Consider the following 144,179-nt stretch of genomic DNA (forward strand, 5'->3'; position numbering starts at 1 on the left):
ATATTTTAAAAGAGTGATTATTTAGCTTTATGGAACATTTATTCCTTATGTCAAACTAGTTGAAGACATATCGTGAAGAGGGCAATATTTGTAAAGAAAAAAAATATTACAAACCCAAGGTTTGAAAGGTTTATTAAGAGAATATTTAAGTTTCTAAACTACTTTGGGATTAAGGCTCATTATTAGGTCTTTTCCTTCTTGGCACAAGTAATACAAGTGTTTTCAGTTAACCTATCTTACTACTTTAAATTTAATGGGGCGCCTGGGTGGCTCAGTGGGTTAAGCCGCTGCCTTCGGCTCAGGTCATGATCTCAGGGTCCTGGGATCGAGTCCCGCATCGGGCTCTCTGCTCAGCAGGGAGCCTGCTTCCTCCTCTCTCTCTCTCTGCCTGCCTCTCTGCCTACTTGTAATCTCTGTCAAATAAATAAATAAATCTTTAAAAAAAAAAATAAAAATAAAAATAAATTTAAGAAGACCAATTATGAAGATAGTTCTTCTGCATATAAAATCTTTAATAGCTGTTAATCACTTCCTATTCCTTTATATGTAATGAGGTTACTTTTTTCTTTTTTCTTTTTCCTTTTGCTGGTATCAAAATTTTATCTTTGTCATCCAGCAGTTTGAATATAATTGTCATAATGTAGATCACTGTGTCCTATCTGTAAGTTTTTGAGATGCTTGGATCTGTAGATCAATTTTTTCCTCCATTTTAAAATGGACTTTTAATTTTAGACCAGTTTTAGATTGAAAAAAATAAATATTGGGAAGATAGTACAGAGAATTCTCAAATAGCACTATAGGGGCCAAGGACAGGCCGCTCCAAAATGTACCACCTTGTCATATCGATTATTTTAATAAAAGTTACTTAAGAAACCATCAATGCAAGAACACTCAGACCTTCCTCTGTCCCTGTGAAAGCAGGAAATAAATCTCTCATAAGAAAAATATCTCTCATGCTCTAAGAAGTAAAAAGAGATCCTTGTGATAAGGATCTGGTATCAGAGATAGAAACTTTAAAGCCAAGAAAGCTGTAGAAACAAAACCTTATTTTTTTATACCTCAGCTGAAATTCTGCCTAGAATTCCCTACTAATTAAAGCTCCCCAACACCTATTTTCTTTACCCTGGCGATTTCTCATGAATTTATTGTTGCATTGCCTAAACTCTGTAAGAAATGCCTGCCTTGCTCATTTCTTTAGGCCTCAATTTCATTTTTGGGCCTCTATGTGCACATAATAAAACATTGGGGTTTTTTCTTCTGTTAATCTGTCTCATTTAAATGTAATTGTTAGTCCAGTTGGAAGACCTCGAGGGAGAGAGGAAGAATTTCTCTTTCGCTTCCGTCCACATTCAGTTTCTCTTATTATACGTATCTTATATGATACATTTTTCACAATTAATGACCAATATTGACACATTATTATTATTAACTAAAATCCAAACTTTACTCAGATTTCCTCAGTTTTTCTTTAATGTTCTTTGGTTATCTCCTATTCAAGATACTATATTATATTTAGCAGCTGTGTCTCCTTCAGAATTTTTGATTTTGATAATTTCTTAGGTTGGTCTTGTTTTTGATGACTAACATTTTCAAGAGTTACTGATCAGATATTCTGTATAATGTCCTTTAGTTCTGAGACTTGTCTGGTGCTTTTCCCATGATGAGACTTGAAAGAGTACAGAGGTAAATTACCATTCTTACCACTTTATATTAAGGGTATAAATTATCAGTATGATTGTCACTATTTATATTAATGAACCTTGATCACCTGGCTTGAGGTAATGTTTGCAAAGTTTCCCCACTGTAAATTTACTCTTCCCCTGCTCTCTCTGTATGCTTCAGAAGAACAATCCTACAGGTAGCCTGCACGTAAGGCAGAAGGGGTTATTTTCCACTACCTGGAATTATTTGGAATAATGTGCTTTCGAAATCAACTTCAGGAAGTCTTTAGCCATTGTTGAAGCCAAATAGCTTCAGTCCCTTTCTTTATCTTTCCTGTCCTTTTAGACCTCCCATTACAACTGTATCATCATGCTTAATGATTGTTACAGGAGTCACTGAAACTTTGTTGATTTTCCTTCTATCTTTTTTCTCTCTGTTTTATGAACTAATTTCTATTGATCAGTCTATAAGTACACTGATTTTTCTTCTTTAGTATCATGTCTACTGCTGAGTCAATCTTCTGAATTTTTCATTTTTGTTTTTGTTCTTTTTAACTCCAGAAATCCCATTTGGTTTTCTTTGAAGCTTTCTTCCTTGTTGAAATTTCCTATATTTTGACTTATTATCATTATAACTTTCTTTGATTCTTTGATCATATTTATAATAACTTCTTTGAGGTCCTTGACAACCAAATTCAACATCTGAATTTGAGTATGGGTCATATTTTTGTATTTCCCTGCATGTGATATAATTCTTAATTGAAAACTGGAAATCTTAGATACTATAGTGCATATAATATATCTGTATTCTGGTTTGTTCTTATTGTTATTGTTGTCATTGTTTGTTTGGTTTATTTTTTATTTATTACTGGAACTGCAGAATGTGTCTTCCTTATGGTATATACTTGCTGATGTCTCAGCTTAGTATTGTTTTTTTTTTTCTTCTTCTTTATATTATTATTGCCTTTTAGCCTGGCTTTCTAGTGGTTGCATAGATTAGAAACCAGTGGTTTGTGCAGAGCTTGTGTTCCAACATTTTCATCCCTTCTGTAGCTCTCATTTCCAGAAACTTCCTGCTATTTTTTTTTTTTTTTTCGTCTGTCCTACCCCAACTGGGACTGCTTACCCCAACTGTGACTGCTATCTTAGGACAGCAAAGCTGTGGGTTTTTTTCCCATTCTAATTTTCTACCAGGTTTGTCCCTTGTACCTGACAGTACCACAAGGTTTAGTGTCTCATCACAGATCAGCTTTCCTACGGATGGCTAGGTTATGGACAGTGGGGAGGATATGTGCTTTGGTGAGTGCTGTGAAGTGTGTAAACCTGGTGATTCACAGACCTGTACCCCTGGGGATAAAAATATATGTTTATAAAAAATAAAAAATTAAAAAAAAACTAATAACCAAATTAACAGCTATTTTTAATCAGGAATTTTAAAAATTACAACTACTTTAATACCACCACTGTTAATACTCTGAAAACAAAGCAAAATACCCTTCATGAAAACTGTATAGCTTCAAATTTTCTATGTCTACGGAGTAGGAATTTTAATGCTTTTCTTTGTACCCTGACTTAGAGACTGTACTACATTTTTTATATGAACTAAATTAAATATAAAGACATTTAGATTCTTTTCCTCAATTAGATTGTTATGATGAAAAATTTCTTGTTTTAGTCAATACCAGAATCTAAGAGAAGATATTTTACATGGAAAAATAATAGGATAAATCATTTACAATGTTTCATTGATGCTAAAATCAGTATTTTTCCTACTTTAAAATCAAAAGAGGTTTTACAACTTAAAGTGTCTTAAGATTATAATTGGTGGTCCCAGTATCCTTAAAGTGCTCTGTGATCCATTTTTCTCTGTAAGCCAGACCTTAGAGTGGAAACTGTAATCACTGAGTTGGAAAACCTCAATGCAGTGGAAGTTAAGTTCATCTCAGAATGTCAGGGGCCAAGTGGAGACATTCAATCACCAAAAGCAAGGTAGGCATGGTTACCATAAAGGGCAGCAAAGTCAAAGCACAATCAAGTACTCTGACACGTTCAGACCTACAGCTTGCACTAGTTAATCATATTGTTCCTAGAAGTAAAGTGGATAGGAAGCCTACTAAATTCTTACTTAATCTGTATAGGCAGAAAAGTTCTAGGTCAAATGAACAAAATCCAACTTGAATCTTAAAAACAGAGAGTCATGTCCCCTCAATCAGTTCTTAAACTTGAATCAGTTTACCCCTTGTATGATGGGGGAGGCCAGGTTGCCTTGAAGAAAGACCGCAGTATACGACAGAAAATATACACCATTAATCTTTTTCCCAGCCTTCCCCAAAGGGACTTATGGCCTTGGACCAAGGTAACTATACATTGGGGAAAAGGAAATAATTTGACTTTTAGGGGAATACTGAACATTGGCTCTGATCTGATAACTGATTCCAGGAAATGTTACTGTGGACCTCCAATCAGAGTAGCAGTTGTGTGTCATGTGATCAATGGTGTTTAAGCTCAGGTCCATCTCACAGTGGACTCAGTGGGTCTCTGAACCCATTCTGTGGTTATCTCCTCAGTTCTAGAGAGCATAAACGGTGCCAACATATTTAGCAGCTGGCAGAATTCCTACATTGGTTCCCTGACCTGTGGAGAGAAAGTTGTTATAATGGGAAAGGCCAAGTAGAGCCATTATAACTGCCTCTACCTAGGGAAATAATAAATCAAAAGCAACACCATCTTCCTGATGGGATTGTAGAGATTAGTGCTACCATTAAATACTCGAATACTGCAGGGGTGATGATTCCTTCCACATTTCTATTCAGATCACCAATATGGCCTGTTCAGAAGACAGATGGATCCTGGAGAATGACAGTAGACTACCATAAGTTTGACCAGGTGGTGACTCCACCTGCATCTGTTATGCCAGATGTGGTTTCATTGATTGAGCAAATTAATACATCCCTTGGTGCCTGGGCATGTAGTTAATGATCTGTCATTTTTCCTCCATACCTGTCCATAAGGTCTACTAGAAGCAGTTTGCTTGCTGTTGGTAAGCCCGGTAATTTATCTTCACTATACAACTTTGGGGATATATCAACTCTTGACTCCTGTGTCATAATTTAGTTTGGGGATTTTGATTGTCTTTCTCTTCTGTAAAATAACACATTGATCCATTACATTGATGACATTATATTGATTTGACCTGGTAAGGGAGAAGTAGCAACTATTCTACTATTCTACTGTCATTGGTAAGAAATTTATCAGAGGGTGGGATAAAAATACAGCTAAAATTCAGGGGCCTTCTACTGCAGTGAAATTTCTAAGGGTCTTGTGGCGTTGAGCATGTTGGAAATATCCTTTCTAATGTGAAGGAAAAGTTATTACATCAAATCCTTGAACAACCAAGAAAGAGGCGGCATAATACCTAGCAGGCCTTTTTGGATTTTGGAGCCAATCTATTACTCATTTAGGTGAGTCATGCAGCTCATTTACAAAGAAACCTGAAAAGCTGCTAGTTTTAAATGGTTCCCAGAGAAGAGATGGCTCTGCAACAGATTCAGGCTGCTGTGCATGCTGCTCTGTCACTTGAGTCTTATGATCCATCAGGCCTAATGATACTTGAAGAATCAGTGACAGAGAAGCTGCTTGGAGCCTTTGGGCAGTCTCTATCATTGAATTTTAGTATAGGTCTATAAGATTTTAGAACCAGCACCCCCCCACCTCATCATGCAGATAAATACTTTTCTCCTGAGAAACAGCTCTTGGCCTCTACCAGTCTTTAGTAGAGATTGATTGCTTGACTATACACCAGCAAGTTACTATGAGACTTGAGTTACTCATCATTAACTGGACATTGTCTGACTCACAAGACCACAAAGTTGGGTGTGCAAAGTAAGACTCTGTGATCAAAATGAAATGATACATGCATAATTGGGTTGAGTAGGCTCTGAAGGCATGGGAGGTGACATGAAAAGGTGGCCCCAAAACCCAGAGTCCCTACTCTTGTTACACTTCTTTCTTACCCACCCCCCACCAGCCCATACTTATGGCCTCATGGGGAGTTCCATATAATCAGGTGACAAAGGGAGAAAAGACCTCTGATTTAAAGATGATTCTGCATGATATACAAACACTGCCTGAAAATGGACAGCTACAGCACTATAGCTCCTTTCTGGGGCAATCTAGGTAGGAAATAGTAAAGGGAAAACCTCCTACTGAACAGAAATCCAGGCAGTGCACTTGGTTGTTCTCTATACTTGGAAGGAGAAATGGCCAAATATGCCATTAAATATCAGTTCATGAGCTGTGGCCAATGGTTTAACTGGATGGTCAGAGAATTGGAAAGAGCATGAAAATTGATGACAAAGAAATCTGGGGAAGAGGAATGTGAATCAACTTCTCTGAGTAGGCAAAAAAGTGTTAAGAAGTGTGAGCTCCATGTGAGTGCTCACAAAAGGGTGACCTCAGCAGGAGAGGGTTTTAATTACCAATTCAATGGAATGATCAGCCCTCTGAATACCAGACTCTTTTCCCAGTCACTCCTGTTATCATTCAGTGGGCTCATGGAAAAACGGCTATGGTGGCAGGGATAGAGGTTATGCATGGGCTCAGCAATATGGACTTTCATTCACCAAGTATGATCTGACCCCTGAAATTATACCAGTTCCTGGGTGATTACCCAACTACCTGGTAATTGGTTGATTACATTGGAATAGACAATTACCCTGGGATATGGATTTGCTTTCCTGCATTCAACACTTCTACCAAAACTACCAACTGTTATAGCAAATTAAATGTAACCATGGACCTGTGCTCATGGAATTCACTGGTTTTGCCATGTTTCCCACCATTCTGAAGCAGTTGGATTGATAGAAAAGTGAAATGACTTTTTAAAAGCTCAGTTATAGTACCAGCTAGGGGCAATGCCTCACAGGGCTGAGACAAATTTCTCCACAACCTTATGTGCTCTGACTCAGCATCCATTATATGGAGCTATTTCTCTGATAGCCATGATTTACAGATCCAGGGATCAAGGGCTGGAAATGGAGGAAGTGGCACCACTCACTATTATCCTTAGTTATCCACCCAAATATTCATATATTTGATTATGGATTATAGAGAGTTGCCCTCTTCCTATTGGATGTGTTAGGAGATATATCTATATATAGATAGATAGATATATCTATCTATCTATCTATCTATATATATATATAAAGGTTAAAAAATACATGAATTAAGAAAACATCTCACTAAAGGTTTTGAATAAAAGATTCTGAACTTGAGGCAAAATGATTAGAATAGAGTATTTTTGATTTTTAAAAAAACATTTATTTATTTATTTATTTATTTATTTCAGAGGTAGAACACAAGCAGGGGGGACAGAGGGAGAGGGAACGAGAATCCCATGGTGATCAAGGAGCCCTTGGGGGTTGGGGGATTGGATCTCATGACCCTGAGTTCATGACCTGAGCTGAAACTGATAGCTGGACACTCAACTGACTACACCACCCAGACTCTATTACAAAGGCTATCTCCTATTAAAAAATGCATCCAATCATAAAATTAAAATTTTTACATGGTTAATTGGAAAAAAAATAGCTATTTTATGGTAATAGCCATAGTAGTTGATTCTAAGATCCACTTCATCCCAAATGATAGTCTAAGTCACTCATGGTGTTCTTTCTCTTTCCTTTTGCTACTACATGGCTTAGGAATATCAATAAAAGCCATTTCTTGACAATCAAAATGGAAACAAAGTGTACTGGTTGTCTTCTGGGAAAATTTTCTTTGCTGCAAAATAAGAAATACAAGAAAAAGAGAACCATGTTTTTTTTTTTTTTTCCACTTGAAAATCATTAAGGCATATGTAATGCCTCTCTGATCAACAAGTTAAAAGAAGAGAAGGCTTAACAAAGTGCAAAAGCAAACAATAAAGATAGCACAATTGAGAAATTGAGTCTATATACTTTTGATAACATTACTAGCTCGTCACTTAAGCCAGCTTTGGATCATAACCATAACCCTGGACTTCCCATCAAGTGATACAATAGACTATTATTATATTTTAAGTGAACCTGATTCATGGTTTGGCTTACTTACAAGGGAAATTATGTAAACTTAAATGATTATTTTAATATCAATATATTTTGTTCTATCCCATATAGTACAAAACTATGTAGAGTTCACTACATAGCAAAAATAAAGACTGAGTAAATTAAATATAAAAATATGTTTGCAAATTCTACACATTGGAAAAATACATTTTCTATTGAGCTTCACATTTTGATTTTGTCCTCTTGGCATACATAGATGGATAGGTCAAATTTAAAAAAAATAAGTCACTGGAAATCGTGACTGCCAGAAAAAAAGTAGGTTGTTTTAGTTCATGTACAAGTAATATGTTGGTAAAGAATCAAGAAAATTGAGCTCTTTTAAGGCTTTAATTATCCTTTATTGGTATTACAAATGTTTTGATAAAAATAAGTATAAAGTACCTATAAAGTATCTGAATACATTACATGTCAAATTTTTAAAAAGGTAAATTTAACAATGTATACTCCAGGAATTATCAACATTCTTACAATCATTTAGTACAGTGGTCATTTAGACAACTCAAAAATTGACAAAAACAAGTAAGTATATATATCAATGAAGAGGGCTGGGTGATAACAGATTTTAGAGAATGTAGGGCCATTTAAATGGATCAGCTTCTATGTAGTCTAAGTAGGGTTTCCAGTTATCCCAAAGACTTCTTATACACCATTACTTTGATGTCCTCCAATTAATCACACTGTTATTCATGTCATTATGAAATAATCTTCCATAATAACTCTGGAATTTACCATGTGAGTAGCTTTGCCGAATGGGATATTTCTAAGTGTGTCACAAGTAGAGTATTGATAACTAACAAATTCTTGTACTTAGGGACAATTCTCTTATGATGTTTCCTTTTGGGAACCCACCATCATAACATGAAGCAGCCCAAACAGCCAAGAGGAGAGGTTCACACACAGAAAACAAGACACCCAATCAATAGCCCCCATTAGAGCTCCCAATCATACCTCTAGACTCGGCCTCTCAGCCTACACCCCTACTAGAACCACCACCTATGCAACCACAGATTTATCAGATATAACAAATTGTTTGAATTCACTGAACTTTGGGGTGGTTTATTACACAAAAAGATGTAATCGAGACACACTTTAGTTCAGATTCTATATGTACTTTTACTTTAAAAAATACTTTATTTTCATAATATGAGTGATAGGCAGGATAAATACAGAATTTATAACTTTTTTTTTTAAAGATTTTATTTATTTGACAGACAGAAATCACAAGTAGACAGAGAGGCAGGCAGAGAGAGAGGAGGAAGCAGGCTCCCCGCTGAGCAGAGAGCCCAATGCGGGACTCGATCCCAAGACGCTGGGATCATGACCTGAGCCGAAGGCAGCGGCTTAACCCACTGAGCCACCCAGGCGCCCAAGAATTTATAACTTTTAATCTACTTCAAACTTCCCATTTTCCTAAAGAAACTGCTGACCTAAAGGTCAAATTGTAGGTTCTCAAAATTAGTGGCAGAACCAGGTTATAGTACTAGTCTCAACAAGTAAGTCAGTGCTTAGAGGAGGTTTGATACCATATTTAAACAAGATGGATTCACAGATCGGTCTTCTAAGAAAATATGGTAAAGTTAAAAAATACATAGGGACGTCTGAGTGGTCCAGTCAGTTAGGCCTCTGACTTTGATCAGGTTATGATCTTAGGGTCCCGGGATCCAGTCCCACCTAGGGTTCCCTGCTCAGCAGGGACTTCTTGCTCAATGGGGAACCCCCTTCTCCCTCTGCCTGCTGCTCCCCCTGCGTGTGTGCTCTTTCTCTCTCTGTCTCTCTCGTGCATGCAAGCTCTCTCTCTCTGTCAAGTAAATAAAATCTTTAAACATGATATAAACAGTTATTTCACAGTACCATATACCATACGAAATCATTTTCAGTATTCTTCCCAATATCCAATTCTACACATTTAAGAGAATGGGTTTCTTGGCTGGTTGTGTAAAAAGGTCAGAAGAAGAAAGATGGCTGGTGAGTTGCTGGAGTCAGGCCTAGAGTAGCAGAAGGATGATTTATTTAAACTTTTATGTAAGATTTGAAAAATTCACAATTAGCAATTTAAAAACCATCCACGTCATGGGTATACCATATTTGTGTTCCTTCAGTACTGAAAAAACCTTCCATATGTGTACAACGTTTTAAGGGAAAAAAAAAATCCCTTGGAATTGGAATACCAATTCTAAAGCATACCCTCGCTTCTTACCATATGTACATTTCATTCTCAACATCTTTCTTGTCAAGCAAATGTAAATAATTCTGAAGTCTTCTCCCCCTCACTGATAGTGAGCAGTGGCTTAGAATAGTCTGACAGTCAGCAAAAACCATTAAAAAAGCTTCTGTTATGAGACACAAGAGGAGATTAAAACGCAGCCCTGTCAGTCTGCAGAAAAAGTACATGTTGCTCATGGCTGGTTATTCTCTCTTCAGAGCGCTGAACTTGGCAGTAAAATCAGTAGAAGTAAATGGCAGAGGCATGGAACTGGCAGGGATACGGCAGCCCCCGCGGAGAGGCTGTCTGCACATGACATAACAATAACCGTGGGATCCGAGGGGCGACTGCTCCCGTGCTGACTTCACTGGAGAAGCTGATAAGTGGTGAGTCAAGTGTACGTTTTCAAAATATAGGTGCTTGGTTGTTCAGAAGCATAAAGAGAGAGATTACAGGCAGGGTACTTAATAAAATGTTCAAAGATGTGTATCTGGGGACAAATAACATGAGAGGGGAAAAACACTTCGATAGACCAAAAAAAAAAATAATTTTTATTATAGAAACTGATTACAGCGTGATGAGAGAGAATGTTCACTCTCACTCTCTTTTTCTCTCACACTACATGATCACTAGGTCTTTAATTCTTTGCTTTGCTTATTGTCTGAGACATTTTTAGTTTTTTTTTTTTTTCACATTTGTTGCTTTTTCCCTCAAACTTGTTTAGAATAGGCTACATATAAATATTTAGATGATATAATTTAAATAATTATTTTCCCAGGGCTTCTGGTCACCAAATACCACTTCCCATCAAAATGTTATCTATACAATGACATTTAGTCTAGCCAACGTATAGGAATGGTGGAATTCAGGGGCTAGAGCATGCGCATTTGTATGCTATGCAACAGGATACTGAAATGGCTTTTGCTTCGAAGCTCTACTTATTATCATTATATTTATTTGTGCAAGAATTATACTTGCACTTTCAAACATCTTGTAAGTAATAAGTAATATGTCATTTTCAAGATGATTTACTCGTTTCCTAAGTTACATGTAACTAATTTTGAGTTTGGCACAAGTTTTGAAATTTTAATATGACCTCATTTCCCTTTCAATGTTTGGCCTGTTACATCATGGTATCTCACCATTCAGCTGTAGAATGTATAAAGAGAATAATGCAGCATGACCAACTGGGGTTTATCCCAAGGGTTTATGCCATGTGCAGCTGGTCTAACATTTGAAAACTAATTAGTGAATTTTTCCATGTTATCAGACAAAACAAGAAAACCACATGAGGATGTCAATAGGGTCAGAAAAAACATTTGAGAAAATTAAAATTCATTTAAAATAAGATCTCTTCATAAACTTAAAATAGAAGAAATCTTTCTCAATATGATCAAAGAAAAGCATAAAACATCATGTGTCACGGTGAAGGATTAAATACTTTCCCCCTAAGATTATGAACACAGCAATGATTTCCACTCTACTACTTCTATTGAACAATCTAGCCAAGGCAATAAAACAAGAGACATAAATACAAGTTATCTATGTCAGAAAGGACAAACTGATACTCCTTATTTATAGGTGGCTTCGTCATTAATACAGAGAGAATCTACAAACACAGCTACTAATATATGTATATATGTAATGTAATATATGAATTTAGCAATGTTGCAGGATACAAGATCAATTACAAAACAATTATATTTCTGTATACTAGCAATAAACAATTGGAAGTTGATGTTTTAAAATACTATTTATTAAAAATACCATTTATAATTGCATCAAAATATTAATTAACTATGGATAAATCTCATGAAAATGTTAAATACCTATAAACTGAAATTATAAAACATTGGTAAGAAAAATTAAATAAGACCTAAAGAAATAAATATATCTTGTCCATAGGTAAAAAGATTCCATATTGCTAAATTGTCAATATCCTAAATGAACAGATATATTGATTCACATAATCCCTATTAAAATCCTAACAACCTCTATTCTTTTTTTCTAGGAGGCTCTATTTTCATATGAAAAGTCAAGACAATTCTAAAATTGGTATGGAAATTAAAAGGTCCCCAATAACCAAAATGAGAGGAAAGAAAAACAAGTGTCCAGGACTTACACTGCCTGATTTTAAGATTTATTTTAAAGCCATATAATTTAGACACTCGAATATTATTATAAATAAAGATAAGCAGATCAATGGAGCAAAGGAAAATACACCCTACCTATATGGTCTATTGATTGTTTTTAAAACCCTCAAAACAGGTTAACCAGGAAAGGATAATCTTCTAAATAAGAAGGGGGAGAAAAATCGCATAGTAATATCTTTAAAAATAAAGAAAAATAATTTCTGTCCCTAACCTCATACAATACACAAAAATGTACTCAAAATGAACCTTGAATATAAATGTAAGATTTGAAATTATAAAACATTATACACTGGTAAAAATCTTAGTTCCTTGGACTTCACAAAGATATATAACAAAGAACGTATAAAATATAAAAGTCAGTAAATTATACTTTATCAAAATTTTTAAAATTATTCTTCATAATACACTGCTATGATAATGACAAGGCAAGACATAGATCTGGGAGAAAATACTTGATATATATATATGTATATATATATATAAAATAATATATATAGAGAGAATATATAGAGAATATATCTAGCAAAAGACTTGTGTCCAACATACTTAAAACATTTTTACAATTTAATAATAAAAAACTAAGATTCCCAATTACAAATGGTCTAGATTTTGATGAACATTTTAATGAAGAATAAATATAAATGATAAGTACATGAGAAGATGTTCAACATCACTAGTTATTAAGAAATATAAATGTAAATTACACTGTGATACCATAACACACCCACCAGAATGGATGAAGTTATAAAGATTAGGGTATGTGCTTTGGTGAGTGCTGTGAAGTGTGTAACCTGGTGATTCACAGACCTGTATCCCTGGGGATAAAAATATATGTTTATAAAAAATAAAAAATTAAAAAAAAATCATACCAAATTTTGAAAGGAGTATGAAAGAACTGGAACTTCTACATATTTCTAGAAGGAATGTAAAATATACAAGTAATATGATTAAAACAGTTTTGTACTGTCTTAAAAATCTAAACATATATTTGTCATACAAACCAGCAGACTTATAGAAGGATATTTGCAGCAAAGTTACTTCTTAAAAACAGGAAATCCAAATACTTACTGATGAATGGATAAGCAAATTGTAGTACAAAGGAACAAATTGAAAGACTGACAAAACAAAGAGTTGCTGAAGATGGAGAGCAAATACACTTCTTATGGTTAGAAAACTTGGTCCAACCACTTTTAAAAAACTGATGGTACTTCTTTTCTTTTCTTCTCCTTTCTTTCCTTTCCTTTTCTTTTTTTTTCTTTCCTTTCTTTTTTTCTTTTCTTTTCCTTTCCTTATTTTTCAATTATTATAGTTGGCACAGACAATATTTCTTTAAGATAAATATACAGCTACTCTATAAACCACACATTTATCCAAGATAAATCATTGATTAGTATCAAAATGTTTTATAATAATGCTCATTTCAGCTTTATTTATCAAAGTCAAAACTGGGGGTGGGGAGGGGAGGAGTGAAATAACCTACACTTGCTTAGATTCAACTTCAAACAAAAACTTGCCGCCGGGCCTTCAGAATATGTCTCAGCTTTTACACTGATGCCATGGTCTTCGCAGGGTAGCCCTAGCAATTAGCTGAGCAAAGTTCTAGTCTCTGAAGTCTCTTTTGAGCAATATCCAGCCAATATATGAGCAAGGCAGTAGTCGTCGAGGTTTCAATCTTTTGGGAGCAGCCCCCAACTGATGAACTACTAAGGAACTACCTGTCTCTTGGCAATGCAGGGTTCTACTAAATGGATTGTCTCTGTTTGGAACTTCCCTTTTGTGCTGGTTGAGATCACAGTCCAATGATTTTTCCATCTCTTTTCTTTCAGGGTTAGTCCACAATATATATATATATATATATATATATATATATTTTTTTTTAAAGATTTTATTTATTTATTTGACAGAGAGAAATCACAAGTAGATGGAGAGGCAGGCAGAGAGAGAGAGGGAAGCAGGCTCTCCGCCGAGCAGAGAGCCCGACGCGGAACTCGATCCCAGGACTCTGAGATCATGACCTGAGCCGAAGGCAGCGGCTTAACCCACTGAGCCACCCAGGCGCCCCACAATATATTTTTTGCACATCAATTCTGTCTCAGTACTTGTTTCCCAGAGAACTTGCCAACTACAAATTCATCCATCAGTTAGTAAATGATAAATAGATAGTAATTCATTCACATAATGGAATACTCCACAGCACTAAAAACAAACCACTAATACACAAGCCAACATGGATGAATCTTACAGATATTTTCATGACTAAAAACAATCAGACACAGAAGAATACATAATGTGTAACTCCATTAATATAAAGTTTATATAAACTGAAATTATAAAACATTGGTAAGAAAAAAGAAATGGCAAATCTAATCAATGGTGAGAGAAACTAGAATAATGATTACTGATGGACTGGGAGTAAACTTGAAAGAAGCACATCAGACATTTCTGGGTTATAAAGATATGCTTTATGTTTACCTAGGTAACGGTTCATAGGAATAAACCCATGTAAAAAACACTGAGTTGCACATTTGAGATTTGTTCACTTTATATACCTCACTGAATGCATTTTATATTTCATTTTATTTCCTGATACCACATACACAAAATAAAGTTTGAATTAATGTTGGTCCAACTTTGTCTTAGTCTATATTTGGGGGCAACTGAACATTGCTGGAAAATTTTCATAAGTATACATTTCAGTAGTAAAATAAGTTCATGATCTTTTTCTTCTACTAGACTTTAAATTCTTCCTTGAAATCCTTTTACATTTCTTTACTCATTTCTTTTGGTGATTTTTCATAGTGACAACTTAGCACATTCTCTAGGTCTCTAACTATCTTAAAACTATGGTCCTATCAGCCCTTTCTCACACTTCTTATAGGTATATAACTCACTTCCCATTCCAAAGAGAAAATACAATTGAATATAATATAATTTGCCCATATTTACATTATTTAAAAAAATAAGAAGTATACAAATAACAACAACAACAAAAACCTTGTAACTACTCCCAGATGATATTATGAAACGAAAATACACAGAAAAAAATATTAAAATTCACAGCAACTTTAGCAAGTTCCTAGACATAAGATCAATGCAAAAATATCAGCTGAATTTTTAATGCCAGCAAAAATTGGTAAATGCTAATTTAGGAAAGTGACATAAGAGAAAATAACTGAGTAAGGTGTTCAAAGAATCAGTCCTTCCACTGTGGGGGGGGTGCATAAGCAGTCAAAGACTGAAAAATCGACTTTTTGGATTTCTGACATCTCTTTCAAAGCACAGAGCAACCAAATGATTGCCTAATGAAGAGAAGGACAGTTGAATTTCAGTCAGAGAGTATTGTGGCATTTTCACTCAACAGCTTGCCTTCCCATTCCCCCACGTACTGGTGGCTATCCAGATAGTGGCCCTCACTTCGAGGTGTAGTTTGCTGGTGCCGTAAGATTAGTATGGACCTTGTTCTTAAAATTCTGTGATTGTGTGTTGTGACCTGTCTGGTTTCCTGAGAGATAGGCACAAAGGCTGATCTTTCGTTTATTATCCTCTCCCAACCCCCCACCTTGGATTGCTGTGGATTTCTTGGTGTTTGTGATAACCTCTGGTGAAAAATTTAAAGACCTATTCTGCTCGTGCCTACTTAAGGAAGGGGACAGCAGATGAAGCAAGCAGCAGAGAGATCCAAAAGCCCAGGAAATGTGGAGTCTGAGGAAGGAGTCTCTTGCAGTGGTAAGGGCTGAAAAGGGGCAACACATAAAACAGTGCACAGAGTGCAGTGTGCATGCCCAGTGTGGATGCAGGCTCAGAAATAACCCTGAGGTATCGCCAGTGGATCTGTGGTAACTACAAGGACAGGCGGGAAAGACAAACACAGAGTTTTCAGCTGTCTGGCTTAGCACTGAAGAACTCCCAATCCAAAGCCAAGCTGCAAATAGTGGGAAAGCAGTATTTTTCTTTTTTTCTTTTTCTTTTGTCTCCAGGCATTTAAGTAAGACCATGACACATGACTGGGTGACTGCTGAGATAGCACAACACACTTCAGTGATCTTACATGGCAAGGAATGTTACTTTTGAAAAACAGTTTGGAAAAGTCACTAAACAAAGGTACAACTCCAGTCTTAAAAATCAACAATAGTAGGGGAGGAGTCAAGATGGCGGAGAAGTAGCAAGCTGAGACTGCTTCAGCTAGCCGTAGATCAGCTAGATAGCTTATCTAAAGATTGCAAACACCTGAAAATCCATCGGCAGATCGAAGAGAAGAAGAACAGCAATTCTGGAAACAGAAAAACAACCACTTTCTGAAAGGTAGGACCAGCGGAGAAGTGAATCCAAAGCGACGGGAAGATAGACCCCGGGGGGAGGGGCCGGCTCCCGGCAAGCAGCGGAGCAACCATGCACAAAATCAGGACTTTTAAAAGTCTGTTCCGCTGAGGGACATCGCTCCAGAGGCTAAACCGGGGCGAAGCCCACGCGGGGTCAGCGTGGCCTCAGGTCCCGCAGGGTCACAGAAGGATCGGGGGTGTCTGAGTGTCCCAGAGCTTGCGGGTATTGGAACGGGAAAGCCGGCTACAGAGACAGAGCTGACCGTAAGCTCGCAGCTCCGTGTTACCTTGAACCGGTCGCAGGCTCGGTGAGCTCGGAGCGCGGCCGGAGGTCAGGCAGACGGGAGTAACTGGGCGCTGTTCTCTGAGGGCGCCCTGAGGAGTGGGGCCCTGGGCTCTCGGCTCCTCCGGGCCGGAGACCAGGAGGCCGCCATTTGTATTCCCGTCCTCTGGAACTCTACGGAAAGCGCTCAGGGAACAAAAGCTCCTGAAAGCAAACCCGAGCGGATTACTCACCCCGGCACCGGGTAAGGGCGGTGTAATTCCGCCTGGGGCAAAGACACTTGAGAATCACTACACCAGGCCCCTCCCCCAGAAGATCAACAAGAAATCCAGCCGAGACCAAGTTCACCTACCAAGGAGTGTGGTTTCAATACCAAGGAGAGCAGCAGAATTCCAGAGGAGGAGAAAGCCAAACACGGAACTCATGGTTTTTTTCCTGTGATTTTTTTTAGTCTTGCAGTTAATTTAATTTTTTCTTTTTCATTTTTTTTTTCTCGCCTTCGGGTAAAATTTTTTTTTAACTGTTACCTTTTTCTTTTTTAACGATTTTTTACTAGTTTATCTAATATATATATTTTTTCTTTTTTACATTTTTCTTAGGTGTTTTCTTTTTTAAAAAATTCTTTTCTTTTCTTTTCTTTTTTTTTTTTTCTTTTCTTTTTGTTTTTTTTTTCTTTCTTCCTTTTTGAACCTCTTTTTATCCCCTTTCTCCCCACTCATGATTTTGGATCTCTTCTAATTTGGTTAAAGCATATTTTCCTGGGGTTGTTGCCACCCTTTTAGTATTTTACTTGCCCCTTCATTTACTCTTATCTGGACAAAATGACAAGACATAAAAATTCAACACAAAAAAAAGAACAAGAGGCAGTACCGAAGGCTAGGGACCTAATCAATACAGACATCGGTAATATGTCAGATCTAGAGTTCAGAATGACAATTCTCAAGGTTCTAGCCGGGCTCGAAAAAGGCATGGAAGATATTAGAGAAACCCTCTCGAGAGATATAAAAGCCCTTTCTGGAGAAATAAAAGAACTAAAATCTAACCAAGGTGAAATCAAAAAAGCTATTAATGAGGTGCAATCAAAAATGGAGGCTCTAACTGCTAGGATAAATGAGGCAGAAGAAAGAATTAGTGATATAGAAGACCAAATGACAGAGAATAAAGAAGCTGAGCAAAAGAGGGACAAACAGCTACTGGACCACGAGGGGAGAATTCGAGAGATAAGTGACACCATAAGACGAAACAACATTAGAATAATTGGGATTCCAGAAGAAGAAGAAAGTGAGAGGGGAGCAGAAGGTATACTGGAGAGAATTATTGGGGAGAATTTCCCCAATATGGCAAAGGGAACGAGCATCAAAATTCAGGAGGTTCAGAGAACGCCCCTCAAAATCAATAAGAATAGGCCCACACCCCGTCACCTAATAGTAAAATTTACAAGTCTCAATGACAAAGAGAAAATCCTGAAAGCAGCCCGGGAAAAGAAGTCTGTAACATACAATGGTAAAAATATTAGATTGGCAGCTGACTTATCCACAGAGACCTGGCAGGCCAGAAAGAGCTGGCATGATATTTTCAGAGCACTAAACGAGAAAAACATGCAGCCAAGAATACTATATCCAGCTAGGCTATCATTGAAAATAGAAGGAGAGATTAAAAGCTTCCAGGACAAACAACAACTGAAAGAATTTGCAAATACCAAACCAGCTCTACAGGAAATATTGAAAGGGGTCCTCTAAGCAAAGAGAGAGCCTACAAGTGGTAGATCAGAAAGGAACAGAGACCATATACAGTAACAGTCACCTTACAGGCAATACAATGGCACTAAATTCATATCTCTCAATACTTACCCTGAATGTGAATGGGCTAAATGCCCCTGTCAAAAGACACAGGGTATCAGAATGGATAAAAAAACAAAACCCATCTATATGTTGCCTCCAAGAAACACATTTTAAGCCCGAAGACACCTCCAGATTTAAAGTGAGGGGGTGGAAAAGAATTTACCATGCTAATGGACATCAGAAGAAAGCAGGAGTGGCAATCCTTATATCAGATCAATTAGATTTTAAGCCAAAGACTATAATAAGAGATGAGGAAGGACACTATATCATACTCAAAGGGTCTGTCCAACAAGAAGATTTAACAATTTTAAATATCTATGCCCCCAATGTGGGAGCAGCCAACTATATAAACCAATTAATAAGAAAATCAAAGAAACACATCAACAATAATACAATAATAGTAGGGGACTTTAACACTCCCCTCACTGAAATGGACAGGTCATCCAAGCAAAAGATCAGCAAGGAAATAAAGGCCTTAAACGACACACTGGACCAGATGGACATCACAGATATATTCAGAACATTTCATCCCAAAGCAACAGAATACACATTCTTCTCTAGTGCACATGGAACATTCTCCAGAATAGATCACATCCTCGGTCCTAAATCAGGACTCAACCGGTATCAAAAGATTGGGATCATTCCCTGCATATTTTCAGACCACAATGCTCTAAAGCTAGAACTCAACCACAAAAGGAAGTTTGGAAAGAACCCAAATACATGGAGACTAAACAGTATCCTTCTAAAGAATGAATGGGTCAACCGGGAAATTAAAGAAGAATTGAAAAAAATCATGGAAACAAATGATAATGAAAATACAACGGTTCAAAATCTGTGGGACACAACAAAGGCAGTCCTGAGAGGAAAATATATAGCGGTACAAGCCTTTCTCAAGAAACAAGAAAGGTCTCAGGTACACAACCTAACCCTACACCTAAAGGAGCTGGAGAAAGAACAAGAAAGAAACCCTAAGCCCAGCAGGAGAAGAGAAATCATAAAGATCAGAGCAGAAATCAATGAAATAGAAACCAAAAAAACAATAGAACAAATCAACGAAACTAGGAGCTGGTTCTTTGAAAGAATTAATAAAATTGATAAACCCCTGGCCCGACTTATCAAAAAGAAAAGAGAAAGGACCCAAATAAATAAAATCATGGATGAAAGAGGAGAGATCACAACTAACACCAAAGAAATACAAACTATTATAAGAACATACTATGAGCAACTCTACGGAAATAAATTTGACAATCTGGAAGAAATGGATGGATTCCTAGAAACATATAAACTACCACAACTGAACCAGGAAGAAATAGAAAGCCTGAACAAACCCATAACCAGTAAGGAGATTGAAACAGTCATTAAAAATCTCCAAACAAACAAAAGCTCAGGGCCAGACGGCTTCCCGGGGGAATTCTACCAAACATTTAAAGAAGAACTAATTCCTATTCTCCTGAAACTGTTCCAAAAAATAGAAATGGAAGGAAAACTTCCAAACTCATTTTATGAGGCCAGCATCACCTTGATCCCAAAACCAGACAAGGATCCCACCAAAAAGGAGAGCTATAGACCAATATCCTTGATGAACACAGATGCGAAAATACTCAACAAAATACTAGCCAATAGGATTCAACAGTACATTAAAAAGATTATTCACCACGACCAAGTGGGATTTATTCCAGGGCTGCAAGGTTGGTTCAACATCCGCAAATCAGTCAATGTGATACAACACATCAATAAAAGAAAGAACAAGAACCATATGATTCTCTCAATAGATGCTGAAAAAGCATTTGACAAAGTACAACATCCCTTCCTGATCAAAACTCTTCAAAGTGTAGGGATAGAGGGCACATACCTCAATATCATCAAAGCCATCTATGAAAAACCCACCGCAAATATCATTCTCAATGGAGAAAAACTGAAAGCTTTTCCGCTAAGGTCAGGAACACGGCAGGGATGTCCATTATCACCACTGCTATTCAACATCGTACTAGAGGTCCTAGCCTCAGCAATCAGACAACAAAAGGAAATTAAAGGCATCCAAATCGGCAAAGAAGAAGTCAAATTATCATTCTTCGCAGATGATATGATACTATATGTGGAAAACCCAAAAGACTCCACTCCAAAACTGCTAGAACTTATACAGGAATTCAGTAAAGTGTCAGGATATAAAATCAATGCACAGAAATCAGTTGCATTTCTCTACACCAACAGCAAGACAGAAGAAAGAGATATTAAGGAGTCAATCCCATTTACAATTGCATCCAAAACCATAAGATACCTAGGAATAAACCTAACCAAAGAGACACAGAATCTATACTCAGAAAACTATAAAGTACTCATGAAAGAAATTGAGGAAGACACAAAGAAATGGAAAAATGTTCCATGCTCCTGGATTGGAAGAATAAATATTGTGAAAATGTCTATGCTACCTAAAGCAATCTACACATTTAATGCAATTCCTATCAAAGTACCATCCATCTTTTTCAAAGAAATGGAACAAATAATGCTAAAATTTATATGGAACCAGAAAAGACCTCGAATAGCCAAAGGGATATTGAAAAAGAAAGCCAACGTTGGTGGCATCACAATTCCGGACTTCAAGCTCTATTACAAAGCTGTCATCATCAAGACAGCATGGTACTGGCACAAAAACAGACACATAGATCAATGGAACAGAATAGAGAGCCCAGAAATAGACCCTCAAATCTATGGTCAACTAATCTTCGACAAAGCAGGAAAGAATGTCCAATGGAAAAAAGACAGCCTTTTCAATAAATGATGCTCGGAAAATTGGACAGCCACATGCAGAAAAATGAAATTGGATCATTTCCTTACACCACACACAAAAATAGACTCAAAATGGATGAAGGACCTCAATGTACGAAAGGAATCCATCAAAATCCTTGAGGAGAACACGGGCAGCAACCTCTTCGACCTCTGCCGCAGCAACATCTTCCTAGGAACAACGCAAAAGGCAAGGGAAGCAAGGGAAAAAATGAACTACTGGGATTTCATCAAGATCAAAAGCTTTTGCACAGCAAAGGAAACAGTTAACAAAATCAAAAGACAACTGACAGAATGGGAGAAGATATTTGCAAACGACATATCAGATAAAGGACTAGTGTCCAGAATCTATAAAGAACTTAGCAAACTCAACACCCAAAGAACAAATAATCCAATCAAGAAATGGGCAGAGGACATGAACAGACATTTCTGCAAAGAAGACATCCAGATGGCCAACAGACACATGAAAAAGTGCTCCGTATCACTCGGCATCAGGGAAATACAAATCAAAACCACAATGAGATATCACCTCACACCAGTCAGAATGGCTAAAATCAACAAGTCAGGAAATGACAGATGCTGGCGAGGATGCGGAGAAAGGGGAACCCTCCTACACTGTTGGTGGGAATGCAAGCTGGTGCAGCCACTCTGGAAAACAGCATGGAGGTTCCTCAAAATGTTGAAAATAGAACTGCCCTATGACCCAGCAATTGCACTATTGGGTATTTACCCTAAAGATACAAATGTAGTGATCCAAAGGGGCACGTGCACCCGAATGTTTATAGCAGCAATGTCCACAATAGCCAAACTATGGAAAGAACCTAGATGTCCATCAACAGATGAATGGATCAAGAAGATGTGGTATATATACACAATGGAATACTATGCAGCCATCAAAAGAAATGAAATCTTGCCATTTGCAACAACATGGATGGAACTAGAGCATATCATGCTTAGCGAAATAAGTCAAGCAGAGAAAGACAACTATCATATGATCTCCCTGATATGAGGAAGTGGTGATGCAACATGGAGGCTTAAGTGGGTAGAAGAAGAATAAATGAAACAAGATGGGATTGGGAGGGAGACAAACCATAAGTGACTCTTAATCTCACAAAACAAACTGAGGGTTGCCGGGGGGAGGGGGTTTGGGAGAAGGGGTTGGGATTATGGACATTGGGGAGGGTATGTGATTTGGTGAGTGCTGTGAAGTGTGTAAACCTGGTGAATCACAGACCTGTACCCCTGGGGATAAAAATATATGTTTATAAAAAATAAAAAAATTATTTAAAAAAATAAATAAATAAATTAAAAAAAAAAAAAAAAGAATGCCTACAGGAGGGGCGCCTGGGTGGCTCAGTGGGTTAAAACCTTTGCCTTTGGCTCAGGTCATGATCTCAGGTTCTGGGATCGAGCCCCACATCAGGCTCTCTGCTCAGCACTTCCTCTCACTCTCTGCCTGCCTCTCTGCCTACTTGTGATCTCTGTCAAATAAATAAATAAAATCTTAGGAAAAAAAAAAAAATCAACAATAGTATATCCTGGGGAAGGGAGAGCATCTGATTTCATGATTTACTACATTATAATATCAAAAATATCCTGTTTTCAAAAATGAGTTTACAGAAACTTCCCCAAAAGTACTTTAAATACAAATACTTTAAATAAACTTTCTTAAATCTTACTTGAGATCCAGTAGAAAAGACCATGGACAAAGGATGAAAGACAACCGGAAAACTATGTGTGAACATAAGCATTTTAATAAAGAGAAAAATAATAAAAAGGAACCAAATAGCAATTCCAAACCAGAAAATTACAATAATGGAAAGTAAAAAATCACTGGAATGGCTAATAGTATGTTGGAGCTGGCAGAAGGAAGAATCAGCAAACTTGGAATTAGAATTTAAGCGATCTGAAATATACAAAGGAAAAGAATGAGAACAAACAGAACCTCAGAGAAATGTGGGACACCATTAAGTGTACCAGCAAACACATAATGGGATTATTATTAGGAAGAGAGAAGAAAAAGTAAGAGAAAATACACTAAAATAATGGCTAAAACATCACAAATTTCATTACATCACAAAGAACATTAATCTACATTTCCCAGAAACTCAAGAAACTCCATAATGCATACATGCAAAGGGTGAACTACTTAGACACGTCAGAGTGCAAGGGTTGAAAGCCAAATATAGACAAAATCTTGAAAGCATCAAGAAAATAATGACTTGACACAAACAAGGTCACCTCAATAGAATAAAGACATGGTTTATAATTATAAATGATGAATGTAAAAAGGCATCAGAATGCCATTTTCAAAGTGCTGAAACAAACAAACAAACAAAAACAACCAACCGGGGCACCTGGATGGCTCAGTGGGTTAAGCCTCTGCTTTCGGCCCAGGTCATGATCTCAGGGTCCTGGGATCAAGCCCCACATCAGGCTCTTGGCTCAGCAGGGAGCCTGCTTCCCCCTCTCCCTCTGCCTGCTGCTCTGCCTACTTGTGATCTCTCTCCCTCTGTCAAATAAATAAATAAAATATTAAAAAAAAAAACAACCAACCAACCAAAAAAACCCTGTTAACCAAGAAAATATGTCCAGCAAATCTTTCTTCAAAAATGAAAATGAAATAAGGACACTCTAGATGAAAAGTCTCAAGGTATTTCTTGGTGTTATACATGTGTATTAACAAATACACCAAACAAATTATTCAGGCAGGAAAAAAAGTGACACCAATGACTAATTCAAATCCACAAGAAATACCAAAAATTGATAAAGGCAATTATATAGGTGATATATGAAGCACGGTAAAATTATGTATTTCTTCTCCTTCCCTCTCCTATGTGATTTAGAAATTAATTACATAAAAAGTAGCTATGAGATTGTATTGTTGGACCTATATATTATAAAACTGTGCTATTCTTAACAACAAGAGAAGATGAGAATGAGGCTACATTGGAATAAGGAAATAACATTACATGGTAAATCAAGTCCATAGGGGGAAAAAAATGAAGAAAATCTAAAATGGTAAATACAAAGATTAGCATATAAACTGTAAATATATATTTGCTCTCCTTTATTCTCTTAGCTTTAAAAAAAGACCTAAGATTTCATGGAACAGTACTCATAATCATATATTATTGAGTTTGTAATGGTAATGGTTGAACAACTGCATAAATGTACTTTAAATATTTGAGGTTTGTGGTATGTAAAATATATCTCAATAAAGCCTTTTTTTGTTTAAGGGAAAAAGTCAAGGAGATAGTTTGTAAGACTGATTTTTCCTGGGACAGGAAAAAAATAGCTATTTTAGAAATAGCTTTAAAATGTAAAGGACTGACATATGGAAAGCAAAATTTTTAAAAAATCTGTTTTCTTAATCCCCTCATTCCTATAGACCAAATTACTTTTCCCATTTTAGAATTACTCTGAGTTATATCATTAGAAACAGAGAATGGAGCAATTAAATTAGAGGGATTTGTTGATACTGCTGTTACAAAGGAGTGGTTTTTTTGTCTGGATTGAAATCCTTATGAATTAGGGGTACCTGCGTGGCTCAGTCAATTAAGCATCCACCTCAGGTCATGATCCCAGTGCCAAGTCCCACATCAGGCTCCCTGCTTGTCGGGAAGTCTGCTTCTCCCTCTCCCTCTGCCTGAAGCGCTGCCCACTTGTACTCTCTATCTGTCTGTCAAATAAATAAACGAAATCTTTTAAAAATTAAAATAAATCATTATGAATTTAGCTAAATGTGATTTAAAAATCACATTTTAATTAAAAGGCACATTTAATTAAAAGGCACATTTTAATAATAAAAAATGTGTCCAAACCATAGGCAAAATACCTATCAGATAACTAAATAAAAATAAATCAAAATTGGGCCACTTGGGTGGCTCAGTGTGTTAAACCTTCTGCCTTCAACTCAAGTCATGATCCCGGGGTCCTAGGATGGGGGCCTGCATCAAAACCCACATTGGGCTCTCTGCTCAGTGGGGAGCCTGCTTCCTCCTCTTTCTCTGCCTGCCTCTTTGCCTACTTGTGATTTCTGTCTGTCAAATAAATAAAAATTTAAAAATCTAAAAAATAGATAGATAGAAAAATAAATAAATAAAACAAAATTACTACTGTTCTTTCTGGTTTTATACACTATTGACCCTGTATTTTCATCCAGGAGCCTACCATGTACAAATAATGAAAATCCCATTCATCATGTTTATTTAGAGAGTAAAAGATGATTTACATAATAGCTATAGCAAAGTCCAGTTAATATGTGTTGAATATTTGAATTCCATTCTCTTCAAAATTAAAAAAAAAGAAAAGAAAAAAGAAAAAAAAAAGATAATTGTTATTGTAAGAATCTCTTCCAACTAATTAAAGGAACATAGAAGCCAAATTATAATGGTATGCCTAATTGGTTAGTGAACCCAAGCAAGCAGCTCCTGTTAGTGTCCTAACTCACTATTCTGATAGTGTAGGTGAGATTTAAAAGGATGCAGTGGTATTCCTTATATGCTCATTCTAACTTTGCTGCTATTTCAGCAAGTACTTTATTTATATGAAAATGAAGCTAATGAAGAAAAAGGAAAAATTGTATCTATGGATATGTCTCATGGCAACCTATATCATAGTTAAATTTTTACCATTTTTTCCAGAAATTATTTTCAGCCAAATAAATTCAGGCGTAAATAAATATCAAATGTATATCCAAAAGAGTTAAGCTAGGAAGGGGAAATTTCTGGAATGTGTAAAACACATGATGAGTTTAAATGTTTGCAAGTTTCACTCAGCTACATTCTTTCTTTGCTTGTTGGTTGGCTTAACAAGATAGAGGTCCCCCAATTATTGTCTTCATGCATGTGCCCTAAAATAGATACAGCTTAGTGATAGCTCTGATTTCTGATTACTGCTAAGACATTATTTCCATCCAGTTCTCTCCATCTTTAGAAATTACCAAACAACTGGACCCTTGAATTTGGAAACTGACCATTGGCACTTTTAAAATAGCTGATATCTCATATGGCTTATGTTCTTTTTTGCAGTTCTTACGCTCAAGTCTCTCAAGTCAAGCAATAGCTAATAGATAGCATGATTAAGAAGAACTCCAATTAACCTTTGTGGTGCTGGGCTTAGCAGAAATACTAGAGGAGTCACAAAAAAAAGTGTATTATAACAACAACTACAATAATAGTGATTATAAAATTTCTTCTTAATATTTTTGTCAGATGCATTACTTACATTATTATTTCCACAAATGAGACAGGCAAAGTAGGCATTTTTAATCCCATCTCATGGATGAAGAAATGGATGTGCAGAAAATTTAAGATTTCTCAAATTCACACAGGAAATATATGTAGAGAATAGACTTCACACTCACTGTTTTCCTGAATCCACTTTGATTTGTAACTTCTAAAGGAGTTTCAGAAATGTCATTGCTTTCCCTTAGCCCACACACATGCATGCACCCAAAATACTGCAGTCACATTTGTTTGTCAGATATCTTTCTCTCTTAGAATAAACAATAAATTATGTTTGAAGACATTAACTCTTTGCATTGAAAGTGGGGAAAACAGGTTTTATCTTTTATCCTGATACAGTCAAGAAAGAATTCTGCTTAAATAAGAAAGTAGACCCTTTATAGAAACTGGTGTTTTGGGGCAGAATTGTGTTCTGATTTTGATCTTTTTTAGCTTTTTCTATTTTTAAAACTTAAGCTCAGACAATGACCTAGATTTTGGCTGTGATTCCTAGGAAATTTAAAGTGACTAGCTATTGCTGAACTGATCCATTCTGGAATTAATAGGTGCAAAAGAAATCTACAATTTTATTTAAAAATGTTTAAAAGATTGTCTAAGTCCAGTGATCAAGTAAAAAATGCTGCTGGCAGTGGAATACGTTCTCCACAATTTTATTGTATCATTGGCTTCAGCTTTATTGTATCATTAGAGATGAATGAAGAAAAACATTAGAATAACTGACAACACTGACTGAGAAAAACACAATGATTGTTTTTGTACCACATCATTTGATGTAACAAAATTATATTTTGCGAGGATAATATTTCTTAATAATTTATTGATAAACATTCTAACTGTAAATCATAAGCAACCAATTATTCCAAGTTTAACTTTAAGATAAAAAAATATATTTTTCTTTTCCAAAGTAGTTTTCCCTAAATGATCAGTTTTCAAATTCTGCAAATTTGCCTATCTACTATGCATGGTAAGCCTAGAAAATAGTTCAAGTAAGGATCACTTTCACTTTCACGGCTGGGTCATTCAAGTTAGTCTGTTTGAAGTCTCACATTGAATCTGGAGCAATGGATATTGATGGTGAGAGCTGGGTACATAATGAAAAAGTATAGTAGCGGTAGTTCAACTTGCAATAAGAAGATCTGGGAACTCAGATCTGAGGAGAATCTGACTAACTTTTAACAATATTTGCACAGACTGCTTAACTCTCTGCAGGTACATGTTATTTAGAAGTAGTGCAAGGTGCATCTTTACTTATCTTCTAACCCTCTTTTTATCTACCATCTATCTATATTTTATTTATGTATTTTCTATTTATTTATTTATTTAAGAAAAAAGAGAGAGAGCATGAGCAAAAGGGCATAAGGTGAGGGAGAGAGAATCTCCAGCAGCGGAGCCCAATGCAAGGCTCAATCTCACCACCTTGAGAACATGATCTGTGCGAAACCAAGAGTTGGACACAGTTGCATGTTTTTTTTAACTGACTGCACCATCCAGGCACCCTTCTTTACCCTCTTTTTAATTGTCCTAGTGGACTCAGATTCTATCACTATCTTTCTGACTTCTATATGTCAGGGATTACTCAGGCCATCTCTACCTAAAACCTTTTTTGTTTCAGAATTATTCTTCTATCTTGTTCCAAAATCAGATGGATTTTTCCTTCAATTTTTTCATTCTCTACTAAGCAGTTTTGATAAATTAACCCATACTATTCAATGCTACAGTACTAGTATGATATCTCTTTCTCTCTCTTTCATTTAGTCTCCCACCAAATTATTTAACCATACACTTAATGCATGGTTTGTGCAATATGCAGGACATACTCTAGGGATTTAGTTGCCTAGAAGAGAAGTTCAAATCTAGTAAGATGCAGTAGTTACATGTAAACAAATAATTGGAATATGAGCAAATGATTATTATGATCAAGGTACGTATCAAAGTGTTTTAGGAGAAAAAGGTTTATTGGTTATGGAAACAAAGGAAAAAAATTTATTTGGAAACAATTGGAGTTTCTTTTTTCAGGGAAGTGCCATTTGACATTTAAAAAAATTAAAAAGTAGATAAAAAAGTGAGGCTAGGTAATGGAAGCAGCAAGGAACATGGAGACATAAATGTTTAAAGAAACTATTCTCAAATTGTGCCCCCAGGATCAGAAACATCAACAGTATATAGTAAATTGTTGAGAATACAAATTCTTAGGTCCCCCCCAGACCTACTGAATGAAAAACTCTAGCCGTGGGGAACAGTAATCTGACCAATAAGCACGGCTTCCACATGTTTTTGAAGTATCCTTTGAGAATTACAGAGCAAGACTGAAAAAGAGTAACTATTTGGTATGGTTCCAATGTAAGTCCTACAGCTGTAAGTTGAAAACAGGTTTAGGTTTTATTCAGTAGGCAATTGGGAGACATGTGTTGCCCTAAGCATAAGATTGACACATTCATGAGAGTTTTAAAATAATGGCTCTGACAGTATTGTTGACATTTAATCTGTTTGATGGAGTCTGGAGACCATCAGTAGGATAAGAGTAAAGCTTTAGTTAGCATCCATAGTGGCAGGAAGAACGTAAAGGAGGGGACACATATAAGAGAAACTGCAGATGTAGAATTTCTTCATATAACTTGTATTTCTTCCAAAGGATTTTCTGGAGACAAAGTTTTGGCAAAGCAATTCCAACACAAGAAATTGTAAGCACCAGACATTTTGATAGGGGGAATAAGGTCACTTGAAGGAACTTTGTACTACTTTACAAATAGAACTGACCTTCTTTTACTTATAGCAATGTGCAATATGCACCATGGAGGGAAACACACACACACACACACACACAGAGTCACTGTTTTTTGCTCCTTGTGTTCTTCAAATAAATTAGGTAGGTATATGCATTTCTAAGCTCCAACTGTGGGTTAGATTTGAATCAGCTCCCAAATGGTTCCTAGACACCATGTAAACCCACATGCCTCTCTAATCCAAGTTCCTGTCTAGCTTAGCCAAGGTATTGTTAACAATTAAGTGGTTTTCTGGCAACATCTGAGAAGTGAATTCTTAAATTTGTCTATGGAATTCAAAGAAAGGAGCTGGCTTTTGAGTTGAATTTTTAATATTGCATAGATGTATGTTAACAGAAAAGGAAGTAGAGTATTCTAGAGAGAAGAGTGATATGAACAAGGTTGCAAAATGGTAGGTCTATGACTACTTACTAAAAAATGATTATGAGGTTGAGAGGTGCTCATGCCTGTGTTTTGAGCAGCTTATTCTGACTTCCCTGTATATCATTTTCAGGAGGAATACATTTGGAGGAAAGAAGGACAATAAACACATATTCTCAGTACTCTAAGTAGGAGATGAGTGATGATGGAAGGAGTACCAGTGGGGATGGTAGAGTTATTGCATTCAGAACATTTGGATTCAAAATCTGGGACAGTTAGCACCTTCCATTTAGCCAGGAGCAAGCAGCCGGGAGCAGTTCACTTTTCTACCCACAGCGGATTTACCTGAGTCTCATGAAAGCCTCTCGAAAATGTCTGTCACAGAAATTATTTTTATAATTATTTCACTTCGCTTTGAAGAGAAAACCATCATTCTAATCAGTGAGACTTTTACTTATTCTAAGACCATCACGCACACAAATAAAGGAGACCCCATTACTATCCCTTCTTTTAGGGAACTTGGTATGAATATTTATTTTGGCTGCCAGCTCTCTCTGGGCTCCCCTCCAAACTGCAATAGTAGGGCAATGTTATTGAGTTGTCTTATCATCCCAGAAGAATGTTGTCAGGGAGAGCAAGCCAGGAGCTTGCCATTAGACTGCTTTATGCCCAGCCTTCCTCAAATTGTCTCTCCATTCCTACCTTACTCCAAATAGTAAGATAGCTTGACTCCTGCAGGTAAGGAGCAGAACTTAAAAGAAAGCTCAATTTTTTCATCTGCGAACACATACTCTCTGTGAAATACCTAGAGTGATATAAAAGCAAATATGTAAATAATAGCATATTGTGTTAAGTGTAAAGAAAGCCACTGTTAAGGGTTGAATTTTAATCCCCCTAGATAAAGATATGTTTGCGTTCTAACCCTCAATACCTTAGAATAGACCTCATTTTGAAAAAAGGTCATTACAGAGATAAGCAAGCTGAAATAAGGTCATGCAGGTAAGCCTTAGTCCAGTATGACCTGTGTTCTTACAGAATGGGGCAATTTGGCTGCAGAGACTGACAGTCATGCAGGGAGAACACCATCTGAAGGTACAGCCAAGGAGCTACCACATGGCTAGAAGAAAGGCTTGCAACAGATCTTTCTGTAGTGCCTTCGAGAGAATTTATCTCAGATTTCTAGCCTCTTGAACTAGGAGTTGATGAACTTCTTTTATTTTTTTTTTTCAAGATTTTCTTTATTTATTTGACAGAGACACAGTGATAGAGGGAACACAAGCAAGGGGAGTGGGAGAGGGAGAAACAGGCTTCCCACTGAACAGGGAGCCCTTTGCTGGGCTTAATCCCAGAACCCTGGGATCATAACACCACCCAAAGGCAGACGCTACTTAGCCACCCAGGCACCCCGAATTTCTTTTTTTTAAGCCACTCAGTCTGTGATACTTTATTATGGTAGCTATAGTAAGCTAAAACAGGCACCTAACTCTTCCCTAATCTTACCATTAACTTTTTGAATGTACCTGTTTTGTTGATCCTAGTTATGCCACGTATTTCTTTAACTATTAACATGCTGTCAATATAACAATCACTTCAAATCAATTTCAATATAAATTGATAATGCCATATTAACTTGTATTGGTTCTATTTCTAATTTCTTATTATAGGACTAGAGCCAGAAATTTTGTATTTTCATGTCTCAAGGAAATGGTTGGTATAGGGTTTAAGAAGATATAAAACACAAACTAACTAAAGATACATCACTAATAGTGATTATAGTACATCACTAATAGTGATTATAGTAGCCTTATCAAAATGAAAAGATTATGCCTAATAAGCCAGAGAGGAAAGAAAAGAAGAGAGAAGGGATAGATTCCTACAGACTGGGGAGAATAAAGAAGTTTATGGTTAGCAGAATATCAGAGACTTTGATCTCCTTGAAGAGCTCCTGAGGAGGGCAAAAACAACTAGTTGTGCAGGTGAGTGGGTTAAGTAAACCCTAGACAGAAACGTTCCCAACCTCATTCAAGGTATTCATATGTGATAGGAAGAATTCTAAAGATGTCCAGGAAAATTCTTGTTCCCTGGTTACTTAACAACCAAATGACTCTTTCAGGTACTGCTATAAAGTGACTTTGCAGATGTATTTTTTTTTTTAACTTTGACTTTGCAGATGTAATTAAGGTACCTATCTTAAAATAGGGAGATTGTTTCTGGGTTAACTGGATGAGTCCTATCTAGTGAGACCTTAAAAGAAAAAATAACAAAGCCAAACTTAGTTGGCTTTCAGATTCAGGGCTGTGTTCAAGTACCTGAGAGACTGCCCTAGGAGCTAAGGGGATCCACCTGCTGATAGCCAGCAAGGAAACTAGCCCTCAGTCTTACAACCACAGAGTGCTGGATTTTGCCAATAACCTGAATGTGTTTGGACATGCTATTACTGAACATTCTGGAAGTCTAGCCTACTGATGCCCTATATTTTCAGTCTTTTGAAACTTGGAGTAAGAAAACCAGCCAAGCCAAACTGGAGTGCTGACCTACAGAATTGTGAGACAATACATACACATTATTTTGCGTTTCACTTGTGGTGCTTTGTTATGTCAGTAATAGAAAACAAATATCTCAAGCTTCAAGGATAGCATAGAGGCTGCGTTGCTGCTATTCAAGGCACCAAGGGATCTCAGACAAAAGAGAACATCATCACTCAACAGAATGAATACTGAAAGTAATTTCCTATTTGCAGACCAAAATTTAAGCCTAAAAAATACTTGTACAACCTCTAAAATTAGGAGATGGCTCCAATAATTATGGGCCAGGCTTCAATTTAAACAAAACAAAGAAAGTCTGTCTTTTCTTGTCTAATATTAATTTTTTCCATGGCCCCAAGGCAAAATTTGAACTGAGTTTATTCAGTACTTTTCATCTTCTTTGTGCTATAATGCTCATCATGGACTTCTGTATTTGTATTATATAATCCACAGACTCCACCTGGTTTCATCATGCTCACTTCATATGCCCTCTAAAGGCCTCTTCCCAGAGCTCCATGCTCTAAATATCACCAGCATTCGTCAAACAAACTCAACTAATATATGTTGACCATCTACTATGTTAAACGAGTTCTTCTGGATCTTCTGTATGATAACATTTAATTGTTTGATTCATTCTATAAATGAATATTCTGTCTCTGATGTATATCATGAAACTTAAACTCAGCTAAAGATCAATCCTATAGGATGCTATAGTTAGTAAGAATAAGAACAGAGGTTCAAATTTATGTCTGCTTGTCTCCCCTTGTAAGCATCTGTAGGAAAGTAACCATTTAACAGAAATTCTATGGAAAAAAAAATGATTGGTGGCCAACCATCCCTGTGTTTTGTTTTGTTTTTTTTTCATTTTAACAAGGCATAAGACCTTAAATTGAATGAATTAAAATCGAAGAATAGAAAATTCACCCAGGCAGATGAAAGCATGAGGGCTATCCAAACATTATCCCAACCTCAGCACTATGCTATATAAAGGTTAGGAATAGTGAAATGGGCTTGAATTCATTTTTGTTTGGTACCTCTTTCTCTTAGGGATACTACTACTTGTAACTTGGGTTTCTATGGTTACTACCACACCTTCTAGATTATTTTTTCTTCTTCTTTCCCTCTTCTCCATGAAGCTCTATCTAATTAGCCTTTCTATGCAAGCAGAAGGATGGCCGGGCCAGGCATGGTCTCCGATACCTAGGAAGAGAATGCTATATACAGTGAACCTCTTAAACATTAGCCTTTGGGTGAAGACTGGTCATATTGTGGGCTAGCTCTGAAAGATTGGGTGTACACCCTAACTATACTAGTTGGTTCCCTGCAATAAAAGACAATAATGCCACATTTATGATTTCAAGCTAAAATGAACAGTCTGATTTGAAACATATTAATATTTGTAACAATCTTAAAACTGCAATTTCAATAAACTTCATTAACAAAATAACTCCTGCTTTCAGATTGAATCACATTTGAATAATTTGCCACTTTGATGTGAAGAGGTACATCATGAAAAGTTAGTGGTCTGGGTCTTTAGAAGCTAGGGGGAAATTAAAAAGAATTCCTATTGTCAAAGTGCAAATTTATTCAAATTTTGAACTTTTAGCTTTAAGATGGAAGAAATTATCTTTGGGGGGAAAAAAAGGAAGTGGCAAAATTGCATTGTAGAACTGCCAAGTGAAATTTAGCTTTCATTACAAAGCTGATGAAATACAGTATTTCCAGTTTGTTCAAATAATTAAATAGCCTTTTTTTTAAAAAGTTCAATGTGAATCAGAACAATATTTCTCAAATGTTGAGTATTTTGAAAATTAACCTGGGTAAGTTGACAACCATACTCTTTATTTCCAAAGCTGTTTTTGGACACCTCCTAGGAAGAGAATATTTTAAATGAGGTTGGTTCAGCACAAAAGTTGAGTGCTTTCTGACGATCAGAATATGTCCTTTGAAGGGCATTAGTTCCCAGCTGGTAATTTTCCTGTAAAACTTTTAGAAGCATGAAATCCTCAGAGATCAAGTGATATATCATTAGATATTAGGAACCATTATTTCTTTATGGAATATTTGAAGCCAAACTTTATTCTTGAATAAATTCCATCCAAGCAGTTAAAGATATATTAGATTAGGGTGTTCTGAATTTGGATTTTGCATCCACAATATATTAATTTTTAAAGATAGAATTTAAAAAAAAATGTGTTTGGGGCTTACCACTTAAATCTTTAAGATTTTACGCTGGTAAAAGTGCAAAAGTGATTATTATTACATGATTTTAAGCTTCCATTGCCACTGAACTCCTTTATTTGTCCTCTTTATATTATTTTTCAAAGTAATTGCTCCAAATTTGATAGTGTTAGCATTCAAACTCAATCAAGGCAGCTATTTAAATATTGATTATTTCAGGAAATGGTCACAGGTGGTTGAGCTAAAGTCCTAAATGATCTCTTTGACTCTTGGCTTTAGTATTTTGGCTTCTATCCATCTTTCCCTTGTAATCCATTCCCCAGCAGTCAGAAAGGTTTATTAAAAATTCTAACCAAATTATGTCACTTCTAAGTTAAAATCTTCAAGTGATTCCTATTGCATTTAAGTATCATCCAGACTCTTTACCTTGACTTTCAGGACTCTGCAGGAGTTGCCTTACTTTTCAACCTTTTTTTTTTTTTTTTTTCCCCAAGTTAATTTAATTTAATCTTATTGTGGTAAGAACATTTACTATGAGACTTACCTTTTCACAAAATTTTAAGTATACAACACATTATTTTGACTACAATACAGTGTTTTGCAGCAGATACCTAGAGTTAATTCTTCTTGCATAACTGTAACTTTATGCCTATTGGTAACCTCCATTATTAGGACACTGGCCTGCTCTCTTTCCTATGTTCAAACTAGACTTCTCTTTGTTTTGTTTCTGAGAAGCCCCAAGCTTGTTTTAATTGAAGGTCTTTGGACTTACTAAGCCTAATTGCCTACTATGTCCTTGCCTTAGATTTGAGTATAGTTACCTCCTATTCATCGTTAAGTCCAGTGAAAACATCACCTTCTCAGAGACCCTCCCTTCCCATTCACTATTAATATGCCATGATTCTTTATCATATTACTTTGTTTCCTCCAACTTTGTTCATTAATTATTCACTCGTGCTTTCATATCATTTTGCTTCTCAGGTTCTCCATTAGGATGTAGGTAGCAAGATAGCAGGAAACTGTCTTTCAAGATCACAACTACATCTCTAATATTAATAAAACAAAAATACTTTCTGGCATATAGTAGATGTTTAATAAATATTTGTTGACTGAATGAGCAAATGGATAAGTAGATGGGTTATAGTAATTACGGAGAGGCAACCTTTTCAAACTTCTCTCTAAAGTAAATATTTTGAAGTATATTTTATAAGAAACCTTATGCAATATTATACTTCAAAAACCAAATATGAGCATTTTGTTTTGATTTAAACTTTTTTTAAAAAGTTTCAATTCAAATAATAATTTCTGCCTGTTATTAGGCAAGCAAAGCAATATTATGTATTTTCTCTCCATCCTTCCTTCTGTACTCTTTCATAAAAAACTAGGTAGAGAACTGTGTTTACATAGTATTAAAGCCACCTTTAGCTTAGCTTTTGTTTACCATATAATCCAATATTTTAGGGTAAACATTAAAAGGATAAACATCAACAAGAGTTAAAATAGCGTAGATTTTACCAGCCGTTAACATATTTTAACCTATTTCAATAACAGTGACTTTTAATACAATATACTTTGATAACAAATGTAAGTAATAAGTTTGCAAACATTCAATATTTGTATTATTCCTTTTATTCTTATTATTAACATTCCTATTATCTGTACAGTCCTGAATGAATCAAAACAGTTCCACTCCTCAAATGACAAGTTAAAAATCCACAATTTGTTCCTTCGAACCAATGCTTAGTTGTTCCTTTTTACCTGTGATCAGAAGACAAACTGACCTTTTAACAGTCAACCTCATTATCCATGTGTAAACGTTTCTATGGGCAGAGTTCCTCAGTGGTAGTGACTTAAGCGCTTAGAAAGCCTATTAACTCCAAACCAATAGGGTAATACTTAATGAACTGCAGCAATAACATTCCAAGTGTTCCCTTGTGAACTGAAGAGATTTGCTGCCCTAGATGCCGAAATACTACCAGGGAGGAATTTAGACTTTTAGAAAAACACAGGACACAGAAACTGTATCTACATAAGCAATGTAAAGTCAAGACTGGAGGCATTTTTTTTTCCAGATCATTCAGATTAAAGAAAAGTGTTTAGTAATTGAAGAACACAAAATTTCTCATTAAGAATTCTTAAGGGGACTGAGTTGTGATCTTCATTTCCCTAAAGAATTGTAGTATGTTATACATAGTAAGCTCTCAAACATTTATTGAATAAATGTGTGATGTGAATAATTATAGGAAGTATTCATTTCATTTGACTCTTTCAAATTAAGCCTTGTTTAATCTTTTACGTTTTATAAACAAGAAACTAATAAGAATGCAATAACTTTTCTTTTTTTTTGAGCTACACAAATAAAAATATTTTATTGATTGATTGATTGATTGATTGATTTTTGACTTATTTATTTATTTAATTTTTTTTTTTTTTAAATAGACATGTATTTTTATCCCCAGGGTGCAATAACTTTTCTAAATCAACAAATCATGGGGCACCTGGGTGGCTTAGTGGGTTAAGGTCTCTGTCATGGTCTCAGTGTCCTAGGATCAAGCCCTGCATCCCCATGGTACCGGGCTTTCTGCTCAGCAGGGATCCTGTTTCTTCCTCTCTTTCTGCCTGCCTCTCCACTTACTTGTAATCTCTGTCTGTCAAATAAATAAATAAAATCTTCAATTTTTTTAAATCAACAAATTATGATAATTTATGTGTTATAAATAGGTTGTTTGATTTAATCTCATCTACTTTTCCTATGAATGTTTTATAGTAGATTTGCCCAGTGAAAAATAAAAACAATATAAATTGAGCGTGTTTTGAAAAATCTGTGATTTCACCAAAGACAATGTGCAACCTGAGTTAAAACACAAAGAATGTTTCACATTATTCTCCTAAGCATAAGAAACATATTCCTCAAAAAAAAGTTGCTTTACACACACACACACACACACACACACACAAATCAGTTTTATTTTGTTTTTCTTTTGTAACATCTCATTCAAAACATTATTTTAGGTTTCGAGGTCAGAGATTTGATAAGCCAAACCCAGGTTCATACTATGGCTTTACTTGTTGATATTTTTCCATGTAGAGTCATCTGAAATTTCTCTCCTCTGTATCCTGCTAGACTGAAGAGTTCTCATGTAATAGCCTCTCTCATTTAACATTCTTGTTGCTTTAATTAACGTGTTTTTCTAGGTTACTAATTTTTTAATTTTATTTTTTAAAGATTGTATGTATGTATTTATTTATTTATTTATTTATTGTTTTTTAAAAATATTTTATTTATTTATTTGACACACAGAAATCACAAGTAGGCAGAGAGGCAGATGGGGGGTGGGTGGGAAGCAGGCTCCCTGCTGAGCAGAGAGCCAGATGCTGGGCTCCATCCCAGGACCTGGGATCATGACCTGAGCTGAAGGCAGAGGCTTTAATCCACTGAGCCACCCAGGAGCCCCAAAGTTTGTATTTACTTATTTGAGAGAGAGAAGAAGTAATCTGAGAATCATGTCTACCTAGAGGACTATCAGAGATTTTTTTTTTTTCATTTTATCTTAATAGAGTTCACTTAGCATTTCCAAGGAAAGGATACTATTTCAAAATCTAAAGAATTAAAGTGTCTGTGAATATTAAGTGACATGACTAAAAGCATGTACTTTGACATAATAGTCTTTATATATTGCTGTTAACAAAAATATAATGCCCATCCAATGGTATTTTTACAAACAAAAAATTTAGTAGAACTGTGCTGAACACTTTCTAAAGTATTAAAATTCTAAATAGGTAAAGATTGCATAATGTAAGTCCTTTGTTTATGTTCTTATTAACACATATTCACTAAAAGAAATTTAGCAAGGGGGCGCCTGGGTGGCTGAGAGGGTTAGGCCTCTGCCTTTGGTGCAGGTCATGGTCTCGGGGTCCTGGGATCTAGCCTCACATCAGGCTCTCTGCTTGGCAGGGATCCTGCTTCCCCCTCTCTCTCTGCCTGCCTCTCTGCCTACTTGTGATCTCTCTCTCTGTGTCAAATGGATCAATAAAATCTTAAAAAAAAATTAGAAAGTCATTCTGCTAGATTCTTAAAATTTTAGAAAATATGTTTTCCCTATACTGATATGTAAACTTTATATTATTCTATACTTAAGATGTGTTCAAGTGAATTAATCTGTATTTAAAGTTTTTGTATTAATGCAATTCCCAGGGTACTTCAATATAAATTTCTCCATTACTATAAAACAAAGGGTTTTTTTTGTTTTTTTTTTTTTTGTTTTTTTTTTAAATGCAGTAACAGGGGAGCCTGGGTGGCTCAGTGGGTTCAAGCCTCTGCCTTCAGCTCAGGTCATGATCCCAGGGTCCTGGAATCAAGCCCTGCATCGGACACTCTGCTCAGCAGGGAGCCTGCTTCCCTTCCTCTCTCTGCCTGTCTCTGCCTACTTGTGATCTCTCTCTCTCTGTAAATTAATAAATAAAATCTTAAAAAAATGCAATAGCAAAGGTCTGCTGAGAGGTTATGAATATGAATTTATACTTCCAAAGACTGTCAGTTTATTGAAATGAATGAAGTTTGTACATGTAGGACAATAATCATAATCCATTTTAGAGAACTGAAGTATTTGTTAAGGTTAGAATTACATTACAGAGCACCCTTTTGTGTTTTGCCTTAAAATAAAATTATTGAGTACAGGTCCAAGCACTAAGATTCTACTTTGAAGTGGCTTTTGTGTCTCTTTAACAAGCAAACAGGTATGTGATCAAAGGTAGCATGAGTATATAATGTCTAACATTCCATATATAAGATAAACAATTCTAAAAATATTTGTGATATATTTCAAAGTTATTTGAAACTTTAAAAGCACTATACAAATGCAAGTTTTATTTATATGTATTTCAGAAGTACTCAACAGTGAAGATATATTTTATATGTATTATTGGGATGAAGCAAGTAAGTTTACTTATAAATAAAAGTACTTTTGCAAATATTTGTAACTTATTATTTAATATGTGTAAATATTCATGTAAATATATGGAATTCTTCAAAAAGGAAGAATCCCAAAATTATTGTTTTCTGACATTTACTCTTCAGACTTCTTAAGCTCTGAAATATCTTTTTCTTAGAATTGTGTTCCCATGGTGATGCCTCATATAATTTTGGACACAAAAGATTTAAGACACATTCTTTCAGTGGAATTGTAAAATTACTTAGATTATGGTTGAAATCTGAAAACTATTTGGTGGACCTCAGTCAATATTCCTCATCTTTTATAATAAGGTAAGATGTTACAATTTATTTTTAAATGAAGGCACTCACACAAATGTTAGCTTTAAGTTTAGATGCCATTGATTTCAATTTGAAATTTCTTGGTCCAAATGTGACACCATTATACCATAATGCAACTTACAAAGTGTGTCATGACTTTATGCAAGAAAAAAATTTTAATACAATTTAGCCTTAGGCTAACCTTTGCTTTGGCTATAATTGCAGACCTTCAACCTTTTTGTAATATCATATGTAAAATTTTCCATGAGAGACTCAAATCACAAAAACTTTGACCTAAATTTGAAGGAGACCTTTTAATTTTAAAATATGACATTTGGGACCAGTCTTCTGCCTTATCACTTCCTAACTTTGTATACAGCTACTTGGGATTAAAAAAAAAAAAAAATCTTATTATGTGCCATGAGAGTGAAGGTGAAAACATCCCAAATTGCAAGGACTCCTCTCCTTCTGGGGCATTAGGAATCTCAGAAAGGCACATATTTTTCTTTTTGAAAGATTAGGAGGTAATCAAATATTGTGTAGATTTTTGTTTATTTTTAGATATGGTGAATTTGGATATTAAGTAAATATTTTGTGACTCAGAAATAGACATTAAATAAATAACGTTTCCCCTATAATAATATAATACTTGATTGTCCAATTTAAAATAACTTCTTTAGTGAAATAATTAATTTTCCATTTTCTGTTATAATTATTTTGTTTTATTTCATAAAACAGATTGATTTCTGTTAATTATATGCATTTATAAATTATATGAGATACAAAAACCTGGCATTGAAATAACTAGTCATTGTCATGCTCATCGAATCCAGGCTCTATGTCTAAATCTAGATTTTATTTTTTTTTCCTTTTCCTCTCTTCTTAATCTTAATTTCTCAGTAAATGTTTAATACGTGATCTCTTCTTTCTAAATGGAAGGTCATTCCTAAGAAAACTCTTAATATCTCTTTCTTCTGTCTTGCTGTTGGTGTAGAGAAATGCAACTGATTTCTGTGCATTGATTTTATATCCTGACACTTTACTGAATTCCTGTATAAGTTCTAGCAGTTTTGGAGTGGAGTCTTTTGGGTTTTCCACATATAGTATCATATCATCTGCGAAGAGTGATAATTTGACTTCTTCTTTGCCGATTTGGATGCCTGTAACATACAATGGTAAAAATATTAGATTGGCAGCTGACTTATCCACAGAGACCTGGCAGGCCAGAAAGAGCTGGCATGATATTTTCAGAGCACTAAACGAGAAAAACATGCAGCCAAGAATACTATATCCAGCTAGGCTATCATTGAAAATAGAAGGAGAGATTAAAAGCTTCCAGGACAAACAACAACTGAAAGAATTTGCAAATACCAAACCAGCTCTACAGGAAATATTGAAAGGGGTCCTCTAAGCAAAGAGAGAGCCTACAAGTGGTAGATCAGAAAGGAACAGAGACCATATACAGTAACAGTCACCTTACAGGCAATACAATGGCACTAAATTCATATCTCTCAATACTTACCCTGAATGTGAATGGGCTAAATGCCCCTGTCAAAAGACACAGGGTATCAGAATGGATAAAAAAACAAAACCCATCTATATGTTGCCTCCAAGAAACACATTTTAAGCCCGAAGACACCTCCAGATTTAAAGTGAGGGGGTGGAAAAGAATTTACCATGCTAATGGACATCAGAAGAAAGCAGGAGTGGCAATCCTTATATCAGATCAATTAGATTTTAAGCCAAAGACTATAATAAGAGATGAGGAAGGACACTATATCATACTCAAAGGGTCTGTCCAACAAGAAGATTTAACAATTTTAAATATCTATGCCCCTAATGTGGGAGCAGCCAACTATATAAACCAATTAATAACAAAATCAAAGAAAACTCTTAAAATAATACATGATATAATGCTAATTTTCCAAGATGATTTTTTTTGAATTGCATATGCTTACCTTGAGAAATTTTCCATTTTATCATTACAAAAACCTTTCAAGAGAGGCAAAATAACAGAGAGCTTACGGGCAAGTCTGAATTAATTATGAAGAAGGAAGATGAATATGACAGAAACATAAAGAAACCTGTAAAATTTAATTTCCCCCAAATCCTAAGCATTACAAAGCAATTGCATTGAATACTATTTTCTGTACACTTTCATTAAAATGTCAGAGAAAAAGAAAAGTGTAACTGTAGTGATAGAAAACAGGACTTGGGTCTCTGTTTTCAGTAGTGATAGAAATCTTTTCTCTTCCCTAAAAATTTTAAATGACTTTTTACCATAGGAAGCTCTTAAATTCTTGAATTTTGAATAAATAAGAAAATGTCAGTGCAGAGTCTGCATTGGCCAAAGTGTTCATTCTTAAATTATTGCAAGAAGTGTCTCACACTTGCCTGTTATATCTCTCAAAAATGTAACTCCCCCCTCCAAAAACAATCTATTCAAAAAGTTTCTTCGAACTTCATAAGTGAATGATTACTTATATAACTGCCATAAAACCTCTGGGATAGAGCCTATTACGGGTACTGTCCCAGCTCCATGGGGAGTCTGTTTCTTCATCTGATCTTTTCCCCTCTCATGCTTTCTTTCACTCTCTCTCTCTCTTTCTCAAATAAATAAATAAAATCTAAAAAAAAAAAAAAAAAAAGAATTGTTAATTGCAGGTAAGCAGGAAAACAGGCTGAAGAGTGTTAATTGTCCTAGCCTAGGTGTATGTTTTGACAAGGAAAGAGAAGGGCTTACATTCTGTGGATGTAATGCAATCAAGGGAGAAAGAAGTGGAATTGAGAGTTTAAAATGGTTGGTGCTACCATTTCCTGTTTACTTTTGAGAAGACTTTTGCGTTATCTGAAAGTACATTGACTTATGGGGAAATATCTACCAGCTATCCTGACAAGATGGTCCTGAACTCACTCTCTCTCTCTCTCTCTCTCTCACACACACACACACACACACACAAGTAAAACTGTGAGTATTTTATTACGTACAAATTGCTACCAATACCAGCTATTTCAAAGGGTATCAGGTATTTTTCCCACATTTAATTCTGACACATTTGACATGTAACTTTTAACAAAAGCAAGGAACAGATTCTGCCCTAGAGCCTCTAGAAGGAGTGTAGCCTTGCAAACACCTTGATTCTAGCTCAGTGTAGCCCAAGTCAGGTTTCTAACTCCTGTAGAACTGTAAGATAACAAGCTGCTGTTTTAGACTGTAAAGTTTGTGGTAGTTTGTTATAGCAGCCAGAAAAATAACACATACCTATACAAATGTGTATTTCTTTATGTAGAAACTTAAAAAAAAAGTTGAGAAGAATAAATGACAAAATGCAATTAAAGAGAATATTAAGTTAATAGAATCAAGTGAGCAAGAATTTAGAATTCTAATAATAAGTGCTATTTTTCACTCTCCCTGTCATTGAGACATCATTAAGTTCAATTTGCCATCAGTTGTATCCCCAAAATATAATTCCAAGACTATGTAAGTCATTCTTTATTTAAAATGGAGTTAACTTCCCGGGTGTCTGAGTGGCTCAGTGGGTTAAGCCTCTACCTTCAGCTCGGGTCATGATTTTTAGGGTCCTGGGATAGAGCCCCACACTGGGCAGGCTCTCTGCTCAGCAGGGAACCTGCTTCCCTTCCTCTCTCTCTGCCTGCCTCTCTGCCTACTTGTGATCTCTGTCTGTCAAATAAATAAATAAAATCTTTAAGAAAAAAAAAAGAATATCTGACACTAAATGGGCATTCAATTTATTATTTGTCTAATGAATAGAAAAATCTAATAATTAGTTTTTGTTATTGTTCGTATTTTTAATCTTTTCCCCAATACAGAAAAAGAAACTGAGACTTAAATAGTTGGAGGACATTGTACCATTTGCAATAAAACAGTTATGAGACTCTAGTTAGTTTACTCCGGTGTCCAGGCTGCTAGGCAGTCTTCAGAAATTTCAAAATCACAATGGGTGTTATACCCAACTGATGAATCATTGAACACTACGTCTGAAACTAATGATGTATTTTATATTGGCTAATTGAATTTAAATTAAAAAAATGCTTTCTACACAGAAAAACAATAAAATTTTGAAATCAATTTTATTACAGCCAAAAGAAGAATTAACTGTAACAAACCATTATATATGTACATGCTCATTTTAAGTTATAGGGAATAAAGTTTATATTTCAGATAGGATTAAATAGAATTAAAAATTGCATACATTAGTAACATAACTCAACATCCTTAATTTGGTATAAGTGTGACACATTTTCTTGCTTTCTTATGTTTTGATAAATTGACATAACCTAAACTGCTTTATAAAACTTACATGTCACACTTTAGCTTTACTGTTTTGCTTACACTCTGATTTCAAACAAAACTTTTCATAAATGTCTTCTATCTCTGGGGTCACCCCATTATTGATGTCATCTGAGTATTGGTCACCAGCACAAATAAATTGGTTTCATTTTCTTCATAATCTGGGAAAAAAACCTCTTTAATTCTTGATATTTCTCTTGGGAATCTGGGTCACATGCAGTGAAAGAAACATTATCAGTAGCACAAAATGTTGGTTCATTCATAAAATAGTTGTTTCATTTCTTTTTTAAGATTTTATTTATTTATTTGACAGACAGAGATCACAAGTAGGCAGAGAAGCAGGCAGAGAGAGAGGAGGAAGTAGGCTCCCCGCTGAGCAGAGATCCCGACGTGGGGCTCTATTGCAGGACCCTGGGATCATGACCTTAACCCACTGAGCCACCCAGGCGCCCCCATAAAATAGTTGTTTCAGAAAACACTGACTTTGATATCACTAAATCCAGTTTAAATGGAGCTTGCCTCTGACCTTAGTTCACACATTATGAATGGCATTCCTATGACATATTTGGGAAATGTCTAAGTCTCTTCACTTTATTACTTTAAGAAGACTTTTTAGTGCTTGATTTGTTTCTCGAATAGGGTAAACTTAAAGTGAAATTTTCTCAACTCAAATTTTTGTCCCATTAGAATTATTTAGCTCCTCAACCCAAATTTTCCCTGAAGTCCTAAACTCCTACTTCACTTTTCAAACGTTTGGACAATTATGTTACTCAAAATTTGGTTTTATAAAATTCGATAGATATATGCTTTGATTTTATCATGTGTGGGAACAAAAAATCAAGTGACTGTGGAGAAAATAACTTTTCTTGTTTTATCATTGTCTTATTGTTGTTTCATTTTCCCTCTTTATGTTTGCCTACACTATCATGAAGACGTTTTAGAATACTTTAATATCTGAAGTACCATACTCACTCATAATACTGCCTTAAACTGCTGCTATAGATCTTAAGAGTAGAGTGATTTTATGTCAGTTTCATTTTTCACTGTTTCTCTAGTTGTGAGATCTGTATGCTTTTCATCACCATTATTATTTTGGTTCGTATGGTAAAATTGAATCATGAGACTATGAATAATAACTTTTATTTCTGTCTGTGTATTTTACACCATTAATATGTCAATACATAGAGACTCCATGATAAATTGATTCATTTTTATTATTTGAAGACTTGTCAAACTCCACGAAAGATTTACAAATAGTGTCTTAAACATGTAAGGAACATATCAGTCAGTGTTTCCTTTCTTAACAGCCAATTATTTCCATAGGAAGTTCAATGTGGCCAGCCCTATCTAGAGTAAATGCATTAGAGAAATCCATGTAAGAATGGAAAGTGATGATTAAGACTCTTTGGCTCATTGGATTACAATCTTGTGCTCATTAGACCAAGATCACAAATTCGGTTTCCACAAGACCATCCAGCTAGTTATTGAAGAGAAATTCAGAGTTTGGAAAAATTTGCTTATTCATACCAGGGTATGCTATGGGGCCAAACGATGCCTAGACAGCTGTGTATGAATAGTATAATACAACTTAGTACTTGTGACTAAAAAAAGACTACCGAGTCAACTTTGAAAGGCAATGTTGGAAACCATTAGAAGTTTCCAGATATCAATTTGGCATAAATAGTTTCTTTTATGTTTTCAGATTTGTGCTTTGTAAATACAAGAAAAGAAGGCACAAAGAGGATATATCCTTGTAACACTTAAGTATATTAACTTTCACAGCAGAGATTGATTAGGTTATCAGAACTAATACTGTGTTGCTGGAGACAGCATGATCACAATAATATAATCCCCATGAAAAGATATTTTGTCATTCATTATTAAATAATTTTAAATTGCAAATGCTTCTTCAGGATGTGCCATTCACTCCACTATTGGCAACTTTGTTTACAAAAACAATAAGGTGCCTAAGACAACACTAGTATGGATCCAATGAAAATATGTAAATACCAAACTGTGATTTCTCAAATAAATTTAAAGGTAAAACACCATCAGAAGCAGTAGAAATTATATATATAAATAGGGCATACAGTAGTACTTTTATAATGAAGATTGCAGCAGTTTACTAATTCAATCAGAAAGAAAATGCATCTACTTATTTTTTTATTATTTTATTTTACTTTATTTTAAGATTTTATTTATTCATTTGCTAGAGATTGAGAGAGAGGGCACGCATGCACATGCAGAAGTAGAGGGTGCTGCAGGTAGAGGGAGAGGGAGAAGCAGGTTCCCTGCTGAGCAAGGAACAGGATGTGGGACTGGATCACAGCACTGTGGGATCATAACCTTAGCCGAAGGCAGCCACTTAACTGACAGAGGCACCCTGCCATCCCAATCTACTTATTTTTTTTAAAGACATTTATTTTAGAGAGAGAAAGAGCAAGTGTGCACACGAGGGAAGGGAGAGAAGGAGAGGAAGAGAGAGTGTCAAGCAGACTCGGAGCTGAATGTGGAGCCTGACATGGGGATCGATTTCACAACCCTGAGATCATGAACTGACCTGAAACTAAGTCAGATGCCTAATGTGTCACCTGGGTACCCCCAAATTCATCTACTTATTAATAAACATTTACTGCCAAACTTCTCTGAATCTGTATCTCCATATGGCTCTGCATACTATTGAAATATAAAATCAAACAGGACCCTATTTAATAAATGTATGCTTTGGTTGGAAGAAAAAGAAGCTATTTTATTGTGTTCCTATGAACGCTCAACTTAAAGGGTAAATTAGAAGTCCAGTAATACAAAACTAGTATTTCTAAGTTTCCAGCTTTGGGAAATTTTATTATCACATTCCACTAAGATAGACATAAAGACAAACTTTATCTCATCTGTATTCTATGACATTTGTTTTATTTCTTATCTTTTGCATTAGTTCCTTATAGTTTTGCCCCTTATTTTCCCATCATTTATACATTTATTTGAAAAAAATATATACTTATTGCCTGCTTTGTATCAAATGTTATGCTAATTACTAGGTTATGATAATTAATATGTAGAAAACAAAATCTGTAACTTTATGGAGTTTACAATCAGATGGAGGCACATAATTCAACATTAAAAATTATTTTAACAATTTTAAATGCATTGAAGAGAGAGAGCAAAGCATTAAGAATTAGGGATTGTATTCAGATCTAAGCAAACTTTAGAGAAATTATATCCACTGTAAGCCCTAAGTTCTTCATCATAAACAACCCCTCTGGTCATCAAGACTTTCCCTGAATGCTTGAAATATAAATATAACACACTTCTATATAAAAAAAATAACAGAATGTTAAATAACAACACAAAGGGTAAATAATAATAAAAGGAATCCATATAATAAACTAACATAAAATAAATAACATAAAGCAATGTTGTCTGATGACCACATCAGTGGCATTAGTTATTAGTAGTATGGTGTTATCAGAGAAAGATCCGTTTTTTTTTTTTTTTTTGGAGTGGTTAAAATAGCCTTACTGAAAGGTGTTTGCATCTGTCTGGATGTGCACACTGCAATGGCAGAAAAAAATGATACTGGCACAAATAAAACACATTACTTTTTTCAAACAAAACAAAGCAAGTATAACAACAAATGATGTACCAAAAGAAGTCGACATTTTTGAAGTTTGGGGAAATTTTTCTGCTTTCTGAAGTTAAATTTCAAGCAATTATGTCTGTTCTACTCGCTTGTCAGTTTTCTCATTTTGCAGCATCACATTATGTGTATGAGGCAGCCAGTGTAGTGATGAAAAAAATCTGAAACCAAGAACGATTGGCAAAGTGATTTATCCATTACATTTAAACTATCAAAACAAACAAAAGATTTAATACATCCTGTGCAAATTAAGGCTATTTTAGCTTCAAAACATACATAATATGGTAAGCAATAACACAAGATAATAAATTTGTGTCTGAACAGTCTCACCTAAATATTTCTTTTTTTGTTTTCCAGTATTTGGTGGAATCCTACAAGCGTAAAAATGAGCTTTTGTACCATCAAAATCATGATTGAGTCTTCATATCACACAATCATGGTCATCCGTTTTTTGTGCTTACCACTCTTACTGTCCCAGGTATATTTGGCCAGGTTTTAGAGGACTCACTCAAGATACTGCATTTCTGTATAGAAAAAGTTATCTGACATTCACTTCATTACCGTCATTTGATTGAATTGCTTTAAATCAATTAGTTACTGTTATTTTTTCATAGTACACAGTGCTGACTAGAATTTGAAAATCTGATACATTCAGGTGCTGTTTCTAACAATAGTGACAAAAAGGGAGAAATATTCTGCAATGGATGAGTTGTTTAATAAACTACAATGAATATGTGAAACTGTAAACAGTGATGTGGAATAATCTGACATAGAAAGATACCTATGATATAATGTTTAATGATAAAGAAAGATACTATAAAGTACTTAGATACCAGAATACCTGACTGAGTATGATTAAAAAAAAAAAAAAAAAAAAAAAAAAAAAAAAGAATGTGGAGGGGCACCTGAGTGGCTCAGTTGGGTAAGCTGCAGACTCTTGATTTTGACTCAGGTCATGATCTCACTGGTGGGATCCAGACCCACCCACTGGGCTCTCTCAGTAGGGAGTCTGCTTGAGAGTCTCCTTCTTTCTCCCTCTGCCCCTCTCTATACTCATGCTTCCTCACTCTCTCTCTCTCTAAAATAAATTTTAAAAAATCTTAAAAAAGGAAAAAAAAAAGGGAAGAAGAAATAGTGGAAACAAATACACTAGACCATCTTATGGCTAATTTGAATGTATCCCCAGTCTGCATTCCTGCCCATAATTGAAAACCCCAATAACTATGACTAAAATAAGATTTTTTTGCTCTTGTAAGAAGAGGGCTGCTTAGACAATCCAGATCTGTTGAGGAAGCATCATAATAATTAGGGTCCACTTCATTTTTATCTTTACTTTTCATCATTATGATTTTCATCTTCAATGTAGTCTCATTTACCATATAGTTTCTGAAGCTCCAGTTGTCTTGTCCACATTTCAGCTAGAAACAGAAGGGAAAAGGAAAAGGGACGCAACTTGTGGGCAAGGCAATGACTTTTAAAGAATCTTCCTGAAGCTTCTAATGTGAGCAAATGTTTGTGAAGTGAGTAGGAAAAAATAAACGAAATCTCAATCTTTTTGTGACAAAAATAGTTACACTCATGAAATGCAAGTGCATTCTTAGATTATATGGTCCAAATACTGACAATGAATTTATTTGGATGGCACCAAAATGTCTTGTCAATGATTCACACTGCATGAGAAAATTGAAATGAGGGTAAAATGAAACTTTTTGTCTTTTTAGAGTTAAATGATGACCAAACAAGTCACAGTTTTTAAAAAAGACATTTCAGTAACACAATGGTCTATTAGATAGTAGAATAACTTAGTTATATTTTTCTTCTCACCTACCTCAATTTAATAATTGGCACTTACATTACTGCATCGGAGAACATGTTTGAGTACTTTATCTTTCTTGGTCAAATAGATGCATAAATATTGGTTCCCACTAAAAGAAAACAATGATACTACATTTAGAATTGCATGGACAGAAAGCAAGATGTGACATCATGGAAAGGAAGCTCCATATATCATCAGTCCAGATTGGAAAATGTCAGAGCGCAAGACAGCGATTCTGGTTTGTTTTCTCCATATTACACATTGCACATTGCTATTAGTGGAAGATGTCAGTTTTGCTTTGTAGGGTAGCACAAAACTCCTTCAAGCAAACTTATCCCTCCATCAGACATGCTCAGGTTCTTATAATTTCCTGTATTTGATTTTCTTTAATTTATAGCTGTCTCCAGAAAATCCTGTTGAAAGACTACACATTTTCTGGGAAATTCTACATCTCTAGTTTCTCTTTTGTCTATCCTGTACCCTTCATCATTTCTGCCTTTGTTCTTGTTCAAGCTTTATTCATTCCCCAATGGGTGCTCTTGTTTCTTCACCAGCCTAACTAAACATCTGTGATGTCATCAAGGTTATGAGTTTGAAACTGTTACAAACATGTCAGTCTTATGCTTAAGACATCAAATATCTTCTAATTGCCTGCTGGGTAAAATCCACACCTGTCTTCAAAGTACATCCTTATAGCCTACATTTAAGCTGCAGTTGCCCCCTCTTATCCAAAGTCCCACTTTCCATGTTTTTGTTAGTTTTGGTCAACCTCAGTCAGGAATAGATGATTGATTCTCCTTTTAATCCATCTTCAGACAGTCAATAGTTATCTAATGTCTTCTCCCAATACCTATGTCATTCACTTCACTTCATCTCATCACATAGACATTTTACCATCTCACATCATTACAACAAGGGTGAGTATAATAAAATGAAATATTTTGAGTGAGAAAAACACATTCACATAACTTTTATTGCAGTTTATTGCAGTATGTTATAATAGTTCTATTCAATTAATATTGTTGTTAATCTCTTCTTGTGCTTAATTTATAAAGTAAACTTTACCATAGGTATGTATGTATAGGAAAAAGAACAAAACAATACATAGTACTCATAAGGTTTTGTACTACCCATGGCTTCAGGCATTTGCAGGGGGTCTTGGAACATATCCCGCTTTCAGGAGGGGAGACTACTATATATGAAGTTGTGACTGTTTTTAGGCTGACTCTGTAGTTCTCAAATTTCCCCATGATTCAAAATCATCTGGGGATCACATTAATTCACAAATTACTAATCCTTGTTCCTGGAGTTTTTGAATCAAGAAATCTGGACTGGTTTGATAATGTGCCTTTCTAAATTACTATGTGATGTTGATGGCTGTGGACCAATTTGAGAACCATTTCTCTAAACTTACAAATTTCCCTGTTTGTGTCTTTGCTCTTCTATTTGTTTAGTATTCCTTTCTTTCCTTTTTTTTTTTTTTTTTTTTTTGAGAGTCTGATTTTTTAAAAATTTTTTATTAACATATAATTTATTATATGTTTCAGGGGTACAGGTCTGTAATTCATCAGTCTTACACAATTCACAGCATTCACCATAGCATATACCCTCCCCCACGTCCGCCACCCAGCCACCTTATCCCTCCCACCACCCTCATTTCTTTCCCTTTACTGTTTCATTTTATAAAATGTCAAATGATGCTTTAAAAATAAATCTTAATTCTTGTGGGCAAAATTTGTTTCTCCTTTACTTGTGTTCTTAACAAATGAATCTTTTTTTTTTTTCCTTCAACAAATACTTTTGACATAATGTTCATGATCTCAGATGCAATTGTTTGTTTATATAACTAATACACCCTGCTAGATCTGAACTTGTCTTAGGCTCCTGATTCCTCAAGGGTGTCTGTGAATGATCCTGGACTCCTAGAAAGAAAAGAGGTTCCTGAAATGGAAATTAGCATGAGTGATTCAAATGTGGAAAAGTCAGATGGTGGGTAGACTTTTTGATCTTGATGTTGCTTTGGAAGCAAAGTGAGGCTGCACCCGACAATCCCCCTCTCACTGTATCCACATGTACATATGCATGAAGACACACAAGCATACCTCCATGAAATTCTGCTACAAGGAATATGATACAAAGGAGGGAACTTGTCCCAAAAAACTAAACTGAGAAATAAGAAGGTGAGAAGTATGTTTTCTGTGAATCAGATGGGATGAGAGGACTATTCTGGAGTATGTAAGGGTTGGTCTGGAGCAACTTTGCAGGGTATCTGCAAAAATATCATGCAAGAATCTGTAGATAGCAGTATGAGGTATGTGGGGAGTATAGTGTTTGGTGATTAGAAGATGAGGATCATGACATTACCCTAATCAAAAGAAAATGTTGATGATGGGTGAGACATCTGTTTATACTTGGTGATATTCATTTACACTGCTTGGGATTTCTTTCTCAGCCATTAAATCAAAGGTGTTTTAACACATTATATATAATATAGATATATCTTAACATCACAAGACTTCAGACCTACATAGAACCTCAAGTATCAGATAAATTTGAATAAAATATTAAATTTGAATTAAATATTATGGAGAATTTAAAAACTCTTCATGTATAGAAGAAGAATGTGGCAAAAATGAGACTGTGTATTTATTACTATTTTTCAATACATTTTCTGTTTCTCAGGAAAGAGAAATGTAATTGCAAAAAGAAGTATAACAGGGCTTTTGTTAGACACCCCTTACTTTAGTATTTGCAGTAAAAATGGAGGCATAGCCATTAGCTATGACTGCATGCTCCTCAAAGTTAAGAATTTAGAAGTACTTGAAATGTAAACATGGCAAGTTAAAATTTCAAAGACATTTTGTAATATAATGTAGGATCAGTAGAGAGAAAGACTGTTTCATACAATTAAAAAATATTGTTTCATCAATTTTAAAAAATATAGCTTTAAGTAAATTAAAGACTTTAAAGAAAGCATCTCTAAAATGTAATTTTCCACATATGGCATAGGGATATATAGATACAATATTCAAATCAGGTAGCTTTTTCACACACAATAGCTCCTGTGTTAATTTGGTAGCAAAAACATTTTTGTCTTTGTTATTTCTGTTTTGTTTTATGTTGGTTTCAGTTGCCTACATATGCTTATGTATAGCTTTTTTACCAACATCCTAAGCATACCTCTTTTTGTGTTTGTCAAGTTAAATGTGTGGTTTTGTTTGTTTGTTTGTTTGTTTAGGGGGTTTTTGTTTGTTTGTTTGTTTTTTACAATCATATGGTATATTTTATGAGTTAATGAAAATACCAAAGCATATTATTTTACAAAATACCATCAAATCTATAGACAGCACTCTAGAAGCCATATTTTGGGAGTAAAAAATCTTCACATGTCAAAACGCACTACTGATACAAAATTGATACAGTTTGATACTGTGGTCCTGTTTTAAACTGGTCTTTGTTTCCCCCAGTAGTTACATATTGGAGTGCCAGGTGATAAACTGAGGCCTTTTTTCCTGGGGCTTTCAACTCTTCTTCAGAACAATTTTTACAGGGGAGTTTAAGTGTTATAGTTTGTAAAAATCTGCAAATATACTGTTTATGGAGTAGATTGGAATATTTACTATTTACATGAATTTATTTTTTAAAGTTGAACTTCAGATTCCCCCATAAAACCAGTCAATACTCTGGGATTCCCCTACTAGATCCCTAAGGATTAAGGTATGATTAATTTAATTCTTCTGCCATTAAGACTGCTTCAATGGCAATATTTAAGAAGAACTTTTTAATCCTGCCAGGCTATTTTGAAACCTTGAATGATGACACCATATTTTGTCAAGTGTAAATCCATTGTATTTAACAGAGCATGCTGGACCCTTCAAAGCAGTGCTTTCCTATCTTTTTAGACTCACATCAAGCTATCCCTCAAACACATCTACACTGACAAATATTTGAAGACTTTCTGAGTGTGTAAGGTTTTTATGCCTCCATGAATTTTTGCAAGCTCTACACTGTTTCCCTTCAGTGGATTCCTATTGATCTTTCAAGACTCTGATTATCTTACCTCTCCTGCCAAGTTGGTCAAGAAGATCCAAGTGTGGTCTCCTCTTTTTCCGCTAACGATTACTTTCATAGGCCATCTCAGGTACAGAATTTACAAAATTCTGTTAAAATTTTTGTTTGCTCGACCTTTATGTTCAAGTGTATAGTACAACAATACCGTTCGATCAGTTCTTTTAGTTACATGATCCCCAAAAAACATCAGAAAGCTTGCCCGTTTTAATTTTGTTACCACTAATAAATAAGCATTCTTACCTTCAAATGCCAGAATTTTGGCCCAAATTATCTGTACAGATTACTGTTCTCTTGTTCATTGGGTAAAATATTGGTATTGTATTTGTATCACATTTTTTTTTTCCATTTTAGGACTCTTAGAGAAACAAGGGGTCCCTTTCCAGTTATAAAGTCCATCCAATAGAAACCCAGAATTTGGGTTTCCACAAGATTGTTTGGCTCATTAGAGTCTTAGACCAAGTCATACACATTACTTTAACCTAAACTGAATTACAGAAATTTAACTCAAACCCAAATTATAGAAATAGTGATGCCATTACAGTTAGGACTAAATCATCATTTCTTCTTCTTGTGAATTTAATTTGTAGGAACAGTAACAACATTTCTCACCTTTGCTTACTCACTTGATCTAAGTCCCTTTCTTTTTTTTTTTTTTTTTAAAGATTTTATTTATTTATTTGTCAGAGAGAGAGAGAGTGAGAGCGAGCACAGGCAGACAGAGTGGAAGGCAGAGGCAGAGGGAGAAGCAGGTTCCCTGCGGAGCAAGGAGCCCGATGTGGGACTCGATCCCAGGACGCTGGGATCATGACCTGAGCCAAAGGCAGCTGCTTAACCAACTGAGCCACCCAGGCGTCCCGATCTAAGTCCCTTTCAAACACAGGCAATAACTGTTCTGTTGGTATAGTTCTGGTTACAGAGTTGTTGGCTATTTTTCTACCTTTGTGTAAAAGAAGATATCTCTCTATACCTGAAAGTTAGACTGTGCTATCCAATTACACTTACTTGTTATGCATTTGTCCATTCATTCATTCATTTATTCACTCACATATTTTCAATTACCTACCATATAACTACCTATACTAGTATAAGTATACTAACTATACCTGTGCTAGATATTTTATATATTTTTTAAAAAGGAGACAATGTACTTGACCACACAGAGTTTAAACTCTACTGGAGGAAAATGACAATAAAGTTTATAACATGATATCAGGAAATGTCATAGACTTTTAAGTAGTTAAAGTGATGCCAGAATTATTTTAGATAGAATTTTCAGAAGACTTTCTGTGGAGGTGGCATTTGAGCTGAGAAATAAAAAGAGGGTGTGAACTGAGAAATTTTGAACTGTATTGTCTCACAGTCAACTCAAATCAGAACTTTTAATTTGCTTTTTATACATGTTGCTTTATACTCCCCTCACCCCCAGACTTTCCCTTCTTGATGAATGGGGTCTTGTTGTTCACTAAGTTCAAAATAGAATCATAGGATCATCTTCTATGCTTACCTATTCTACCCCCCTCAAATAGATTTATCTTGAGTCTTACCACCTTTCTCCAAATTCCCTGTTGCAACCTTAGCATGTCCATTGCATCTTGCAAAAAGATATTTCAATATTCCCTGATGGTCTACTGGCACCCATGATATACCCTTTTTACCTTTTCTCTGTACTATACACTAAAATTTATTAAACTTTAATCAGGGCATATGAATTGCTCTTGTAGAAAGACTACCTATTGCTCTTACCATAACAATGGACCTCTTTGCTGAGGCCTACAAAGCCATAAAGGCCTGACTTCAACCTTCCTCTTCACTCCTGTCATACAAACTCTCCTCACTCTACTCTTTATGTCTGCCTTTTCTATCTATCTTTCAGCTTCCTGTATTTTATTTCATTGGATTTCCTGTATCTTCATTATATATCTTTATTCTTCCCTTTGGAAAAAGCTTTTATTTTGGCTTCACCAAATGAAGTGTACTAATTTTTAAGATATCAGCACAATTTCCACTTCCCTAGAGCTTTCCCTAATGTCCCTCTGTCAAATACTCCTACTGTAGGTCCCAAAACAGCCTTTCCTTCATAAGATCTGGTCATCAACTAGTTGTGTTTTTAATTGTTTGTGTGACTATGTGATTACTGTTCTTCTTTCCCACCATATCATAAGTCCTTCAAAGGGGTGTTTTGTTGTTGTTGTTGTTGTTGTTGTTGTTTTGTTGTTGTTGTTGTTTCTTTAAGATTTTTATTTATTTATTTGACAGGGAGAGAGAGAGGTCACAAGTAGGCAGAGAGGCAGGCAGAAAGGAGGGGAAGCAGGCTCCCCGAGAAGCAGAGAGCCTGATGCGGGGCTCAATCCCAGGACCTTGAGATCATGACCTGAGCTGAAGGCAGAAGCTTAACTCACTGAGCCACCCAAGGGCCCCTCAAAGGGGTGTATTAGACATGTTTTTCCAAAAATTGGGTGACTAGTGAATGAATATCCGTTGAATGAAAGACCTAATAAATAAATTAATTAGTAGACCTCCTTACCAACACTTTCCCTTTACATACTACAATTTATATACATTGTCTTTTTTTTTTTTTTTTTTTCCTGAAATACTCTAGGCTCTTTTCACTGAAGAATTTTGCACATACTCTAACCTCTGTCTGGAGCAGTTTTGGCATTCTGGGTTTTCTTCACTATTCATGTTTTTGCTTAATTAACACCTTCATAGAAAATGCTTCCCGGGTCCACTTCCTCAAAGTATTATAGCCCTGTTTTCCTCCTGTTCTGCTAGCTCTTTCCAAAATTGTATTAATTTTACAATTACACAATTTTTAATTTCTCTTTCATCTCTATTGTCCACTAGACATGAATTCTACAGAAAGGAAGACCACACTGATTTGTTCACCATTTGTGCTTTTATAAAGAGGTGTATATTTTTTTAGCATATGATTAGGCTCATCATCCTACATCAAACACTAGAGAAAAAAAATCATGTTACCTGAAAGAGGATTTCTTTTCATTTATTGTCTAAGCATACTCATTTATTAAACACCTTCTCTCAAGAGTAACTAGAAAATTTCAGAATATGTTAAGTTATATGGTATTGGTCACATTAATATTAGGCCAGTCCATTTTTTTTTCCATTTATGTTATTGTCAGAGGTAATCCCATTGGACAGAAAATGTTCATAATCTCACCAATAACCATGAAAAATTGATTTAAAATAGTAAGTAGATGTTACTGAAATTATTTAGAAAACATCACAATCCCTGCATATATTCCCATGTAAATTTTAAGTAAGACTCTTTAATTCTAGATTTGCACATTTCATATTGAATGATGATAGATGACCTTTTGTAGTAACTCAGCTAATTTCACAGCATGCACTAAAGTACCACATACCCATGCAAACCAACATGAACATTCTGTAGATGTATTGCTTTCTCTTATGCACCAAAAATACATTCTGTTATTTACTCAGATGAAGTTTTTCTAAACTTCAAATTTATATATGCTGAAAAATGGCAAGATAAAGAGGGAATGAACAAAATCTATCCCTATGTGGCCATTACACATTCTATGTGAGCTAGGTAATTGAGTAAGACATCTATGTTTGTAGAGTGTTAACTAATAAAGCATTATTTAGTCATAAACAGAGGTGACAAGCAAAATATAAAGAAAGATGCCTGTTCAATGTCTTAGGATATGAATTAGATTGTTTATATTCTTGAACTCTTTGTTATGAAATCATTTTACATTTAAAGAAAAGCTGCAAAGAGGGTACAGGTACTTGCTATATACCCTTTACCCAGCTTTCTCTGAAGGTAGCATTTTACATATGCATTTCCTTATTAAAACTAACAATGGTACAGTAGTATTAACAAAACTATAATCTTTATTCATATTTCACCAACATTTCTACTAATGTCCTTTTCTGAGCCATGAACCAACTGGATACCATATTGCATTTCATCATCAGGTTTCCTTAATCTACTCAGTCAGAACTTGACAATTTCTTTCATAATTGAAGTTTAGTAGTCAGAAAAAATGCAGAATATCCCTCAGTTTGGGCTTGGCTGATGTCTTCTCATGATTAAATGGATTTGTAGATTTGGGGGAATAATGTCACATAGGTGAAATGCTATTCTCATGACATCATATCAGAAAGTACATGATATCTTGTATCTTGACTATTGGTAATATTAACCTCGATCTCTTGGTTAAGGTTGTACCTGTCAGATTTCTCCACTGTAAAAGTTACTATTGTTTTCCTGTCCATACTCTGTGCATCAGAAGAGAGTCACTAAATCCAGCCCAAATGCAAGAGAATGGGAGCTAAACTCTATCTTCAAGAGGGAGGAGTATCAAAGAATTTGCAGACATGTGTTAAAATCATCACAAAAATTAATATGCTGGGAGAGATAGCTTAAGGCTATGTAAATATCCCACCTTCCCTTAAGTTTATTCCATTAATTTTAGTAGTTACAAGTGAATCTTGCCTGTCTGTCAGTTCTTACAATGGTGTTTTCATGGTGAATTTCTATTTTCTTCAACTCTTCTACAATTTTTATTTGAAAATTTTCTGTAAGAAAAATTTGTTATTTTCCACACACACACACACACACACACACACACACACACATATATACATATATATATATATATTTGCTGAGTCATTTATTTATATCATTATATACTCATGGATATTTATTTTACTCTAAGGGCTTTAATACAAAACTATTCTTATCTTATACTTAAGTTGTTTCAGCTTTGGCTACGGGGGCATTTTAAGTATTCTTTACTTATTTAGCATTTCCCTACATTTTAGCCCTCAGTTTGCTATAGGCTCCTCTTGTATTTTTCCTACTCCAGCCCTAAATTAGTCATTTCCCTGAGAAGCCTTTGTCCTTTTATTGAAAAATGATATGAAGAAATGAACACCTTATGCTATGTAGGCTATTTGCCACTATTTGAATCCTAAAGCCTTACTGGTATTTGGTATAGTTAATATTTTTTATTTTAGTCATTTTAATAAGGATATAGTTATATTGCATTATGGTTTTAATTTGCTAAACTTAGTTGAAAAATCATATGACTAAGTACACTTTCAGGATATTTTGGCTACATGTTAGTTTCTCCTAAATTAATTCCTTCAGATTGTCACTACATGAAGCACACTATAATTATCAGCTTAGTGAATTAAATGGTACTTCAAGATTTATAAATCTGTCCAAGAACAATATCTTTCTGTTGCTATGTTACTATTGCTTCTGGCCCAGACTCTAATTTTTATTAATTCCTCATAATCTTTAGGTTCTTTAGTATGCTATTGTTCACTTAAAAGTGAACATCTAGCCCAACCATGTACAGTTATTTTACTATAAGTTGTACTTTCAACTAAGATAGCCAATATTTTATGTGGATTTTTTTTAAAAGATTTTATTTATTTATTTGACAGAGAGAGATCACAAGTAGGCAGAGAGGCAGGCAGAGAGAGAGAGGAGGAAGCAGGCTCCCTGCTGAGCAGAGGGCCCGATGCGGGACTCGATCCCAGGATCCTGAGATCATGACCTGAGCCGAAGAAGGCAGCGGCTTAACCCACTGAGCCACCCAGGCGCCCTATGTGGATTTTTATATTAAGACTTTATTTAGAGTAGTTTTAGTTTCATTTATGTGGGTTTTGACAGGTTAACATTTAATGATGATATTTTAAAAATCATATAATAATCTATTGATCAATTTAAAAATTCACTTACGATCTTTTTCTGAAAAGTTTCTTCATCCACATCTACATTTGAAGTTGAAACAATAAAGAATTATGATGAAAATACCAAAATACCAAAACACCAGGACAAATTTATTTAAAGTATTTAAGACAGGCTAAATTTATTCATCCAATTTTTTTCTTATGACTTTTAAAAGTCAAAATTTGAATTTAAAATTTTATTCTTTGTGTTGGGGTAGTCTGAGCTTTCTGTATCAATGTTTTCTCAAGAATCATGACATTAAAATTATTAACTAATTTTCATTTAAAACCTGTACATTTTTAAATCAAAGAAAGATTTTCTCAACATAAAGAATTTTAGCTCATAATTATTATTTCTCACAATTTATACTGTACCCCTTGATTTCCAGAACTCTAATACAAGAATTTTGATTTTAATGTAGTTCATATTCCTTTAACTCATGAGAAACTTTTTGAATATTCTCGATTTTTGCTGTCTGATATTTTCCTGTGTCTCTTTACTTGTAAACTCTTAAAGCATTAATTTTAAAGGGTATAACTGTGACTCTGATAAAAATAAAAATTAAAAAAAAATCGTCAAAGATTTTATTTAACTGATTAATTATTGAGGAGACTAGTAAGATGTCAAAGCTGGTTCAAAGAATCCAAAGTTTTCATACACAAACACACACACACAAACACAAATGCACACACAGTGAGAGAGATAAAGGATGCTAAAAAGAACTTATGCATAGATGCAAAATTAGGTTGAGGTAGAAATAATTTCCCTAAAACAGAAATAAATAACTTGTATGCATGTCAGAAAGAATAATTCAGATATCATTATTGCTATCAACAATCTACAATTTAGGAATGGTAAAGTAGCTCAGATAACAAAAGAAAGAGAATCCTGGTGGGTTTATGGGAAGGTTAGTCAGCATACCCACAAAACAATCAATCAATCAATCAATCAATCAATCTCTGTCTCTCTTTTCATTTCAAAATCTGCCACAGATTCTGAAATATACAAATAAGGAATAAGTATCTGAGTCCTTGTGACTTAGTCCTTAAATGAACTCACATTTAAATAATAAAAATCAACAAACTGTCTTTAAAGTAATAAAGAATGTTTATTTTTTTTAATAAACATATATTTTTATCCCCAGGGGTACAGGTCTGTGAATCGCCAGGCCTACACACTTCACAGCACTCACCAAATCACATACCCTCCCCAATGTCCATAATCCCACCCCCCTTCTCTCAGCTCCCCTCCCCCCAGCAACCCTCAGTTTGTTTTGTGAGATTAAGAGTCACTTATGGTTTGTCTCCCTCCCAATCCCATCTTGTTTCATTTATTCTTCCCCTACCCACTTAAGCCCCCATGTTGCATCACCACTTCCTCATATCAGGGAGATCATATGACAGTTGTCTTTCTCTGCTTGACTTATTTCACTAAGCATGATACGCTCTAGTTCCATCCATGTTGAATGTTCATTTTTTTATTTGCCTTTCTAGAAGACTTCTGAAGGCGACCCAATAAAATTCCATAGTATCCTTAAAAGACCCTCTCTCCTTTCCCTCACTCTTGAACTAAGGATTTCTCTGACTTCAAGCACCAGAACTCCTTTTTACGTCTAGCCCTTGACCAAGATAAATTTCCCTGCAGCTTGACTAACTTTAAAGAGCCTTCCTGACAATATACTTCTGATATCCCTTTGTTAGGACATTTATTTTAGTAACTTACAATTTTAATTTTTCTTTGCCCATTGAGATGTAACTTCCAGTCTTCTTGAAGAAGACTTTTAGTTTTCTGGAAGAAAACTTTTAGGGGTTTTGCCACAGTTTAGTGAGATTTATCTCCAGGACGCTTACCATTTTCTCACTGGGAAAATTTGAGAAAGATCCCTTCATGTCTTTGGCAGGAAAAGAGGAAAAGCAATCACTGAAAAATAAATCCAGAGCTTTCATATTAAAAGTCTACCCTCCAGGAAAAAAGAATTCACCAGGTAAACCAAAGTCAAAGAGAACATTTTTGAAATAATCTAGATATTTTCCTATAGAGAAACAAGAATAAGAATTATGGCAGACTTCTTGCTAGGAGACAAGATCACTCAACATCAGGGAAATACAAATTAAAACCTCAAGGAGATGCCACCTCACACCAGTCAGAATGGCTAAAATTAACAAGTCAGGAAATGATAAGTGTTGGCAAGGATGTGGAGAAAGGGGAATCCTCTTACGCTGTTGGTGGGAAAGCAAGTTGGTGCAGCTACTCTGGAAAATAGTATGGAAGTTCCTCAAAAAGTTGAAGATAGAGTTACCCTATGGCCCAGCAACTGCCTTACTGGGTATTTACCCCAAAGATACAAATGTAGTGATCCAAAGGGGCATGACCCCCAATGTTTCTAGCAGCAGTGTCCACAATAGCCAAACTATGGAAAGAGCCTGGATGTCCATCAACAGATAAATGGATAAAGAAGATGTGAGATACACACACACACACACACACACACACACACACACACACACAGAGGAATATTATGCAGCCACCAAAAATGAAATCTTGCCATTTGCTATGATGTGGATGGAACTAGAGGGTATTATGCTAAGCGAAATGAGTCAATCAGAGAAATACAATCATCATATGATATCAGTGATATGAGAAATTTGAGAAACAAGACAGAGGGTCATAGGGGAAGGTAGGGAAAAATGAAACAAGATGAAACCAGAGAGGGAGACAAACATAAGAGACTCAATCTCAGGAAACCAACTGAGGGTTGCTGTAGTAGAAGAGGTTGTGAGGGATGAGGTGGCTAGGTTGATGGACATTGGTGAGGATATGTGCTATAGTGAGTGCTGTGAATTGTATAAGACTGATGAATCACAGACCTGTACCCCTGAAACAAATAATACACTGTAAGTTAATTAAAAAAAAAAAAAAGCCATACACACAAGAAGCAAGTGGCATAAATAAAGTTAAAAAAAAAAAGAAGAAGAAGAAGAAGAAACTCTAGAATTCTATGTCCAGCAAAGTTACCCCTTAAAGGTAATGGAGACATACACATTTTTAAACAAAGGTATCATAGTATGCTATCTTTATTGTATAAGGATTTATAACCATGTTTTCTATGCCACCCAAAGAATTATAATTTATTTCTTTTGGTGATTTTTCCCTCTCTTGTTTGACTGGTTGAAGCCAAATGTATTGCTTGGTTTTCTTCCATGTCTAGCATTATAGAGTTGTTATATCAGCACCATTAATAAGAGGTTAATTATAGAGAAATTCAATAGGGATATTTTCTCTCCTCTCCTGACCACCAGTACCACAATATTTATGAATTAAAGACTCCTTGTATACAAGTTAATGCATGTATACCATGCTTACATAATAGACATTCTGTATACCGATTTTGCTTCTCTCTGTTTAGATGTTTTATGTTGTTATTGTGAGAGATCATGTGATAGTACTCAAACCAACTGCCTTTTGTCTTTAGATACTTTATTTGCTTAATAATGACACTCTTCACTGGGTAATTATCACTGGTAATAAGGCCTTACATTATGCATTTTCCAATGACTTTCATATTTTGGAAACAATCTTAAAATATTTTGTATTTATATTTCCTGCCTCTCGTAATCTCCCATGTTTTTATTTCATTGTTATTAACTCTAGTTATATGTTTGGCAATTATTTATGAAGAGAATATGTGTCTTTCTGTGTGTGTGTGTCTGTGTGTGTAATACATTTTCAGTGTCACTGTCTTGAAGAATGATATTTACAAAATTACTTTTTAAATATTTTATTTATTTATTTGACAGAGACAGAGAGACAGAGAGCACAAGCAGGGGGAGCATCAGGCAGAGGGAGAAATAGTTTCCTTACCAAACAAGGATCCCGATGTGGGAGTTGATCCCAGGACCCTGGGATCATGACCTGAGCTGAAGGCAGATGCTCAACCAAGTGAACCACCCAGGTGCCTCTTTACAAAATAAACTTAATGCATGCCAAATGTAAATATAAGATAGCTCTTTCAAACCTAAATATTTTTAACACTTATTCTCAAATTTCTGCATTGTTTATTAAATCAAACTTTCAGAATAAATACATAGAACCTTATTTTTCTTCTAGTACAGATCCTGCTAATTATAAACTTCAGTAAGTTTTAAGGTTCCCTAGGCCTCAACTTACATCCCCAAGTAGAATCTATTCATTTGAAACCATAAATATTTTTAAGCAATTTTCATGCTCAAATAGTCATGAAATTGAGGGGACTTTCAGCTTCAGTAAGTCATGTACAGTTTCTACTTCCTTTAACTCCTTTCCTTTGTGCAGATGTGGCATGTGTTCCTGTATTTTATTTATGGGAGAACCCTTTTGGTAAGGTGACACCATTAGGAAGAATTCTATATTAATTTAGTTTCAATTGCAGTTAAAGGAAGTGGAGAACAATTCAAAATGCCATGAATTAAAATGCTTATATCAAAAAGTCACAATTAGGGTGCCTGGGGGGCTCAGTGGGTTAAGCCGCTGCCTTCAGCTCAGGTCATGATCTCACGGTCCTGGGATTGAGTCTCGCATCAGTCTCTCTGCTCGACAGGGAGCCTGCTTCCCTCTCTCTCTCTCTCTGCCTGCCTCTCTGTCTACTTGTGATCTCTGTCTGTCAAATAAATAAATAAAATCTTAAAAAAAAGTCACAATTAAAGACATACAGAATAAAATTTTTCATAGCTTCATTTTGAGACCACAGACCGTACTTAAGATGATGCTTAACAATGGGAGCATCATCTATCTACAACAACAACATCTATCAACAACAACATCTATCAACAAAGAATATCATATGTAATAGACATAATTATTTTTTATTTTCTACTTTGAATAACTTGCCACAGTTTCATTAATATTACAACACATTATGAAATACCCATAACATAATAGCTTCACCAGGCAGTTTTGCTACTATTTTTCATGTATTACTTACTTTAATCCTCACAACAAAACTACCAAAACAAAATTACTGTTATTTCCATATTACAGATCAGGGAACAGGCAGGGAGAATTCATATAAGCTAGACCACACTATATTAAATGTGCTCAACTCTCACGCTATATTCCTTTTTTTTCTATATATGTAAATCTTTCAACAGGCATAATAGCAGCTATTTGATGTCTACTTATATTTTCCTTCTGAAGTGATTACTGCATTGACACATATATTTGTCATTATAATTTTTATTTTAGAATTCTGTGGTATAACATGGGCATTAATTCTCACACGATTTTGAAGATGTTGTGAATACAAAGAGGATGAACTCCAAACATACAGAGGTTTAATGCTAAAACATCTTCTGTTAACCCAGGGAGGCTTAACATTCTAATAGAAAATTGGTGAATGACAGAACAGTACAGAAGATCTACACCTCTTTCTCTTTTCCTGTGGCCTAGCCAGGAATTTGCAAAGAGTTAGATACTCACAAAGGCTCACTGATAGGAAGACAATTAAATTAAAAGGAACTTGAAGACATTTTTGTGATTTTAATGGCATCTTATTTTATTTTTTTTACAAAGGTTTCCCTCTGAATATAAGTTTGGTTGAAGCTGATACCACTTCCATGATGTCATCAGGCATCTTATGCTTAATAATAAAATATTCCAAGTTTATGCAAATTTTTGAAATCTATCCTGGTACATTATGTTAAGACCCTGAGGGACCACAATTTTAGAAAAATATTCTGGGACCAAGAAACCATTTTTAATATGGTGATCTAAAGAAAGTTTCTATAAAATGCATGATTTTCTTGTTAGAACTGACTCTGAAACACATTATCCACATAGAAAATATTTGAAATGCAGTGTGTTAGATTGTTTTATAAGTTATTCTATGGACCAGAAGTTCTGTATAAATGTGCAATATACTTAACCAGTCATATCTAAGGAATGTATCATTAATAGTATAAAAATGATTCTTATAGCTAAATACTATGAAAATAATAACAGAGGTAGATCAAATTAAATTTCCTTACAACTTGTAGCCCACTGACAAACACTGGAGAAATGCATAGTGTGATATTCTCCAAGAAACTCACAGCTGTCTTAATATTAACGCTTTACTAGAGACTAAAAGGAACCTTACCTTGACAATAGCCAGACCTTCAGGATGCTATAACTTTTAACATACGGAAATCTCTTGAGAGACTTCCATTATCTCTAGCCCCCCATGAACTTAAAAACTACGGTATCAGTAACTCTTCACAATCAAAGCACCACACTTTTTGGACATACGTCCTGTCCCTGTGCTATAACAAAAAGCACACTTTTGTACTGTAAAATGTCTCAAGAATTCTTTCTTGACTGTTGTGCTCAATGACCCCACATCAAAATTACTAATATCTGTATTGGAAGTGGAATCCTTTCCATAATATACCAGAAAGACAGCCTGGTTTTCCTTGTTTCTGTTTTATACCTATGCGGTGATGTATGTTAGTCACTAGAGCACAACCTAGTATCTTAACATTTGTGAATCACACTAATGAGCTTCAATTTTAACAAAAAATATGCATTCTTGAGCAATGGTTATTATGAGTAATTTTCAAAGGCTAACTATATGAAAGGAATGATGTAATAACTCCCTCCATTATATGATATGTCATATTCCATTTTTTGAGTTGCTTGAATGTCTATAAAATCTCCTTGTTCTTTTTTTTAATCTTCCTTACATCCAAAAAAGTTCTCTGGGTAGGACATTGGAATAATATTGATACTATTTTAGGAGGAAATCCAGATAATACCAATAGATGGGGAGAATTGACTTGAACAAAGTATATAATATTTCCGTTTTGATAAGAATAGAATGGGACAAATCTTAATATTCAAACTATTCAAATTAACTTATGTACTGTAGTGTGCATCTTTTGTGCTGAAACCACAGGTTTTTTGTTTTTTTTTTTTTGAATAAAAAAAAGAGCTTTATTTCTTAATGTGCTCATTTTGTGAAGATCAGGGAAGCAGTCCATTGTAGGTGTCCTCCTCAGCAATAAAGCTACACACCTGTCCATAACTTCTGGATAAATCAAAACTTATCCCCTTACATAAATTGTACATATGGCTCTTAAATTATCCTTCAAGATCAGGCTTTTCTAATGACACTGTTACCAACAAATCCATAGATTAACATACATAAAAGATCATAGATGTTTTCTGAAGGACTCATATCTAGTATTTTCAGATTGCATGAGGACTTCATTTTACATGTGTAAATTTTTAAAAACATAAATCATGCTAACAAGTTTAAGTAAAATGTGCTTTCTATCTTGGTGAGTAGAACTTCATTATGACAAAATGAAAAATAAAAGAATGAGGTTGTAATCATCAAATTTATCAAATACAATTAAAATTAATTATTGTGGTTCATGTATGGGCTCATAATAATTATGTCAAAGCAAAAACTGCACTGCACAGTTAAACAGGCAAGGAAAATTTTATTCAAGGCTTTTACAATTGGTAAGAGGAAAACAAAGTCTGTACTCAACTTCACTAAAACAAAGAGCTAGAGAGTCCTAAAGAGCTGAGGGTAAGGGTAAGGAGATCTTGGCTAACTGTGTGTGCTAATTATCCTTACCCAAAAGAGAAGTAAACTTTTGCATATATTCCCACTAAGAGGTAGTTCTACAGCTTGATGCCAAAGGAAGTGGGCCCCTATCCTCCCACAGAGACTGGAAGATAGGGTGTTAACTTCCTTGATGATTACATTTCAAAGATGTGGTTCCCAGGTCCTTGAGAAAGTCATAGGTTGTGATATTGGCAAGAGATTTTTTAAAAGAGATTTACATCTCAACTGTGACAGAGAAAAATTCACAATTGCAAGTTTTCTTAAATAAACGTTTTAAGGGGAACCTGGGTGGCTCAGTGGTTAAGCCTCTGCCTTCGGCTCAGGTCATGATCTCAGGGTCCTGGGATCGAGTCCCACATCGGGCTCCCTGCTCAGCAGGGAAGCCTGCTCCCCCCTCTCTCTCTGCCTGCCTCTCTGCCTACTTGTGATCTCTGTCTGTCAAATAAATAAATAAAATCTTTAAAAAAATAAAAAAAAAATAAACGTTTTAAGAAAAAGGAGAGGGAGAGGTCTCTGTAGTTTGGATTCTATAACAGCAAGTATGAAAAAGAGGTTAGGACCCTAAAGACAAGAGAAAAGCTGACTAAAGCACGATTAACAATAATGATCTTAATGAGTTGAAAATAAAATATAATTGTGTTTTAAAATATATAAATTGAATATAAAGTAAGCTTAAGAATTTAAAAAATAAAATTATATGTTCTTCAGATTTTTCTTCAAAACAAGCTATCCAAATTAAATTTCAAAATTCAGATTTTTAATGAGTATGCATTTTAAAGTAAAAATCATTAAAATTGAATATTTAAAATTGACTTTTCGAAAATCCAATTATAAGTCTTACTACATGTTTTGGTAAGAAATGAAACTACTCACAACTCTAATGCTCAATGTGCAGTAGATGATTATATTAAGAATCAGTATCATAGTTCTTCAATCCTTTATCTAGATTGATCCATCTATCAACTCAATTTTCAGGATTGTGCAATTTGTACAATAAGGCAAAATGTTTCTCAGTCACTTTGCACACATGATTCTGAGTCTCTCCAGACCAACAAACTGCAAACACAAAAGAAAGCAGGAATATGAACATTAAGTTTAACTGAAAAGTGACATTTTGTTTTGTTTTGTTTCATAAGAATCAATTTCATCCTGCTGAGAAGAAAAATTGGATAATAAATTTGTCTTTTCTCTTACCTAAATGCTTCTGTAGTTCAAACCCTCTACACTCACAAGGAGTGTCTGATTCCAAACTCAGTAGCAGCACAACCTACATACTTTGATGCATTAGTTCTATCACTTTTTGCTCTGAAGTTGTGGATCCACATTTTCCTGGGGTGTAATGATGTTGGTAATGAGAGGAGATGTTTATGATTTTAATACACGATATGCTAGAGCTGATCTGAATTCAAGTGTCGTCCATATTTGACATCATTTATTTTTGCAAATGTGTTTGTGACATACAATGCCTTTAAAGCATGGGGTCCACAATAAGGGTCCCTTTCACCTGTCTGTATAGAGAACTGATCTAAGACTAAAATCTATGGGCTACAAAATCATTACTGCTGTGTAACTTTACTTTTCATTAAAATTTTAAACCATTTACTTCAATCTTGTTCAAATGTTACTCTTGTTTGGCTCAGTTGGTTAAGCGGCTGCCTTCGGCTCATGTCATGATCCCAGCGTCCTGGGATGGAGTCCCACATTGGCGGGGAGCCTGCTTCTCCTTCTGTCTCTGCTGCCACGCTGCCTGCCTGTGCTCGCTCGCTATCTCTCTCTCTCTCTGGCAAATAAATAAATAAAATCTTTAAAAAAAACTAAAAATAAAAAAAAACAAAACCTGTTTCTGCCTCACTGTAATGTGTTGGATAGTTGATTCAGTTTCTTCAGGTATCTGAATGTTGCTAACTAAAGATATTAATCCGTCTACTTTTAGCTTCTACCTTTCTTAAATCCAAATGGCACTTTTGCACTATACTATTAAGATAAATTTCATGTTTTGATGAAGAACCCAATTTAATAGTATATATGTATCAGCCAATTATGAGACTTTGTGTCCCTGATATGAATGCAAATATTTGCTAAAACAATGCTGTCATTTGTCACCCGCTAAAACTGTTAGTTATGAACTCAAGTAAGAGAAAAGATCCACTTCAGATAGAACAATCCGATTTTTAAACTTTATTTTTTAAGTAAACTAATCACACCCATTAGAAGAATCACAACTACTAACAAGAGGTTTCTGGTGTAGGAATTAAATTGACAGTAGTGAACCCCCCTGAAGTGTTTATATCACCATGTTTATATCCACATATATCACCATGCTTTGAAGCATCATAGTTATGAAATCATAGAATGGGATTTAATAGAATACCCTGAACGAGGGTTGTAAATGTCTTCCATCAAGCCAAAATAATATGTTTGGCTCCAATAGAATATCATACTTTTAATTATTTAAATGTATGATATTAATCCATTGTGAACATTTCAGTTATACTTTGGAATATTCTAAGCATAGTTGTAATATACAAAAGAATATATATATATATATATATATATATATATATATATACACATAACATATAAAATGTGTAATATATAAAGAAGACAATTTGGTTAACATGGAGCATATTAGAAGAAGGAAGGGAAAAATTAAGGGGGGGGAACAAAGGGGGAGATGAACCATGAGAGACTATGGACTCCAGGAAATAAACTGAGGGTTTTAGAGGGGAGGAGGGTAGGGGGATGGGTTAGCCCAGTGATGGGTATTAAGGACGGCACTCATTGCATGGAGCACTGCGTATTATATGCAAACAATGAATTATGTAACACGACATCAAAAATTAATGATGTACTTTATGGTGACTAACATAATTTTAAAAAAGAACAAGACAATTTAGTTTAAAAAGTTAAATTTTAGGGGCGCCTAGGTGGCTCAGTGGGTTAAAGCTTCTTCAGCTCAGGTCATGATCCCAGGGTCCTGGGATCGAGCCCCGCATCAGGGTCTCTGCTCAGCAGGGATCCTAATTCCCCCTCTCTCTCTGCCTGCCTCTCTGCCTACTACTTGTGATCACTATCTGTCAAATAAATAAATAAAATCTTTAAAAATTTTTTAAAAAGTTAAATTTTAGGGACATCTGCCTGGCTTACTTGGTAGACTGTTCTATTAGATCTCAGGGTCATGAATTCAAATCCCAAGTTGGGCATAATGCTTATCTAGAAAGAAAGAAAGAAAGAAAGAAAGAAAGGGAAAAAAATACTTTATCAAAATAAATAAATATGTCTATTTTAAGCCAAAGTTAAAAACTAAACATTATTTATAGATTTCAACCTTTTTTTTTTTTTTTGTCAGTAGAGTTTATTTGAGTACCCAACATTTCCTATTCACATTATAAAATGGGCTGAATAATCTTCCAAGATGGATAGAGTTTAGTTATGCCTTGCAAGAATATAATAGATTTTGGTCACCAGAAGCATATATCAATAGTGATGTTTGTTGGCATTGTTTTCTGCTAATGACCTTTAAAATATGTTTTTTTCTCTTTCATTTCTATTCATTTAAATGTAATTCTATAAGGTGCGAATGGAGCAGAGAAGCCCTGAGGCAAGCTGAGAAAGACAATGTTCATGAATACATTGGTCCTTTGTTTCTGGGTTAAATTTTGAGGTAGGAATGATTATGGTTTGAATCAAGTAATTGCTGTTACATTCTAAATCCTGAGATTATCTTATTTTTTTAATTTTTTATTTAAATTCCAGTTAGTTAACATACAGTGTTATATTAGTTTTAGGTGTATAATATAGAGATTCAATACGTCATATGACACCTGCATTCATCATAGTAAGTATCCTCTTTAATCTCCATTTCCTATTTAACTCATCCCCCCACCCACTCCACTCTTCTAACCATGAGTTTATTCTCTAGAGTGATGAGTCTGCTCCCCATTTTGTTTTGTTTTTCCTTTCTTTATTTTTTTTTCTTAAATTCCACATATGAGTGAAATTATGGATTTGTCTTTCCCGACTGACTTATTTGACTTAACATATTACTCTCTAGCTCCATCTAAATCTTGGCAAATATCAAGACTTCATTTTTTTTAACAGCTGAGTAATATTCTATTTTATCTCTTTCTCTCTCTCTCTCTCTCTCTATATATATATATATATATATATATATGATGGAATACATATACATATATATGATGGAATACATATACATATATATATGTATATATATATATGTATATATCTTTTTTCAAAGATTTTATTATTACTTTGAGAGAGAGAGAGAGTGAGAGAGAGAGAAAGAGAGGACAGAAGTGGGGGGGAGGGAGAAAGATAAGCAGTTTCTCTGCTGAGCAGGCAGCCCAATGCAGGACTGGATCCCAGGACCCTGGTATCATAACCTGACCTGAAGGCAGACATTTAACTGACTAAGCCACCCCTACACACAACTTCCTTATCCCATTCATCAGTGGATGGACGCTGTTTCTATGATTTGGCCATTGTAGTTAATGCTGCTACAAGCATTGGGGTGTACTTTTCCCTTTGAATTATTATTTTTGTATTCTTTGGGTAAATACCTAGTAATGCAATTGATAGATAATAGGGTAGTTCTATTTTTAACTTTTGAGCAACCTCCATACTGTTTCCCAGAGTGTTTGCACCAATTTGCATCCCTACTAACAGTGAAAGAAGGTTCTCTTTTCTCCACATCCTCACCAACCCCAGTTGTTTCTTGTGTTGTTGATTTTAGCCATCTGACAGGTGTAAGGTGATAAGCACATTGTAGTTTTGATTTGTATTTCCCTGATGATGAGTGATGTTGAGCGTCTTTTCACATGCCTGTTAGCCATCTGTAGGTCTTTTTTTTTTTTTTAAGATTTTATTTATTTATTTGACAGAGAGAAATCACAAGTAGATGGAGAGGCAGGCAGAGAGAGAGAGAGAGGGACTCAATCCCAGGACCCTGAGATCATGACCTGAGCCGAAGGCAGCGGCTTAACCCACTGAGCCACCCAGGCGCCCCCTGTATGTCTTTTTTAGAAAAATATTTAAAATGTCTTCTGCCCATTTTTAATGGGATTATTTTGGGGGCATTTTGAGTTTTATAAATTCTTTATATATTTTTGATACTAACCCTCTATCAGAGATGTTGAAAATATTTTCTCCCATTTCATAGGGTGACTTTTAGTTTTGTTGATTGTTACCTTCATATGCAGAAGCTTTTTATTTTGAGGAAGTCCCAAGAGTTTATTTGCTATTGTCTCCCTTGCCTCAAAAGACAAACCTAGAAAAAAGTTGCTATGGCCAGTGTCAAAGAGGTTATGATCTGTGTCCTCCTCCAGGCTTTTTATGGTTTCAGGTCTCACATTTAGGTCTTTAAATGCATTTTGAATTTATTTTTGTGTTTAGTGTTAGAAAATGGTCCAGTTTCATTCTTTTGCATGTTGTTGTTCAGTTTTCCAAAAATCATTTGTTGAATAAGCTTTTTCCCATTGGATATTCTTTTCCTGCTTTGTCAAAGATTAATTGACCAAATAATTGTGGGTTCATTTCTGGGTTTTCTATTCTGTTCCATTGATCTTTGTGTCTCTTTTTGTGCCAGTACCATACTGTTTTGAAGACTACAGCTTTGTAATATAATTTAAAGTCCAAAATTGTGATGTCTCTAGCTGTGCTCTTTTTTTTTTTTTTTCAAGTTTGCTTTGGCTATTTGGCATCCTTTGTGGTTCTACAAAAATTTAGGATTATTTGCTCTGTTTCTGTGAAAAATAGTGCTGATGTTTTGATAGGGATTGCTTTAAACATGTAGATTGCTTAAGGCAGTACAGACATTTTAACAATATTTATTCTTCCAATCCATGACCATGAAATGTCTTTCTATTTCTTTCTGTCATCTTCAATTTCTTTCATCAGTGTTTTATACTTTTCAGAGTACAGGTCTTTCACCTCTTTGGTTAGGTTTATTCCTAGGTATCTTACTGTCTTTGGTGAAATTGTAAATGGGATTGGTTCCTTAATTTCTCTTTCTGCTGCTTCATTATTGCCATATAGAAATACAACATATTTCTGTACATTGATTTTCTATCCTGAGACCTTACTGAATTCATGTGTCAGTTCTAGCTGTTCTTTGGTGGGATTATGTTTTCTGAGAAAATCATGTCTTCTGCAAATAGTGAAATTCTGGTGCTTTAGTGTGGAGTTGGATACCATTCATAACTTTTTGTTTTCTGATTGCTGAGGATAGGGCTTCTAGTACTATGTTAAATAACAGTGGTGAGAGTGGACATCTCTAACTTGTCCTGACCTGAGAGGAAAAGCTTTCAGTTTTTCAATGTTAAGGATGATATTAGCTGTGGGTTTTTCATCGTTGAGGTATATTCCCTATAAGAATACTTGGTTGAGAGTTTTTATCAAAAATTGATGCTATAGTTTGTCAAATGCTTTTTCTGCATCTATTGAGAGGACCAGAGCGTTCTTATCCTTTCTTTTATTAATGTGCTGTATCATGGTGATTGATTTGTAAATACTGAACCACTCCTGTAGCCCAGAATAAATCCCACTTGATCACTGTGAATAATTCTTTTAATGTGCTATTGAATTCAATTTGCTAGTATCTTGTTGAGAATTTTTGTACCCATGTTTATCAGAGATATTGGCCTGTAATTCTCCTTTCCAGATGATGTCTTTTTTACTTAAGATTTTATTTTTTTATTTGAAAGAGAGGGAGAATGAGAGATAGAGAGAGGATGAGAAGGGGGATGGTCAGAAGGAGAAGCAGACTCTGCTGAGCAGGGAGCCCAATGGGGGTCTCAATCCCAGGACTCCAGGATCATGACCTGAGCTGAAGGCAGTCACTTAACCAACTGAGCCACCCAGGCACCCATAGATGGTGTCTTTTTTTGTTTGGTTTGTTTTGTTGTTGTTGTTTAAAGATTTTATTTATTTATTTGACAAACAGAGATAACAAGTAGGCAGAGAAGCAGGCAGAGAGGGAGAGAGGAGGAGGAAGACGGCTGAGCCGACAGCCCAATGTGGGGATCTATCCCAGGACCCTGAGATCATGACCTGAGCTGAAGGCAGAAGCTTTAACCCACTGAGCTACCCAGGCACCCCTAGATGGTGTCCTTATCTTGTTTTAATATCAGGGTATTACTGACCTTGTAGAATGGATTTGAAGATTTCCTTCCTTTTCTATGACTTAGAATAGTTTCAGAATAAGTATTAACTCTAAATGTTTGGTAGAATTTTCCCATGAAGACATCTGGCTCTGAATTTTTGTTTTTTGGGGAGACTTTTGATTAGTGATTCAATCTCTTTTCTGGCAGTCAGTCTGTTCAAGTGTTCTATTTTTTTCTCATTTCATTTTCGGTAACTTATATATATATATCTAGGAATTTGTCCATTTCTTAAAGGCTGTCTAATTTGTTGGCATATAATTTTTTATGATATTCACTTACAATTGTTTGTGTATCTGTGATTTTGGCTATTTTTTCTCCTCTCTCATTTGTGCTTTTATTTACTTGGGTCTTTTTCTTTTTGATAAGTCTGGCTAGAGGTTTATCATTTTTATCATTTTTTTTTTAAGAACCAGCTCCTGACATCATTGATCCATATTTTTTTTTATTGCTAGATCACTTATTTCTGCTCTAATCTTTATTATTTCCTTCTTTCTACTAGATTTAGACTTTGTTTTTTATACTTTTTCTAGCTCCCTTAAGTGTTAAGCTTTTTCTAGATCCTTTAGGTGTTAGAGATTTTTCTTGCATTTTGAAGTAGGCCTGCATTACTATATATTTCCCTCTTAGGACTGTTTTCGCTGCCTCCCAAATATTTTGGACCATTATGTTTTCATTTTCATTTGTTTCCATGTGTTTTTTACTTCTTCTGTGATTTCCTGGTGACCCACTCATTGTTCAGTGGCATATTGCTTAATCTTCATTTTTTTGTAATCTTTTCAGACTTCTCCTTGTGGTTGACTTTTAGTTTCACAGTGTTGTGGTCAAAAAAAGTGCATGGTATGACCTCAATGTTTTTGTACTTGTTGAGGCCTGTTTTGTGACCTAATATGCGATCTATTCTGGAGAATGTTTTGTGTACACTTGAAAAGAATGTGTATTCTGCTGATTTAGTATGAAATGTTCTGAATATATCTGTAACATCCATCTGGTCCAGTGTGTCATTCAAAGCCATTGTTTCCTTGTTTATTTTCTGTTTAGGTGATTTATCCATTGATATAAGTGGGGTGTTAATATCCCCTACTACTATTGTATTATTATCAATTAGTTCCTTTATGTTCATTATTAATATTTTATTAATTGTTTATGTATTGGGTACTCCCATGTTGAGTGCATAAATTTCTAAATCAACACTGATGTTTGTTGGCATTGCTTTCCAGTAATAACCTTTAAAATATGTTTGTTTGTTTGTTTCTTTTTCCTGTTTCCTTTTTCCTTGTAATATAAGTTACAAGCAGAGTGAGACAATGCTCCATGAATACATGATCCTTTGTTTCTGGGTTAAATTTACAGGTTTTAAATGATTATAGTTTGAATCAAGTAGTTGATGTTACATTTTAAATCCTGTAATTTCCTGATAGGTAACACTGTTTTTCTTTTTTTAATAATTGAGGTTAATGGTTCTAGAAGTTATAATTTTAATATTTTAATCTCTTGATTAAAATTAAATATTGAGATATTTAATGCATAAGTTTATTAATATTAATATAATGAATTAATTAATGTTTCCCTATCAAACTTTATATTAACTCCTAAATTAAGTATAAATTAAGGTTTATTTATTTATTTTTATTTTTAATATTTTTTTAAAGATTTATTTGACAGAAAGTCAACGAGAAAGGGAACACAAGCATGAGGAGTGGGAGAGGGAGAAGCAGGCTTCATGCTGAGCAGAGAGCCTGATGTGGAGCTCAAACCCAGGACCGTGGAATCATGACCTGAACTAAAGGCAGATACTTAATGACTGAGCCACCCAGATAACCTTAAGGTTTATTTTTTATACAAAAATTAGCTAGGTATTTATTTGTGAGACTCAATACCCTGAGTTGTCAAGATAAATAACATTTCTGCTTATCCTAGGGAAGTACATAGACTCTGGGAAGAAAATAAGTACTAATTTTATAAAGCTCATGACATTTATCATTTATCCTGCTCTATCATTAATAAGAACAAACTATCTCAAAACATTTTAAAAAATTAAAATCAGGGGCACCTGGGTGGCACAGTGTGTTAAAGCCTCTGCCTTGACCTCAGGTCATGATCTCAGGGTCCTGGGATCAAGCCCCGAATCCGGCTCTGTGCTCGGCAGGGAGCCTGCTTCCTCCTCTCTCTGCCTGCTTCTCTGCCTACTTGTGATCTCTATCTGTCAAATAAATAAATAAAATCTTTAAAAAAAAAATTAACCCCCCATGTTGCATCTCCACTTCCTCATATAAGGTAGATCATATGATAGCTGTCTTTCTCCGCTTGACTTATTTCACTAAGCATTATACCCTCTAGTTCCATCCACGTCGTCACAGATGGCAAGATTTCATTTATTTTAATGGTTGCATAGTATTCCATTGTGTATATGTACCACAACTTCTTTATCCATTCATCTGTTGAGTGGAGATGCAACATGGGGGGGTTAAGGGGGTAGGAGAAGAATAAATGAAACAAGATAAGATTGGGAGGGAGACAAAACATAAGCGACTCTTAATCTCACAAAACAAACTGAGGGTTGCTGAGGGGAGGGAGGTTGGGAGAAGGGGGGTGGGGTTATGGGCACTGCGTGGTATGTGTTATGGTGAGTGCTGTGAAGTGTGTAAACCTGGTGATTCACATACCTGTACCCTGGGGGATAAAAATATATTACCTAGTTCATAAAAAATTAAAAATTAAAAAAAAATTAAATTCAGATGTGTCCATAAGTTGAGTCAGAAAAGTTAAGTGTGGATAGTCTGATATCAAGAGAAAACCTTTTCTTGGTTGATTATAGCAAATTTTGATGTTTTGTTTATTTATTTAGTATGAATATATGGGATTTTTACATTAAAATTCATTGTATTATTTTAATATACAATATTATACATTAAATTACATATTATTTATGTGGATACATTCTATATAGAATATCATTCTATTTTATTATATCATATTACCAGATCTTACGTACAAAAAAGAATATAAAAAGATAATATCAGTACTTTTAACTTCCTCTTTGAAGGAAAGTTTTTTCTGCCTGTGTGGGTCTTTTTATTTTAGAGGTCATTCAGTGACCTGCAGCTCTCAGACATATAACATTATGCCAGTAATGTATGTAGTTACAAAGAGTCTAGAGAGTCTAGAGAAATCCAATAACCATATGTGTCAGGAAGAAGGAATGTCTTTTAATTATGGACTTTTTTTTTTTTTTTTTTTTTTGCAAATTTAGAGGACCATGTCAATCTTCTAAGATTGTACCCACATCATATTATTTATATTTCAAAGTCTCTGGTGATCACCATTCCAGACTCAAAATTTCTGTCATCATAACATAGTTACTACTTTTTTTATTAAAAAATGAATCCATTTATTATATATTTAATAAAAAGAACTAGATTCTTAGTTCTACCATATTAAAATAGCTAAGTCATATCTGTGTATATGATTAAGAGACCTTAGAGTCATTGACTGTGAATCACCACCACTTCCGCTACTGACTAGTAAACTGCTGATCTTTTGCTTTCTTAGGCAAAACAGCTGTCAAGATATTGATGCATGACCTGGACCTCACCAATTATTGTACCTAATAACTTAGAAATACAAAAAGCAGTGACAGGAGGAAGCTATTCTCATGAGGACTGCATTAGGGAAGGCAGCTCTACCACACACAGGTGGCAGTATTGGCAGTGGTTTTAGCAACACTCCCGACATCCAGAGTACTGATGACAGAGGTGCACTTTGCAGGGTCTGTTCTCAAGAACACCGGTAAAGGACTCTTTATGTCTTTATGGTAAAGGACTATTAGGTGATACAACTTTTATTTTTAGTGTTTTGTTTTGTTTTGTTTTGTTTTAGTACTCTCTACAGCAAACATGAGTCTCTAACTCATGACCCAACATCAAGAGTCCCATGTTCCTCCAACTGAGCCAGTTAGGTGCTCCAGGTGATGCAACTTTAGATATTACTCCTGGCTACATAGCATTCAAACTTGATTCTGGACATGTACCAAAGTTTGCGTGAGCTACCAAGTTTTCCTTTGTTAAATTTCCTTTCTGTTTAAATTAGCCAAAGCCAATATCTGAGGTTGACAATTAAAAATCTTGACTGATAGAGGGAACAAATCAATTAAAATACTCAAACATTGTATGTCTTAAAGATGAAAATTTCTCTATAATTCAAAGCACTTTTTTAATATCCTTAATTAATTAGATAAACAGATGTGCTGTATACTTATCATATGCAATTCTTCATGGTAGAGCTAGCAAATTTTGGAATATCTCAAGTCTCCTATTCATTATAGTTATTTTTTTGTTTTTAATTAGATTCTAACTGCCTATTCACAGCTGGAAATCATTCACTCATGCGACTTCCTAAATAAACCAATGCTTTTTTAAGTCAGAGATTTTATGATAACATATTTGTAATATCTTTCCATATCTATTTATTTCATAATCATCATATATGTTTGTCATTACTATCACATATATATATGCATGTGTATATCATAGTTTTCCATAAGCATAAAATAGAAGAGATTATTTAAATATTTTTTAAATTAAATATTTTGAAGTACAAATTATCCAGACATTGTCTCTACTTTAGAGGATTTCCTTTCCCTCCATCCCTGAGGCCATGAGTGCCCTATTAAAAGCTCCCAATGCTACTCTTTCAGTCTGAAGGTTTTGCTCCACAATCTGTGTTTAAGCACCAGATGCTCTTTTCATTTTTCTCCCAGTCTCAATTCTTTTGCTTGATAATTAGATTTTCAATCTCTGTCCCTAATTTTACTTCTCTTACTCCCCCATTCATAGAAGCTTGGTTGTAAACTTTTTCTTGCACAGAATTGTGGTTTCTCCCCAAGATGTTACTTTTTACTTGCTCCCACATCTCCAGAAAATGCAACTGTGAGTGGTACCCAGCTCTATCTGACCTTGGCAAGGATCCGTGCATGCAGTACCCAGTATGAACCCCACTCCACAGGCTCCAGCCTGTCTGGGACAAGAGGTAATCTGACAAGAATGACTTAATAGCCAAAGGCAGCCTGCACTCCAAGTGCATTGTTGCCAGAACAGCAGAAATGCTAAGTTTACCGTAAGGGATGAACAGCTTTTTAAAAGTGTCTAGCTGCAGGGAATTAAAGCGTCCAGATGGCAGAATTGCTCCTGATCTGCATCCAGACACTCCACCTTGCAATTCTCTAAGACATAGTCCCATTCTTAGCAATTCTAGGCTCAAACTCAGGAGGCAAGCTTCTCGCTTGTGCACCCATCCTTCTTCCCACTCAGATATGTACGGCCTTCTTTTTTCCTGTTCAAATTATAGGTACTTAAAAATAGTATATCTAGTTTAGTTTGGTACATAAACAAATATACTCAGAAGACAAAGCACTGTAAATTCTCTCACCCACACTTGTACCAAATGGTGCAAATAATTATACCTTCCTAGGCTTCAGGGCATTCTTCTGAAAAATTTATTGTCTATCATGTTTTATGAGTGCAACGGTTACAGTGTCATGTTTTTTTTTGTTGTTTGTTTGTTTGTTTGTTTTTAAGCTACTGTAAAATGCTCTGAAATCCTAATCCAAAGTATAGTAATGTCTCATGATCTCCCCATCTGGAGCTCAGACTCCTGGCAACTTGAAGCACAGGCAGAGATCCAAGCTCAATAATAGTTCACAAAAGTTCTGGAGAGTAAATATAGACTTCACATGTCCCACAGATAATGCATTTCACTCCTCTCATGGACACATATTGCAGTTCTCATCAGATTTAGAAAGGAGAACAAAGTAAAATGTTTCATTTCTAAACAAAACCAGATCAATATTAAAGGGAGATCAGCTGTATGTCATCCTCATAAAAATTCTAAAAGCCAATTTTTTCAGCATCATTTATTGGGTGGTCAGCCCTTTTCCTACTGATTTGTAAAATCACCTTTGTCATAAACCAAGTTTCTATAAATGTATGGTTCTGCTTCTCCATTCTTTATTTTGTACCATTGGTCTGTTTGTGGTTATTCTATGCTGACACTTTCATGTCATTGTGGTTAATTTTACTTACTTATTTGAGGAGAGAGTGAGAAAGAAGGAGCACACATGCACATAGGAGCAGGGGGAGGGGCACAGGGAGAGGGAAAAGCAGACTTCTCTGAGCATGGACACCCCACTCTGGGCTGGATCCTAGTATTCCAGGGTCATGACCTGAGCAGAAGGCAGACATTTAACCAAATGAGCCGCCCGGGCACTCCTAGAGTGACATTGTTATAATTCCTAACCTTTATAATATATCTTAAAATTTGATGGGGAAAGTTTCATATTTTATTCTTCAAAATTATCTTGCCATTCTTGGATGTTTATTCTTACATGAAAACTAGAACCAGCTTCTTAAGTTCTATTAAAAAAAATACATTTGTGATTTGTATAAGTATTTCCTCAAATTTATAGATGTTATAAGAAAATCAACATCTATTTTTTCATATAATACATGTATTTAAAAATGTTTTGTATTGTTCTCAATAAAGATCTTAAGCATCCTTAGATTTACTTTTCATATATTTTTATTCTATTTGAATAATGTTTTCAATTATTGGCATATATAAATATTATCAATTTTTTTAAAGATTTTATTTATTTGAGAGAGAGACAGTGAGAGAGAGCATGAGCGAGGAGAAGGTCAGAGAGCGAAGCAGACTCCCCGTGCAGCTGGGAGCCCAGTGCAGCTGGGAGCCCAGTGCGGGATGGATCCCGGGACTCCGGGATCATGACCTGAGCCGAAGGCAGTCGTCCAACCAACTGAGCCACCCAGGCGTCCCAAATATTATCAATTTTTTTTTTTAGATTTTTATTTTATTTATTTGACAGAGAGAGATCACAAGTAGACAGAGAGGCAGGCAGAGAGATAGGAGGAAGGAGTCTCATTGCTGGGCAGAGAGTCCGATGCAGGGCTTGATCCCAGGACCCTGAGATCATGACCCTAGCTGAAGGCAGAGGCTTTAACCCACTGAGCCACTCAGGCACCCCCCAAATATTATCAATTTTTAATGTCAATCTTGCATCTAGTTCACTTGTTAATTTTATACTGTTGGGTTTTTTTTTTAAGATTTTATTTATTTAATTGACAGAGAGAGACATACAAGTAGGCAGAGAGACAGGCAGAGAGAGAGGGGGAGGCAGGCTCCCCACTGAGCAGAGAGCCCGATGAGGGGCTCAATCCCAGGACCCTGGGATCATGACTTGAGCTGAAGGCAGAGGCTTAACCCACTGAGCCACCCAGGCATCCCATACTCTTATTTTTTTTTAAGTTCTCTGGAATTTTTCATGGAAATTGTCACATATATAGATATTGGAATTTTTCTCCTTTTCATTCTATGTATCTTTAACTTTAAATTTTTGTTATCTTATTAGCACTTTTCAGAGCAATAAATAATATAAACAGTAAAATACAGTACCCATGTCTTACAGTTATGTTTGATTATTTTATAATATTTCTATTATTAATGATGTTTGGTTAGTTGATTAGTTTTATGGCCTTAATTACGTTAATGTAGTTTCTTTCAATTCACAGTTACTTAAGAATATGTTTTTGGTTTTTGTTTGTTTGTTTGTTTGTTTTTGTTTTTGTTTAAATATTGGAAATGGATACTGAATATAATAAGTGCTTTCCTGCATCTTTTGAGATAATTTTTTCTTTTAAACCTATTAATTTAGAGGATTACATTGTCAGATTTTTAAGTTGAACTATCCTGTGTTATAATACAATATTTGTTTCTATTCTTCTGACTCCATTTACAGAACTAATAGTTAGGATGACTGCATCTGCAGAGTACCTCGCTGGCTTGTCTTATGAATGTGTGACTCTTGATCTCAGGGTTGTGAGTTCCAGCCCCACACTGGATATAGAAATTACTTAAATAAATAAATATTTTTTAAAAAGATGTCTGCATCTGCTTAATAAATGAGGCTGTGACTATATATCTATCATCTATCTACCTATCTACCTATTATCTATCTATTTCTAACACTATCAATCTAAGACTATCAAGGACAGACCTATTGTACCTATTGTCTGAGAAAATTCGGTTTATTGACCCTTAGCAAAGAGAAGAACCACTCTAAAGCCATTAGGAGAATCTCATTCAAAACTGGAAAAGGTGAAGTAATCATGAGGTTTGGAGGAAGAGTGGAGTTTAGATAAAATTTAAATGGTTTTGATAGGCTTAAATCAGAGTAAACTATATGTGAATGAATCACTATCAGCTTTGAATGTCAAGGGGAGCCCAGGCTTCTCTTTCTTTGAAAACTACAAAGTTATTATAAATGTGGAAAGGTGAGTTTAGAAACCCTTATATGACATTCTCCATCTGGATTGGAAATCAAGACTGCTTCTCTGTGTCAAAGCCAATTAGATCCTCCAGGCAATGAAAGTATGTTACATTTATACTGATGTAATTTCAAACAACAGAGTTTCAAATAGTCTTTCATTTTGGAGATAGAGAACAAAGTTTTGCAGAGAATAAAAAAGTAATTATTCCAAGAAGAAATTGCTATGATACTTGAAAGTTTCTGAGTGAAAGTTTCTGAGTGACCTTGGGAAAACATTGTTTCTTTTTAACTGGAAAGCTGGCTTTGTCTGTGTCTGTCATCCCTGCTTGATGACTGAAAGGGCAGGTTTTTGCTTTCTAAGTCAGAGCTAATTCTCTCTCTTCCTCTCTTTTATATATATTTTTATTTACATAGTATGCATACACATGCATTATAAATGCGAATATATGAATATTTATGTCAACATATGTGTGTATACATGTATTTACACATCAGTATGCACATACATTGAAAATAATGCATTTATATTATAAAATAATGAGATTTTTATCAATACAGTAACTCACATGCACATATAATTTTAAACTTTCACTGTCCCAGATTATTTTCATACCAAAGCTTTAATTGCCTATAAAAACATTAAGTTGTATAGATGCCCTACTTTAAAAAGTGCAGGCATCCAAATCATTAACAATGCACTTTCTTTTAATTATTTCATTATTTGACATTAAATTCTAATTTCAAGAATATAAATATCTGTAGAGGATAATATAATAAAGTAAAACAATCTGTGGCACTACTAAAATACTACTAATATACTATAACAAATGTTGATATTTTGCCTCAGACTTGTTTTTCTTTAAGAAACTCAGATTTGTTTTTCTTTAAGAAATATACTATTATAGCAGCACCTGGTGGCTCAGTTGGTTAAACATGGGACTCTTGATTTTGCCTCAGGTCATGGTCTCAAGGTCATGAGACTGAGCCCTAAAACAGGCTCTTCACTCAGCATGGAGTCTGCTTGAGATACTTTCCCTCTCCCTCTACCCCTCCACTCAAGTTCTCTCTCTTTTCTAAAATAAATAAATGAAACTTAAAGAAAAAAACATGCTCTTACAGATATAATTAATATCATTTACTCCTAATCTCTTCAGTGTTAGCAATTGAATTTTAGTTACACACAAATATGTACATCCACACATATATGTGTGTATGAATAGATGTATGTGTGTACATATATAATTAAAATGAAGAACCGCTACTTAAAAACATTAGTATATATATACATGTGCATATATATATACATATATATACACACACATACATACACTCACATACACACAGATATCTTCTTTTGTTTTCTATTGACTTTTTTTTTCTCATGATAAGTAATTGACAGTTTTCATATCCATTGTTACTTCTTCTATTTCTACCAATTATTGTTTTATAATTTATATTTTACAATTTATTGTTTTAGAGAGAAATAGAGAAAGAGAAAGAAGAGCAGAAGGAGAGGGAGAGAGAGAATCTTAATCAGGCTCCATGCCCATAATCCCACCCCCTTCTTATTTTCAAATACAGCTCTGTGTTTGTAATTTCCTGTTTTAATTATTTACAAACCATTGCTACTTGACCACAGTAGCAGATAAGGAAAAAACTTCTCAGACATAATCTAATAACACCATCTGGAAGGGAAGCATATTTACCTTATTTTCATATCTATAGTCTATGCCGCTATAACTGTTCACCATTTTGTGTATGTTACATCTCTACTATATTACCAAAAGTGATATTTGTTGAATGAATGAATGGAGATTAATGAATAAATGTTTTGTGGCTTGGTAGAGCAATTTTAATATAAAGGTATTGTTAGCAATGCTTTATACCAACATATAATTTAGGTGTGATATCTTGTTTAGTAAGTGATATTATGTGTGTTTTAGATTCCTTTTATCGTACTTGAATGATCTCCTTTTGAAAATTTTCTCAATTCTCCATTATGTTAGATGAATAAGTATAGAGAAATAAGATAGTATTTTTCTAAGGATATTACAGTTTGGAAACTGAACTTGACTTAAAGGCACAAAGAAATTATTTTTGTGAGAAAAGTGAGGTAGATTGTAAATGACTTCTTAAAATGAAAATAATGTTGTTAAATCCTATAAGGAAATTTATTAAAGAAAGTTTTTTTTTAAATATCTGGAGAGGATTTTTTAAAGCATTTAAAAAGAAGTATGTTTATCTTAAATAATATCATTTAAAATTCATATTTTCTGAGGCAAAACCTTAATTTGAAACAAGGTCTCATGGAAATATTACTTAACATACAAAATAGAAATCATCCAAGAATGAAATCATTTCTATGTAAATGGAATTATTGTTATCATAAATTTAATTCTACAGAATTGCTCAATTTAGTCTGTATTCAGATAATAATGGGCTAGAAATTTAATCTTTAAAAATGTTATATATTATTACTTTTATAAGAAAATAATTATGGTGTCTTTCAAACATTCTATAGGTATTCGTATGCTATTTTCTGACACTTTAGTGTCACAAATACATTCCCATACACACTTAAAAGCAGTAACATCCTTCTCTTCTTCACCACTTTTTTGTTTTTGATATTTTTCTTTGATGTTTAGTCCCAACATGAGCTGCTTCATGATTGATGAAACCCAGCAGGCTGTTACAACCATTCAGAGAATAAGCTATGTCTTCATTTATACCTTATTAACTTAAATGCCAGAGTTCATTGGCATGTTACAATTGCTAAAACACTATCTGATCAACCACTTGGGAGTTGGGGAAATAGACTAAAAATTTACTCAGAAATCTCTGGGTCTATAAGTAACTGAGACCTTAGCTATGAAGATTATCTGGTCTAGAATACAGGGTTCACCATTTTATAAATCCAATGGTATATTTCATAGTCTTTCAGATTATTGTACTTAAGAACAAACACAAATCTGATAACAGCACATCTTTAGTTAGAAATCATATTTGACCTCACTGAAACTCCTATCTTCATGTTCTCATATTCCCCTTTACCTGACTCGAAATTCACAGTCCATTATTATAATTTTTTTAGCTCCAGTCACTTTGCTGCCTTCTAAATGTTTGTCTCTGTGCAGTTGAAATAGCTGAATTAAGATGTACAACAATGCTGACAGGAATCCCTTTAATTCATGACTTGTAGTTTTGAGTGGTCTCTGATGACCACAAAGGATTGCTGCAATATGGTTTTATTCTATTTATTGTCCCTTCTGAATGACTATTTCATTCATTTTCTCTTTTTAAGCCTCTAATACTTTTCTTTTTCCATACTCTCAGCTGATACAGCCTATTTTTCCTATCTTACTGGCAAAACAGAAGATGTTAAATGAGATCTTCCAGAAGTTCCTCAGGACACTAACTTCCCACAGAAATTTCCTTTTTCTTAGAAACTCTAAAGTCAGTCCTTTCACATGTCCATACAAATCCAGCCTCTCACCTTTTCAATCACGTCATTTTCTATCCGTATATATATATATTTTTCCTCTCTACCTGGAGATAGGTAAATTTTGGATTTATCAATCCATAGAAAAAAGTTTATGTGTATGTATGGTTTATATAAATGAACAAACTGACACACAAAATTAAAAACCTATCTTGAGCATATATTACCCCTTTGCTGAAACCCCATTTTTCTGCTCTTTTTAGAAAAAGAATCTTAAAGAATTTCCTATGCTCAATATCTCCTATTACCTTGCTTTTATTTTGACTTAAGTCTCTCAATCAGGCTTTTCCATCCACTATTCCTATCAAAAATTCCCTTTTAATATCCCCACTAACTTCTTTCTTGGTAAATCCAATGATCAAGTCTCAATTCACCTAACTTAAAACTATCAAGAGCTTTTGACACAAATGACCTCTTTAACTTCCCTGAAATAAATTAGGTGTGGCAGAAGGTAGCCAGGTGAATTCTGTGCAATAGTCACAGTGGCAGCTTCAATATGCCCAATCAGACCTTTTGCATCCCCAAGCCAACTCCATCTCATGAAATGAAGTTAAAGATATAGTTAAAAGTAATATTCTGTTGAAGAATAGAGAGCCCAGAAATAGACCCTCAACTCTATGGTCAACTAATCTTCGAAAAAGCAGGAAAGAATGTCCAATGGAAAAAAGACAGCCTCTTCAATAAATGGTGCTGGGAAAATTGGACAGCCACATGCAGAAAAATGAAATTTGACCATTTCCTTACACCACACACAAAAATAGACTCAAAATGGATGAAGGACCTCAATGTGCGAAAGGAATCCATCAAAATCCTTGAGGAGAACACGGGCAGCAACCTCTTCGACCTCTGCCGCAGCAACATCTTCCTAGGAACAACGCCAAAGGCAAGGGAAGCAAGGGAAAAAATGAACTATTGGGATTTCATCAAGATCAAAAGCTTTTGCACAGCAAAGGAAACAGTTAACAAAATCAAAAGACAACTGACAGAATGGGAGAAGATATTTGCAAACGACATATCAGATAAAGGACTAGTGTCCTGAATCTATAAAGAACTTAGCAAACTCAACACCCAAAGAACAAATAACCCAATCAAGAAATGGGCAGAGGACATGAACAGACATTTTTGCAAAGAAGACATCCAGATGGCCAACAGACACATGAAAAAGTGCTCTATATCACTTGGCATCAGGGAAATACAAATCAAAACCACAATGTGATATCACTTCACACCAGTCAGAATGGCTAAACTCAACAAGTCAGGAAATGACAGATGCTGGCGAGGATGCGGAGAAAGGGGAACCCTCCTCCACTGTTGGTGGGAATGCAAGCTGGTGCAACCTCTCTGGAAAACAGCATGGAGGTTCCTCAAAATGTTGAAAATAGAACTGCCCTATGACCCAGCAATTGCACTATTGGGCATTTACCCTAAAGATACAAACGTAGTGATCCAAAGGGGCACGTGTACTCGAATGTTTATAGCAGCAATGTCCACAATAGCCAAACTATGGAAAGAACCTAGATGTCCATCAACAGATGAATGGATCAAGAAGATGTGATATATATACACAATGGAATACTATGCAGCCATCAAAAGAAATGAAATCTTGCCATTTGCGACAACATGGATGGAACTAGAGCGTATCATGCTTAGCGAAATAAGTCAAGCAGAGAAAGACAACTATCATATGATCTCCCTGATATGAGGAAGTGGTGATGCAACATGAGTGCTTAAGTGGGTAGGGGAAGAATAAATGAAACAAGATGGGATTGGGAGGGAGACAAACCATAAGTGACTCTTAATCTCACAAAACAAACTGAGGGTTGCTGGGGGGAGGGGGTTTGGGAGAAGGGGGTGGGATTATGGACATTGGGGAGGGTATGTGCTTTGGTGAGTGCTGTGAAGTGTGTAAACCTGGTGATTCACAGACCTGTACCCCTGGGGATAAAAATATATGTTTATAAAAAATAAAAAATTATATAAAAAAAAAGAAGTAATATTCTGTTGAAGCAAACATAATGTGATTAGACTTATAAAATTTGAGAGAAGCTTAATAATGTGAGAAAGAGAAAAGTGTCTAGGGGATATGAGAATATAAGTCCTTCAAGGCATATCAGAAGTTATGTTTCCCTTGTCCATAATAAATATACTGATATAAAAAGATTACTTCATAATCATTAAAGATACTCAAGATGTATGTTTTTACAAGAATTCTGTTATAATCATAGATTATGTAGGAAAAAAACTCTAAGTTCTAAACAAAATATAACTAAAATAAGATAAACTGTTATAGTTTAATAGCTAAGTAAGACTTCAGTTATTTCCAGGCCTATCATTGTAATATATAAATAAACACAAACATTGCTATCTTTGCACAAGCACAACTCCTTTCCTTACACATAGTTAAAATAGACACAATGGAATAATCTCTTGGGAACGTTTCATTATGTACATTCAGTAAAGAGTTTTGGAACTACTTCTTTAACTCATTATTTATGTATTTATTTATTTATTTTTTAAGTTTTTATTTATTTATTTGACAGAGAGAAACGCAGCAAGAGAGAGAACACAAGCAGGGGAAGTTAAAGAGGAAGAAGCAGGCTTCCCACTGAGCAAGTAGCCTGATCCCAAGAAAGACCCTGGGATAATGACCTGAGCTGAAGGCAAATGCTTAATGACTGAGCCACCCAGGCTCCCCTTCTTCATTTATTTTTCTGGCTTTCAAATTTTATTTTGTTTATATAAATTATTTATATATTTATATATCATAGACTGTAATTTATATATTATTATAATATATAGTACATCATATTTTTTATAAATGTAATAACTCCTTTATACATATTCCTACATCCCCACATTGATACATAATTGTATTAAATTTACAATAATAAAATATATAATTACACTTTCTTTTTTTTTTCTTTTTAAAATTTATTTATTTTTTAATAAACATATAATGATCTTTATCCCCAGGAGTACAGGTCTGTGGATCGCCAGGTTTACACATAGCACATATCCTCCCCAATGTCCATATCCCCACCACCCTCTGAAAACACCAAATTTGCCAAATACCATTACAGGTTGAATATGTATATATGTATCTACATATCCAAATAAGAAAAGAATAGCCCTGCTATTGCTTTGAGCCATTTAAAATGTTCTGATTTTAGTTTATGTAACAAATGCTATTTATGGTTCGTAAAAGACGATTTTCATGGGAAACTAAAAGTGTAAAGCCACACACTAAAGATGCTAAAATGTGTGCAAAGAATGCCTGTTTAATTTTCAACAAGATAGGTGTGAAATATTCTTTTTCCCTTAGTTTATTGTTTAGTTATAAAATATGTATGATAGGGGCAAGAGTAAAAATCAGAAGGCTGCAACAAATAGAAAATTTAAAATGTTGTGTGAACTTGATTGATTTTAAAACAGAAAAAAAACCAAATACTAAAAACTATCACAAACTCTTGTATTAAAGATAGAAATGCGTTGAAATACAAATGCAATAGTAGATCTTCCCTGGCTGTGATTTTTGCTTAAGGTATATTAATAGAGAATATGAATCAATATTCTAATCTTGATATAATATTTAACCTTACTTTGGAGTGAAGACCAAAAGACTTCAGAAATGACTAAATTAGTTCATACACACACTCAAAATAGCAAACATACACTATTAATTAACACCAACTAATCCTGAAGATTTGATTTCTATTGGGTAGAGCTAGTGATCTTTAAAGTATATGACCTTTTCTGTCCTTTCCTTAAGTTTCTCTAACTCTGTTACATAAAAACAGCCAGAGATACACTTTTTTAGGTTATTTTAAGAGAATAAAGCCAGACAGAGGTAAAATGGGTTCTTTGGCAATGAGTGAGTTTTCTCACAAGGAAAACATTCTAGCATAACCCACACTACAACTCGACTGGAAAATGTAGGATTACAAGTGCAATGTGTATAAATTACACATTTACAAAGTTGAGATGTAAAAAAGAATGAAAATTTATATTTTTATAAGTGAATTTTATTTTGCTTGTTCTTTTTCCACTCATGTTTGGGAGTGTAACATTCTGAACTAATGGTAAACGCAGTGCAAGGTTTTCCTTCCTTCTTCTCCTGCTACCTCTCGGCTCAGTAGGGACCTAATTTGCAAAGCTTCATGTATTTTCATGGTATACAGGGAAATAAGACATATGGTTCATTATGGTCTTCTGTCCCCTACAGGACTTTGCAAACGTACATAATCCTTTCTGGTATTTGGCTGTCAGGGAAGTTTTGTGCTGCCTTTGAATCACTAATGCTTCCGTTAACTCTTGCTTTTCTGTTTTTGTCTCTACTTAGCTCTCTCTGCATTATCCTCTTTTCAAACAAGATGATTTTCCAAATTGACTTAGTTAACAGATAGCCAATTTTTAGTTTTTCTCAGGGGAACAATTTAAATGTACTATTATATACTATTCTGGGAAGCCAAAACTTTATGTGTCTTTTTTTAAGCCCATATATCTAGTTGTTTTTTAATTATCCCACCAAGTTTTTATTTAACTTGGTACCTCATTTCCTTATCTTTCAATTGTTCTGGCAACAAGGCAAATGTTTAAACTTCTCTGAGAGGTTTACAGTTTCTCAGACTTTTTCTTAGGAAGCAAAAATTATAGTCCTTAGACATTAAGCGATCCTTAAGGCTATCCTGGTTTCCTATTTCCTCCCTCCCTATCACTTAGGATTTAGCCCAGCATAACACATGGATTATTTCACTTTCTAGAACATCATTCTATATCTAAATTTATCACTTTCTTAGTTTCTTTTAACTTTCAAGCTCTTCTAGAGCTTGGTCCAGAAATTGACTTTATCTCTTCTTTGTGTGATGGAAATTAGTTCTGACACTTTTATTCATGTTTTCTAATTTCTTCCTATTGTATATACTATGACCTCATGGTGGTCCAAAAGAAATGTCTCCATTCTAGTCCCTGAAACATGCAAATATTATCTTATAGAAGAGTCTTTGCAAATACAATTAAGTTAAATATATTAAACTAATGAAATCATTTGGGATTACCCAGTAGCTCTAAATGCCATCACAAATATCTTTATAAGAGGAGGGCTGAGGGAGATTAGACAGACACTCACAAAGGAGAAGATAATGTGAGGACAGAGGTAGAGATTAAAGTGATATGAATGTAAACCAAGGAATGCCAGAAGCCACAAGAAAATGTAAGACACAAGGAACCGCTTCTCCTTTAGAGCATCTGCAGGGAGCATAGCCCTAGCCACACCTCGATTTCAGACTTTTGGTTTCCAGAGCTCTGAGAGGATAAATTCCTATTGTCTTAAGGTATCTTGTTTGTGATAATTTGCTACATCATCCATATGAAACTAACACAGCCTAACTTTACCAAGGATTAGCTTTTGATAGTTAGAGACAGCGAAAGAAAACCTTTTAAGACAAATATGTGTGTGTGTGTATCTCAAAATGCTTAAGTTCTGTAAATAAGAATGTGACTTCAAAGATCGTGGTGGCCATTATGAATTTAGAGATCTTTTCAGAAATTCTGCATTGGGCTTTGTTGTAGGCACAGGCTGTGTAAAGGCTTCTTAAATATGTCCTTGTTCTAATCCCAAAAGCCCACAAATACATTATGTTTCATGACAAAGAAGAATGAAAGTACCAGGTAAAATTAATGTTGCTAATCAGCTGACTTAAAATCGTGGGATTATCCTGAATTTTCTCAGTGAGCTTAATGTCATCACAGGTGTCTTTAAAGGACGAAGAGCAGGATAGAAAACTCAGTGTCAGAGTGCTATTTATGAAAAATACTCTGATGTCCATTGCTGGCTTCAAAGATGGAAAAGGGTCACAAGCAAACGAATGTAGGCAGGATCTAGGAGCTGGAAAAGCCAAGAAAACAAATCTTCTCATAGAGCCCCCCCAAAAGAACACAGCCCTTGTGACACCTTGATTTTAGACAAAACCCATTTTAGATTTCTGACCTCTAGTAAAATAGTTTCAAATATTCATAAATCTGTGTTATGTTAAACTACCCAGTTTTTGGTTATTTGTTAAAATAGCAATAGCAAACTAATACAAATATCTACCAAGAATTTTGTCAAAGATAGCTAATGATAATCTTTTCAGATAAACATATGTGTATGTATGTCTTAAAATGCTAAGCTTTTGCAAACAACTTGATTTCAAAAGTTGTGGTTTCTACTATGAATTTGGAGCTGTATTAACAGAAACTTATTTGACCTCTGATTTAGGTTATTTCCACCTAAGCTTAAAGGTGATGTTCGCAGTAATCTATCATTGCCATATGAATCAAGGGAGAAACATACGAAGAAGGACTAGGACAAGATCATTCACTAAAATACTAAAATTCTACCAACATTTTCTCGGATTCCTGGTCTCACAAAGAATAGTTATTTCTCATCCACTTGTCCTTCTCCTTCCGTAGCTAAGAAAGTAGCACAGATGTCCTATTTCTAAGCCCTTCCAGCCTATTTGATATTGATAATTGAGTATCACCTTCTTAGGGACCATTTCCTTGACATTGTTCATTTTCCATCAAGCAAAAGGGAAAGGGCATTGTGCTTCCTTTTTTTTTTTTTTTTTTTCTTTTTTTTTAAGGAAACAGTTCTCCTTCAAGTGTTAGGGCTCCTGGCTTGCTAAGAGTCCTTGCATCTTTCACACAAACACATTAGAAGAGGCTTGGTTCTTTCAGAAAATTCAAAACTGTTGACTCCTTCAGCAAATTATCTCAAACCCACCCTTTTGTAATTTTCCCTCTTAAAAATCATGGTTAGGTTGTTATTACAAAATAAATGTATTAATGCAGCAAAAAAATAAATATTCATAATTAAGAGTAAGTGGGGCATACCCATAGGCAATCTCCATTATCACTTAGATGTTTATCTATCCAGACTACATTAAATACAAATAAACAAAAAAATAGCTGCATTAGAAGCACATATTCTGCTGAAAATTTATTTTTTTTTACTTAAAAGAAATATGTAAACACCATTTCACATTTAATACATTTATATTTTGAAGAGTCATAAAACCAGTAATACCAAAGTTGTGAGGCATTATTATAATAGAAATAGAAAAATAAAATTTTATTTTTATGATATTCTAACAAATTATTGATTTCTAAGCAAAACATAGAAATATTTTAAATTACTTTATGACATAATATGTATATGTAATTTTGAAATGTCTTTATTTCATTATTCTACATAAAAGAACACGTGATAAATACTGCAAAATGCAGTGAGAATTGGTTCATCTTGACAACACAGTTCACATTGGAAATGCACTAGGAAGAAAATAATTTCCTATTTTGGAAGGGTAAATTTGAAAGCCTAGAGAAATGGAAATGGAAAGAAGCCTGTAGTAAGCATAGATGATAAGGACTTGGAATAGTGACAGCAATTCAATAAACAAATACAGATCTTTTGGTGTTCTAATATTTTAAGAGTTTCTTGTGTGATTATGGCTTTTTGGTGGGAAGCAGAGAAAGAGAGAAGGAGGTGGAGAGGGGGCAGAGGGAGAGTGAAAGAGAGAATATTAAGCCGGCTCCATGCTCAGTGCAAAGCCCAAGGCAGGCCTTGATCTCACAAACCCTGAGATCATGACTTGAGCCAAAATCAAGGACCTAACATTTAACCAGCTGAGCCACCCAGGTACCCCACAGGATTGTAACTTCTATATGGAGACTATATACAAAGAGTTATCTTTAAAAATTGAACACACTTGGGCACTTGGGTGGCTCAGTCATTAAGCTTCTGCCTTCGGCTCAGGTCATGATCCCAGGGTCCTGGAATCGAGCCCTGCATGGGGCCCCCTGCTTAACAGGAAGCCTGCTTCTCCCTCACCCTCTCCCCTTGCTTGTGTTCCTTCTCTCACTGTCACTCTTTCTTTCTGTTAAATAAATAAATAAAATCTTTTTTTAAAAAATTGAGCACAGAAAATAGTTTCTGCTCTTATTTTGGGGAGGGAGAATTGGAGACAATAAGAGGAGTCTCACATTACATTAATCTCTAAAATTTTATTGAGCCTATCTATCACGTTCACTTTGGCAAAGCTAAAGAACCTCTGCCTTGCAGAGTGGCAGTACCAGCACTCTGCCCGTCAATAGAGACAGATAACAACAATAAAATTATTCAGAAGAGATTCTTCAGATGGCTCCTGACTGCTTCACTTAGGGTGGACCCTTTTATTTCTGAAGATTGAAATACTGTAAACAGTGAAAGCAATTTTAATAAATACCAGCTATCAGTATTCAGCCTCCCAATTATCAATCAGTTGAATTCGTAATTTTTTCATTTTATTTCAGTTTTCTTCTATTATATTCACTGTAATTTCACTCATTTGTTTTCATCCAAGATGATTCAATTGAATGACCACCAAACTGCCATAAACACACATATTCTGAGATCATTACTTACATTACATGTAAAATACATTATCACGTCACTTCTCTTCCACTGTGCAATAGCCAGGGAATCTCATGATAAACCTCCCAAATTACATAACCTTTGTGATTTAAGTTTTCCAAATAAGAATGGACAACTTTCTACTTAGTATTTTATCCTCCACAAAGCAAAAATATGTATTACTGGATTAAATACCCTTGTGTGCATACCCTTTCCTGTCTGTATTGTGTTGCTCAAAACATACCAGAGGACACAGGCAGTGGAATCAAGCCTATCCCTATACTGCCTCAACCTAAAGGCATCACATGGCCGGCTTTTGCAGTGCAAACACTTTAATTGGTAGGGAGACCTACTGTAGTCTGCATTTGATACTTCTACAATGCTGATAGCTTTCAATTCATACCAAAGAGAGAAAATAAACATATGAAGAGTTATTGTAAAAGGAAGAGAAATAAGGGATATTTTTTAAAAAAATAACTTACCTGATTTCTTATGTGTCACATTTTCATCCCTCTTTTACTTCTAGAGTCCCCTCTCTGTGGTAACGTGAAGGAACATCTATTAAAAGTTACCACCAGTAAAATACTACTGTGTTAATAGAGGCTACTCTATCCCTTTTGCCATGGCAGTTCTTCCAGAGGCAGAATTTCCCTTAATTATTGACAGAAGGAGCTTCTTCAGGCAGTGGACATTTAGCTGGATGCGAGCCCGTGGGATTGGCAGTTGTGAATGAAAAAGTAAAAACAGCAAAGACTGAATGCTGGCAATAAATACAAAAAGCAACTCCAGCAGTACTAATGTTGTATTTTTCTTATAATTTGCACCTTTAAGAACTGTAGCCCAAGATCACAAATGACCATACAATTAATACAGACAGCAGTTGGTTATCACTAGTACCATTTTATCGAGTGTACAAAATAACTAAATAGGCTTCACTATAGCAAAAGCATGCGGAGATATCAGCTAAGCCGAAGCACCCCAGTCATACAGATTCCATTAAGGCCCTGCTGAAACAAATCTGAATTTAATTTAAACTCCACAGGAAAGGGTGCTCTTTGCTCTTCAACTGCTGTTTTTGCCTCCACACCAAGGACTGGGGCTTTTTATCAGCCACCTGCTCTTCCACAAAACTGTCTAAACTGAAATGGATATTTTGTCTTTTTATTTTTACGGTTTTTAACAATCAAGGTTCATGATCCAGAACTGCTGCAGAGATATTGCTGAGAAAGAAAAAGAGTAAAGCCTTCTTAATATCTCGAATCAGCTTAAGCAGGATAGGAAGATTTACGGGTAGAAATCATTACTTAACACTTTCTGTGTTGGATGTGAGCAGAAGAGACCAATGCCATTGCTGCTCCTAGGTTTCTGTGAGGTATTTTTGAATAATGAATACAATATCCAGTATAAAGCTGTCTTTTAATTATTTCCTACTCTCACCGCACAAACCATTTTTGAGACAGGTTGTAAATCATAGTTTCTCTCTAAAGCAATTTTTTATTTCAAAAAATTTTATACCAGATTTTGAGCCTATGAGTTAGCATAGAGGTATGCTATGGTTGAAAGTAGTATTTAAAGCATAGCCCTTCTTGGTTATGCTGTATTTGTATACTGTGGTCACTAAAGTTATTTCAGATGACAAAAAAGTGGGGAATTAGAGCCAGCTGTGTTGGATTGGAAAACACTCTGGGCCAGGAATCCGTTCTATCACTTACTTGTGACTCTTAACCTCAATAACATTTTAATGTAAAATTAGAGATGATGGAAAGGAATGTCATTTAAGGAAATAAACACATTCTGTTGTCTTTTCAGTTGGATTAAACAAAATGTTTAAAAAATGTAAGAGTTTGAAAAATTAATAAATAGACAATTTAGATTACAGTTTAGTGGGGTGCCTGGGTGGCTCAGTGGGTTAAAGCCTCTGCCTTCGGCTCAGGTCATGATCCCAAGGTCCTGGGATCGAGCCCCGCATCGGGCTGTCCGCTCCGCGGAGAGCCTGCTTCCTCCTCTCTCTCTTTCTGCCGGCCTTTCTGCCTACTTGTGATCTCTGTCTGTCAAATAAATAAATAAAATCTTTAAAAAAAAAAAAAAGATTACAGTTTAGTGAATATTTTGGCTGTATAGGGGGCAGATAAATGCCGATAATGACAAAAGTAGCCTTAGATGAATAAGGAACGACTGGAGATGTTTGAGTAGGTGCACGTAATAGTCAATCTTCAAAATTTCTAGCACACACAACAGCCAGTGATGAATCTGTTCCAAAGCTGCAAAATTATTTCTATAGGAGTTATTAGGCATGAGAAGTTAAAATACACACATTAAAAAACAGAGTTAAACAACAACAACAACAGCAACAAAGGTAATAAGAGAATTTGGGGGGAAAAAAATCTTCCTAAAATAAGTGCATAGACAAATCAGTACATTGTTATTTTTTTTTAATATAATTTTTTATTTTTTATAAACATATATTTTTATCCCCAGGGGTACAGGTCTGTGAATCACCAGGTTTACACACTTCACAGCACTCACCAAAACACATACCCTCCCCAATGTCCATAATACCACCCCTTTCTCCCAAACCCCCTCCCCCCAGCAACCCTCAGTTTGTTATTTGAAATTGAAATTGCTCTTTATAAAAAAGATCACAAGCATAATAAATAAGTAATAAATAACTTAATAAGCAGAATACGTCCAATTGTATAAGAAGTTCAGTTTGGAAACTCAAGAAGCATGCGGGAGAGTTATAAGAAAAGATTAAATCTTGGGCAGCCTGGGTGACTCAGTCCGTTAACCTGCCTTTTGTTCAGGTCATGATCTCAGGGTCCTGGGATCCACCCCCATATCAGGCTCCCGCTCAGCGGGGGTCTGCTTCTCCCTCCACCCCTCATCTTCCTGCTCATGATTGCTTTCTCACTCTATCAAATAACTAAATAAACTTTTTTTAAATGATTAATTAATTAATCTAATATATTACTTTGTGGAAAGAATGGCACTACTACTGGAAATGGAGAAATTTGGATTTTGAAGCTTTTTTGGAGGGATGATAATGAATTCTGTATTGAAAATGCCAAATTGACGGTGTCAGAGATTTCCAGACATTTTCATAAGGGTGTTTGAAATGTTAAATGAGAATAAAAATACACTGATAAATGATTAACTTAATAAGGGTAAAAATGAAATTTTGAGATCTGAATGAGATTATAAAAGAAGGATTTTAATAATTGCAGCAGAAAAGTCCAAGAAAGAGAATCTTAATGAACATGAACATGTAAAAAATTCTCTCCAGATTCCTGAAAGATCTCAGAAACCTAAGTAAATATTTTCACTGGGTAGTTAGAAAACAAACAAAAAACAACTTTGTTTTTCTTTTATTGTTTGAATTTGTTTGTTTATTGTCAATTTGTCATTAACATGCTAACAGTTTATATATAGGTATTTTCATTCTTCTTCATCAAACTTAATGGGAGGAATAAAAATGTAGAGGAATGAAAAGAAAAAATGCCACATCTTTTTAGATTAACTCAGAATTACTCATTTAGTAATCTTTAATAAATGGCCAAACTCAAGTCCCATCCCTGTATCTTGATTTAACTTTTCTGGCAGAGAGCGTGGATATTAACACTTTTTTTTTTTTTTTTTTTTTAAGATTTCACCTATTCATTTGACAGACAGAGATCACAAGTAGGCAGAGAGGCAGGCAGAGAGAGGAGGAAGCAGGCTCCCCGCTGAGCAGAGAGCCCGATGCGGGGCTCGATTCCAGAACCCAGAGATCATGACCTGAGCCGAAGGCAGAGGCTTAACCCACTGAGCCACCCAGGTGCCCAACACTTTTTAAAATTTAATTTAATTTAATTTAATTTTTGTGTGTTCCAAAATTCAGTGTTTATGCACCACACCCAGTGTTCCATGTAATATGTGCCCTCCTTAATACCCACCACAAGACTCGCCCAACCCTCCATCCCCCAACCCTCCAAAACCCTCAGTTTAAAATATCTTTCAGTGCTTCCAGTGTAATCTGGGGTTAAGAATCCCTATAGTCTATGGTACATTCATTGTTGTTTCTTTAGCTATTAATAAATAGGGACTGTTCGAAGATAATCTTAAAAGGCAAATAGCCACTAATATTATTCCAACGGCAGATTTATATCTGACTCTTATAACAAACCATTTTAATGTGGTAAATGGCTAAATGTTCTCTAGATTAACAATTTTTTAAAGAGAAACTTGAGACACACAGACTAATTAATGGTAGTCTTAACTAGCATTTACGGAGCATTTGCTGTGAGCCAGGAGGCTGTTCTCAGCAGATTGTATAAGATACTGATATAATCTTTACAGTCAACCTATGGGAATATACATTATTCAGATGAAGAAACTGAGGAAGAAACATACAAGGGTTATGTAACTTGCTCAGGGTCACATGTATACTTCTTAACAGATTCAGAGTTTCTTTCCAGGCTGTCCAGCTCCAGGACCCACTCTGTGAGTTTTCAACTTTTTTCATAGCGCTATGAGTTTCCTGACTCCTTCCTAATTTTCTTTCCACTGCATGGTGCTATATTTCCCTTGGGGTTAACATCCTGGAGGTGATATGAGCATATGTGTACAAAAGACAACTCTTCAGAGAAAAGCAAACAGATGAGTAAATAAGTCGCTATTTGAGGTTGTTCCTTACAGAAAGGGAATCATAAGCAAATTTTTTAATATTTTTACTTCGATAAATATTATGATAAATTTTCAATGAACATCTTTACTTCGGAGTTAGAAGTAGTGGATTCTTTAATATTAGAAAATGCAGATTTTATTTAATATATGACACAATTAAACAATTTGCCAATACATGTAGATGTCATTTACCCATGCTTCTGTTTACTATGTATTAAAATGGGTAGTGCTGTTTACCTAACAGTGTTAAGGCATAATAAGTTAAATTTTATGAAATGTTTCTTGATTTCATTAAAACATCAAGAATTTGGACCTAAAAAAAACTGATGATTTTTTTGGTCCCAGTCACTAAATTGAAGAGTAAAATTTGCAACAAGCTCAGCCTTTCTGCAACAATCATTTTGACTGGAACAGCAGTAACTGACAATAGTTATACAATTATGTGAAAATTCATTGATTTACTTGTTTGTAATAATCAAGGAAGGTATGCACCAAACCTGCCTTATAAAATATTATTATAGCCTAAGTATGTCAAGGACAACATGATTATAGTGAATTTTCTCTGTTCTAATTTATAACTCAAAGGATCTATAACAACTAAAGTTAATTTTAAAAAAATAACCAGAAATTAACAAATTAAGAGTTTTGTGGAAAGATTTTCACATAGGTAGCAAGTGGTAATATGTGCCTTGGAACGTTTTTTCATTTAACTGATATTTTTAGGTTTTGCTGTTTTTCTTTCAACATCAAAAAGACCCAATAAGACTATTAGAAAATGACAAATGTATGCATCAAAGTTTGATTTTGATTCCCTAAAAGAACTATATCTGTAAGTCTGCATAAATAGTAATTCCTAAGCAATTACCCAATGAATAATGTTAAGTCGATAAATTATTTACTTTATTCATTACACTAATTAGTAAGTTTGTTTTGTAACATTGCTTTTTTAATTGCCATCAAACAATAAATATTCTTTCTGTTAATAAGTATCAGTAAGAAATCTGATAAAAATTATTGATAATAGTAATACAGATAACGACAACTTTATAGAATGTAATAGTTTCTAAGTGATATTGTGTTACAATTATATACTTGTAGCATTTTAAATATAATGACTAACATTTATAAATATGACATAGGATTATATATTTTGTACATCAAGCTATAAACATATTCAAACTCAGTTTTCTAATTTTTACTTTTTGGAGACGTGAGATTGTGTTATATTTCTCATAGTCACTGTGAGTTTTAAAATTCCTTCCTAGTTATATGGAGTATTATAGCAATAATTTTTAATATATTTACAATCATATGTGTATACTCACACATGTGCACACACATAAATACACACACAGACAAACATAGAAATAATTTTGTCAAGTTTTTTTCCCCATTAATGGGATAAACATTAAAAACGTTCAGTTTTCTTTTGTCACTTAGTATGTTTTTATTTACATTTATGGAATTATATATATTTTTAAAGCACTGCCTTGTATTTTCTATTATGGATATAAAATAATAATTCCATATTGATAGACATTAAGATTATCTCCAGTTTTTCACTTTATGAGCAATTATGCAAAGAACACCATTTACTAGGTTTATTTTTCACCTTTACACATCTATCCCGTTTGTAGTACCCCAACACCTAATGTAATGACAAACAGATAACAAGTACAACAGAATTCTAATATCTAAAATTTTGGAATGGTCGCAAGCATTAATAAAACCACTAAATATTTTAATACAATACATGTTTTATGAAAATTATCAGCCAGTCCTAGATAAAACCATCAATGGTTCTATGGCAATGGAAAACACCCTTGGATTACCAAAAGCTAGAAGTATTTTTTTTTTTTTGATGATAGAATGATAGAAATAGATAATTGTGTTTTTTTAAAAACAATTTGAGAACTGGGAGTGCATTTTTTTTTCTTCAAAATACAGATAAACAATTATTTTGGAAAATTCACATGTGAGCCAGAGTCTCCTAACCTCAAAGAAAAAAAATGAAGGTCACTTTTGACAGTGCATAAAGATGAACAGAAATGGAGACAGGGAGACTTTTGATTATGACAAATCATAATTTAACTATGGATTTTATGAAAAGAGGTAGATAGGAAGGCATAGAAATATTTAAGATAAGTATAATGAAGATACTAATAGGGTAGGAAACTAAATAGGCATATCCACTTGACTTTTCCTAAGTTTTTATTTCCTAGTTTTTCTTTCTGGTGCCCTAAAATATATGGTTTAAGCATTTTGACAGGAAAACAAATTAGTTGTGAACTACTATTAGCTTGCGTCCCTATACTGTGGGCAAATAGAGACACATTCCCCTAAGCTCTAGGTAGCAAGCATTCTAGCAGAAGCTCTGGAAGGCTGATCAGAACTTGACCTTGAATTTGAAGGCTGATGGCAATAATAAAAGATGTGGATGGATCAGCTCTTCGAGTTGAAAAAATAAAGAAAAAAAAATCAGAGACTGGAACTCATTCACATAAAATCATCCCAAACTGTCTCCTTTACTATAAATTAAATTTATTAATACCTCGACTCCACCCACCTCACACCCTCCTTTACCATAATGTGCCCATTTTCTGAATTATTTTTATTTTAAGGATTTTTTTTTAACCATTTTAGGTTTATACCAATGGTTCGGAAAGTGGGAGTGGGAAGAGAGTCAGAATTTAGTTTAGAAGGAGGTCAATGTGAATTACACGTTTGATTTGTCCATTGTATTTTTCTCAAGTCTCCATGAGATGATTCTTGCCTCAAGTTTAGCTTCAAAAAGTCTTTGACTATATCAGCAACATCAGAAGAATCAGTAAATCCAAGGCTCTTAAATATCTAAGTTCATAATTAGTAAACCTCTTAACATTGTGTTATAACTTGAGTATGAGCAAAATAATTATCATTTTCAGTAAGATCAATTCCAACCCAGATTAGATATCACTTTGACAAAATAGTACTCTATTCATTTACCTAGATTAATTCAGGGGTTGTAGAGGCTTGTTAGACTACCATAATATGATAGACAGACTGGGTGGCTTAAACAACAAAAAAAGGTTTTCTCACAGTTGGGGAGCCTTGAAGTTCAAGATCAAGGTGCCAACATGGTTGGTTTCTGGTAAGATCCTTCTTCTTGGCTTATAGATAGATGAACATCTTCTTGCTGTGTCCTCACATGGCCTTTTTCTCTGTGCGCACAAAGAGAGAGAGATCTTTGGTGTGGCTTTCTGATCTTGTTAGGATACTTACTCAATTAGGGCCCCACCTTTATGAACTTATTTGACTTTAATTACCTTCTTTAAGGCCGTATCTCCAAATATAGTTGCATTGGTGGATAAGATTCAACATATGAATTTTGAGGGTGCCTGGGTGTCTCAGTGGGTTTAGCCTCTGCCTTCAGCTCAGGTCATGATCCTGGGATCCTGGAATCTAGCCCTGCATCAGACTCTCTGCTCGGTGGGAAGCCTGCTTCCCCCTCTCTCTGCCTTCTGCTCTGCCTACTTGTGATCTCTTTCTCTCTCTCTGTTAAATAAAAAAAATAAAATTCAATTAAAATCTTAAAAAAAAAAACATGGATTTTGAGAAAACACAATTGCATCCATAACAGAGATGATACTAAAAATATTTTACAATAGACCCTGGCAACAACTACTCAGAATGAAGGACAAGAGTGGTCACAACAGGACCATGAGGGCCTCATTAAGTCTCTACAAATGATAATAACTGATTTTTATTATAAATAAAATTAGTTTATTGGCTGTTTTGACCCCATTAAGCCATAGTCTAAATTTGTTTAGTGTCATTAAGATTTCACCCATAATAACTCCCAAAGGCAATATTTACTTCCATAAACTTAAAAATAACAAGTCAAACACAAAAACTTCTGTATAACACAACAGTAATAACTATAATACTTCTCAGCTGGATGCCACTATAATCTATAGGTAATAGTCATAGTCATCAAAAACTATTATTCTTGGCAAAAATTCAACTGTATCAGTATGCTTTAAATGAAATCAGTGTCATAAGAAAGCTCTAATTTCTTTTCATTACTTGAATATCTAATTTTCCAATTAAAAAGCAACTTATTCTTATCACTGATATAGTTTTAACTATTAGTGTCTCCCAAAATAGGCTTTATAATTTTCCTTTTCTTGAGGTTAACATGATCATTTCATCAAACTTAATGCATTTTCCTTTAAAGTTTTCAGCAAAATGCACTAACATATACTTGTAAGGTTAAGAAAAGTCTCATAGTTAAGCAAATATAAAAACATTTATGCAAATGTTTAAATATCTTTTTACTTTTTTGGAACATAGCAATTTTTCAGCTTAGCGTTTGACAATATGTCTTCACTAATTACATTACACTTCCTGTGAATCTTACTTTGTACGGCTTGCTTATTAGGAGATTTTATTGGTAGAACAAATCCTATCTTCACAACAGTGAAACTAGACTTGCAAGTATTTATTTAAAACTGAAGTTTATAAAGGTTTCTTTTCCAAAAATAATTCACCATTGAAATGGCTTTTTTTTAAGATGGCGGAGAGATAAGATTTTATTTATTTATTTGACAGACAGAGATCACAAGTAGGCAGAGAGGCAGGCAGAGAGAGAGGAGGAAGCAGGCTCCCTGCTGAGCAGAGAGTCTGATGCGGGACTCGATCCCAGGACCCTGAGCCGAAAGCAGCGGCTTAACCCACTGAGCCACCCAGGTGCCCCTGAAATGGCTTTTTAACATCCATCTAACTCAAATCAGACTGTCAGAGGAGAGAAAAAAGCTATATGGTTCGAAAAAAGTAATCATCTGCTATTAAATCACAGACACCAAACTTGGGACATGATGTCTCCAGAGGTAGATTACCTAGACTTTAATTCTTGCTCTTGCAGTTATTAGCTGTGTACATTGGGGAGTGTTTGTCTTTTCTTCCATTAAAGAAACCAGTTGTTTGGGACAGTGTTGTGATAGGTTGTGTCATTCTTTTTTAACAACCATGAAAACCTAAAGAGAAAACAACTAGCTTGACAAAATCTCCTCCTTAGCCCCCATTGACTAAAACGAAATCTCATGACCAACTCTAATGACATGAGGGGAAAATGAGAGTGGTACATTAATCTTTATCTAGTCATGTACTAAACAGTTGCCATGCACCAGGACACTATGTCATGTGACTGAAAAGTGTTATTTCTCCCATTCCACACAGCAGACAAGCAAACAGTGCACCTTTTTATATTTGTTTCACACTGTTGCTATGAATCATTGAAAGACCAGGGCATTTCATCATTTTGCAATCCATTTCTACCTATAAGCCCCCCAAAACTTTACAAATTAAGTGTCTTTAAATCATATGTTTAAATCATATGTTAAATCATATGTTCACTATTTGTATCTCTTAGATATACTGTGTCAAGGTGACTATGAATTTATTATGGCCCTTATTAGTGACATGGAAACTTAGCTCTATCTAGCTGGAATGTCTGAACTGGAATATGCTTTGGAGAGGAGGAAGGGGATTAGATTAGGAAACAACAACAACAACAACAACAAAAAGTATTCTATTGATTCAATTAAACTTTAGTCTAATTTTGCTTAGAGTCACCTTTGAATAAAGCTATCAGCAAGAAAAGCCATTTAAAGTAGTCCTCACTTCCCTAATAAATATATTAGAACATAGAAAGTAGTGTAGAACATATAAAATTGATATAATATTCAAAGTTCAGTAACTATACATTGATTTGTCCTTTGAGATTAAAGCTGAAATTTTTTCTATCTTTTAGATCACTGTATTATAATCTTAAAAGAACTTCCTTTTTATGATATTTAATAAATGCCAATTATTAAAACCTTGATAAACCAACTAGTGGTAACCCTGGTTTAACAGTGATATCTTAATGTCTTAATGAAAATATAAGTTTTCATTTCTAAAAGAGAAAAGATATTCAGAACCTAGATTTTTATTGCTAATGGAAAATAATTGCCATTACCTAGATATCAGTTAAAATGAATAAAATATGGATGAAGTGAGTAATTAATGTAATATATTATTAATATAGTTTTAAAGTATCTAGAATACCCCATGAGACCTGTTATTTTCCTTTTCTTTTATTTTGGCAAGTAAAGACTTGTTTTATTGAATGACAGATTTATGTAACTGCCAAAGCCTCCATACGCAGACAAGAGAAGTAAAGCTTTATATCTTGGTTTCTTCCTCCTTAGAGAGAATTTCTTTTATTCCAGTTTTATTGAGTTATAATTGGCATTCATCATTATCTAAGTTTCAGGTATAAGACATAATGATTTGACTTACATATACTGTGAAATGATTACAGCATTATATTTAGTTAGCATCTATCATCTCATATTGGCCCAATAAAAAGAAGAAAAGCCAAAAAGAAAAAAAAAAAATCCTTGTGATAAGAACTCTTTGCTTTTTCTATCTATCTATCCATCTATCTACCTTTCTGTCATCTATCTTCTACTGGTTTTGTTTTTCTAGAGAATGATGACAGATGGTAACCATTTCCTAAAAAGAGAGTATAGAACCAGGGGAGCAGGTAGTTATTGGTATCAAAATAACATGAAAACCTTCACTACCCTGTCTTTTAGTAGAAATATAGCTTGATGTTATCACTAAGATTGGAAAATTATTTCACTTTCACAGTGTTAGTAAATGGACTGATTACCTTGGTAGTAATCACAGCTATTGGGTGGGAACTTCCCTGATAAGCCTCTTTAATTAGAAGAAAATTGAACTATGCTCATTAGGACAGTTCACCATTTCCTCCTCTGCAATGAAATATATCCTTCTGGCTTTGAAATATCTCATTGCAAAGTGATATCTATGAATTTTATGTTTCTTATAAATCTGCATGAATCATGTTCACCAAAGAAATGATTCTATTAGGATTTAAATTTATTGCTATTCAAAAAATTTGCAAAACATTACTCCATGAAAGAAGTGTGCTACTAAATACATTTCAGGAAGTTTTGTTTTCTTCAACCATTTTGAGACACTTTTGACTTAGTAATTTTATTTATTTATTTATTTATTGATTGATTATTTTAACTTATTTATTTGACAGAGAGAGACACAGCAAGAGAGGTAACACAAGTAGTGGAAGCAGCAATGGGAGAAGCAGGCTTCCCACTGAGCAGGGAGCCCGATACGGGGCTCGATTCCAAGACCCTGGGATCATGACCCAAGCAGAAGGTAGACAGTTAACAACTGAACTACCCAGGTATCCCTTGACTTAGTAATTTGAAAATGATCTGTTATGTATACAGAATTTTTCACTCACAGGAAAATAGTTGCTATATTGTTCCTGATTAAAAATACAGCATACATACATAAAAGGAAAATGGAAACAGAGAGGTTACATCATATACAAAAATTAAGTAGAAACTGGATCATATACCTAAACACAAAAGCCAAAAAACTGTTCAATTTCTAGAAAAAATAAAAAAAAAGATAAAAGAATATCATTATGACTTCAAGTTAGTCAAAAATTTCTTAGGGTAGGACACAAACAGCACAAACTATAAAAGACCAAAAAAATGATGAAGCAGATATCTTCAAAATTTAGAACTTCTGCTCTTCCAAAGAGCATAAGGAAAATAGACTAAGAGAAATTCAGAGTACACAAACTGGGAAAAAAAAAAAGGGAGTTACTAACATTTTAAATATAAAATCATGGAGAATATACACCACGTATGTGTTATTACTCCTAAAAACAGTATAATACAACAATATTTCCTAGTGAAAGATTTTATGACTTTATATTACACCCCATTTAAACTAATACGAATAATGCTATATACTTAAAATGAAAAATAGTGCAAACTCAAATGGAAATCTATCCTTGGTGAAAGTTAGATTACAAAGTAATTATTTAAAGCCCCAAAGTTAGTTAGTTATTGATTGATTAGGCACTTGGAATAATTTATTCAAACATATGAGACAAATTTTACTTTTCATAATGTAGACTTTTTAGGAAGAAGAAAGAGAGGGAAGAGTAAGCATTAGGGATGTGTTGGAGGAGAGAGAGAAGCAGTATAGTGCACATTAATTCTCCAGCAAGTTCTCAGTGTTTGCAGGTAGTATATTGAAAGGTTTTCAATAGTGTCAAAGAAAATAGCATAAGGTGTTTAGACAAATGTTGTAAATGAAGCCCACTTTTTAAATTAGTCCCTTTGAATGTTGACCATTCTAAACATGAATTTATTCCTGGCTTTTTTAACCTTACCCATGGTGTCCTATATAGCAAAATTTAATGTCAACACCAAATAAATATATTATTTTTAATACCACACATTTAAGTATTACTTTCTTTAAATTTATATGAATTCAAGAAGACCCACACACAAAAATAGAAGTGTCACCTAGAGGAGACCCCCTGGTCATCATACTGGTGCCTTAATGAATAATTACTGTCCAACCTGACATTCAACTTACGGGACAAAACTTCAGTCTCATTACCAACCACCGCTGCCCCGAGCTGTTCCAGCTAAGTATTGATAATTTCTGTTGGTAGAGCTAAGAAAGACTTAGAGGTAAATTTGAAAAACAGTTCAATTACGATGTGAGGTATCTAACTCCTACAGATACTGGATAGGTGGAACAGTCTGACTAGCTTATAATGGATTTTTAAATAAGCTACACTGGAAAACAAATGATCAGTTGTTTGTTTTTAGAGCCCCAAATCAGGAGAAGGAGAGATGGTTTAACAAATCAAATATAAAAATCCAAGAGGTTCTAATAGTTGGAGACCATAGCAACATTTGTCAGATACTTTTATACCAGCCTGCATGGAAACCTGCTTCTGGACAATGGTCAAGTAGACAAGTAGACACTGCTCTTGTTTGCTTCTGGAACCACTTCAAATGTGTGTGGACTTTATCTACCTATTATTCTAAATGATCTAATTATCTCTGATTAGATTTATACATTAAACTATTTTACAATCTCTCTGTGGGTTCTGTAATTGTCATTTTAGTGAAAGGGTCTCAAAATCAATCTTGATATTCCGTACAAACTTTTGTGTCTATATATGCAAACGTATTTTTTAGCTCTGAGAAAAGTATTTGATGGTTCTATTAAATTTACATTATATCCAAAGGTTTATAACCCATTGTTTTAAGGTAACTTGGGCATATCACTCTTGATTCCACAATTTTAATTTCAGAGGGCAATTCCATTTACCTTACCTACTAGACCTAATGAGGCATACATCTTTTGCCCTTTGGATGACCTGGAAGTTTAATAATCACAAAAGCAAATTCATGTATGTCTTTCAGAAGTATGCATATTAATTTTCTATTGCTACATAGTAAATCTCTGCAAATTTAACATCTTAAAAAACATCCATTTATTACTTTACAGTTCTCTAGCTCTGATGTTAAGTGAGTTTGGCTGTTTTTTTTTTTTTTTTTTAAGATTTTATTTATTTATCAGAGAGAGAGAGGGGGAGAGAACGAGCACAGGCAGACAGAATGGCAGGCAGAGGCAGAGGGAGAAGCAGGCTCCCTGCTCAGCAAGGAGCCCGATGTGGGACTCGATCCCAGGATGCTGGGATCATGACCTGAGCCGAAGGCAGCTGCTTAACCAACTGAGCCACCCAGGCGTCCCGGGTTTTTTTGTTTTTGTTTGTTTTTGTTTTGTTTTGTTTTGTTTTTTCTTTTTGAGGGATTATTTTGTTCTTTGTTTTCATTTTTGTTGTTGTTTTGATTTTTTTGCTCAAGGTCTCACAAGGCCCAAATCAAGAATAGGCGCTTATCTGGAATCTCTAGGCAGGAACCTACTTCAAGCTCAGTTATGTTAGCAGAATCCAGTTTTAGCAGTAGGAGGTCTGAAATCTTTTCCTTATTGGCTTTCAGCCAGAGGCCACTAAGTGCTCCTAGAGACCATCTCATTTCTTCTTATGTGGTCTCTTTCATCTTCAAATCAAGAAGGGCTTATGGAGTCCTTCTCCCCTTGGAATCTTTCTGGCTTCCCCTTTTACCATCAACTTGAGAAAGCTCCCTGCTTTTAAAGGGATTCGTATGATTAAACCAGACCCATCTGCATAATTTCCCTATCTTAAGGTCAATTTGTAACTCAACATAACACAATCTCATTTTATTTATAGTTTCTGAGGTTTACAGTGGGATGTTTTTGGAGTACCATCTGCCTGTCACAGTAGAAAAGCACATCATTTGCTCATTAAAAACACACAAACAACAATAACAGAAACAAACCCTTAGATTTTATAATAAAGAGTTGAAATATAATATTAAAGACTTTATAAAGCTCATTTCAGAGTCTCATTCATTAAAAGAAATTTAAAAAAACAAGACAGTTTAAATGACTTGATGAAATTAAAATCAAGTGATATTTATTTGATTTGTTAGAATTAAAGCTTACACTATTTTTTTTCATTTTTTGAATATTAGCACGATATATTATAGAAGTAAAGAGATAAAAATGTCCTGTTATAAGTAAATGCAATTGAAATGATGATTTCCAGGTCTGTATTATTATTATACAGCAGTATTTTATGCCTGGTAGGTAATATTCATCTCTCAAATGTATTTTAAAAAGTAAAGTTTAAAATAATGCATTTTAGTGATGGTAGACTAATGGTGAAGAATCGAAGTTGTGAAAAGTATTATCAGGAATACATTTCTTTATACAAACTGATTATCTTGTGACTATACTGTAAAATATAATGAGAAAAATCAAACCACTAATGCGTAACGTTAAAAATTTATATGGAATTTTTAATATTGTGAGCTCAACTTTAAAGCAGGAAATAATTATTTTTGAATAACATCAATTTCCAAAGATTTATTTCTCCATCTATATGAAGATTACATTACTAGTGCTCTGGGGCCATTTAAGAAATCTCTGTTGGATGTCATTATTTTGCTTTTCCTGTTACTTATAAGGAAGGCATATAGATTTCAGGTTTCTATTTCAAAGTACTCTATGAAATGGTTCTAAAATAATACTTTATGTGAATTTTTTTTTACTATTTTAATGTAGAAGATATCAGTAAGCCTGTATTATTAAATTTACTTAAGTAATTAAAATTACTTGGGTATAATCATTATAGCAAAGAACTCCAAAACTCTGTCATGTTGCTAAATATTTTTTTAAAAGGTATTAATTTGCATCATGAAATCTGTATGCATAATCATATGTTAAATATAAACTTATTAGTTAAACTTATCTTATTAGTTAACTTAGATATAAACTTATCAGTTAGCTGTTACTATGGCAAAATATAAATAATATGAAGATTATTATTGTAACCATTTTTAAGTGTCTAGTTTAGTTGCATTAAGTATAGTCATGGTGTAGTATGAACATCATCAAAACTGTTTCATCTCCAGAAATAGAAACTGTAGGCCTTAAGCAGTAACATTCTATATTCTACCCTCCCAGCGTCTGGTAACCTCTATTTTACCTTCCGTTTATATGAATTTGCTAATTTGAGATAACCAATATAAGTGAAATCATACAGTATTTATCCTTTTGTGTCTGCTTCATGTCACTTAACATAATGTTTTCAAGGTTCGTTCATGTTGTAGCATGTATCAGAATTTCATTTCTTGTTATGGCTGAATAATATTTTATTATATGTATATAACTGCAATTACTTATATATTCATCTTTTGATAGACACTTGGATTATTTCTATCTTTTGGCTATTATGAAAAATACCTCTATGAATACTGATGTATAAATTTAAGTTTGAGTCTCTAATTTCAATTCTTTGGGGTGTATATCTAGAAGTGGAATTGATGAGTCATGCAGTAACTCTACATTTAACTTTCTTGTGAGGAACTGTCAAACTTTTCCTTAGCAGCTGCAACATTTTACATTGCTACTAGCAAATTATTTTTAAATAATAGCTATTATTGGGGGATTAAGTGTTATGTCATTAGGATTGTATCTATATCTTCCTAATGACTACTTATGTTCTTTGCATGCTCATGTACTTACTGACAATTTTTACTTCTTCTTTGGAAAAAATATTTTCTCAAATCCTTTGCCCATTTCCCAATCAGGCTGCTCGTTTGGGTGGTGGTGGTGTTTAGTTTTAGGAATTCTTTATATATTCTGGTAATTACTCTCTGATAATATATATGCTTTGTAAATATTTCCTTCTGTTCATAGGTTGCTTTCTTACTATACTGATAATGTCCTCTAATGCACAAAAGTTTTTGATTTTGATGAAATCCAATGATCTATTTCTACTTCTCTGGTATGCTTTAGGTGTTACATTAAAAAGAAAAAATTACTGAGGCGCCTAGGTGGCTCAGTGGGTTAAAGCCTCTGCCTTGGGCTCAGGTCATGATCCCAGGGTCCTGGGATAGCTTTCTGCTCCGCGGGGAGCCTGCTTCCTCCTCTCTCTCTGCCTGCCTCTCTGCCTACTTGTGATCTCTGTCTGTCAAATAAATAAGTAAAATCTTTAAAAAAATATTACTAAATCCAGTGTCATGAAAATTTTCTTCCCTATGATTTATCCTATGAGTTTATAGTTTTTCATTCTTTTTTAGGTAGTTGGTTCATTTTGGGTTAATTTTTTTATGATGTAAGTCAAAGGGCCACTTTCATTATTTTGCACGATATCTGGTTTACCCAGCACAATTTGTTGAAGAGACTTTAATGCAGTAACTCTGAAAATCTAGTTCTCCCCCTCTTTAGAGATTGTTGATTCCTGCTCGTGAGAAATCAGCAATCCACTTGTGACTTTTCTGAACTATTTTTTGAAAATTTTATATTCTTGTTTTGTGCGAGGTACTGAAATTTCTCTTTCATTATATCTGTGGTCAACTAACCTAACAGGTATTTTCTTAGATGTCTGGCTCCAGAAAGGGGAACAGAATAAAAGGGCACTGGCCCTCTAAATCTCTCCATAGATGCTAGAGGGGAAAGTTGCTATGGTTTAGGGAGCACCAGCCAGCTGCTCCAGAAACTTGAACCACTCACCCTATGGTCCATATGGGGCTGAGAAACAGGGACGGATGGCATGATTATGAGGACCACTCATGCCTGAGAATGACAGTCTTTTCCTTCACCCAGCATGCTCCAGTTGTTCTCAGTGTTCAACTGGACTTCAGAGTTTCAAAATAGTCTGTTCAATTTATTTTCTCATTTCAATGGTTTCTTTGTTGGAGAGACATACCTTTAAATCTCCCTACTCCACTATTATATGTGACATCACTCCTCTCCTGGATTTATAAGCAATTTCTATCATTTTCTAAGTTAAGGGCATGCAAATGTTTAACTCACACAATTTTCACCTAGATACAAAAATCCTAACTTTTTAAAGATCAAAACGGCCAAAGATTTTTTCGTGATATGTATTTATTTCTACATAGACCTTAATAAAAGCATTACTAGAATTTTTCATTTTCTTCCTTCCAGTTTTTGAAATTTATACAATAGATTTTATTGTAAAAAATTCAGTGTGGTTATCACAATACTAAAAGCTGTCATTGGTATGGTTATTATAACTTAATTGGAAATGCTTTCCATTCTTGCCACATAGTTTTTATTTAGACATATTAAACTGGGAACTTTGGAGTTTAGTAAAACCAAGAGTTATTTATGCAAGTCAAAAATCATATAATATTTCAGGGATCAATAAGAAGTGTTTTAATAAGAAATATTGATAATTACAGAGTACATATTACCTACTACTTGTTTGCATAATACTGTAAATGTGGCCAGTGCAAAGGTGGACAGAATCTGCCAACTGAGAGAAGTCAGGAGTAATCAGAGATCGTCCCTATTTTCTCCATAACTTTTCTTATGCCTAATGTGGCTACAGTAGGAACGGAAGGATGGAGAAATATATGCATTAATTCACCATGCTACCACATGCTTTTTAGCCATTTTGTTGAGCACTGTCAGAGGAAGTTTGCATTTACATGGGAAATTAAGGCAATTCTTTTCAACTCTGCTGTTAATCCTCCAGTTTAGAGCCATAACCTCCTAAAGGGAGGATTGACTCTAATTAGTATACCTGGATTTTGATTAACTATGGAGATAATAAGTTATTAGCAGAATTAACAACAAAATTATGTTCTAATTTAGAGAAAGTAATACATTACATTCTAAGGTGGCTCATCAAACCAAGAAAGACACAAAGACTAGAGGCAAAATTCTTAGTCATAGCTACCGGATAGTCTAGAAAATGCTACAAAATGTAAATAAGGAAACACAGATACTACAGTGATTTGGACTTTTGAAAGCTTAAATCCCACAGTTAGCAGTGTATCTAAAAAAGTTAATAAATGGAGAGAAAATATTCAGCAAATACTGATGAAGAATACTGATGAAGAATAAAAAAGAATACTGATGAAGAATAAAAAAGAATAAAAAAGTTCACATCCAGATGATACTAGTGGTTTCTTATGAGTAAGGTAAATGAACAATTTATCAAAGTGAAATGAGAACTAATAATAAATTACATTTATCATACTTAAACACCGATTTATTGAAAACACAGTGATTTTATTATATTATTGGATGTATAGTGCTTTTTTAAAAATTATTTGCAAAAATAAGTTTGTGTCCAAAAGATAACAAATATGCATACCAACAAATACACACATACTTCCACATATTGATTAGCTTAACATTAAAATTTTGAATGAATAGAATAATTATTTTTGGTAAATATTCATTTACTTTTGTAGGCTCCTTAACTACTTTGTTTCTATTATCATGGGATGGCATTTTTCTAAAGAAATAAATTTTTTTCAACATGGCTTTGTTATCTTTAATTATTTTTGCATAACTATTAGCAATATTCTTCAAAAATGTATTTTAAGATAAACAAATTTAAATGGTTGATAGTTTCAATTTATATTTTTCTATGGATTCTAACATTTTTAGTAGAGTATCAGTTTATAGATGGTGAGGTATTTCACAAGCTTAAAGCAAGCTGTTAAAAAGAGAAATATTCTTAAATCAGTTGCATCTCTATTCTGCCCAAACACTTTCAAGAAACTTTATTTTGCCTCCATTTGGAGTGCTTTTCCTAAATAAAAATTTACAAAATTGGCTTTTTACAAAATTGTTGACTAATTATATAAATGTCCATCTAATATTTTTATATATTTAGATGCTAGAGCATCATAGACACTCTCAATTTCTTATTCCTCCTAGTAAAAAATAAAATGCATCCAATTAAAAATAAAATTATTATAAAAAATTCTTCTTACACTTGAGAAATTCCAAGTAATAAGGCCAATATTTCAAAATTAAAACTTGCAGAGCAAGGAAAAAACCAATCAAGGTGAACTTGGGTTTGGTGATGACTTTTTACATAAATACCAAAGGCACAATACATGAAAGAAGGAATTGATAAGCTAGACTTCATTAAAGTTGAGATTTTCTGCTCTGCAAACTCAAAAGAATGAAAGACGGGGAGCCTGGGTGGCTCAGTGGGTTAAAGTCTCTGCCTTCGGCTCAGGTCATGATCCCAGGGTCCTAGGATGGAGTCCCACATCGAGCTCTCTGCTCAGCAGGGAGCCTGCTTCCTCCTCCCTCTCTCTCTGCCTGCCTCTCTGACTACTTGTGATCTCTATCTGTCAAATAAAATAAATAAAATCTTTAAAAAAAAAAGAATGAAATACAAGCCACAGGCTGGGAAAAATTCTTGAAAAAGAAATATATAATAAAGACTGTTATCCAAAATATACAAAGAACCCTTAAAACTCAATCAATAAGAAGGAAACCAACAGTCTGATTTAAAATGAGCCAAAGACCTTTACAGACACATCACCAAAGAAGATACATAGATAACAAATAAGTGTATGAAAAAATGCTTTGCATCATATGTCAGCAAGGAAATGCAAGTTAAAACAATGAGATACAACTGCACACCTATTAGAATTGTCAATTGTCAAAATCCAGAATTCTGACCACATGAAATGCTGACAAGGATGTGGATACAATCATTCATTGTTAATGAGGATGCAAAATGGCGCAGTTACTTGGGAAAACAGCTTGGCAGTTTCCTACAAAACTGAACATATAAGAATATATATTCCTTGATATCTACCCAAATGAATTAAAAACATATGTCCACACAAAAATCTGCACACAGATGTTTATAACAGATTTATTCATCATTGCCAAAATTTGGAAGGAAACAAGATGTTCTTAGGTATGCACATGGGCAAACTGTGACACACACCTAGACAATAAAATATTATTCAGCACTAAAAAGAAATGAGCTCTCAAGTTATGAAAAAACATGAAAGAAACTTAAATGCATAATACTAACTGAAAGAAAACAATATGAAAAGGCAACATATTGTATGGTTTCAACTACAAAATATTCTAGAAAAGCCAAAACTATGGAGACAGTGAAAAGAATAGTGTTTTCCAGGGTTTTGGGGTAAGAGAGAGTTGAATAGGCAAAGCACAGAGATTTTTAGGGCAGTGGAACTATTCTGTATGGTACTATAATGGTGGATACATGTCATTATACTTTTGTCCAAACTCACAGAAGGTATAATACCAAGAGTAAATGGTAATATAAACTACAAATCTTGGGTGATAATGATGTGTCAATGTAGGTTTATCAGTTTTAACAAATGTACCATTCTGGTGCAGAATGCTGATAATGGGAGAGGCTATGCATAGTAGAGGTAAACAGAGGTGTATCAGGTATATTTGTACCTTTCTCTCAATTTTGCTATGAACTTAAAACTGTTTTCTCTCAATTTTGCTATGAACAAAAACTGTTCTAAAAAGATAGTCTTTTTTAATTGAGCAAAAGTTGATAGCATCATATATGTACTGTGTAGATGTGGAATGGAACAGCATTTCTTTAGGAACCCAGAGCAGCCAATCCTCACTGCATGTAAGATTCAATTCTCCAGGACCCTTCTCTCTTTTGGTAAAACTGTCTGTCCTCCAGCTGCCACAGGGACTTTCTTCTTTGACCAGTTCAGCTCCCCTTCATTTTCCTACCTTTATGATCTTTCCATGTTCCAGTTGGCTGGTTTCTAAACTGGTCTCAATTGGCCGAGCATTGGTAGGAAGAGCTAAACTGAGCTCTTTAGAAGGGCTCCTCCTCTTTGTAGGGAATGTGGGTGGAAGAGTTTAGTGCAAAATAAGAATGAGCTACCAAACAACAGAATAATTAGTTGTAGATTTAAATGCACATCTGAAATATATAAAAATCCCTGGGAGGATCAATGGCTGCCTGTTGTAGGTAGATAGACTGTTGTAATCAACTTGTTAACAGAAGACTAATTATTCCAGTACTAGTTAACCATGGCCTGCAGCTCCTTTGGATTATAAATCTCATCTCTCTTAGCATGCTTTGTAACTCCCCCGTCAGGTCATACTCACCCTACTATTGTCTCGTTGACAGGATGAAACATAGGGAAAATTCTAAGGAAGTCAGAACTGACTTTTTTTTTTTTAATATAATTTTTTAGTTTTTATAAACATATATTTTTATCCCCAGGGGTACAGGTCTGTGAATCACCAGGTTTACACACTTCACAGCACTCACCAAAGCACATACCCTCCCCAATGTCCATAATACCACCCCCTTCTCCCAAACCCCCTCCCCCCAGCAACCCTCAGTTTGTTTGGTGAGATTAAGAGTCACTTATGGTTTGTCTCCCTCCCAATCCCATCTTCTTTCATTTATTCTTCTCATACCCACTTAAGCCCCCATGTTGCAACACCACTTCCTCATATCAGGGAGATCATATGATAGTTGTCTTTCTCTGCCTGACTTATTTCGCTAAGCATGATATGCTCTAGTTCCATCCATGTTGTCGCAAATGGCAAGATTTCATTTTTTTTGATGGCTGCATAGTATTCCATTGTGTATATATACCACATCTTCTTGATCCATTCATCTGTTGATGGACATCTAGGTTCTTTGAACTGACTTTTGAGGCATTTCCCACAATTAAGTCTTCTTTAGTGTCTTTAAGCTGGGGTGGTTATTTTCTAACAAGGGCACATTGGCCAAATTTATAGAGGCAAAGATTTTAAAATAATCTTCTCAGTTTAAGGCAGATATATATTTTAATAATTACACTATTACAGCATGGCAGATATTACCAATGTTCCTCCTGTTGATGTGGTACTGGTGGATAGAGTGATGGACTCCTTATTGAGAAATAGATGGAGAATGATACAACTCCAGATTCTCATCCCTAGTATCTATTGTCTGGTCCTCTCCTGGTACTTTTAGGTCATGGTGTCTAAAAGCAGATCTGTAGAGGTGAATTCCTGTGCCAGTATTTTTTTGAGAGTGTGCTCTCAGTAGAGCACTATAAGAGAACAAAGGAAGCATAATGAAACAACAAAGGAAACTAAGTTAAATGTGAATTTAGATTAATGTAATGGCGAATATTCATGAAAATCCCGGTAGTTATTTCAAAAAGGTAAGTAAGTGATGCATTATCAAAACTACCTGGTAGCATCTTACTTTTATTTTTCCTCTTCCTTAATACTGATTAAACCATGTGCTATATTCTTTGAACTCACAAATTTATTATATGCCATTTCAATTAATTACGGATTGCCTTAATATTCTATCAGGTAAGTAATCTAGACCACTAGTTCAAGCTACTTTATTATTCATTTATCTGGGTTTTATTTGCCTTAATAGATTCAAATTCTTTAAAGCCTTTGAATTTCAAATGCTTCTTTGCATATATTTTAATGAATAATCTAATGTATTCATAGATGCATTATCTGAAAAATTAATATTTGTAGAATAATTTTAAAGAATACCTGATTTGAACAACTTTGACTACATTTACTCCTGTTTCTTGCTTTATTAATACTTAAAATTTCAAAGTGTTTCAATTAAAATAACAAAGCTATGCTTGCGAAATATTTATGAATAAAAGGAAATGATATGTGGGTTTATTATGAGACAAATCTGGAGGGAAATAAGTAGGTGTATAGATAAAACAATATTGCCATTGATGAGTTAATGGGAATTCTTACCCTATTCTCTCAGATTTTGTATATATTTGAAATTTTCCAAATTAAAGAATAAAAAAATTATAATCATTCTAGATAGAAGTTACTTGTTTAGAAATATTTATGAATCTTAGAAATATTCTGACTCCAAAGGAGCAAGTTTTTATCTCTTTATTATGTTACACTGGAAGGAAGGGTTTTAAAAATTATACTTAAGGAAGATTAGAAGTCACTTTTGGCTTCTTGGAGTAGTTTTTATGTTTTAATGCATATTGATTTGCATCAATATTCTTTACAAATATATTTCTCTTATTTTTCAGCTAAGTTAAAATTATGGTGTAAGGATGTGGCAATAGATATTAAAAATAATGTATGTCTGGCACTAAGAAGACTATTATGTATTCTTGGATACAACAAATTAAGGACATTAGCTAAATACTCATACTGAAAAGGATATTAAAACAATTACAAATAGGCAAACCTAAATTATTCTTTTATTTTTTCATTACTTATTCTTCAATTGAATGAAAAGTTTAAAGAATACATAACTTCAAAGGATTTTCAAAGTCACATATATCAATAATTTCTCTTTGTTTTAACTGTTTAACTAAGATATGATAATATATAGTTTTTTCCCATTCAATAAGTTTTATAAACATTCACTAACTTATTTGAAACAGATTCTTATAAGTTTCACATTATCTTTTCTGAAGTTTATTATGTATCAGAGAATAACTCAATAAGTTATTCTAATTTTGAAAATATAATTCACCTACATGTTGACATTAATTTTTAATTATAATTCCAAGTCTTGACAGGTGAAACTGCTGCTTTTCCCAATTTTGTTTCTATTCCATGAATCAGTTTCTTTCAATTAACATTCACAAATTATATGGATATTTTTATGGCTATTCTAAAACTAAACCAAATTCTAGAGCCAAATTAGTTTTTCTAAACTCTATAATGTAAAGAAAAAACTTAAAAGAATAAAACCAAAGGAAGAAATCATAAATGAAAAGGAAGCTTTGAGTACATAAATATTAAGGATGTTTTAACTTTCAGAAAGTATAAAGTCACACAAAATTAAGAAAATAAGAGACTATTAGCTTATTTCACTTTTTTAAAGATTTTATCTATTTGAAAGAGAGAGAGAGAGCATAAGCAGGGGGAGGGACAGGGAGAAGCAGACTCCCCACAGAACAAGGACTCTGATGTGAAGGGCTCCATCTCAGGATCCTTGGATCATGACCTGAGGTGAAGGCAGACACTTGACTGACTGAGCCACCCAGGTGCCCCTAACTTATTTCACTTTTATTTTCCTTTCACATTTACTGTGTTGTGAACACCTCATTGTCAATAAACATGTTATTGAAGTAATGTAGTAAGGGACAATGCTTTCTGATATTTCTGCAGTATTGGATCAGGTTATATTCTGGATTATGCTTACAAGGGAATTTGTATAGCAAATGACCTTAAATGATAGAGATAATGTCACCTTTCTGGGGTACAGGATATATTTCCTTCTAAGTAAAGATGATAACAATAATATCTTTCTCTAGCCCCAATTTTCCCAGGTTTGCCAGCACATTGTTTAAAAGATTGGGAGTTTCCTCACCTCGGCTGTGACCCAAACCTACTGAAGTTATAGTATCCACCTGTGCTAAGCCCTTGGTGGACTTGTGCAAGTCAAGGTCAACCAACGCAGATGTGTGAAGTTCATGTTTCTTGCTGTGTTATGAATAGGAAAGTCTCTCCTCTCAGACCTAAGAATCTTTTGTCTTCTGATAGCGTAAATGAAATGGACTGGCTGACTTTTACCGTATAAACAGAGCAAAGTATCAGACACTGCACAGGTCTCACACATCAAGTCTTGGCCAGATATCTTGTATATCACTGATTCATACTGAAGATAAATAAGTAAACGTTTGAGTCAAAGGGTAACAACTGAGGCCTAAGAATGTTATATCTTGCTCAGTTTACAACCTTAGTAACTAACATGGTGTCTGAACAGACCAGCAGTAGAAACAAAAAACAAAGCAGTTCAACTACAACAACAAATATGTTGAATAAGCAAATAAACTAGAATCTAGCTATTTTGCATCTATTTCAATTATTTTCCTACTGTTCAATAACTGCTAGTTAGATGTAATAAAATAAAATTCAATTATTTTATAACACTCAAGAAAATATATTACCTTTCCTTTGAACATATTAATTCAAACTACATGTTGATGGTGGGTACTTGTTTTATTTTGTATGCAAAGAACAGATAACTGGAGCATTTTCTATTTTGAAAAACAAGACAAAAATAGTCATCTACAATTTTTCTTTGCATATAAAATGAGCTGTGTTAATCCTCTTATGTTTTAAATAAACCATATCAAAATTAAATCGTATTGAATTTTTAACTCATGTTATACACAAAACTGTTTGTCTTTTCACATAGTAGCAAAGTGAGTAAACTGTTAAAAGATGTGCCTTTTGCTCTTTTGTGTTTCTGTACTTTTGCTATGAAAAGAAATTGAATGGGAATTATGTTTTTGTCATAAGTGATTCAGAGTGGAAATATATGTCTGAGAAATAAACAGACACATCATACCAGACACATGAAAAAACAAAGTGTGAAATGGGAATGAGATATAATACTTAAAGTGATTTTATAAAAACTAGTGAAAGAGCAAAACAGTGAGAACATCATATTAAATCTTGAACACTTGCAGGAGTGGTGAAAATATTGATGGAATTACAAAATAGGTTAGTGAAGAGAGAAATGAAACCTGTTCAGAAAAATGAGCTTTTCCTCATAAATAAATTGGGTTATGCAAAGAGGTTGTCACTTCATATATTAAAACATGGGTGATTGGGTTGTCTCTTTGCTACCACCAAAGGGCCACAGAGAGCAAACTTTATGATAAAAAGAAGTAAAGAGACACATGGAAAAAATATCAATATCACTCATCAGCAGGGGAATGCAAATTAAAACCAAATGAGATATCACCTCATACCTGTCAGAATGTCCAGTATCAAAATGACAAGAAATAACAACTGTGGAGAAAAGGAAACCCTATGTACTGTTGGTAGGAATGTAAATTGGTACAGTCGCTGTGGATAACAGTATGGAGTTTCCTTAAAGAACAAAAAATAGAAATATCATATGATCCAGTAATTCTACTGCTAGGTGCCTAAAGAAAATGAAAACACTAGTTTGAAAAGATATATGTACTCTTATGTTTATTGCAGCATTATTTATAATACCCAAGATATGGAAGCAACCTAAGAGTTCATCAATAGATAAATGGATAAAGAAAATGGGACACACACACACACACACACACACGTATATAATATATGTAAATATTACTCGTCATAAAAAAGAATGAAATCTAGCCTTTTGCAACAATAGGCATGGATTTAGAAGGTATAATACTAAGTGAAACAAGTCATGATTCAAGTCAGACAGCAACACACAAATACCATATTATTTCACTTAATGTAGAATGTGAAATAAAATCAGCCAAACAAACAAACAAAAAAAGGAAACAGATTCAAATACAGGAAACAAATTGGTGGGCCACAGAAAGGAGAGGGTGGGAGGGATGGGTAAAATAGGCAAAGAGGATTAAGATGTCCAAACCTCCAGTTATAAAATCAATAAGTTTTGGGGAAGAAAAGAACAGCCTAGAATATAATCAATACTACTGTAATAATATTGTATGATGACAGATGGTAACTATGCTTAAATGTGGTGAGCATTTTATAATGAATAGAATTGTAAAACCAGTATTTTGAAAACCTGAAACTAATATAACATTGCATGTCAATTATACTTTTTTTTTTCCTTAAAGAAAGATAGGAGAAAGTAGGGGGGGAATGGAGGAAGAAGAGGAAAAGGAGCAAAGGATCTATCAGAATTCTGCCAAACAGCAGGAAATAACCTTGGGAATCTTAAGTCACATAAAATGTGTACCTTCTTTTTTTTTTTTTTTTTTTTTTTGAAGAATATGCTGGAATTGTTTGGAGAAAACAGCAAATAAAGTAAATTAATAATAAATAAAAAAGTAAATTAAATAAATGTTTTTTTAAATCGTACCAATCAACAAGATCTACAAGGACAAAAGCTGCAAGACTTCTGCCAAGAATAAAGCCTGGTAAGAGCCTGTTGCTCCATGCTGTTGTGCTGGTTTCTGCTTGAGAGTAGATCTAGCCCAGTGTACTAGGATCTAACTGCCTAGAAACTAGTTTTCCAAATATACATGGTGTGAAGGAGACCCAGAAAATGATGAAAAATATAATATTTATAATCAATATCACTGTATTTTTAAATGTGTAAATTGTATAGTAAGTAGATCAATTAAATATAGATAATTTTAAATAGAAAATAATCTTTTAGAAATGCCTCCAATAACTCCAATTTACAGAGATAAGTATTAAATGGACATTGGGGAAGGTATGTACTATGATGAGTGCTGTGAAATGTGTAAGCCTAATGACTCACAGACCTGTACCCCTGGAGCTAATATTATATGTTAATAAAAAACAAACAAGCAAACAAACAAACAAACACAGTTCTCTTTCTTCCTCTCCAACAAATTTATTCCAGTTGTATTTCAGGCAAGAGGTCAAGAACTGAAGGTAAAATGATAAACTTGGTAGCCCATGCCCTTAAGAATCATACATTTTGTTAGGGAAAGAGTTAAGAATTACATACAAGAAAAATTTTTTTTTAAAAATTTACAGATTGTAATAACTATTATTATCCAGACACAAACTGGATATTGGTTAGGGATTATTAGTGATGCAGAGTAGAAACGTATTTTAATGGGATCGTATAGGGAGACTTCTCTGAGACTATGAACTTTAGATTGAATCCTGAGAGATTTAAACATATCCAGTCATGTGAGGATTCACCAAGCAGAGTAAATACATGGGTGTCTATAGAAAATGAAAAGAGAATGCCACCGGACTAGGTTAAAGAGGTAGAAAGGCAGAGAATATCACAGTATCTGGTAAGACCATTCATGACTAAATGATCCCTCCAATTATTCAACAAATGATTATCAAGTACTATCATGTGCCAGGAACTATTCTTGTCACTGGAGAATGTTGTCTATGTAGATGTCGAGTGAGAGAAAGTAGATAATAAATACAATAAATGAGAAAAATATTTAGTTTATTGACAAGGGATAGATGGTTTAGAAAGAAATTTAACAGTAACAGGAAATAGGGAATAGACCCACAGGGAATGACTTGCAAATGTTATTGTGATGCTAGAGGGGGATATTACAGAAACGGTAAGAATCAAGTCTGGAGCAGGTTTAAGGGGAATGTCTAGGTGTTACTTTTCAGACATGTTAAATTGAAATGCTTCTTTAGAAACAAAGTGAAAATTTTGCATAATTCATAAATCATGATATTAATTTGAAGTTCTGGGAAATTTCTATTTGATGTTTTAAAAAGAATAGCTTGGTAGATGTGTGGAGAATGGGCAGAATAGATTTTTATTTTTTTGACAGAAATCACAAGTAGGCAGAGAGGCAGGCAGAGAGAGAGGAGGAAGCAGGCTCCCTGCTGAGCAGAGAGCCCATGCAGGACTCCTCCCAGGACCCTAAGATCATGATCTGAGCCAAAGGCAGAGGCTCAACCCACTGAGCCACCCAGGCACTCCAGAATAAATGTTTTAAGGAGTGACACCACGAGACTATTGTTACTCTATGAAATTAAAGATATTGGCCTGGACCATAGTGGCAATAAAAATGGAAAGAAAGGAACAAATTTTGAATGTATTTTAAAAGAAGAAACTACTGAATATGTGATAAATGGATTAGATGTAGGGCACAAGATATTTAAAATACTATAAGGTGACTCAGGTTTTTGGCTGGAAGGAATGAGTGTTTTTTCAGATCAGGTCCAATATGAAAATACGGAGAATATATGTATATGAAAAGGAGAATACCAAATGGAGAATATATGAAAAGGAGAATACGAAATGAGAAGGCTTTGTTGTGGGTATACTGTGGGAAGAAGCTAAAACCATGAGTTTTTCTTTAGCATGTACAGACTGACACATAAAAAAGTGAGTTGATCAGTCAAAAGTTACTGTCGACAACAATTTTTTTTTTTTTTTAAGATTTTATTTATTTATTTGAGAGAGAGACAGTGAGAGAGAGCACGAGCGAGGAGAAGGTCAGAGGGAGAAGCAGACTCCCCATGGAGCTGGGAGCCCGATGCGGGACTCGATCCCGGGACTCTGGGATCATGACCTGAGCCAAAGGCAGTCGTCTAACCAACTGAGCCACCCAGGCGTCCCATCGACAACAATTTTTAAGCAAGTGTTTTGTGTCAGGCACTGTTAGAGTTTCTAAGGACACAGCAGAACAAAATAGAGAAGTTACTGAACATCTCTGCCTCATTTTTCTCTTCTGTAAAACTAAGTTAAAAATGGTGTCTACTTCATAAATTTGCTGTGAGCATTATATAAATAAATATATATACATATACATATATATGTATGGGGCTAAGACTGGATGGCTCACTCAGTTAAATGCCTGCCTCAAGTCATTATCTCAGAGTCCTGAGATCAAGCCCTGTGTGGAACTCCACACTCAGTGCAGAATCTGTTTGAGATTTTTTTCCTCTCTCTCCCTCACCATCTGACCCTGCACTCACTTTATCTCTCTCAAAAATAACTAAATAAAATCTTACATATCTATAACATTTTATTTATAAAATGTATATATAGATGTATATATATATATATAAAGATATATATATATATAAAGATTATATTTACATATGTGTCTGTGCATATACACATATATATGTGTGTGTGTATATATATATACACACATATACATTTTTCCATGATAATTGTGTTTGTTAAAAAGTGACTACTACAGGATCAGAATGAGAATGCAACTTAAAGTTTGAACAAAACATTTGCTACTAATTTAAATTTGATAGTTTGGTAACTTTATTGGAAGACTCTTTTTCAAGATTTTATTTATTCATTTGACAGAAAGAGAAAGAGAGAGCTCAAAAGAGCACAGGCAGGGAGAGCAGGGGCAGAGCAGCCAGAGGGAGAAGCAGGCTTACCCCTGAACAGAAAGCCGGACGCGGGGCTCCACCCCAAAATCCTGGGATCATGCCCTGAGCCAAAGGCAGATGTCCAGTGGACTAAGCCACCCAGGAGCCCCACGTGGGAAGATTTTAAAGACAATTCTTCCTATACAATAAAATGTTCCAGGGATAGATGTTCCAGGGTTGGAAGGGAAGAAAGAGATCAGGGTTCTATAAAGCATAGTTTCGAAAAGTTGAAGGCTAAATTTATGATTTGTTACTTGGTAAACGATACCTTGGCTTGGCTCAAACATTCTACTTGTTATCTTAAATTTAATTTATCCAAGTAAATGCATTAAATCTTTCATACTGAGATATTAGAAAGCAAAGGTAATCTATACTCCCAAGGAGAATCAAATTAATTTAGCCACCAAAATTCAGTAATGTTATTCCAGCACTGTCAGATTCTATTTTGAAATCTTTCAAATTTTCATGTGTCAGTGATCAAAAGAGACCCCCACTTTCATTTCTCTGTTATATGCAAGTAAATTAACTGTCTTTTCTTAAAATACTTTTTCTTCTCTTCCAGCTTTCATGGTCCTTTGTTGTTGTAATTTCAATGAACAATTTACCATTTTAATGATGCTTCCTGCCATCAATGTTAGAAACAAAATTTATGGTTTCAACTATTTTCAGTTTTCAGTATAAGGTTCATATATTTTCATTTCTTTAATAAAGAAATTTCACAGTTATTGCCTACCAAGAAAAATATGATACAGATTTAACAACTGTATAAATCTTTCAAGGATCCCTTTTCTTGGCAACACTGGTGGTTGAATCGATAGAATGACTGTTAATGACTCATCATCTGTTTGTTGGGTGAGCTGGGTATTTCTTTTTCTACTCAAGGGGGTATTTTAGAAGCACGGTTTCCTTTGTGTTTTTCTTGATAGATTGCAAAATATTTTTTCCTTTGCTTCCTCTTCATCATCCATGTTTTAGCTTTAATGGTATTTTCCATAGATCTTTGCTGATGACTCTATCAAATTAACTCTCTTCCTACTGTGCTCTAGTCATACCCCTTTGTTATTCTGTCAATAGCACTCATCACAATTTCTAATTATCTTTTCATTTGATTACTCTTTATTTTCTTACCTACTCCACTTGATTATAAGTTCTATGGGATCAGAGGCCCTTCCTGTTTTATCAATTTACATAAACATTTTATACTTACTGCTTCTCTAGTTCTCTAACCCCCATTGCTGCAGGACTGTTACTGTGGTCACATGAGCTTCTACCAGCTTCACACACATGCCTCATCTAGGACCCATATCCATTACTCTTCTTATTATGGGTTTCCTCTAAAGCCCCTATCAATGAATTTCCCAGTGAACCTTCTTCGTCCTCATGCATACATAACCCAAATCGTGAAGAAGTTAAAGCCTATGAGATTCAGAATCAATGGGAGAAATGATTCTATCGTTAATCTCCTCAGAAGCCTCACAATTTATGCAGAGCATCAGGGGCTAAAATCAGTGGCCAATTCCATAATGCATCCTTGTATTGTTTCCTTCCTTCTTTGTTTCATTTGCCCTGCTCCCTGAAATTTCATTCCCTAATGAATTAACCTTATGCAAGCTCCAGATTCAGGCTCTGCTTTTCAGGTTACCCTAGGCAGTCTATTTCAATTTAAATTAATTAAAATAAAATACAATTTTAAATTTAGTTTATCAGTCCTGCTAGTTGCATTTCTCTTGTTCAGTAGCCCCATATGGCTAGTGAGTACCATTAGAAAGTGTAGATATAGAACACTTTCATTCAGGTAGGGAATTCTATTGGATAATACCAACAAGTGTTTGTGAAAACACATTTAAGTTGGAATTAATCTATTTTTCTTATCTAGAGAAAGTCTCAATAAACCTGATGGTTTTTATTCATTGATTCATTTCTCTTAGATCATATACTTTAATTCCAGGATTTATCAATAACCACAACTTATGAAATCGCCAAGCCAGTTGTGGAATATCTTGGAAGAAGACATGAATAACTTATAAAAGCAACAATAGCACATGAAAAAAATGACTAGTTTTTCTTAATCAAAAACAAAAGTACTTACTAAAAATCTAGGACACATATATTACTTCTGTGTTAAATAAATATTCTGATATCTGCACATCAAATGAGATAAAAGATTTAACAGTCAATCTTATATTGTAATTTAAAGTAAAATTAAGAGAAAAGTACTATTCAAGTTTAACCAAGTTAATTGGAACTATTGATTAAACTAAATCTTGGCACCATACAATATAATCAAGCATTTGTTATTTTCCAGGTCTAAGTATAATGCTCACTGAAATCAGTTTCTCCAAATTAGAATTCTGCTGGATAATTCTTATTTGATAAATCTGCACTGGGGTTTCTGAGCAGCATCAGTATTATGATGTCTTTTCTTGTATTACCTCGGACATCAAAATTTTAGTTTGTTCTGGTTAATTGTCCAGGATTATTGATAATTAAAAATTGTTAATTGTCCTTTTGCTTCTCCTACTCGTCTTATTTCTTGAAATCCTTATAATCCTTATTTATTTTCCCAAGACAGAAAATGATTTTTGGCTATACTACTGTCCCTGTTTTTCTTTAGAGTCACAAGTATTTTCATAGATGAGATGAAATTTACCTTTTAATAGTTTCTTCAAATTGTGAAGTTTGTCATTCAGGCCTCCATTAGGCCCAGTGGATTCTATACTAAATAGGACAAACCACATTTCTAGTAAATATTTAAGTACATTTAAGTACAGTTATGAGTTTTCTCCTCCTCTGTAGGTCCCCATATTTTGCTAATTATTTCATTCTTAATATAAGTATTTATCAGCATGGACATAATCAAGGGATATTTAAAAATTGAAAGATATTTCTCATATTTCATAAGAAGGGATTATAAACATTTATATAATGTCTTTATGATCAATAGTGTTATTTCTGATAATTTACTTGTTATATAATCCATCAGAGGACATTTTCACATTGAGTGTCCACTTTTATTTTTAGTTTGAGAATTTGTTGATTATTTCTGGTTACCATCTTTTGCTGTACTTACTTACCTCCTTGATTGTTTTACTGTCTTAGAAAATAACGAGCACTGGGACATTTGGGTGGCTAAGCCCCTTGACACAGACTCGTGGTTTCAACTCAGGTCACCAACTCACCATTGTGGATCAAGACCCATGTTGGGCTCTGCCTTCAATATGGAGCCTGTTTTAGATAGTTTCTCCCTCTCTGTGTCCCTCCCCACTCTCTGTCTCTGTCTAAAATGAACAAAGTAAAGTCTTAAAAAAAAAAAAAAAGAGCGCTCAGCCACTCAGCCATGTTCAGTAAATAATAGGAAGAACTTTTTTCATTCAAGTAACATAGCATTTTGTTCTTAGCACACCCAGTCATTTTGTGCTACTTCTTCTTTTTTTTTTTTTTTTTAAATTTTTTATTTTTTATAAACATATATTTTTATCCCCAGGGGTACAGGTCTGTGAATCACCAGGTTTACACACTTCATAGCACTCACCAAATCACATACCCTCCCCAATGTCCATAGTCCCACCCCCTTCTCCCAAACCCCCTCCCCCCGGCAACCCTCAGTTTGTTTTGTGAGATTAAGAGTCACTTATGGTTTGTCTCCCTCCCAATCCCATCTTGTTTCATTTATTCTTCTTCTACCCACTTAAGCCTCCATGTTGCATCACCACTTCCTCATATCAGGGAGATCATATGATAGTTGTCTTTCTCTGCTTGACTTATTTCGCTAAGCATGATACGCTCTAGTTCCATCCATGTTGTTGCAAATGGCAAGATTTCATTTCTTTTGATGGCTGCATAGTATTCCATTGTGTATATATACCACATCTTCTTGATCCATTCATCTGTTGATGGACATCTAGGTTCTTTCCATAGTTTGGCTATTGTGGACATTGCTGCTATAAACATTCGGGTGCATGTGTCCCTTTGGATCACTACGTTTGTATCTTTAGGGTAAATACCCAATAGTGCAATTGCTGGGTCATAGGGCAGTTCTATTTTCAACATTTTGAGGAACCTCCATGCTGTTTTCCAGAGTGGCTGCACCAGCTTGCATTCCCACCAACAGTGTAGGAGGGTTCCCCTTTCTCCGCATCCTCGCCAGCATCTGTCATTTCCTGACTTGTTGATTTTAGCCATTCTGACTGGTGTGAGGTGATATCTCATTGTGGTTTTGATTTGTATTTCCCTGATGCTGAGTGATATGGAGCACTTTTTCATGTGTCTGTTCGCCATCTGGATGTCTTCTTTGCAGAAATGTCTGTTCATGTCTTCTGCCCATTTCTTGATTGGATTATTTGTTCTTTGGGTGTTGAGTTTGCTAAGTTCTTTATAGATTCTGGACACTAGTCCTTTATCTGATATGTCGTTTGCAAATATCTTCTCCCATTCTGTCAGTTGTCTTTTGATTTTGTTAACTGTTTTCTTTGCTGTGCAAAAGCTTTTGATCTTGATGAAATCCCAGTAGTTCATTTTTTCCCTTGCTTCCCTTGCCTTTTGCGTTGTTCCTAGGAAGATGTTGCTGCGGCAGAGGTCGAAGAGGTTGCTGCCCGTGTTCTCCTCAAGGATTTTGATGGATTCCTTTCGTACATTGAGATCCTTCATCCATTTTGAGTCTATTTTTGTGTGTGGTGTAAGGAAATGGTCCAATTTCATTTTTCTGCATGTGGCTGTCCAATTTTCCCAGCACCATTTATTGAAGAGGCTGTCTTTTTTCCATTGGACATTCTTTCCTGCTTTGTCGAAGATTAGTTGACCATAGATTTGAGGGTCTATTTCTGGGCTCTCTATTCTGTTCCATTGATCTATGTGTCTGTTTTTGTGCCAGTACCATGCTGTCTTGATGATGACAGCTTTGTAATAGAGCTTGAAGTCCGGAATTGTGATGCCACCAACGTTGGCTTTCTTTTTCAATATCCCTTTGGCTATTCGAGGTCTTTTCTGGTTCCATATAAATTTTAGAATTATTTGTTCCATTTCTTTGAAAAAGATGGATGGTACTTTGATAGGAATTGCATTAAATGTGTAGATTGCTTTAGGTAGCATAGACATTTTCACAATATTTATTCTTCCAATCCAGGAGCATGGAACATTTTTCCATTTCTTTGTGTCTTCCTCAATTTCTTTCATGAGTACTTTATAGTTTTCTGAGTATAGATTCTGTGTCTCTTTGGTTAGGTTTATTCCTAGGTATCTTATGGTTTTGGATGCAATTGTAAATGGGATTGACTCCTTAATATCTCTTTCTTCTGTCTTGCTGTTGGTGTAGAGAAATGCAACTGATTTCTGTGCATTGATTTTATATCCTGACACTTTACTGAATTCCTGTATACAGGAATACAGGAATTTTGTGCTACTTCTTAAGTCCCAAATTTTTCTAAGCACTGGGCTAACATCTCTCTGTTTCTGTTTTTCTCTGTCAGATAGATAGATAGATAGATAGATAAAAAATCATGCATCTGGAAAATATGTATATGTCATATAACATAGAGGTGAATGGAATCTAAGCATACAGAAAAGGATGACAATTCCAAAGGGAAGTAAATAAGCTGAGAAGTCAAGTCTACCTCAATGCCTTATTGAAAAAGTAACTTACAGTAGATGTGTTATCTCTCAAACCTGGAGATCCCTAAAGGGAAAATTTAGATAATTAATCTCTGATATACAATTTCTGACTAAAATTTCTAGAATATGTCCAGTATGGCTTAGACAGTAAAAGAAAAATTGTGACAGGGCAACTGGGTGGTTGAGAGTCTGTCTTTTGCTCAGGTCATGATTCTGGAGTCCCAAGTGATCAAAGTCCTGCATCAGGTTCCCTGCTCAGCAGGGGGATCAGCTTTTCCCTCTCCCTCTGCTCCTCCCCTGTCCATGCTCTCTCTCTCTCTTGCTCACTCTTGCTCTTAAATAAATAAATAAATATATAAATATATAAATATAATATCTTAAAAATTTATGTATATTTAAAGTGACCTCTGACCTTAGTTTTAAGAGACATGTCATATAGAATTGCTGCATATTTTTGTATAGCTTATTTTTGTGTTATGTCACCTATAATTTATATAAAATTATAAATGTCATTGTCAAATACTTCCAATAATTTGATAAGAAATAATTGACCCTGTCCCCCAACCCCCATGAATGGTTAAGACACAGATTAACATCAAGACATTTTCCTTCCTTTCTCCCTTCCTCCTTCTCTTCCTTTTCCCCTTCTTCCTTCCCTTCCTTCCTCCCTCTCTCGCTTATTTCCTTCCTTCCTACCTACATTCCTTCCTTCCTTCTTTCTTTTTCTTTAAATAATTACAATTATTATAAGTGTTCCCAGAAATAGCACTGCAAAGAATTCTCAGTGTTGAGTTAATTTTAATTAAAATGGCTAATATTCAAAAGCTTTTATTTTGTTGGTTTGTTTTTCTTGTTTTGGTTGGTTGGTTTGTTTTAAAGCAAGCATCTCTTTTCTGCTGACCTAGTTACAAGGGAAAGTCTTTGTCTTCAGGAAAGTCTGTTTTGAAAGTCGTTCAGAAAAAAAAAGAATTCTGGGTAAATGCATTCCTTTAACAAATAAACATAATGGAGATGTATAGAAAAATCCCTTTTTCTAGGCAGAAAGGCTGTTGGGAAGAAACATATTTCCAATTTGTATGTGTTTCATTAAAGTCCCCAAGGAAGTCAAAAGAAGGGCATTCCCTTACTCTGTTCACTGAATCTGAAATACTATAAAAGTTTGCCTAGTTTTCATTTCCTTTTTTTTTTTTAAATTGTATTTATTTATTTGACTGAGAGAGACACAGCGGGAGAGGGAACACAAGTAGAGGGCGTGGGAGAGGGAGAAGCAGGCTCCCTGCCAAGCAGGGAGCCCAATGTGGGGCTCTCTCTCAGGACTCCAGGATCATGACCTGAGCTGAAGGCAGAGGCTTAATGACTAAGCCACCTGGTGCCCCTACTTTTCATTTCCTAAGATGGGAAAAAAATACTTAAAAATAAATTTTTAAAGTAGAATAATTACAGTAAAATTTTTTATCATATATATTAAAAGAAATCCTATGCAGTAAGTCATGATTAATATGTAAAAAGGGAAATTAATTTCCAGCCTCTCCATTTAGTAACGTTATGGGAAATCTCTGAAATGATTATCAGTGGCATACAATTAGCAACTAGTAAAATGGTAAAGATCTAAATGTTTGGTATGAATGTGTTCTTATAGAAGTTAAATGAGTTCTATAGTTAAAATAAATTTGTGAAGGAGCCCCCAAAAGATAAACTAATTAGCTTACCAAAAATAAATATCAGTGATCAGTAAATACACAAAGCATATTCCATATATCCTTGTTCAACAGCCAGTTTAGAAAAAAAAAAAGAATGATAATTTAAGTGTAAGTACATACAGATGCAAATTTATGGAAGAGTATTTGGTGAAAGAAACAAAACAAAGAAATTTCATCACACTACTTTTGACCCAGTCATATGATACATACATACTCATTTTAAAGTAAATAATCAGAGAATATCACAGAACTATTTGTTTTACAATATCATTATAGGAATATTTACAATGGAACAAAGATAAACATGAATTATCTACTTTATAGAATTGAATTGTCTTGTTAGGTAATTTCCGCACAATAGACTTTTATAAAATAATATTCTTGTGACCCTAAAACTGCTCTTAAAAATAAACTACTTCACAGACCTGTACCCCTGGGGATAAAAATATATGTTTATAAAAAATAAAAAATTATATTAAAAATCTTTAAAAAAATAAAAAAAAATAAACTACTTAAAATATTTTACTTTAAAGTTTATATATGTGAAGAAATTTTTGCAGTGTAATTAGATGAATAAAATTGAGTTCAAAATATGTATGGGGACACCTGGGTGGCTCAGTCGTTTAAGCATCTGCCTGTGGCTAAGGCATGATCCCAGAATCCTGGAATCCAGTCCTGCATTAGGCTCCCTGCTCAGTGAGGAGCCTGCTTCTCCTTCTCCCTCTGCCTGCCAGCTCCCCCTGCTTGTGCTTTCTCTCTCTCTCTGACAGACAAATAAAATCTTAAGAAAAAAGAAAAAAAAACACATTATGTATGTTAGGATCCCAACATTATGAAATTAGAAATAGAAAGAAAAGATTATAAGCATATAACAGTAACATTCTTTATTCATAGGGTTGCAAGTGTTTTGAGTTGTGTCATGTGATCATCCCAACAGCTCCATGAGGCAGATACTAAATCCCTAATCCCATTTGATAAGTGAATAGACTAAGGTTCATATGCATTAAATAATTTACTAAAGACCAGACAATTACAAAATGTCTCTAAAAGATAAAATAACTTATTTGTGGATATATTTTTTCTTAGCCTATATTACTGAACTTTTCCAGGCTGTATTGCTGAATTTCCTGAAGAGAACTTGTGCTGCTTTGACAATTAGGCAAAAACCACTTTATAAGTAAGCATAGATCTTTTAAAAACTGGTATATGACACTGAAAATGTACAGGCACATTCACAATAGCAATTATCCACATTTAAAGATTTTCTTTTCTTTTTTTTTTTTTTTGAGCATATATTCTTTATTAGAAGTGTGGCACAAGGCTATCCGCGTTCTTAGACTTTAAAATGCACTCAAGCCACGTGGGGATCTTGTTACCAATGTAGATTAGAATCAGTGGGGCAGGGAAGGGGCTTGAGGCTCTGCATGTCTAGCAAGCTCCCCGATGGTTTCAATGCCGCCTACGTGACAGCATGTATCTCTAAGTGGATTTTGAAGTTGTTTTTAATACATATGAATTTAGCTTATAAGCTAGCTTGTAATTCGACTGGCCCCGAGCATGGCAGCGAGTGGAATCCTGTAAGAAGAGCTTGGCCTCAGCCCACGTATACCACAGTCCTTGACCATAAGGGAACTATTTCCGTCATCCAAACCTCCCTCCGCAGGTGAATTCAGTTCTCCCTGGGGCACAGCCCTTCTGTTGGCTCAAAGTTCATGTTAGGTCTTCAACCTTTGCTGTTTTCAGATCCATTCGGGATTGAGCCATCCTTGTTGAAAGCGGACCCAGTGATCCAATGTGAGCACTCTGTCGCATAAACTGCTCCTTCTTCTCGTGTTTTTGTTGTTGTTGTTGTTGTTGTTTTTAATATAATTTTTTATTTTTTATGAACATATATTTTTATCCCCAGGGGTACAGGTCTGTGAATCACCAGGTTTACACACTTCACAGCACTCATCATATGATCTCCCTGATATGAGGAAGTGGTGTTGCAACATGGGGGCTTAAGTGGATATGAGAAGAATAAATGAAAGAAGATGGGATTGGGAGGGAGACAAACCATAAGTGACTCTTAATCTCACAAAACAAACTGAGGGTTGCTGGGGGGAGGGGGTTTGGGAGAAGGGGGTGGTATTATGGACATTGGGGAGGGTATGTGCTTTGGTGAGTGCTGTAAAGATTTTCAATAATATTGATGTTAGCTAAATTTTCAAGGATATTATTATAAGATTGTGAGCATATATTAGTTCTTCCTACTATTAATAAAGAAACAGTAATTCAGAACATTTTATTTTAAATAATAGTTGAATTATTAAATATTTTATTAATGATTATTAGAATAATATCTAACCTCAGAAATGTATATTTAAATATGCCATATTTTATACACATCATAAAACTTAAAGTCTTTATCAAGTTAGTACTCTAAATATTTGCCACAGGCAAATATGTTTATGCTTCAGGGATAAATTTCAAGGTTTGGTGGATAGGCTTAAGTACCAGATTCTAAACATTAGATAGCAAATTGTAGAGAAGGTATTCGGGGTAGATGTTTAGGGTGCATTTCAAAATCTTCCATTAAGTAGAAGTAACGGGAAACCAACAATCAATGACAGGATAAAAATCTTTTTTTTCCTCTGAGTAGTGGCCAGAGTTCTCTGTGGTCTTGATACAGTCAGCCTTTAAGCACAGATATAATTTTCAATGTTCTATACTTTTTCTATAGTCTTCATTAACCCTTAAGCACAGGGAAGTGATTCTGAACTCTCCCCTGTCACAATTCAGTACAAAATCATCCAAGAAGCATTATCAATTCAGAGTACTGGAGTGGTGTGATAATGCATCAGGGAATGAAAGAACCTGAAAACTTCCCCCACTTTACTATTTCAGGGTCTCCTTCCCTCTCATCCTCTTTTCTTCCCTTTCACTATAGTTAACCATTTTAATAGCACTGTTTGTTATTCTAATGTTTCTTTAAAAAATATTCCTAAAAATTATGTATTACACCAATGTTAAATTCTTACTTTGGTTAAGTATCCTATGAGTTATATTAATATTAGGAAAAATTGGATGATACAGATGTATACACATACATATACTCTTTATATAGATTATATACAATGGATATAATATATAACATATATTATATAATATTATTATATAATATATATTATATATTATATAATATATGTGTGCATATATTATATATATATTATATATACATGCACATACACACATAAATGCAAAATAAAGAAAAAGCATATCTATTTCTTCAACTTTCTTGCCATTTATCCAGCAAGCCTCAGAAAGTTATCAGGCATCTATCTTCTATTATCTACCTACATATATACTGATCTGTATGTAGTGAGAGAAACTAAAGTTGCTTTTTTCACTCAAAAATTTTGGAAACCCCTCCATATTACCAAATAGATGTATTTTCCTTTTCTTTTGGTGTATGGGCAGATATGTTATTGCTAATTCAATCAATTTCTTATGCATATTTAAACTGTTTCTAATATTTGCTATTATTTACTTGCTATTATTTATACCAGGTACACAGTATGCTGTATCAACATATTTCTGAAATACAAGAAGTTCTCCTAATTTAATTCTCTATATTGACTCTGATTTCTTTTGCACATTTTAGGGAAAGGAGGGTGCTTTTTGTGGGGAAAGGGGATGGTGGCTGGAATTAAACATAATTAACTTTATGTGTCTTATATAACTTTCCTTTGAAACTTTCTCTAGATCTCTATATTTTCATTATTTTTCTACATATTAGCATCTGTTTTTTTTTTTACACTGCTTTCAGAAGTCTATATGTGCTCTGTCCTCATTTAGTCCCCATTTCTGAATTTCTTTTAGAATAGTTTTCTTAAGTTCTAATATTTATTTAACATTCTTTTGTTATTTGGCCACCTTGCTCTGAGTTTATGTGATGTATACTGCTCTTCAAACTTTCACTTTTTAAATTAATGAATTCTATTCATTTAAAAATATTAAGTTTTCAATTAACATGTGTTTTACAGTCACATAATAAGAATGTTTTTATTATCTCTAACAAAATTATTTAGTTCATTGACATCTCTCTTCTTATAGTACCTATATGGCATTTTATTTCATTTTTTTTTGCTCAATGTTTGAGTCTGGTTTTCCTGAAGAAACAAAGATTATGGACCAAGCTAGTATGTTCTCATCTCTCTCTCTCCTCCTCCTCCTCTTCCTCATCCTCCTTCTTCTAAGATTTCTTCTTTTATTATCCTGAAGCCTTGCGTAGCCCCCATTCTTTCTTTCAGAAGTAAGCCTGTGACAAACAATCTGTCTTCAGCTTTGTTACCTACTTGCCTTCCATATTAGTGTTTTCACCTTCATATACTTTGTATAGTGGTCACAGTATGTTCTGGAATCTACTTCTTCTGAGTCTACATTTTTCCCTGCTATCTGAACTTTCTCTTCCTTATCCCTAGTAATCCTGCTGTATTCAGTTGTGGTTCATTCTCCCAGGAGTTTTGTCTCAACAGGAAATGCTTTCTAGAAGGAAATATTTGTTGAATATCTCTAACATCCTCAGAGGTTTATGCAATATCAGCACTGTTTTATCCATACATAGACACTTAATTAACAACAGACATAGTGTGTGGGTGTGGGTGTGAGAAAGAGAGAGAGAAAGAGAGAGACTAACTCTCAAATCATACCATGGAAGGATTTCTGTCAGTGTTACCTATCATTCTAGGTTCAACTGAGCAAGTTTACCCACTCAGAATTGGGTCCTCTTCATTGTAGATATTTGTTGATAATATCAGAGTCTTTGTTTCATTGAATTTGTCAGTAATCTCCTTTCATGTTTCACTATTTTCCTGATTTACATGCTGATCCTGAGTTAGTCCTATCCCCACTGATATTTTGGTAACATCCACCTACATTCTCAGGTATCTGGGAATTGTCTATCAGCTCACTTTGTTGATGATATGCCTATTTGTTTTTCCTCATTATATCAATTCTACTATTTTTCAGGAATTTAGAACATTCAGAACTGTGGCACTGAAATTATCTTCTTAAAACTGGACTTTTGTCACGTTTTTAATGGAATCCTTCTTTTAAAAACTAAACTAATCTATTTTGTGACAATGCAAAGTGGGTTCTTTTTTTTTTTAAATCACTTTTGGTTATATGACTAATTATTATGAAACAGAATTCTCTTTTGATTTAAAGAAAAGCCAAAAATATAGGCACCTAATGTTTATTTGCAATTCCCATAGTTTTCATAGCAAAGAAAGGAGTCATCCAAACAATGATAAAATAGTCAAGTCTTCAGAATTGTTAATGTTTCATTGAGAAAAATACATATATTAACCACAAATATCATTTTGTAGAAGACCTAGAACTCATTCTTCTCTCTTTCATTTTTGTTCTTTCCATTTATTCCATTCTTTCCTTCCCAGGGAGATGAATACTGGCTAACTTAAAGTTTCATGGACTACAAAAATGCATGTCTCCTACCCTGCACCCCAGGAGGTTTATCTTCCCTATCACAGATGCACTAAAGGTAATGAGGTCAACTTATTCCCAGCCTATATAATAAGCACCCCTTCAATCTTCAAAATATGTCTCATTTTTTTTTTCTGAAAATTGGAAAATTCAAGCTTGAAATCCTCAGTTTAAGATAGTTTCTAATGGTAACATAGCTAAAATTTATTCTGATAAAGTTATAAAGTTTTTAGAGAATTAATATATCATTTTGTCATGAAACAAAAAAAAGTGATTCAGTGCAGGTCAACCTATCCCTCCACAGCCCCACAAAGGCTGATGTTGTGCCAGACATAGACGGATTTAGATAATTTGAGACAGGTGCAAAAGTATGTGTATAATAAATCTCTTCTATAGAGACAATGATGTGGATCCAATGGGCCAGGTGTCAAGAACAGAACAGCCAGCATCAACTAAGGAGACAGGTTTGGATCTGATACTGTTTGAACAGGTGCAGGATATCTACAAGTATAAAAAATGTCCATCTATTGAATGGAACATGTCCAGTTGGAATCAGTACTGATTTGTAACAGATGAAGAAAATCTACCAAACACCTGTTAGGCTTTCAGGAGAGAAAATATGTTGGTAATATTAACTAACTAGGTTGTCAGATGATTATGAAAAACTATTATGAGACAACTGAAATTTAATTTTAATTTTGGTGTAATGTATCACCACACTGAACTAATTCCCTTGGATATATGGGTGATACTAACTTGCCACCAGCAAAGCAACTTCTCTATGAGAGATGTTTGAGATAGAACTAAACATAAATTGGAAACTTCAGATTTATTGGCAAAATCATAAATTATTTCACCAATACAGTTGAATTGACTGATTTGACTAAATTCTTATAACTGCTATTCAATTCAACTGTATAACTGATTTATCTGGTTATTATGTACTCACTTTTGGAGGGATATAAGTTGGATATAATGTTTCCATTTTAAATCAGATTTGTTGTTTGTTTCCAATGGATGATTTATCACTACAACCAGAGAGAAAAAGAGAGAGAGAGACTAGTTTGAGGATATTATGAATCAAAACTATTCTGAAAATGGGACCAAAAACACAATTATGCTTGGAGGTACTCTGAAATATTGTCAACTGTGGAAATTGATATTTAATTTGAGATAGCATTAAATATTTTATGTTTAGTCTGATATATGATAATGTCTCAGTCTTATATGTGTGTGATCTACAAAACAAAATGTATAATACCTACCAATAAAGAACTCTTATTACTGCTTATAGTCTACTGAAAAGTGGGAGAATCAGCATTGTCTCTTGAACATTATATGACATATATATGCAAATATATTTGAAGTGATATTGAAAAAAACTCCAAAGTTTTAATTTACATTTTTCAAAAATGTAAAAAAATTCAAGAATGTTATAATAATAATGTAGATTACTTGGAATCTTTATACTAAAACAAAAACTGAGTCCATGTTTTTTTAGAAGAATATCAAATGTTTATAAGAATTTTAAAAAATATTTGTCAAGAAAGGTTATGTCCACACCTAAAATAGACAAAATAATTAAATGCCAGGTGCCTGGGTGGCTCAGTTGGTTGAGCAGCTGCCTTTGGCTCAGGTCATGATCTTGGACTTCCAGGATCGAGTTCTGCATCGGGCTCCCAGCTCCTTGGGGAGTCTGCTTCTCCCTCTGACCTTCTCCTCTCTCATGTTCTCTCTCACTCATTCTCTCTCAAATAAATAAATAAAATCTTTAAAAAAAAGAATTAAATGCCTATGAAGTTGTAATGCACATCAGTTGTGACAGACATCTAAAATACCATTTCTTTAGCACATGTAGTCTTTAAATCTCTTCTTGAAAAAAATAATCACAAGGTCAACTAATTCAAGTCAAGTTATTATAGCTTTTGCAAACATTGAAGACTATATTTATTGAAGAAAGATTAATATCTCTGAATATTTTAGGTGTCATTTTTCTTAATCTAATCATTTTATAAATAGATTATGCAAATTAGAAAATGAAGATCAAAACTTTATATGAAAGGAGGCCTAGAAATTTAGCACAGGACCAAGATTAGTAGCCAAACACACAGTCCAATGCTTTTGGAAGGTTCAGAATCACATTAAATTAAAACAATAAACATAAGGATGCCTGGGTGGCTCAGTTGGTTAAGTAGCTGCCTTCGGCTCAAGTCATGATCCCAGCATCCTGGGATCAAGTCCACATCGGGCTCCTTGCTCGGCAGGGAGCCTGCTTCTCCCTCTGCCTCTGCTGCCACTCTGTCTGCCTGTGCTCGCTTGTGCGCGCTCTCTCTCTCCCTCTCTCTTTGGCAAATAAATAAATAAAATCTTAAAAAAAAACACATAAAAACAATAAACATAATTATAAATAAGCAACTATAATGCAGACATAATAAGATATTGTTTTTTAGTGTTTTACAATCTGTACAGACTTTTGAACATTGAACATATACTTTATTTTCAGTATGTTGGGAAAAGGTTCATTTCTTAAGGAAGGAATAAAATATTCTTTTTTCAAATATACTGAAAACTCTTGAGATCTGTGAACTTAATTTTACTTTGAAATTTCTACCTCTTAGCATTTGAATGCCTACCACCAAACTATTGTTTCAAGCTAGCTTTTTAGAAATTATTTACCCACTTTGCCAGCTACATTTACTACCTAATTAATTTTTTAATTTTTAATTATAAAGATTACAATTTTAAATACCAAGAATCTCAGAATAGGATTAGTTTGACAAAGACTGGCCAGACCCACGTATGAGATGGTCAGTGTCTAATATCTGCCTGATTTTCAAGAATAAATTCAGCACAAAAAATGTAAATGATACACTCAATTTATCTTCATACATTCCCTAAGCTAAGAGTGTGACTTGATTTTTGAATTCATAGTGAGTTTGAATATTCATCCTCCTCTTGACCAAAAATTCCAGGAAGTCGATCTCACTACCTAGAAATGGATGACTGTTGGACTCAGCCATAGTGAAGTCATTCCCTTTGAGAGTGATTGATTAACATAGTCATTTATCCTTTCCCAGCCAATGGGGCATGCACTAAATTCTGTTGGGAGACATGAGTAATTTTTGCCTCTCTCATAAAAGAAAGAATTTAGGAGTAATTGATTGTCTTCTTTGCTGCATTCCAGAACTGCATGTGATACCTGGGATTACTGAAGAAATTCCTAACTATAAAGAGGATCATGGAGGAGAAATTATTAATGCCTTTGGTAATTAGAGAACTAGTTGGTGAAAAGTACCAAATACTCAATGATCTGTATTATTAAGCCAGTGGCTCTTAAATTCCAAAGACTCAGGACTTCTTTATAGTTTTAAAAATTAGTAAGGACTCCAAGGAGCTTTTGTTTTTGTGGACTATATCTATCAGTATTTTTTTTTTTTTTACATTAGAATTTTAAAATGAGGGCAATTGGGTGACAGGCATTCAGGAGGACACTTGATATAATGAGCCCTGGGTATTATATGCAACTGATCAATCACTAAATTCTACCTCTGAAACTGATTGTATATATACTCTATGTTAACTAAACTGGATTTTTTTCTAAACTGCATTTAAATTAAAAAAAAATAAATTTTAAAATGATATGTTTTAAAATATTATTTATGAATTTATTTAAAATGAATATAGTCATTACATGTTACCATGAATAACATGTTTTTATGAGTCATAACTGTAAATTCTAAAATAAAATAATTGTGTGAAAGGTAGCATTACTTCACATTTTTGCAAACCTTTTCAGACTTTTACTTGCTAAAAGCTGCCCAGATTCTCACATCCTTTTGTACATTTCATCTAGTTGTGTTAGCATATATAATGTAGCCCCTGGAAAATAAGAGAATTAATGAAATAGTTAAATAATATTTCAGTGTTATTATTAAAATTTTAGATTTCCTGGCTATCTTACATTTTTCTGAGATTTTCAGATATCTGCAATCAATACTAGAAGTGCATTATCAAATCATCCAGATTAAACACTTGGGAATTATTATTGTGAAATAATATACCTTTTATTATTTAGGACACTTTTAGTAGGTTTTTCTGTTGTTTGTGGCTGAAATAAGTTCAGGTAAATCAACAGTCAACAATATTTCTAATCATGAATTACAGATTTTTCTTTAATCACAAAAGATAGCTATTATTTTATGCACTTATTCATCTGAGTGTCCAGATTCTAAATGTTACAGAAACCCCAGGCAAACTGGGGTTAAAAATAAAATATAAAATAATTTTTTGACAAATCACCTATTAGTTCTTGAAGGAAAAGTTGGAATGGTCAACTGGAAGGGGATCAAAAAAGGTGTTCATCTGAATATTTAACTCATATACATATTTATACATATAAATGCCATTATTTAGAGATAAAAACTGTATAAGATTTAAATTATTACACAATGATAATAATTATTAATGCACATGTTTTAATATAGTTACCTGCTCTATTGGGAGAATTAAATTGTGCAGATAGAGCTAAATTGGGTCTCAACAAACCTTTATGAAAGACAAATCTATGAAATATTTTCAAGCTTTTAAAATAAATTATGCAAAAAAGCAGGAGTTAAATATATTATTTATGGGTAAATTCAATTAAATGAAAGATTCTAGTCTTTATTTTATCACTTTTTCTAAAAATTCCAGTAAAAATGTTGAGGTCTCTGGGTGACTCAGTTGGTTAAGCATCCTACTCTTAATTTCAGCTGAGATCATGATCTCAGAGTCTGAGATCAAACCCCAGTTGGGGTTCTGTGCTGGATGTGGAGCCTGCTTAAGATTCTCTCACTCCGTCTCCCTCTGCAACTCCCACACTCACTGCTTCTGCATACTCTCTCTCCCTTTCCCTCTCTCTTTTAAAAAACAAACAAACAAACAAACAAAAACCTGTAAACATGCTAAGTCTAGACAGCAGAGGTTGTAGAAAAAATGATTTAAAGTAGGAAGTGTGAATATCACACCCATTTTGTAGGTGAAGTTTCCTAGAATCAGAGTCCTTTATATTGCAACACTAGGCTTCATATTTTAAATCATATAAATCTACATTTTAAGACAGTTTACTCATTATTGGATAAAGAGTTAAAGTTACACATGGATATAAGCATACAATCATATTCTGGGACATGTAGTTTATTGCAATGGAGAACTTTCAAAGAGCTAACATCTTAATCTCGAATATTTATGGGGTCATATAATTGCATTATAATTTGAAGTTGAACCTCGTGTTCGCAGAAAAAAATAGTTAAAATAAGAAAATAACATTTGGGTATTAGGGACATTAAATGTATTAGATATATGATTATAAATTTTAAATGGATTGAATCTATATAAAAACAATAGATAACTCAGACCACTAAGCCAGCCCACAGGAAATATTAAGGGGGATTCTGTTAGTAAAGAGATACCCCGAGTCACATAGATCACATGGACCCAAAAGTAACAGAGACATCTACAGAAACAGGGACTTTACAGAGAATACAATGGCATTGAATTCATATTTCAGTAGTTACTATGAATGTAAATGCTCCAACCAAAAGACACAGAGTAATCAGACTGGATAAGAAAGCAAGACCCATCCATATGCTGTCTACAGAAGACTCATTTTAGACCTGAAGACACCTCCAAACTGAAAGTGAGGAGGTGGAGAACAACTTATCATGTTAATGGACCTTAAAAGAAAGCTGGGGTAGCAATCCTCATATCAGACAAATTAGATTTTAAACTAAAAACTGTCATAAAATTTGTAGAGGGTCACTGTATCATACTTAAAGGGTCTATCCAACAAGAAGATCTAACAATTGTAAAAACCAATGCCCCACTTCCTCATATCAGGGAGATCATATGATAGTTTATAAAAAATAAAAAAAAAAAATAAATAAATAAATAAAAATAAAAAAACCAATGCCCCCAATGTGGGAGCAGCCAATTACATATTCCAATAAATAACCAAAGTAAAGAAATATATTGATAATAATACATTAATAGTAAACCCTACTCACTACAATGGACAGTTCATCTAATCAGAAGATCAACAAAGAAACAGGGGCTTTGAATGGCACACTGGACCAGATGGGCTTTGCAGATATATACAAAACATTCCATCCTAAATCAACAGAATACTCATTCTTCTTGAGTGTACATGGAACTTTCTCCAGAATAGATTACATACTGGGTCAAATCAGGTATCAACTGTTACCCAAAAATTGAGAATATTCCCTGCATATTTTCAGACCACAAAGCTTTGAAACTTGAACTCAATCACAAGAAGAAAATTGAAAGGAACTCAAACACTTGGAGGTTAAAGAGCATTCTGCTAAAGAATGAG

At 34.4% G+C, this 144,179-nt stretch overlaps 1 long non-coding RNA gene across 1 annotated transcript; it reads right to left on the reverse strand.

The window, feature by feature from the left end:
- Positions 1 to 46,851: 46,851 nt before the first annotated feature.
- Positions 46,852 to 94,996, reverse strand: LOC131825882 (uncharacterized). Its single transcript, XR_009351354.1, has 3 exons — positions 94,781 to 94,996; positions 49,475 to 49,571; positions 46,852 to 47,807 (listed from the first exon to the last, which is right to left on the reverse strand). It is a non-coding gene; the product is annotated as an uncharacterized LOC131825882 (long non-coding RNA).
- Between the last annotated feature and the right edge of the window lie 49,183 nt (positions 94,997 to 144,179).

This window comes from Mustela lutreola, chromosome 2 (assembly GCF_030435805.1).
Source record: "Mustela lutreola isolate mMusLut2 chromosome 2, mMusLut2.pri, whole genome shotgun sequence".
NCBI lineage: Eukaryota > Metazoa > Chordata > Mammalia > Carnivora > Mustelidae > Mustela > Mustela lutreola.